General features: G+C 33.9%; 5 protein-coding genes across 5 annotated transcripts in view; all 5 read right to left on the bottom strand.

Moving 5' to 3' along the window:
- Nucleotides 1-21,436: 21,436 nt before the first annotated feature.
- Nucleotides 21,437-25,007, bottom strand: Smp_154500 (hypothetical protein; the record flags this gene model as incomplete). The annotated part of the gene is made up of 2 exons (XM_018789761.1): nucleotides 24,576-25,007; nucleotides 21,437-21,533 (listed from the first exon to the last, which is right to left on the bottom strand). The coding sequence occupies exons 1-2, from the start codon at nucleotides 24,938-24,940 to the stop codon at nucleotides 21,437-21,439; spliced, it is 462 nt and encodes a 153-aa protein (XP_018655172.1). The 5' UTR covers nucleotides 24,941-25,007.
- A 19,814-nt stretch (nucleotides 25,008-44,821) lies between these two features.
- Smp_060290 (family C86 unassigned peptidase (C86 family)) lies at nucleotides 44,822-49,054 on the bottom strand. Its single transcript, XM_018789760.1, has 2 exons — nucleotides 49,017-49,054; nucleotides 44,822-46,154 (listed from the first exon to the last, which is right to left on the bottom strand). The coding sequence occupies exon 2, from the start codon at nucleotides 46,075-46,077 to the stop codon at nucleotides 45,496-45,498; it is 582 nt and encodes a 193-aa protein (XP_018655171.1). The 5' UTR covers nucleotides 46,078-46,154; nucleotides 49,017-49,054; the 3' UTR covers nucleotides 44,822-45,495.
- A 3,863-nt stretch (nucleotides 49,055-52,917) lies between these two features.
- On the bottom strand, nucleotides 52,918-111,776 carry Smp_154490 (putative multiple pdz domain protein; the record flags this gene model as incomplete). Its single annotated transcript, XM_018789759.1, has 10 exons — nucleotides 52,918-53,890; nucleotides 55,536-55,675; nucleotides 56,675-57,499; nucleotides 59,588-59,940; nucleotides 62,556-62,726; nucleotides 64,006-64,156; nucleotides 72,691-72,854; nucleotides 77,795-78,434; nucleotides 94,764-95,099; nucleotides 109,875-111,776. The coding sequence occupies 10 exons, from the start codon at nucleotides 111,774-111,776 to the stop codon at nucleotides 53,788-53,790; spliced, it is 4,785 nt and encodes a 1,594-aa protein (XP_018655170.1). The 3' UTR covers nucleotides 52,918-53,787.
- A 15,347-nt stretch (nucleotides 111,777-127,123) lies between these two features.
- On the bottom strand, nucleotides 127,124-128,328 carry Smp_060270 (hypothetical protein). Its single transcript, XM_018789758.1, has 4 exons — nucleotides 128,301-128,328; nucleotides 127,954-128,144; nucleotides 127,788-127,917; nucleotides 127,124-127,750 (listed from the first exon to the last, which is right to left on the bottom strand). The coding sequence occupies exons 2-4, from the start codon at nucleotides 128,040-128,042 to the stop codon at nucleotides 127,397-127,399; spliced, it is 573 nt and encodes a 190-aa protein (XP_018655169.1). The 5' UTR covers nucleotides 128,043-128,144; nucleotides 128,301-128,328; the 3' UTR covers nucleotides 127,124-127,396.
- Nucleotides 128,329-143,450: 15,122 nt separating this feature from the next.
- The window catches only part of Smp_154480 (hypothetical protein), a gene marked incomplete at both ends in the record, with an annotated part of 8,162 nt that continues 7,433 nt past the window's right edge, over nucleotides 143,451-144,179 (bottom strand). The window contains one exon of the mRNA XM_018789757.1: nucleotides 143,451-143,549. Coding sequence (XP_018655168.1) covers nucleotides 143,451-143,549 — 99 coding nt within the window. The remainder of the gene's footprint in view (nucleotides 143,550-144,179) is intronic.

Genomic DNA, 144,179 nt, shown 5'->3' with positions numbered 1-144,179 from the left:
TTTTATTCCAGTACTGGACTCCCTAGCAGTGAGCATTCATGATCCCACACGCGGGAATCAAGCCCAGGACCTTCTGTCTCGTGTACAAGCACCTACCCTCTAGACCACTGAGCCGACGTCGAACTGTCTTAGTGTTCAGCTTCAACCAGTCTGCTATGTTGCGGAATCATCTCCAATGTCTTCTGTGGGTAACTGTCTCATACGCGACACAGTTGGACTCCAATGGTCAGTAGAAATACATTTCCCAAAGACGATTTAGATTTATAAGATTTTAATTGCTCGTGTTTTCACATGGGGTCTGTTTTCTTTAATGCTTACCTTATCTAGATATATTTCATTGTAGTATAGTGTTTGAACACGATCTCAATACTATACATCTACAGTGGCAGATTTTTTTCCATCTCATAATCTGTTTCATAGGGCAGAGGTTTCAGTGAAAACTGTACTTTGACATTTTATTACTAAACAATCCTAGCAAATACCATTCGATAAGGATTAAGTCTCTTTAGAATACACGTTCATGTCAACAATATCAGTCTAAAAATCTATTAACAAGTAAATATTCTCAACTAATGAAAATAGAAGAATATAAAGTTAACTAAAAAAATAATACAGTTTCTTATGAAATAGAATATCGCTCCCAAGAAATAAACAAGTACCCCGGTAGTTAATTAACTACCTTTTATTTTGGATAAATAATATTCTATCTATTATCTAAGTATCTTTCTATACATATTTATAATAATCTATAACACTACATAAGACCTTATTCTGATTATTATTCGTTCATTTTATATTCGTTAAATTCTATCCAATGTGAATAGAAAATATCGTATTGATTTTTCTGGAGAAAAAATTTGTGATAGAATGAAATTTTTTACACTTGGTATTTATAATAGATTTAAATGAATTAAGTCAAGCATATGTTTGGTATATTCATAAGATGTTAGATTTTTGTTTTGATCTGTTAACATGTAGAAGACAAATATTTGAAAGGATTACAACTAATTAGTCTGTATTAACATGATTATTCTTGTTATATCTTGTGGCCGAGTGGATGCCCAGTTAATGTATGAAGTGATAAGACCGCCAATCAGAGAGCAGCGAATTATCGATTGGAACAGTGACACACGGAAACCGTATGAGCAGTCTAGAGTGCTTATCGGTCCTGCTTTCTGCCTAGCCCAGCCAGTTAAGTCCAGAACACCAATAACAGCCTCTACGGTATGAATCCTTGTGTTTTAAACATACTGAGTTTATATACCAAACAGACTGACCACATCGTATCATAAAATAGAAAATAACATTTGTACAAGATTCAGCCAAATGTGGCTGTGAATAGGGGGAACAGTAATCAATAGACTGGGGATAACTTAAGAATGGTAAATCGTATAATAACAGTCTGTAGGTCAAAATAAAGCTTATAATAAGGGTAACATGGATATGAATAGTTTAGTTATTTAGCAATTATACGATAAAAATATATGCATAATACTGGTCCATAAATGAATGCCAAAATTACCATTCACTATTGTTATCGGGATATAACAATTCTAAATAAACTAGACTGATAGTGTTGTTTTTTAGTCATGTAGCTTTAGTATATCCGGATCGTGGCTAGAAGCGAGTTACAGGACGATCTTATCATCTAAAACACGGTATTGATAAATTTACAAATGATTTCCTCCCCTACTACTACTGCGGTGTATGCTACTTGTGTTTACAGAAATAAGTAGTATGTAACACCAGTCAGAAGTGGAATAACTGATAGCAGAAAGTTTAGATGTTTCAAATGACGAAAAGAGAGAAGGAAACTGATAGAAATCAAGATAACAACAAGAATGAAGGAACAATGAAGTTAGTAAGAGACAATTCAAAGAGGATGTGAAAATGATGTATTTGATGTATGATTTTCACATTTTACTAAACCACAGTGTAAATTGGTCTACCCCACTTGAGTGCTTGTTCACTACACTACACTATTACTATTAATTCTACCACTCTTTTTATTGTGTAAACTTCCTTATTTAATTGATGTAGAATTGTTTTAATTAATACACGAAACAGCTTAGATAATTTTGTCAATACACAAGTTGATGATGATGGAAGCAATTCTAAATGACTGACTAAGAGTGTAAAAGACAGTTCTAGCAGGTTTTATTGGTCAAAATGAGTTAAATTTATTTTATCACACATATTAGAATGGTTTATCAGATTCATTATACCTAAGCTGGAGTTGATCGATGCTTTATAAAAAAAATGCTAAGGTGTATTCGACAAGACTCAATAATCAATAATGAAACAAAGTGAAAAAAACTACGATGTCCGAATTTTACTTTTGCCTTTAGCCCATGCAAGAAATAAAACATTTTTTACGATACAATTTATTTTCGTACTGGTTGTTTGAATTTTTTCATTTGATGTTTAGGACTACAATTGATCACTCTCTGATTGGTATATGTTCATCCTGTACGGATTGCCTCGATATTGCCTTAAGTCACAAGCATTTATAAACAGAGATGGATGGTGGCTAGTGGTGGAAATTTTACGATACGTATATATAAAATGTATAACTAACAATTTGTTATCTACTTAAAAAGAATATCTTATTGGTGTAAATAAAGCCATATTTACAGGTTTTCTATATTTGGATGTTCTCTGGTTGAAGAGAAAATGAGATCATTGTTAAGTTAGACGATATATATTCTTTTTTACGAATAAAGAATGACAACCGTATCTGTTGTTCACTTTTACACGAATCTAAAATCCTAGAATACTTTTCTCACCAGAGTTTGTTATAAGCTGAAGAACACTTGAAATCAGATGAAACTGAACAGTTGTTTCATACTGAATTAGGATTTTCAAGCAGTATAGACCCACGAGCTTTTCATACAACGAAGTCAAAGCCTTCCATAATCATAATGAGAGCGTTACCTTTATCTTACTGATTTGAAAATCGATGGTTTATATTTCTAACTTCAGTCGATTTCGCTATAGCTCAACTATTATTCCGTTTCCGTTAACAATATTTTATATTAAACAAATAAATGTCGAAAACAGAAATCAATTTCATTTCAAATCTTATGAACTTAAAACCAAAACTGAATAAATAGAAATACTATAGGCAGTTGTTGTGATTAAAGTAAAGTGAATTCAGGTTAGACAATAACACCGCTGGTTGCCGGCTCAGTGGTCTATTGGTTAAGTGCTCTGGCGCGAGACTGGTAGGTCCTGGGTTCGAACCTCGCGAGGCGGGATGCGCACTGCTGAGGAGTCCCATGATAGAACGAAACGGCCTTCCAGTGCGTCCAGGTTTCCCATGGTGGTCTGGCTTCAATTGACTCATGATCTTAACTATATAAAATGACTAAAATCTCCACAAAACCCCCTTCTGATAATACTTTATTTGTACGGTTCACAATATGAACTAATTTCTTGTCACACATAAATAGAAGCACTTTACCTACCTACCATACTCATGCTACCACTATACCTACATCTACCCCCTCTCTCATGTCTATCTATATCTATGTACGTATTCTACAATCTATACATGTATACACAATGTCTATATCTGACATAATTTTCAGGGACTCCAAACATTCATTTTATAATATAGCATCACTTTGTGGAATTAATCATTTAGCTTAGGCTGATCATACTCTATAAGTAGACCAAAAGCTTTTGTTTGTATCAACACTCGCACTACATTCTAATACTTATACTTCTAAGTAAATGATGGCGAAATATTAAACCGAATATCCTGTTTCTCAGTGTCCGAAGAGAAGTATTAGGAAGCAAATAATCGCATGATATTAATATAGTTCTGTATACAGGACTACTTATATTAAACTTCCACTACAACAGAAATGAATTAAAGTCGTATTAAAAGTTACGAAAAATGAAGCTTAACTTGATGAAAAATTAATTGATGATGAAGTTTGTTTGTATGCTAATAACATTTTAACTGTCCATATTTACGTTTATTTAAATATTCAACTCCTAAATAATAGGGCGGTCAAGGTTAATACGATATTATAATAAGTACATGTACAACAACGTGACTAGTTCACAAGTGTTAGGAAATATAGAAAAATTCTCCTATTGAATTTTGATCTAACATATAGAACAATAGACGTATGCATGTAGGGTTTAAAATCGATAAAGCTAGGAGTGAATGTGATCCTCATAATAAGAGTTATAGAGGGAAAATAAATACTCATTGAGGTTGAATGAATCCAGGAAATATTTATCACCACTAAGGTTCTTACTTAATGACAAGTATTGGTCAATGTTAACAATAACAAATCTGCTTGAAGAATAAAAATGGAGAATTATCGCTATGCATAACATTGTAAGGTTACTTTACATACTAAAAACAATGATGCAATCATCAAGGTTATGAAAAGATGGAGATTTTAAGTGAACGTGTATACTGTCATAGTTTGCGACTATCTAACGAAGTAAAATTCTGGCATAATATCTTTAAAAGTACTTGTTGTCTTATGAAAAGAGATTCTACTCGGTAATGTAAACCAAAGGACTTGAATGACTTCTGAACTTAACTGTATGAGCTCCACTTAATATTTATCTTTTGAGAAGATGTGGCTCACTGGTTTTAACTATTACTGTCCGGCTACAAATTTAAATTAAATTGCGAGCATACATATTCATCAGTGAGTACTGGAACTTAAACAAAAGAAGTGGAGTCAACTGGCATTGATTATATAGTTTACTGTTTGCCTATTAATCATCATGGTAGGCTATCAAAATATAAGTCTGTACGGCAAGAAACTAAAACTGATATTCAGATCCTAATCGATTGGAGAACACTTGGAGTACGATATTAGTTTTGTTCATTTTTTATGACATTTATCGTTGTTGATTTCATTTTGATAATTTGTGTATGGACATGTTACTTTATCAGATAAAAAATATTTTGTCTTGTGAGCAGTCATTACTCAGCCACGCTGTTATGTTGAACACAATCTGTTGAATGGCATTCTCTTCATCCGATTAAATAATCATAAACTATATTCACTTATGAAACCCTGCTCCAAAATAATATCAAGAGCAATGTGATCCCAAGATGATAACTTTGTGTTTGTTTTAAGCTACATCCATTTTAGTGAAAACGCAACACTGATCCATGACTAGTCTTATAGTTTATCTGCTTTTAAAATTTGTTTTTATTATTATAGTCGCCAGATTAGTGCTCGTATTGTAGGGGTTGAAAGGCTGATTTACTAGGGTAGTGTTTCCAGCTAAGCAACCGTGTACTAAATAGCTATCTGCAGCTAATTTTGCATATGGAATCTAATATTTATGAATATGCTCTCGGTACATCTCTATTCTCAAACGTTAGTGATTACAATGCAAGACTGAAACTTATGGGAATTATTCGTTCATATCTCATTTGAGAAATAAAATGAGTAAATTTTCTTCGTTGGTGGAATGGCTTGTTGTTTAGTGTTCGCATCATGGAAATACATATCGAATACTCACATCTACAACCTGCTATAACTGGAGCAAATAGTTAATAACTAATATTTTATTTTAAATCACTTGCTCAAATGCTTTATAAAGTCTCATGAATCTATCCTCAACTACTATGTAAGGACTTAATAATAACTCACATTTTGCATGATCATTACTTCATGAAAATGTAAACTGTTCACATTACTATTAATACTAAATACTTGTATTGTTGTTGATATTGACTTCAAGACTCCATTTGACCAGTGAACATCAACATTTAGGTTGAAAACATCCAACTGACGAGTCTCAACTAAGTGAAACTCATATTCTGGATCCAAAAGTCAGCCACTTTCCAAAATAAGCCTGAAATATTTTGTAGTTACACGTTACTACATATTACTTCTTTTCAACAAAAGAGTGTCTCTATAACACAATTAACAATAATTATTCAGTAATCTACCATTTGAAAAGTTTTTGTTCCAAGTAAATTCGATCCGAACATTGATTAGCTCACTGCATGGTGACAGTAAAAATACTCTGGAAAATGACACACAGAGGAAACATCATTAGGAATAGAATTCGAATTCTAAAAGAAAAATTCCTTTTTATTTGCTAGGTTTTACTGAAGTACCAAAATGTCATCTACATTTGACTATATTGATCTGCCTATATATATTGTACATGTACTTTTTTTAGGAACCTTTGTGACCTTGACAGTGTTTCCTTATAATTCTCTCCTAAACTAGTATAAGACTAAGTCAAAATGTTTTTTTTATGTGGAATAAATAAGAGATTAGGCAACATCACAGATTACAAATGCTTTCATTTGACATATTTTCATGGGAAAGGCCATTTAAGTAGTATAAACATGGAATCAGTAAAATAATCAAGACATTCAGATATATTTTTTGAAAATAAGAAATTCGTTTATTAGGATTCAATATGCATCCTTCCTTGTTAAATGAAATTAATCAAACAGATGGCTAAGTAAGTCACACAGTGCCAAAGAAAACTTGTTTATATTGAATCTGTGGATATGTACGTATTTTATATACTTAGTAAAATTATATTTTGATTCTTGGCTAGTAGTGGTAGTGCGTTCTGTCATGCATGGGGTTCGTCACGTAAGTGAATTTTCATCTTAATCTCGATATTCATACTGTGACTCGATCCGATTACTTGTCATTTTGAAGGTCGATAAATTATCTAATGATCTACAGGACTACAACAAGCACTAAGTTTTTCAGCAGTCATGATATTTATTTGTAAGTATCTGAGATTGCACAATGTTTATAGTAAGGACTAATTGTTGAGAATTTTATGTTACCAAAGATAACACTAAGATACTCACCCAAGGTTCATAAAAGGCAACAAATACTGATCGACATTGAGTCTTGAATATCGACAAATAGTAAAAATAAACACGAAAATAGGCAAACTTATTTTTTAGTTAGTCACTGAATATTTCGTTGATGTAATAATGATCAGGCAGACTACAACATGGTCGGTTATTTGATAGTATTTGAGATCACTTTATGCTCATTCAAAATCATACTTGTAATGTCGATAACGTACATTTTATGTTGCATTTCAGTTCTTGGTTCTCACTGTCATGCTCTGTGTGAAGTCGTAAATCCATAATTTTTAAAAGTACTCAGATGAAGCTAAACAACTATTCAGTCCCCCAAATTCTTTTTTTAATTATATAGCAGTTATTATTCCTCAATAAAAAATAACAGTTCCTTATTTCTTTGTTGTTAACATCTATAGGCAGTTAAACTTCTCACAATAAAGTTGGAAAATTGTAAACTTCCTAATCTCATGGACATGCTTCTGTTTCATATAATCCTTTCTATACAATATTTTCCATTTTATTACAAACTTTTCTGGGTATAAATCTTTTTTTTCATATGATCATGTGTTCATTTTTCTCCCAAAATTGATCTTAAACTGGGCATATTGATTCTCTCTTCGTCTTTCCTTGGATTTTGGATTTAAGAGTGATTTCGTATCTTTTTCTTCTAAAAATTCATTCTTTCTTCTAGAATCATACTGTCCATACCTAATGTTATCTTTTATCATTGATACTGTAACTATTCTCACCACACTGGCACTTATCGCAATAATTTTATTCCACTATTCGGATATGATTTAACAACTTAAAACGACGCACGTATATCCTAAGCTTTATTTCGCTTATGACTATCTGAGTGAAATGGTTTTTCTCATGATCTCTTAATTCATTATAAATAAAGTGACTTACGTTCCAAGTCATATAAAAGAAACTCTTATTTACAATACTTTTGGACATTTTTTTGTGTTTTTATTTAATAAAGGGTCAAGAGGGCTTTTTTTCGGTCTCTTAAACAAATAACTCTTCTTCAGTACTCATTATACCATAAAATCAGGTAAATATTAGGAGATGCAAATATTTTTAAGTGCTTTGCCTGGGTAAGAAGACGCTGTATTGTAAGATACTAAATACCCTTATTATATGATTTAGAACAGAATGTATTATCGAACAACATTGTTTTCATTCACATTCTCATCAAACCTTACTATACTACAAAAATTATAAATAAAAGCATATTTGTAAAACAAATCCCATACATTGATATGATGTTTCTAACACGTTTGTTTATAAATAATATTATGTACTAGAGTGAAACATTGGAACTTGACTGTAAAAAAAGTACACCATTCAACTTGAAACTCTTCAACTGGATGTACCCGCATCCCAGAGTTGATTTTCACTTCAGGATTGTATTACTTACCTACTTAGACCTACTAACACTGCTCGAAGAGTATAGGACACTCACCACTATTATCCATCCAACTACATACTTGACAATCATTTCCAGTTCTCTCCAGTTCCTATTCAGCCCTTTCATGTCTCCTTACAATTATCGATACAGTGTGTTATTTCATCTTCCACTCTTCCATTACCCTTCACAATACCAAGTTAGTGCTTGCCTCGTGATGAAGTTTGATGATTTCCTCAATATATGTCCTATCCACTTCCATCACCGTTTACTAATTTCCTCCTCAGTTGGAAGTTGGTTTGTTCTCTCCCACAGTAGGTTGTTGTTGATGGTATCCGACTAACCGACATTGTGTATATTACGTAGGCAATCGTTTATAAATACTTGTAACACCTTGATGATGGTTGTAGTAGTTCTCGAAGTTTTAGCTCCATACAGTAGAACTATCTTGACATCCGTATTGAAGATTGTGACTTTGATATTGATTGACAGTTGTTTTGAGTTCTACACGTTCTTCAACTGTAGGAATGCTGTCATTGCTTTGCCAATCCTCACCTTTACTTCTGCATCATATCCTCCCCTTTCATTGATGATGCTACCCAAGAAGTTCAAATTACAGTAAGTTAAAGTAAACAGTTTTTAAAAAATCTAATTTACTTGTTAAGTGGGAGTTTATACATCTGGCTTCCAGTCTTGATGTGCTTGTGAGAGAGCTAGCGATACTACCCATTTTCTCAAACTAATGTATATAAACCGAGGTTCCAACCCACAACTTGGCAATCAAAAGAGGAAAACTTCAACCACGAAGTTATGATTATCACATGCAAAAATCTTTCAAATCAGGTATATTTTATTGTTGCACTTGGATTGTCTTGTGACAAGTATGGAACTAGCTTTCGCTATTAAAAATATCCTTGTAATAGACCAACTAATATAGACATAATTATTCAGCAGCTTGATTTCTATTAACATTATTTTCAGGCCAATCAAACTGGATATTTTAAGATAATTGTAATGAATTGACAAAATACTGGTATACTTATTCGTTATGAATGCTGACACAACTGTTAATTAGTACTGTAGAATGGAGAAAAGACTGATGTCACGATGTAAGGAAGAAAGAATGATTGTAAATGAAGATTTATTCACGCACCAATAGATTCTCATCAGCTTCGGCCACAGACTCCACCAGTGAAGAGAAAAATCACACTGAATTATATATGATTTACTTATCTAGACAATAGAGAAATCTTATTATATTAAATCAGGCAGTATTTGATATAAATCGTTCAATAACTAAAGGCATGTATGCAGTTTCTAATGTCGGTAGACTTTACTGTATTAAATTACAATATAAAATATTACTGATTTGTATATTTTCTCCTTCCTGACACTTGAAAATAATAATCTATTGAAATTATAAACTGGGTTCGAGTCCCAGAGTGAACATTAACTCTGAGATGCAGGTACATCCAACTGACGAGTCCCAAAATAGGACGGAACGCGCGTCCTGGATTCCACTGCCAGCCACTATCCATCTTTGCTAACAATGCTTGTGACTTTAGGCTATATCGAGGCAATACGCACAGTATGCACGTATGCCAATTCCAAACTGACCAGTTGCAGTCCTAACACATCAATGGAAAGATTCAAACAAACAATACCAAGTGAACTTTCATACATTGTTTTTACTTTAGCTAGTTCAGTCACATGTCAAAAATATATTATTAGCCTTACAAAGTAAATGTTTCGTTAATAAAATGACTTATTTGACTAAAAGGCTGGGACACTTTACACTTTATATTTCTGGTGTTTTCTTTTCATAGTTGTGTATTCAAATGTTAGCAGATATGTTGTTGTTTCATAATTTTTACTGAAGTTTGTACTGAAAAATGTAAAAAACAAAAAAACCCTGATGTGACATTCTAGAACTTTCTAAATTTCGATAAAAAAACATTTCCTATATTGTGTTTAACTTGAATAGCTTAATTCACTGCTATGCAGACTTGAAAAATTGAATAAAAGGGTATGCCTGCGTTATTCGAATGACCTTTTGGGTGATACAAGTGACATTTTTGTGAATTACAAGTTAAATTATGATAGAATTTCTACAGGACCACAAAAAATCTCACTGTGATAATTCCAATACATGTTTAAAATGTAAACAAATAAACTGCTTCTAATCCATAATTATTTGTAAATATTACCTGACAATAGATAAGAACTTTCGTCTAAATTAGAGCGAATAGTTTCACAGTATTTGGGCGCCGAGTTGATGTAAGACATTAAATAGGAATTGTTGGATTTACTTCAAATTCATTCGCTGAGATTTTACAAATATATTATTCCTATTTAATTACCTATCAATGTTTAACATCATTGGTTTCTTCTATCACATTTAACTAAATTGAATAATTGAGTTTTCTTTGTTTAGTTAATTTGTGAGTTTAGTCCTTTTGCTCTTTTACTATAGACTATTGTATATTCATTGGAGTTGATGACCAATGACATAAATATTTAGTTTCTGTGTATGTTACACAGCCCCGTAATAAGCTGAAAAAATTATTCAAAACTTTGTGGGTCTCAAATTATTATGGATCTGAACAAATTTATTTAATCAGCCGAAAAAAATTTTTCTATCTGTGAATTTTAGTCAGTATAATACTGATTTAAGTTACATCTCACCTGTATAGATTGAATAGGTTTTGTTACTTAAATAATTTGCTATTACGAACTGAATACTCCTACATAGACTGTACTTTCAATCAGTCATTAATGCCTGGTCTAGAGGTTAAGCGCTCGCGTGCGAAACTGATAGGTCCAGGGTTCATGGACGCGCACTGCTGAAGAGTCTCACAATAGGACGAAACGGTCGTCCAGTGCTTCCAGGCTTTCATAGTGGTCTAGCTTCAACTGACTCATGATTTCAACTATAAAATTCCTAATCTTTTAACAGTGTTTGTTACATAGTAAAATTAATTTTAAATACATTTATTAATTAATAACAAACTTCACCAACGTAACTTTTTCAGTTAAAAGGTAAATACATATGTTAGTATAAACTCATTAAAAATCCCAAGGAATTGTAGAACTTAATCTCTTAAGTTTAATACAAACAAACTTACATAGTAGACAGTATTTGAAGTCGGAGTAGATGGTGATACTAAAATTTTCTTATCACTGTATGAAAAAAAGAGAACTGAAATTAAATTGACAAATTCACTGCAGCTCAGCATCAGGTGGTGTTCACTACTTTGTAAATTTCTTTCATTAATTGTTTAGGGTTCGCTATGTGTTGGTGAGACTACTTTCAATTTCTATTTATTTATGGGAATACTGATACTCCAATGAATGAATAAATATTAAAGATAACTATTTTGACTCAATAGAATAATAGATATATATCAGTCATTTATGAAAAGGGAAACAAATTCCAACTTTAGTAAAAAGCTCTATGACTAGATTTTAGTTAAGTAATTAGTAAATAATGCTACCGATGCTACCTTGAATTGGAATAGAACGATTTGGAGCTCTTTATAAATACTTATTTAGAGTTGATGTAAGCATAAAAGCAATTATATGATTGATGTATCATTCATTAGTAACCTGATAATTTATTCCTGTCGTACTTCATTTCAGCTAACTTACTGAACCTTCGTATTATTAGAGAGTAACATCATTAAAGAATTCTATAATATCCTAATTTCAAGAATACAGTTTCTTTCTTCACAACTAACTTATATTATAGTTTTTTTAGATAGAAAACATCAATCTATTACAACAAACATGTCATTTAAAAAAATATCTCTTATTCTGACAGATTTAAATAATTAATCAGTAATATTATTTAACAACATTGACTATTATAATAAATAGTGTAAGTGAAAACCTACTTTTCTTTATTATCCTTTCAAAGATGGTCAATAAAACAATACATTAAAACAAAAGTAAACCAAACAAAAATTGGATAACTATAGGATACATTGAAAGAATTAACTTAAAATTGAGAAATTCCTAAAAATAAGTGAAATATTAATGATAACAAAAGATTTTCCAGAAAGAATACTTAACGTAACACTGAAGACATTGGTGAAATGGTTGCTTAATTTCGTGGATTGGTTGGAGTTAGACACTAACACTGTTGGATAACGGTCGGCTCAGTGGTCTGTCAGTTAAGTGCTCGCGTGCAAGACTGGTAGGTCCTGGGTTCGAATCTCGTGAGGCGGGATCATGAATACGCACTACTGAGGATTCCCACAATAGGACGAAACGGCCGTCCAGTGCTTCCAGGATTTTTATGGTGGTCTAGCTTCAATTGACCAATGATTTCAACTATATATAACAGATGAATACTTTAAAAGGAGAAAAGAAAAAGAAAAAAGAAAACTGGAGATCACGTTAGTTTAATTAACAAAAAAATTATCATTTTAATTGTCCTACTTCCTATTTAACTGATTACATTGAAATTCAAGAAAAGTAGGATAAATTAAATTATTCAAAAAATGTATTTCTAATTTAATCTATGGATTAAATTAAATTATTTCTTTAATTGATAAGATCAATTAAATACTTTTTAAATTCAATTCTTAAGTAATTTTAATGACCTTATGTTAACAAACATTATAAGCAAAGATGGATTGTGGTTAGTAATGGAATTCAGGATGCGGGTTTCGTCCTATTTGGGACTCGTCAACTGGAAGTGAATGGTACTGGGTTCGAGTCCCATAGGGAACATCAACAACCACTACCCATCTTTGCCTATGCCCCCGAATACCCTGGTACGGCCGAGGGTGGGGAGGGCCCGCCCTCCCTCTCGAAATGCTCTCACACGGCCACGCGTATATAGCCTCTGCCAGGGAAGTTCTACTCACTGCCTTCTCGTGGCATTACTGTTGTTTACGAAATTAAGAAGACGAAAAGCGAATGGACACGGAGGGTCTAGCTAGGGGAGTTGGAAAACCCTGATTTTAAACCTATGGTGCACGTGGGCACCAGTATCCTGAGGGAACAAACGGCGTATGAATCGATCATTGGTCATCAGCTACCATGGGACTGCATCTCCTCATAATGCTCCACTGCCTTGTGGGTCAGATCTTTGGGTTGAAGGCTCCGGGTGTGGCTCCCTAAGAAAACCAACTGTTTCGGTTTGGGCACCCGGACAGTATCACAGCCCTCACACAAATCAAATAAGATTTGTGTGGCTCATATACATCTGGTGCCGCTTTGTACCAATATTTATGTGTTTAAATAAATAAATCTTTGTCTATAATGCTTGTGACTTAAAGTGATACGCACAATATGTACATATGCTAATAAGAGACTGATCAATTGTAGTCCTAAACAGCAATGGGAAGATTCAAGTAAACAATTTTTAGTGAATTTTTCAGTTACTTTAACATAGTAAAACATTAAAAAAATGGGAAGTTTGGTGACTGTTGATAGTAAGATCCAAACGTTTATGTAAAATCTGTGACTTGGTTCCGAAAGCCAACCAATGAGAAACCTTGTTCTGGGTCTTTCTGCATATTGTCCCCAATCACCTAACATAATGAACAAACGCATCGACATAATGAATCACTCATACCGGTAGTCCCAATATGGCTTGTTAGCTAGAATACAATTCACATTAAGAATCGAACAGGGTGGTACTTGTAACTACCCAACGATTAAACAGGGAATAAAAGATACATATCACACTGAACTTTAAGTAGTAATTAATTAACGAGCGACACTAAAATAACACTTAATTTCAAAAGGAAATATCCTACAAGCGAACAGTTGACTTTTTAAAACACCGATACAATTAAATTGGCTGAACTGACAACTTCATTGAGAAAACTGACCCCCAGATTTTAACTGGATGATATTCAGAGGACAGAATCGCCAAGCAAACTGAGTGTATATTATTATTATCAAACTAGAACTATCGTTTTTACGCATAATGTTCAACTAAGTGTGTCTACAAATTACTGATTAAATAGTAAATGAATAATTTCTTTGAAATCATGAATAGATCCTGGAAGCACTGCACGGCCGTTTCTTCGTAGCATTGAACTCCTCAACAGTGCACATCTACGATTCTGAACATGGGACTCGAAAACAGAAACTTCAATATTGCGCGCGAACATTTATTCTATAGACCACTGAGCTTGCATCCAACGATGTTAATGTCTCGCTTCAATTAATCCACCGTATTATGCAGCCAACTTTCATTGTCTTCTGTGGGTAATTGCCTTACAGTTGATACTGCTTAATTATATATATATGAGAAGTCATAACCAGTAGAACTAATCCGTGTAGCGTGTGACCACGTGATATACTGGATTGATTGAAGTGAGACATTAACATTGTCGGATGCAAACTCAATGTCGAGAGATTAAGAGTTTGTGCGCAAGACTAGAAGTTCTGTTTTTGAGTTTCGTGTTCAGGATCATGGATGTGTACTGTTGAGTAGTCCGATACTACGACGAAACAGCCGTCTACTGCTTCTAGGTTCTCAACGATGGCTTAGCTTAGATCAATTCGTTATATGAATTGTGAAAATTCAATTTTTACGATGATTATTTTTTCTAGGACAACGTAAAAAACCTAAAACAGTTTGTTAAAAATAGGATGAACAGTTTGAAGTATATTTCATAGTAGAAATAAATTTATAATTTACTGATCTTATTTGATAATACCTCTAGGTAGATTTGTTGGAAAAATTACCATAAATTATCGTAAATTGACAAACAATCAATATAAACGTCTTTAGACCTATTTTATGATAATACATCATGATTTACTTAACCACTTGCTTGACTTCTACACTCTCCTAATTGTGAAAAAACAGTGTTACTACAATATTAAGACAAGGGTTAATTGCCTAAGAAATCAATTATCAGTAATATTTACCCCTAACTAGCATTTTTTAATAACTTTATTAGAGAAAGTTAACATTAAGATTCCTTATTTAATCTTATCCACTTCCTAATTGTTTTATATACATTATATTTTTTTCGACATTTATCATTCTAGCTTCACTTAACAAATGATTATAATTTTATTCAATGAAGATATTTTTATCGGTTGGCATTTTAACCTACAATCAACGCACTTAAATTTATATTTAAATACATCACATGGTAATGGGTACAATTGTATTTTATAAATTAGTTAATTCTATCAGTAACATTGATTAAAAGTTTGTGAATGATCCAATAATTTACAGGAGACTAATGTAGGCTGACTAATTCTTCAGAGAAAAAGAATTCACTTAACAAATCAACTGAATTTAATAGTGTCTGGTTTATTAATGCATATTTCTAAGATAAATCAAATAAGACCGATTAAAAAAACTTGGGCAAATTAAATAATAAAAATAATATATTTAACTCCGCCTGTAGCTCTTCTAGAGTTACTGTCGGTCCCAAAACCACACAAAGGAGGAGGGTTGAACATGGAGTAAGCAACCCCATACCACAGAAAAAAGCCCCGCTAAATAAACGGTAACCAGAATAAACAAATTAAACCATTTAAACTCTGCCCTCCACGTTCAAGAAAGAATTATGACGTCTCATGATGAAAGTTGGGATTCTGCGAAAGTCACGAAGCCGATGCCCTTTCTAACAAACAGAGCAACAACTAATATAGGTACATGAAACGTCCGAAAATGTGGGAGACCGGAAAGACCAGTCAAATAGAAATGAAAATGAGGAGATACAACCTAGCGGTTCTCGGAATTAGTGAAACCCATTGAACCCAAGCTGGATAGCAAAGGCTGGATACGGTAGAGATACTTCTGTACTCTGGTCACGAACAAGAAAACGCTTCATACACTCAGGAAGTTGCTCTGATGCTGCCAAAGAAACACGAAATGCATTTATAGGACGGGAGTTCTACGGATCCAGGATCACCATAGCATCCTTTAAAATGAAGAAGGAGGGAATTAAAATCAATGTTATCCAATGTTATACACTCATCAATGGAAGCAATGACGACAACAAAGATCAGTTTTACGGGAGGTTGCAAGCGACCGTAGAGAAGTGCCCTGGAAAAATCTGACTACCCTGATGGGAGATCTAAACGCCAAAATCGGAATGAAGCTATCATGAGACGACATGGACTAGTAGAAAAGAACGAAAATTGAGAGATATTTGCAAATCTATGTGTATTCAATAAATTGGTTATAGGCGGCACAATATTCTCACACAAACGCATACACAAAACAACATGGATCTCACCGGACCACACCACAAAGAACCAGATCGATCATATTTATATCAATGAAAAATTCGGAAGGATAGTGGGAGAAGTGAGAACCAGGAGAAGAGCTGTCATAGCTTCATGTTACCACCACCTGGTTGTGGCTAAGATGAAACTGAAACTAAAGAAACACTGGACAACTGGACAAACAGCATTACGAAGGTTAGATATAGCCTTGCTTCAAGATACTGACAAACTTAACGAATTCAAGATAACTTCCTACAACGGGTTCCATATCTTACAGAATCCACTGGAAGAACAAGAAACTACGATGGAGGATAACTGGAAAAAGATCAAAGAAGCATTAAGTTTAGCATGTCGGGAGGTTCTGGGCCGTAACAAGCGTCATCAAAAGAAATGGATCTCCATCAAAACCCTGTACAAGATTTAAGGAAGGAAAGAGAAGGAAATATGAAACAACTGTATTATACAACAACGAAACTAATAGGGAAATGTAATGAACCAGAGAGACCAGTCAAGGACAAAGGACTCAAGTCAATTACTGAAATCCCAGGACAGAGGATCATGTGCGAAGAACACTTTGAAGAACGTTTGGATAGGCCAGCTCCATCGAATCCACCGGAAATTGAAGTAGCACAAGCAGAAATTATACCAGCTGAAGCTCTGAAGTCAGACATTGAAGTAACTGCAAACATGCTTCACACTCTAATCAGGAAGACTTGGGGGGGGGGTAACAAGTACCGATGGACTGGAAAGAAGGATACCTCATCAAGATACCAAAGAAATGAGATCTGAGCAAATGTGAGAACTACAAAGGCATCACACTACTATCGGTATCAGCAAACGTTTATCCGTAAGGATCGGTCGTGCACAGACCAAATTGTGACATAACGGATCATCCTTGAATAATTAATTTAATGGAACTCAACCTCTTTGATTATGAGAAAGTATTTGACAGTGTGGATAGGAGAACATTACAGAAATTTCCTCGACTCTTTAGAGTGAGTAGTTGGGGAAATCGTCAACATCATCCAGAATTCATGAGACGGACTACACTGCAGAGTCGTGCATGGCGAAAAGCTGACAAACACATTCCAAGTGAAGACCGGAGTCAGATAAGGCTACCTAGTCTCCTCCTTTTTCTTTTTTCCAGTGATTGAGTCGATTATGAAGACCTCGACATCTTACGGGAAGCAAGGAATACAATGGACAGATTGTGTACAACTAGACGATTCGGACTTCTCAGAGGACTTAGTCCTATCCCACACACTAAAAAATGCAGATGAAGATAACCAGTGTGACAGATGCCTCAACATATACAAGGAAAATATCAAGATTCACAAGCACAGCACGTAGAGCACCACCCAGTCAAACTTGATGGGAAAATTGTAGAAGAGGTGGAAACTTTCACGCATCCATCTGGGTACCATCATCGATGAAAGTGAAGGATATGATGCAGAAGTAAAGGTGAGGATTGGCAAAACAAGGACAGCATTCCTACAGTTGAAGAACTTATAGAACTCAAAACAACTGTCAATCAATATCAAAGTCATAATCTTCAATACGAATATCGAGACGGTTCTACTGTATGGAGCTGAAACTTCGAGAAAGACTACAACCATCATCACAGAAGTATGAGTATTTATAAACAATTGTTTACGCAAGATGCACAATGTCGGTTAGTCGGATACCACCAACAACAACCAACTGTGGGAGAGAACAAACCAACTTCCAACTGAGGAGGAGATTAGTAAACGGCGATGGAAGTGGATAGGACATACATTGAGGAAATCATCAAACTTCATCACGAGGCAAGCACTAACTTGGAATCGTGAAAGGAAACGGAAGAGTGGAAGGCCCAAGAATACACTATGTCGATAATTGGAAGGAGATATGAAAAGGCTGAATAAGAGCTGGAAATGATTGTTAAGTATGTAGTTGGATGGAGAATGGTGGTGAGTGTCCTATACTCTTTGAGGAAGGTTAACAGGCGTAAGTAAGTGAGTAATAAGTAGAATAATTAAGTTTCTAAGTTTTCTGATGTTTCGTAGCTCAATGTAAGCCTTTATTTTGAGAATTAACCGTCAATGAATGCAGATACTTCACTCTTAGAAATTCATCCTAACAGTGAATTCTCTGACCATTACTTATAAAATTTTTTATTAATATCAATCTAAAAATAGAGAATTGTTAGCATAAAAAAGACTACAGTATTATAACTTGAAAATAATTTTACACTTATAATTTGACTTACTACTTCATTCTTCTCATTTTCTGACATTTAAAAGGGGAAATACATTTTTAATGTTTTTTGAAAAACACTTTTGACTAGTGATTATGGACTATTTATGTGTTAAAGGGCTGTTTTTCTTTTCCTATAAAGTTGGATGGCTGATATACAACACAGATTAATACATTTATAAAGTAAAAAAGTTGAAATCATGAAGAAGCTAGTTATTATCGCTAGTAAACATTGGAGTGTATTGAATTGATGTCAAATTCTGTTCTGAGCCTTGTCATGATATATATCAATATAATGTGTTAATTATTTTCGATTATTTTCATTTTTAAAAGATACAAACAAGTAATTTGACAGAACTGACATATATCGTAATGTTATTTGTTAAAATCAGCTTGTGGTATAACAGATAAAGGTCAAACAATTTTCAATCATAAATTCCTTGTCTTTTTTTATTATCCGTGTGGGGTTGAAGAGATTAGGTTTTTGATTGAAATCACCACCATTGAAAACCTGGGAGCACTGGATGGCCATTTCGTCGTAACATCAGATTACTCAACGGTACACATCCACGATCTTGAACATAGAACTCAAAAACAGAACCTCCAGTACTGTGCACAAACCCTCAATCTCTCAATCATTGAGTTTGCGTCCAACAATGTTAATGTCTCATTTCAATCACGTGACCACTTTCCACTGTGTTTTGTGGGTAACTACCTCACACACTACACGGATTAACTCTACTGGTCACGGCTCTTCACCAGAACTCAGAGAATTAGTGAGCACATTAACATCGTTGGGCGCAGGCTCGGTGGTCTAGAGGCTGGGCGTTCGCGCACGAGAACAAATGTCCTGGGTTCGAGTCCCGCAGGCGGGGTGGCGGATGCGCGCTGTTGAGGAGTCCCATACTAGGATGAAACGGTCGTTCAATACTTCTAGGTCTTTTCATTATCCAACTATGACTTGTGTATTACTACGATCTAAAGTATCAAACAAATGGTGATTACTTTTGAAGTTCACTATTATCATTACTAAACAATAAATAACTTGAGTAAACCTATCACAAAAATGTATTCCATTTTGAAAGATATAGAATAACTAAATAATACACTGTTAAAAAAATAAATGATTCAGCTTTATTCAGAGATGACCCGTGAGGAAATAGTTGTCATTAAGTACACATAAAATTTAAATGTTTCTGGTTTACTTTTTCTAACACTAGTGAGTTTAACAGATATTTTAATTAATCGGTAAAATGTGTTTTGGAGATCAATGATCTGTTAATTTCTTACACATTTATGTGATATCAATTTTCAACTCCTAATACCTAATGCATACATCCCTGTTTTAAGATTTTTGAACAGGGATAATTTCGATATTCAAGGTATTGTTTTTAATTTATGTAAGTAAGCACAACTTAAAATCATACTAAGTGATGCGGTTGTATTCATTTGACATATTTCTCTGGATATTGAAGACATTGTCATTCCAGAGATTTTTTTTCTTGCATTTCATTTGCTACTTTTGGGACCGTATTCTTTTATATTTAGCCTTTTACTTCAATAGATATATGACCTTCTGCTCCATCTATTGTTAATTTCCTCCATCACATTACTGATATGAAGCTTAAGTACTTGGACTCGTAAACTTATACTTATTGTTGTAACTTGTCCACAAATGAATAACCTATGAATTTAGATTTTATGCTTCAAAAAAAAAAAAGTAAATTTTGACTAGCACACCGTGAGGTTGTTTGGAGAATGGGATTATTTATATATCAATTTATCAATGGATCACAATGTGCACCTAACTAAAACTAGATAACTTCGTTTATGTCACGGACTTAGGTGCGTGAATATTTCTGTTAAGCGATAGAAACAATTGCGTAGCTTTGCATAAATAATAGTCTGAAATGTTCCTAATTTGTCTTAATATCCTATACGAACTTTCAAAATGTGAACCTTGGATAATGTCTATTCTATGATGGTAATTTATTAAACTAATGTAGTAAAGCCAGTTGAACCCAGAAAAATTAATCTTGCATCTCTGCAAACTATATCAAGACTTTTATAGTTTTTGAATTATAAAAAAATATGCAAGCAGTTAAGAGTATGACTGTGTATCCAACTTTATCCATGTAAAAATATGCTACTAAATATTCGGATTGCCATTAGCAAAATTTATAATGCCATAGAGATTGAAAAAAAACCCAAATTTGTCTGATACATCTCTATAAAGAAGAACAGAACTAAGAAAACAAGGGTTAACAAAATGACCGGATTAAAATCGGGAATAACTGATCGGAGACTTATAAGGTTATTGAATACTGCACAAAGGGACCAAAGGAAAGACGTAAGCTTATAAAGCCCCTTTAATTCATATATTAGTACAGAATGAAGAACCACTGTACTAGGTTAATTTCCATCAACTATTTATATCAATTTGTACGAGATTCTAGCGATCATTCATTCCAGTAGTTCCAACTGTTAGTCAGGTAGATGACAGTTATAATGATGCTGTATCATTGTGTTGTATTTTTTGTACAAAATAGAATGTACTTTGGAGATATATCGCTGCAGAAAAAATTTTGCCGATAGAATACTCTAAATAACAGAAGGTATGGTGTCATTCAGTTCTTAAATAATTGAAATAGAAAAGTAAGTACAAGAAAACCTACGACTTTAATATCAGTTTTAGATCACTGCTTATTAAAAAACATTAGTCACTAGTCAACAAGTGAATAACGAAATGCTTATATGACTATTTGCATAACAAATCGCATAAAACGTTCCTCTAAAAGCCAAACAGACAGACTTTTAGGATGATGGATACCATGAAACAAAATATCTCTAAATAAAATGAAGTGTAAGTGATATAACAATAGGCTGGGTAGGTTACATAATACTTAATGCTTGTCAAAAAAATCAGTTTTGCCAGGAGCCTAATGAATTCCAGTCATTTAGTCGCTTTAGACATTGTAAAAAGCTGCTTTCATTTCCAATGGTAATAAAAAGAGCTATCGTGCCAAACTACCAATTCGTTGGGAAAAATTATGATTTTGTCGGAGCAGCCTTTAGTGATTACGGTCGAAATCTGTTTTATTCCGGCTGAATGTGCAAAACCGTATTAAAATACGTAATGACAGAAATAAAATCTAAGGTAGTTGTAAGAACATTTGACCTTATCACAAAGCGAACAAAGGCCTGCATGAAGATTTTCACAACTACTGTGGAATTGAGGTGAAAACATACTATCGGATAAAACTTAGTTTATCAACAGTAGATTACGCAAAATACCTATTCATACTAAACAGATTACCAGTTAGTTAGCTGGTAGAACTTATTATTTATTTTAAAAGCAATGTTATTAGCTATCATAAACTACTGAATAGAGCTGAAATTACTGTTTTCAATTTGTTCACCACGATTTAAAATTGTTTTCAAGTGTTTGCAAGTTTATATATAGGTAAGAAAGTTCATAAGAGTATTTTATTTAGAGATTTATTGAAGCGACGTTTCAGTGCCTAAAACTGCAGGAGTCTTTCAAGGGCACTGTTTGATTACTGAATAATGACATGTTTAGACTTTTACCTTAAAGTAATGAGTTATTTTTCAGGTTATATCATCCAAGCTAAACTTTTTGTCGCTAAACGTTGGATGCTGGGGTATGTTAGTCTACAAGTTACTAAAAACCCATTGAAAAGTAAGGTGCTTTTAGAAAGAGAGGATGCTATATTAAGCACATAACAGGGTAAAGTTTTCTTATAAGTCAAACTACCGCCAGACTGCCTTCATGTTAACTATCTTGAGATCTAAGTACACATGATAATAAGCAAGTTCTAACCGTTAGTCCTAGATTGTTATGCAGATTTGACAATATGAAATCTTTTAAATGAATTATATGTTGACGAGAACTAGCACCAGGGTTAATGAATATAATTAATTTTCTACAATTAGATCTGATGACTGAACACATCGATGTAGTGCTTATAACTTACTAGATATTGCTTCATTTCAAAAAGAGCAGAAGATTTGTTATTTCGGATGTAAGATTCATGCGAATATTTGTCCAGTTCTCCAAAGGTAACCTCACAAAACACTTTACAAGGGATATATGAAAATCCAGATGTCATGAATGCAGAGATCAAAAAGTAACTTGGTCAGAATTAGTAATAAAATTAATTGTCAAATAAAAGAAAGTGTGAAATTTTGTTTTGAAAATTTTGGTGCATGAACATTTGAGCTTGTTCTCCCTAAATATACTCCATTTCACAATCTCCTAAGTTCTAAGCACGTTTAATAAACGAAGGTTTTTCTAGATATATAAGTTTCCCATTAAGCTGGGCTTTGTATCATTATTTTCCCTTAGTCCTCCAGTTACTTTTGACTATTCAACACATTGATTCATTTTCCTAGTAAATGTGGCGGTGAATTAAACCCCCTATCGCCTTGATCCACTTAGTTTCGTTAGTTCAAAGCGTCACATTGATACGAACAATTCTTAAAAGTTATTGATTGTTTGGACTGTTTATCAGAAATCATTGAAAAGCGATATAAAACAATTTTCAGTAGTTTTTCTACAAAATAGCTTCATCCAGGAACCAACACCGCTTACGTTTACACTATGACAAAATATGCTGGGCGTTGCATTTGTAATGAATCTGATGACTGATAAAATGCTACTTACCTATTTAATGAAAGTCATAGGACAACTGAACTTCAGTTATTCGGATTATACAAGTCATTTCGACGATTTTTAGGTACTTTCAATGCAGTCAACCATTTTCAACCTATACTGTTTTTAAGAGATGGTTCAACACTCATGTACGACTAAAATGAATAAACCAAAAGTGACTAAATATTCTAGGGATAGATGAAAAAGTCTCAGCAAGAAAATTTGATAAAATATGCTTATTTGTTGGAAATCAATTTTTAGTCACCTAACTATATCAAAAAGAATACAAGCTCTCTTCATGTCACCATTATTAACAGCTACATAAGGGTTTTTCGTCAATACAACGATAAATAAAACTCTTCATATAGTGTTTGGGACGGTAACAAGGCAAAAATATAGTTAAAAAAATACAAATCCTCCAAAGATAATAATACCTGAATAATTTATGGTGTAAAAGGGAACTGAAAGATTAAAATAAAGAATAAAATGCGATTGTGTCAGAAGAATCCGATTATTTTGATCTGAAACAAACGTTACTAGGAAATCGAACAAATTACTGACAGCTTTATCGTTATTGTGGACGAAAAATGCAGGATATTTTATGACAACCAGATAATCCCTTAAGTTTTATGCAAAATTATATTTAATAATCTCCCATAATCGTGAAAAGGCATGACCTCCACATTTTGTAAACGCCATATGTACAGAGCTGTAATGATCTTAATATTTACAAAAGGTGGTGCAACGTCGGTGATTAAATGGTCCAGTAAAATAAAGAGTAAGAACGGTCAGTTATGGAATGCGACTGGTTTCATCAGAAGAACGAATTTCAACATATGATTTAGGTTAAAAATATGAAAATACACAATACATATAGGAAAAGACTCATTACGAATAAGTCACAAGTTTCGAGGCAAAATTGTCCAGAATAGCCTCAACTCTATCAGCATGAGTGCACATTGATACTTTTTACGTTCACTTCTTCAAATAATGCATATATGACAGTAAATATTTCACTCTAATTCTAATCACGGTTTCATATTTCACAATATATGGCATAAGAATGCATACAAACATGTTTATTCAGCAAATGGAGTAACAAAAGAATACAACCCCGTCGGTTTTTAATCAAACTCCAGTTTAATTATTAAATTAAACAGTACCTTATAATAGTCTACAAATGTCACTTTTATGAACCATGTACCTTTTTACGACACCGATAGCTGTCAGAATCAGAACTTGTGTAGTCAAGATCATCAGAAGAGTCTGTATCCGTTGAAGTGCTTAGATAGCTATTATCATCATCAACGCCCTCAGATTCTGTATCTGAATCATCAGTAACTGAGTGAAAAACACCAGCAGTTTTCATGTAATCCGCTTCGTTTAATAACGGAAGAAAATCCTGGATCTGTGAGTTGTTTGGCTCAGATTCAAGAATCTGTTTAGCAAGATTTATGGCTTGTCGAAAGTCTTTGGACATAACACAATTAATAAACTCAAGAAATAATTCAAGATTCGAAACTTCGGGAGTCTCATCGGCATTAACTATATTAAGATGTTTCATTGTTGGTGTTTCAGACATTACAAGTCAAGGCTGTTTATTCAAAATGATGGTTAACGCTGTCATCACGAGTTTTAACACGTAACTTGGCAACAGAACCAATTTGTTGTTTCGATGTAAGACCTTGGTTAAGAAACCTGTGATTGATAAAAACAAGTTCGACTTGATCAATGATCCTTATATGGTAAGCTTGCGTGACACAATATATTTATTCAAACACTTTTTTATCATTTTGAAAGATTACCAAGCCAACAACTGTTAGTTTAGGAGCTCAGTTTTTGCAAGTTAGTGAATTCTTATTCTAAAGTATTAGGAATCAGATTTTGCTAGCTTCCAGTTTCGATCGTCGTTAACCGATTCTGTTATTGAATGTAAGTGGATCGTATTTACTTCCTGATTCTCCGGAATCAGTTTATGAAAGTTAACAACAATCCAGTAAAAGCAATGAACCTAAAGTGCTTTGTACGACAAGGAAATTCCCAATCACGTCTCGAACGTACTTCAGCAGATACGAATGAATGAGGATTGGAATTTGAAGAAAGACAATGGGTACATATGATGATGTTCCATTGAAATTGTGAATAAAGTAACCAGTTATCTCAGAACGCCATATAATTTTACCGAAGTATCATTTCCATCAAATCAAACATTTAAGCCTCAGTTTATTCGAAGTTTTCAAGGAAAGTCTTACGTTTAACCGAATTCTGTACTGAAGCTCCCGAAGTATTTCGATTCGACTTGTTAATTACGGAATTAAGAATATGAATTAAAACGGATCCTTCTATGACTTCGAAACATGTCTAGTAAGCATACTGGTTACTTTTAGTTAGATAGATGTTTAAATGACAACTATTAGGTCAAGTGGTTTTTGAATCTCCTGAAAAGTGAGAATTGTTATCAGTTACTAATATACTAGGTACACATCCACTGTGGGATAATTTTCTCTGTACGTCAAATGTTCAGTTGATTAGTATCTCGGCCTGCCTGGAGAAATTAAATGTTGCAAGAAATTCCGAAGGACGGTAGTCTATGAAGTTTCACTTTTGAACCTCCAACAGAACTGGCCCGAGTGATTATCTGTATGGATAGCTTTTTCAAACACTTTCCAATTGTTTTCTTTGAGACATATCTACGTTTGTCTGTGGACGCCAATTTCAGTTTTTTTGACATTCTTTCATCTTTAGTGCCTGGGTTTACATAATGAAGGAAGAATAGCAACACAATCATCCAAAAAAATTCTTTCAGAAGTAGTGAATAACTCACCAAGAAAGACAGAACAAGCAGGATACCAACCTTTTCGTATAGCAACCAATAAACACTCCAAGTATTTTCAAATTTCGCAAGTGTGAAGGGTTTACTGATAATGGTCACACACTACCAATCTAAAGTATTTTATTGGGGTTGGTTCCTCGCCACAGGGTCGTTAAACACTGCAAGATGGTCGGAAAGCTGACATTCGAACACCTAATTGAGACAGCATGGCTGGACAATCTACATATTGTTACTCTGTTTTACCTTTTGATAATTTTTAAAAATATATTTCTCTGTTACCACTTTGAATGTGTTATACAATTGTTCCTAAAAGAAACGTAACTGTCACAATTGTACGGGTTAGAATAAACGACGATGTAACTTTAATGTAACAAGTCACAGATTAGGTAGTCATATTGTAGCAAGTCAAAAATATAGGACTAGGTCTGTTGTTCTAGTAGCGCAAACAAACAGATTTATGTATTAGATAGACCAGAACATGAAACGTGCTTACGTGAGACCGAAGTGAAAGTTAAAATACAAGACAGGAGAAGAGAACAAAGAAACGGAAATACTTCGAGGGATTTTCAGCATATTCTTTCCGTCACAACTACATTTACCTGTCACTAAATTTTAAGGACATACCAATATAAGTAGTTTAAAATAAAAAGAAGCTCACTCAGTTATTCATTTTCCTTGTGATGTATTCGATGACTGTTTCCTAGAATACAATCCAGAATGTAATTTCAGTGTACCTATGCTGCCGGTTATTTTAGCGACTATCCCTGAGTTCAAATTAGGATAATAGTCAACAATATTTTTATGATGACGCAAAAGAACTTAAAAAATTATGTATAGGTACAAAATAAGCGAAGTTTGTCTGCACAACGCTTTCTTCATCAGATAAGGAGGCTAATTATGATGAAACAATGAATAACCCAAATGTAAATTATTTCACCACTAAAAACCATGGGCCAATTTCTTAACCGTAAGGGGTGACCGTTCATGTCAGTCGTGGTGCACTTCTTTTCAAAGAAGAAAGATAGGTTAATTTATCTTGCTTCAAAGTGAGCGATCTACCATAAAGTTTTAGTGCCGTGCTTCGCTAATCGTTAACCTCGATAACCATTATAATAAAAATCTTGACGGTGCATAAAATCAAATGGCATAGAGAAGCGGAAGCTACAGTTTTATTGACAAATGATGCAGGCGAGAAAATTATAGGCATATGAATATATATCAGCAAGCGAAACAAAAAATGACACTCATTGGAGATGGCCAGTGAGCCAACTCACTTTAATCAAGCGTTAATCAATGTATATAGTCAGGCAAGAATAAATGACAGACATGTGATGAATAGGATAAGAAGTGTACACGCACCTACGCTCATATAAAAATGCTTGGAGTTAACAAGTGAATAATTAACAAGGTGAAAAAATGACTCATGATGGATAGCTGAATTGACTTGTCCAGAAGTTAGAATAAGGCATATGGGCTTAACATTGCAACCGATACTACAAAGTAAGTATGTTACGAAAATTCCAAGAATAATTAAATTATTTATTGATGATTATTGACAGACGTTCTTAAGAAACTATGAGCAAGTTTCCTGTTTAATGAGACACAAGATACTCCGAAACCTAAGCAACGGCAAGTCACGTTACAAGTTCTGCGAACTAAATTCAAAAATTGAGATGAACTCCTTAAATCGCTGAATGTTTATGTATTAAAATGTGATGGTTAAAAATAGTTTAATTCATATGCTAATAAACATGCCACAGGTATTGTAGTTTGACAACACTTTACCAGTAACACCTTCCATAATTGGATCGCGCCCACCCAGTAAAATCAAAAGTCATAAGCGGGGAGGTTCGAAGGTGTATTCGATAGATTATCAATTTATCGAGAAGTGACTGATTTAATCTGGCTAGTGATCGCAGGAGATGGTACGCACGTTGTTCCCATTCGTAATCTGGTGCGGATACATGATCGAGCGCTTTCAGTTAAGTGAGTCCATTAAAACTGATGTGGTCAGCATTCAATGTCGAACATTTACAAAGCTATCGATTTTGCAGATTTATTTACCGCTACAGATCATTCCTTTTTTAGTGGGATAGTGACAACCCTACAACGTCGTCAGTGAGAAGTTTAAACCCAGAGAGTTTGCTGATGGTAAACACTCTTCTGATAGCTTGCCATGTTTAGCAGCGTCTGGTCGTCTTTCCTTACTATAATGGGGCCATGAATTACAACACAGTATTAAGAAAACAAAGTAAAATCGAAATTTCGGTTCTTCATAATCTTCATCGTTCATTTCATCGTCTATTCCAACCGTCCTGGGAGAGAGAAAAAAGAAAATGTACATGCATGTTGAAATACACTCGTATGCGCTTAAAGACACTAAGGGGACGAAAAAGGTAAATAAACTCATTCACGCGCGAGAGGGCAAAAACGATTAAACAATTTTTTCCGGTTTTTCTTTAAGAAAAATTAAATGTAAACATATTAGCAAAAAGGAGCTTTTATATGTTTTTATTTCATTTTCTGAATAAATGTAAAAGTATAAGCATATTAATTTTTTTTATTAAATAGAATGCAAAGGAAAATCGAGATAAAGCAAAATGTTAACTGGTGTCTTACGTGCAATAGTCGGTTAAATGTTCCGGAAATCTTACTCTTCTTCCATAACGCGTTGTTTTAACATTATTTCCAGATACTGCCGAGCTATCAACATGCATATTGGCTGTCAGGTGAGGTATTATAAGTGTAGGAGCCATGTTGCTCAATTATACCGAAGGAAAATCGACGTGCATAGGACTTCTTCCTAAATACGCTGCTTTGATTCGATCGATACTAATGCTATCGCTAGTGCCGTTCTTATATATATATATATATATATATATATATATATATATATATATAGTACTTAGGTTCATGGTAAAGAACTTTGAAGGGCCCTTGGTATGCTGATTCGAAGAGTCATCGATGTGAGTCTCGACGAACGAAGACTTGTGTACTATATCATAAGTCAGGTCGATCGAAAATATCAGTTAACCGAGGTCGAGTGGAAGCAGGTTTAACTGAACGCATGGCGTTTGTAAGCCTGCTCGTGTAGGAGTTTAGATTCATGTTCAATGAAGAAGCCGATGGATCTACGAATTCTCCTGGAAGTCGTAGTGTCGTTCCATAAACGAGTTGAGGTGCAGTATATCCAATGTCAGCTTTCACTGCATTGCGAATACCTAGTGAGACAAGTGGAAGTGCGTCGGTCCGCTGTGGAACGTTTGCAGTTGATAATGAAGCTTTCAGTTGTTGGCGTAAGCGTCCTACCAACCCGTTTGCTTGTGGGTGGTAGGCGGTTGTTCGGAAACGAGTGATTTCTAGTAGTGTGGTCAGACAACGGAAAAGTCCAGATTCATACTGGCGTCCGCGGTCTGTAGTGATAGTTGAATGGCAGCCGAAATTTGCTACTCATAGTTCGACGAAAGCGCGGGCCACTGTTTCAGCAGTAATGTCTTTAATAGGTACTACTCGTGGCCATCGAGTTAAACGGTCTACTCAGGTTAAAAGATAAGAGTATCCATTTGAATCTGGTAAGGGTCCCACCAAATCCAGATGAACATGGTCGAAATGAGCATCAGGAGTTTTGAACGAGCCTAAGGGACATTTGTTGTGTCCAATCACCTTACGTTCCAGGCAGCTTATACAGAAGCGTGCCCACTCCCTCACTTCTTTATATATATCAGGCCAGGGAAAGAGTTCTGCTATGAACTTGATGGATGCGCGAACACCTGGATGAGCAAGTTTGTGCAACGTATTAAAGACATTGCGTCGATAATGTTTTGGTATGATTGGACGATGCCTGTAAAGTGAGATCGATAAGCGAACACACCAATGATAAGTGAAACGCTCACCACCACACTAACTTCTTTGACCTCGTATTACTATGTCTTTGTTTTATCCACCAATCACAATTTATGTTCATTCTAAAACAATATTCGTTTTGTTGACTCATTTTTCCTATTCTCCAGTTACTGTTCGGTATGTCATTTATGTCTCTCTTTTTCCATATGTAATAGACTGTATTTTTTATTTGCGTACGAACGTTGTTAATTTACGTTTTAGAAACAGATAAAGTTTATTAAGCCAAATAGCTTACTTGTTCTGACTTTGGCGAAACCAAGCCTATGTATTCGACAGTTTAGAGAATAGCTTAAAGTTACCCCTGTAGGAAATTGCTTCCTACAATGCCTACATGTAGATATGTCACATAGTAAGGTTTTTTCACTTGTTCTCATCTGTTTTATGTTCAGTTTAAGGGTTGTTGAGGATAAATCGTGCTGAAGATCAATGTCTTCTTTTTGAAGCTGGGAGAGTTTAAGAAGGTCGACTCCTTGGAAATTGTTCAAGGCAGTTATACGAGACAAGGCGTTTATGACTGCATCGTTTGGTCCGGAAATGTGTAATATATATATATGAAGTAAACTGTGAAATTTAGTCCGATTGTCGAATCTCACGAGGTGAGTACTTGTCTGAAGATGAGTCTAAAGAGAAAGTAAGAGGTTTATGGTCAGTAAAAAGGGTGAATTCCCGGCCTTCGATAGAGTGTTGAAAATGCCGTACAGCACAATATATAGCTAGGAGTCCCCTATCGAAAGTGAAGCACCTCGATTCGGTTTCTGGCAACCGTCTCCAAGAAAATCCCAAAGGTCGTCAGGAATGGTTAACCCATTGTTGTAAGACTCCTCCGATTGCTTAGTCGGATGCGTCTACGGCGATACCGATGGGCTCTTGAGTGTCCTGATGTGCTAGCATGGTTGCCTTTGCGATATGTTCCTTAACTGTGGAGAATGCTTCTCGCGCGGTGTCGTCCAGGTAAATAGATTTCGCATCTCCACGAAGTTGGTCGGTTAACGGTTTCATAAGGGACGTGCAGTTTGGTATGAACAGTCTATAGAAATTTACAAGACCGCAATTGCTTAATGGTGGTCGATTCTGGGCAATCCATAATGACCGCCACTTTGCTTCTAAGAGACAGATTCCTTGAGCATCAATAGTGTGTCCTAGGAAGTCTAAGGAGTTGGTTCCGATTTGGCATTTCTGAATGTTGATAGTAATGCCATGCTTTTGCAGTCGTTCGAAAACAAGATCCAGATGCTGTAGATGAGATTCTCAGTCCGAACTTGCTATCAAGCAGTCATCAACATACGCATGTACGAAGTTGAGACCTCGAAAAACGTCATCTATGAAACTCTGGACAGCATTTCTAAGACCGAAAGGCATTCGCAAAAATTCATAGAGTCCGAAGGAAGTGATGATAGTGGTTTATAGAATATCGTCAGTAGCCATAGGGATTCGGTTAAAGGCTTTAACCAAGTCGATTTTCGAAAAGACACTTGTAAGTTTCAAGGTTGCTTTCAAATCCTGAATGTGAGGCAACGGGTAACGATCGGGAATGGTTTTTGCATTCAGACGCCGATAATCACCAGTTGGACGCCAATCACTGCTGTCCGTTTTAGGGGCCATGTGCAATGGAGATGCCCATGGGCTGTTTGATTGTCGAATGACTCCTAACTCTATCATGTGGTCAAATTCGTTCTTAGCCAACCTCAGCTTTTCAGGAGACAGTCGGCATGCTTTCGAGAATACCGGTGGTTCTTTAGTTGTGATGTGATGTGTAATATTGCTGGTTACACACGGCAATTTCAGTTGTGGTTAGTATATCCTAGAGTACTTATCGAGTAATGGTTGATAGAATGGGTCTATTGTGTGCCTAATTGTGACTGGGGATAATATGCAACCGTAAAAAGAAGTTATGCAAATAGATAAATTAATGCTTCCGTCTACTAGCCTCCGTTTGTGTGTATCAATGAGTAGGTTGTGATGTTGTAGGAGGTCTATACCAATGATTGGCATAGAAACATCTGCAACCACGAAAATCCAGTGAACGGGTTTCGCGTAAACCCACGTTAAGGTAAACGTGCCTTTTACCATATGCGGCGATTGGCTTTCTGTCTGCCGCCTGTAAATTTAAAACAGATTCGTGAAGCCGGTCGTTAGAATTTGTGGGAAGAATGCTAACTTCTGCGCCAGTGTCGTCGAGGTAGCGAACTTCCGTGATCACATCCGTGACGAATAACAGATGGCTATGTTCGTTGGCTACAGCGGCCATTAACGCGTGCCGGCTCGGAAGTTTCTCGACTTCTTTTTCGTGTTGGCCAACCTTGGGTTCAGATAGTTGCGGGGTTTTCTGCAATCTCTGGAAGAGTTTCCATACTGGTTATGATGCCAGCACCAGTAGGGGTTGTCTGTGTCTCGTGGTTTAGAGACAGATCGCCTACGTGAAACTCTCCTTCGCGGGGTTTGTGACCACTTACGGTCATTACGAAACCGAAGATAGCATGTCGGTGTATGACATAATTCCGTAGTGTCATTCTGGGTCGTTCGAGGTTTTCTTTTGACTAAAAAGACCTCAGCATTAAAAGATCTCGTGATTTCTAGGATGCGGTCAGCAGATGCAGCCAGCCCGTCTACGGCGTTATTTTGAAACGAGACAAGTACTGCTTGCACCTGTTGAGGTAGTTTGGACAAGAAAAGTTGTTTGATTAGGCCATCATCAAAAGTCCTTTAGCCAATTACCTCTCTCGTTCTTAGCAACATGTCTGTCGGAGAACCATGTTTCAGGCCGATGTTATTAAGGAAACCTGGTTTCCTGATGAACACCTCCAACCACCATCTTATATATATAAGGTGTATTCTACTTATGTCTTTCGACATAAGTAGTATGTAACATTAGTCAGAAGTGGAATGCGTGTCAGAAGAAAGCTAAGAAGATTAAGTTGAAAAAAACAGAAAGGAAAATACAAAGCGATTGTGAATTGGAAGAACCGTACATAATGTTAAGGAAAATTGATGGACGATTTGCAAATGAAGTATTTAATGTATGGTTCTCATATTTTACCGATATATATATGCCACGGTGATCACTGAATCTGATTATTCTTCTGGGATCCAGATATAGTTCATACTTTTTTAATAAATCCGTCTGACAACTAACGTTCAAATGAATTCTTACTAATGCACAGTTGGTTATATTCTGGAAATAGGAAACAAATTACCACCATAAAATTTTCTAATAATCAATTTTAATTTGCGTCAAACAAATATCAAGACAGATTGTTCTGTATCATTGAGTAACTTCCAAAATATTTCGTTTATTTGGACGATGTAAGGTAACTCTATAGACAAGTGAATAAAGTTAGCAAAGATACTAATATGTGCTTTGAGTACCCAAACATTATCTGTCAGTCTATGGATACGACTAAGATGGTAGTTTGTACCGCTGTGTTGCACGAGAACACAAGTGGGGACAATCGAATGTATCTGAAAACAAAATTACAGAATATCTTACTAAAATCTGATAACCCTGCAGTAAATACCTCATTTGCATAATGCCAACCAATTGTCTCAGACTTGATTGTTCCCTCATTCTCTGTTCTCGTTCTCTTTTCTCCGATCTATATATTTACATTTATATATCTGAAACATATTTCAGACTAATATGTTCATGAAATCAGTTAAGTGTTTATCGAAGTTACAGTAAACTACCTGATAATCCGACAAAAAGTTATTTATTTAAATTTGAGTTAAAATACTTATAACTTCATAGACCCACACTAATCATTAAATAAACTCATTTTATCTATTTGTTCTGCTTATTACCTCTCTTTATTTGACAATTAAACACAATTAAGTTCCATGTAGTCTAATGAGTGAAAAAAACTGAATAAGTTGTGCTTTGTGTAAGTTCTACGGAGATGTTTAGATTACTGATTATACTTAAAATCATAAACACTTTCGAAAATCTTGTTCTTGCCAAGTAAAATTATGGCTATCCAATAATTCGAATACACTTTTAAGCAGCTGGAAATTTACCGTAAGCTATATTTATTAGCCGCACGAGTTCCTTTTTAAAATACTAACAATAGCGTTTCGATCGAATATACCTGTTTTTTGACCAATATGGATGATGAGAGCACAATACCGTGAAGTGGTTGGCATTAAAAAGGGGAATCATTGAATTTCAACGAAGTCGTAACGAATTTCGTCGATCTAGGATTCGATCCTAGGCTATTCATGTTTATGTACCACTGCTTCTTGATTTTTAATAACTGTCTAGTTCTAGTTAATATCCATAGGTCTCCTATGCTAATATAAATTAAAATTATATCAGATATCTTTGAAACGATCTATTGTAAACCAGATAATTTTTCTTCTATGTGGCTTATTGGCATTACGGTAAAGTTTTCTAAGCCTAAAATGAAGTTGGACATAGTTTTAAATCTAACTATCTGAATAAGAATACTTGTTTTTATCTTTTCATCACCGACTATCATTTTTAACTTCCGTAAAATTTTGGATATTTTCTAAAATACTAAGATGAGAATGAAAATTGTTTTCAATCAGGATGTTATATTTGTTTTCGATTTTTTGTCTCGGCTTTCAGTTTTAAACAGATGAAAAGCGATTGAACTTATTCTCTTTTCATTATATTTACCAAATTTATATGAAGTGATTATTTTGATTGTGATGAAGGCGCACATTGTATGAATAACTGTGTAAAACAATTAGCTTGTATAGAAAGTAACATTGTGATAAACTTTATTGAAAAATTAAAGGGTTTGATATTAATAAAAATTTAAACCGACAGTACTTGCATGTAACACGTCAATGCTGTAACTCAAAGCTCATGTTCAACCGGTTGTTTGGAGAACAACAAACAATGAACCGGTTCCTAGTCGTTAAGAGTATTTTCGATGCTTTTAGAGTGTTGTTTGTACTACTCTGTAACAAGTAAAGTCTTATAAACATAAAAAACATGAATATGCTCATTCGCCACGGTAAATTTGTTATGTCTTGAAGCCCGGTTTAATATAACGTGGTCTATCTGCCTATCGAAATGCGATTTATACAATCTTAGTACTGTGTCAAACTAATGACGTTTGACCGGTATTAACAACCTAGCAACCTTATTGATCCTTCGTTCTCCTAGCCCTCCCAGTTGAGTCCAGAACACCGATAACAGCTTCCACTATACGAATCATTTATTTCAAACATACCTGGTTTATATACTAGCCAAACGGACCACATCACACCACAAAATAGGAAATAACATTCATAAAAGATCAAGCCGAGAAGTAGCTGTGATTGTGGAAAACGGTAATTAATAAAGTGAGTATAATTTAAGAGTAGTAAATCGTATCGTAATAGTCTATATGTCAAAATAAAGCTGATAATAAGAGAAAGATATACATAATCTAGTTACTGAGTAGTTATACTATATATATATATATATATATATATATATATATATATATATATATATATAGTGAAATATTCTCTGAAGTGAATGTTATTTTTCGTAAACAAATCTAGGAACTCTCTTCTTGAGTTAGATGACTGGTATTGATAATCCATTACTTATATATGGGGACTAATATATTAGAATATTTTAAGACTTAGTGAATTTATACTTATGAACACGTTTTATAAATAATTTCAAGTGTCTAACAAACTAACGTCCTAAGAATTTACTGGTGCATAAATTGTAATATTGTACATTATTTTGTCTTAATTGATCTATCGGATATCATAGAAAACACTAATTTAATCCAAATCAATTACTGAAGCCTTAATGTCATAATGTAAGGACAATGGCTTTGGAAACATATAGTTGTAGGTTATAGGGGCTTCGTTCTTCAGCATTGATTACCATAAAATCTGAAATAATTATATGTGACAGCAATAAATGAAAGGGGTTTGTATTTAATCGATATATTTTTGAGCTATAGATAATGTGATTTATTACTGTAAGAGTGGAACTACCATGCTCACTAATTTTTAATTATCATACATTCATTCTTGACAATTATTGATAACCTTTTAGTTTGTTGGATCTTTTCAATTAAATCCATGGTATATCTATGCTACATTAAGAAGGAAGGTCACATAGTACTTTTCACATGTTCAGTAGCACTGTTTGAAGTTTAATTATATCAACTAGCTATAAATCATTATTCATGAGTGATTTTTAAACTAACACTATTGAACTGAAAGACAACTGTTAAATCCATCTGTATTAAGAAAACAACCAAAAGAAACATTACATAACATGATTCACATTAGGTAAAAACCTATGCTTTCCAATACATGTACATCACTAACTAAAATGTAGTTCATTATTGACCAATAATAGCTAAATTTAATTTCTCATCAATCTCCATGTTGATATTAACCAAAGATTCAATAGATTACGCATATTAACAGAAAGGTTAATGTCTCTCTCTAATGTTTACATATAAGAATGAAAATTTTAAGCGTGGCTCTTGTTTTTCTGTTACTGACCTCAGATAAAAGTAGTCACACTAAACCGAAGAAGAAATACAATGATTATATATATATATATATATATATCCAATTACTTTACTAAGTTGCAACTAAGTAATATATATATATATTTATTTATTTATAGATGTGAAAATTCAAATGAGTTACTAGATGTTGATTGATAGAAAGATGAGAAGAAAAGTTTTGATAAATCGGAAAATATGGTAAGTGAACCACTCCCAAACATGAATAAATAAAGATGAGAAGAATAACCAAAAGAATTTCGAAAAACCGTTGAATTCATTAGACAACTAAAAGGAAAATGAATAACAAAAAGATATTAAAAAAATAAAATTCATGATTAAATTTTGATCGAATGACATTCCCTTAGATGTATAGGTTAGTTTTGAAGTTTTCATTGTCATTCTAGATAACATCCATAGTACCCATTTTAAATGGAAGCCTAGGATGACAACACAGCTTTAAAACTGAACTATTTAACTCAAAAAATGCGACATTATCTATAGGATCTCCTTGAAGTGTAAAGTTTTGCCGATAACACACCTAGTGTGAAAAGTCTAAGGGAACCACAACTTACAGTAAATCAATTTTTATTCACTCCAGATTCAAAGATAGATGGTACGTAAGGGAAAACCAGCAGAAAGCTGAACATGGTACCGACCAAAATATACCATATATTAGGACTGGTTGTTTCGTATAAAAAAACTTATTTTATCAGGCAGTCGATGGTCGACAGGCACCCTTCGCATGTTACTGCTGCAAGTAATTGCGTATAGTTTCCCGGGTAGTTACATTGTCAGAGACGACCCAACTTCAAATTCCACGAACACGTTTCAAGACCTTTTCACTAAAGACAAATGAAGAATTTCAGGAATACGATTTCCAGGCACCTAAGTAACGCTGTATAGGTAGATACTTTAAAATCATTCAAAAAAAGTAATTAGAAAATAAGCTCTAGGTCCCTCGATTTGCTGAAACTGTTGTTGTCAAACGCTTGGATCCTGATTCATGTGTATAAATGAAAGCAGTTGCCAGTTATTCCATCACCTAGTAATTTAACTATTATTTTGTTACGAAATGTTTTCAACCTGTTCCCTAGTTTGATTACATTATATCATCTTTTACCAGTTCGTTATCTTATTTTCGACTGACTGAGTTTAATTAATCGCATTCATAGTTATTGTCAACTTGCGCTCTGTTATTATATTAGTCAACAACTCAATTTCCATTCTACGGTTTTTTCGCTATTACATTAATTAACATTCCAGACCCTTCATGTAGGTTTCTATGTATATTTACAAAACTCTACTCAACCTTCTTTAGTATTGTAGCTGTAAATAATTCCCCAAAATCAATAGCTCATTAAGTGTTCGACATTGGATGCTGACCATGTTGTTTAAGTGGACTTGTTTAACTGAAGGCTTTCGGTCATGCATCCGTACCAGATCACGTTGCAACACGGCGTGGGATACAGCTCCTACGTTTCATTAGCCAGCTTATAGTAAAGGTTCCTCGATATATTGGTAACGAATCAAATATATCTTTCCTGCCTCTTCTCGTCTGACTTCTGATTTCTATCTGACTGGGAACGATCGAATATAGAAGGTGCTACTGGTAGCTAGTTGTAAAACTAGAATATCCGTGGTATCCTCAGTGGTGAACCCGACGTGATCTGGTACACCAAGTCAATATGCTGTGAGTCTGTTCCATTTTGGAATATTATTATTCATTGTTATTCTTTATTTGAATTTTATATATTGTGATATACTTTTTTTTCGCGAATTTTTTCTCTCGGATATATTTTAATTAGACATTTTTCGTTATTTATATTACTATGACGGAACACTCTCCTAAGGTTCTTAAGTTTAAGTCTATTCCCCCTATTTCGATTCAGTTAACGCCATTTTGGCCCGACAATATCGAGTCCTGGTTCTGCTATGCAGAAGCCGATTTTTGCATGCACGGAATCACGGACTCGCGCACACGTTTCCTCGCGGTAGTTAAGGCGTTACCGCGCGAGTTTAACAGGTACGTAACACCTAGTATGTTTACTAGTGATGTTCCCGAACCTTACGAAACGCTTAAACTATCGATTTTAAAACGCGGAGACCTAACTGATCGACAACGGTTAGACCAACTCCTTAACAATATCGACTTGCAACATGGTTCTGCGACGGACATGTTGCTTAGAATGAGAGAAGTCATTGGCCAACGAACTTTCGATGATGGCCTATTTAGACAACTTTTCTTGTCTAAACTCCCTCAACAGGTGCAGGCAGTGCTTGTTTCATTTCTAAACAATGCCATAGATGAACTAGCTGCATCTGCCGATCGAATCTTGGAAATCACCAAATTTTCTAAGGCCGAGGTTTTTTCCATCAAAGAAAAACCCCAATCGACCTCGACTGACATGGCCGAACTATGTCACACGCTTACAAGATATCTTAGAGTTCGTAATGACCGTAGTCGGTCAAAATCCTCACGTAGGAGCGTTTCACGTAAGAGATCTGTCTCTCGACCACGAGAGACAGACAACCCCGACTAGTGCTGGTATCACAACCAGTACAGTAAATCCTCTAGAAATTGCAGGAAGCCCTGCAATTATCCGACCCCAAAATCAAGTGACACGAAAAACAGTTCGTGAAACTTCCCAGCCGGCACGCGTTAACGGCAACCGTAGCCGGCGAACACAGCCGCCTCTTATATGTCACGGATGTGACTACGAAAGTTCGCCACCTCGTCGACACTGGCGCAGAAGTTAGCGTTCTTCCAGCAAATCCCGACGACAGACTTCAAGAGTCTGTTTTAAGTTTACAGGCGGCAAACGGAAAGCTGATCGCTACTTACGGTAAAAGGTACGTCTACCTTAACGTGGGTTTACGCAAACCCATACACTGGATTTTCGTTGTTGCAGATGTCTCTATGCCAATCATTGGTATAGATCTGTTACAACACCACAATCTACTCATCGACACACGCTCAAGAAGGTTAATAGATGGAAACACTAAACTATCTGTTGGCGTAACTCCTTGTTCTGGTTGCAGGTTATCCCCAGTCACGATTAAGCACACCATAGACCCCTCATACCAATCAGTACTCGACAAATACCCCGGGATACACCAATCCCAATCGAAATTGCCTTGTGTAACCAGCAATGTTACACATCACATCTCGGCTACAGGACCACCTGTATTTTCGAAAGCCCGAAGACTCGCTCCCGAGAAGCTTAGGTTAGCTAAAAACGAATTCGACCACATGATGGACCTAGGGATAATTCGACCATCGAATAGTCCATGGGCATCCCCATTGCACATGGTCCCTAAAAAGGACAGCAATGATTGGCAGCCAACTGGTGATTATCGGCGTCTGAATGCAAAAACCATTCCCGATCGTTACCCATTGCCTCATATTCACGATTTGACAGCTACCTTGAAAGGTACAACTGTCTTTTCGAAAATCGACTTGGTTAAAGCCTTTAACCAAATTCCGATGGCACCTGACGACATTCCTAAAACCGCCATCATCACTCCCTTCGGTCTTTACGAATTTCTACGAATGCCTTTTGGTTTAAGAAATGCGGTTCAAACTTTCCAAAGGTTTATAGACGACGTCTTCCGAGGTCTCAACTTCGTACATGCGTATGTTGATGATTGTCTAATAGCAAGTCCGGACAGAGAATCACATCTCAAACATCTGGACATTGTTTTCGATCGACTCCAAAGGCATGGCATTATTGTCAACATTCAGAAATGCCAAATCGGAACTAACTGCTTAGACTTCTTAGGACACACTATTGATGCCCAAGGCATCCGACCCCTTAGGAGCAAAGTGGCGGCCATTCTGGATTACCCAGAACCGACCACGATCAAGCACTTACGAACTTTTAACGGACTCGTAAGTTTCTACAGACGGTTCATACCCAAATGCGCATCCCTTATGAAACCGTTAACCGATCAGCTTCGTGGAAATGCGAAATCAATTAGTTTAGACGACATAGCCCGTAAAGCATTCTCCACAGTTAAGGAACACATCGCTAAAGCAACCCTGCTTGCTCATCAGGACACTCAAGAGCCCATTAGTATCGCCGTAGACGCATCCGACTCAGCAATCGGAGGAGTCTTACAACAATGGGTTAACAACTCATGGCAACCTTTAGGATTCTTCTCCAGACGGTTGCTAGACGCGGAATCTAGGTACAGCACCTTCGGTAGGGAACTCCTAGTTATGTATTGTGCTGTACGGCATTTCCAACATTCCATCGAAGGAAGAGAATTCACGCTTTTTACCGATCATAAACCTCTTACCTTCTCTTTAAGTTCATCTTCAGACAAGTACTCACCGCGAGAGTCTCGACAACTCGACTACATTTCGCAGTTTACTTCAGACATACAACACACTTCTGGAGCTAACAATGTAGTCGCAGACGCCTTGTCTCGAATAAGTTCCTTGAACAGTTTCCAAGGAATCGACCTTCTTAAACTCGCTCAGCTTCAAAAAGAAGACATTGATCTTCAGCACGAGTTATCCTCGACAACTCTTAAACTAAGAATTAAGCAGATGGGAACAGGTAAGGAAACCTTACTCTGTGACACATCTACAGGTAGGGATCGTCCAATAGTACCAAAACATTATCGACGCAACGTCTTCAATACGTTGCACAATCTTTCTCATCCAGGTGCTCGTGCAACAGTCAAACTTATAGCCGAACGCTTATGTTGGCCTGGCATGAATAAAGACGTGAGGGAGTGGGCACGCTCCTGTGTAAGCTGTCAGAAATCTAAGGTCATAAGACACAACAAATGTCCCTTAGGCTCTTTCAAAACCCCTGACGCTCGTTTCGACCACATCCATCTAGATTTGGTAGGACCCTTACCCGACTCGAACGGATACTCATATCTCCTAACATGCGTAGACCGTTTTACTCGATGGCCAGAAGCAGTACCGATTAAGGACATTACTGCTGAAACCGTGGCCCGCGCTTTCGTCGAACGATGGGTAGCAAATTTCGGCTGCCCTTCAACCATCACTACAGACCGCGGACGCCAGTTCGAATCTGGAATTTTCCGTTGTCTGACCTCACTTTTAGGAATCACGCGCTTCCGAACGACCGCCTACCACCCACAAGCAAACGGGTTGGTAGAACATTTTCATCGACAACTAAAAGCTTTATTATCAGCTTCAAACGTTTCACAGTGGACAGACGCTCTTCCACTCGTCTTGCTAGGTATCCGCAATGCAGTGAAAGCTGACATTGGATACACGGCATCTCAACTCGTTTACGGAACGACACTCCGACTTCCAGGAGAATTCGTGGATCCTTCAGCTTCTTCATTGAACATGGATCTAAACTCTTACACGAGTAGGCTTTCAAACGCTATACGTTCAGTTAAACCTGCTCACACTCGACCTCAATCAACTGATGTTTTCGTTCAACCCGAATTACGACATAGTACACACGTCTTCATTCGTCGAGACTCACATCGACGACCCTTCAAAGTTCTTCAACGCGAACCTAAGTACTATGTAGTAGATAAGAACGGTACGAACGATAGCATCAGTATCGACCGACTCAAAGCAGCGTACTTAGAAGGAAACCCTAGCTACGTCGATTTCCCTTCGGTACAAGCAAACGACACAGCTACTACACTCGTAGTACCCTACACGACAACCGACACACAACTTGATACTTCGTCAACGTCGATAGATAAACCTAAAACAACGCGTTCTGGAAGACGAGTAAGATTTCCAGAACATCTTAACGAATATTGCACGTAGGACACAGGTTTTATCTTGAATTACCCTTTCATTGTTTATTATAAATTTTTTTTAATATGCCCATTTTTTATTTATATAAAAAAAAACCAAAAAAAACTAAACATTTTATTTTTTTTTTGAGCGTATATATATATATATATATATATATAAACCAGTTTTTTTCCGATCGCTTTTACGCTGTTTGTAAGTGTATTAGTTTATTCATTTTTTCCCCCGCTCATCTTGTGTCCTTACGCAAGTACGAGTGTATTTTCGACATGCACTCACACGTTTTATTTTTCCTCTTTTCCAGGACGGCTGGAAAGGAATGACGAAGTTTCGCAAGGAACCGAAATTTTCATTGTACTATATTTCTTTATTGCTATGTTGTACATTTTGGTCCCATAGTTTAAGGAAAGACGACCAGACGCTGCTAAACGAAGCAAGCTATCTGAAGAGTGTTTACCTATAAACAAGTTTATTTAGAATTTTGAGTTAGAAAAATTACACATTCTAAGCAGCAAATGAAGCAAACTTAACAAAATTTGATAAATTCATTTTATTCTGCTTAAGGATAATATGAATGAAATATATGGCAGATGCTTAAATTATTATTTTATAGTTGAAATCATGAGTCGATTGAAGCTAGACCATCATGGAAAACCTGGAAGCACTGGACGGCCGTTTCGTCTTATTGTGGGACTCCTCAGCGGTGCGCATCCACGATCCCGCCTCGCGAGACTCGAACCCAGGACCTATCAGCCTCGCGCGATCACTTAACCACTAGACCACTGAGCAGGCATCCAACAGTGTTAATGTCTAACTTCAACCGATCCACGAAATTAAGCGACACATCCACCATTGTCTGGAACAGATGTATTAGACTGTCATCCTTAGTTATTTTTGTTTTAACTCCTGATTTTATCAAATAAGGTGATTACAATGACTACTAAAAGAACTATTTCTTAACTAAATGATCAAAAACAATCTTTCTCTCTTGAAAAAGGATTAACTTATAGTTACAATAACAGACAGTTAAGTACTGATTTGTATACTTCCAAAAATAAAGAAGTGCTGATCTGTATAATGACTGAATAGTTGTCGAAATTGTGTAGAGAAACTGAACAATTATGTTTATGATCATTATCAGTTGATAATTAGTTTATACACTCTTAACAATGAGCTTCAAAATTTGAAATATATGTATTTTGATGGATTCTAACTGAGTGATATAAAGATAATGTGCTCATCAAAGCATTTAAAAATATGAAGTGCATATCGTTAAGGAACGAAATATTTGTCTACTACCACATGCATTTCTAATAGTCTTTCACTTGAAATTAATTCATTATGTAACCTATACTCAAATTTAGAATCAATTAACTGAATATTTTTAAAATACACCATAATTTAATTCAATATTTTTAATGACAGAACTCTACAATATTTACCTTTGATCAATCTATTCCTACAAGGCTTATATACTTATCTTTAGTTCAAAAACATTTTGTTCTGTTATACCTAGTTATTTGTTTTATTAAGGGTAGTTTTGTCTTGTTTATATCCTAAAAAGTAAACCATATTAAAGTCTTTATCGAAACAATCTTTTCTCATTTGCATGTTTAACTGACTCTGTACATTATCCAAAAATAATAAAAAAAGGTTATTATTAAAATAAACTCTTCATATGACTGATTCACCAATCAATTTCTGAATAAAAATGGAGTATTATCCTATTTTTTTTTCTCATAATTTCATTTATTATTATTTAGAGTATAATCATACATGTTACCTTACTATATATCAGTAGGTAACTTGTTTAAACTGGTAGAAATCTTTCTTTCTTTTTTCGTTTTGTTTTCAATGATCTAGAAAATATTTGAGTTAATACCTATTTATTTACTGAAAAATGATAATGTTAGCAATATAGAGAATAAATAAGTAAATATGATTATGAAAATCAATGATTTTAGGGTGCGTGTATACTAGTTAGTAAAATTGACATTTTCATTTGGCGAATTTAGACGATGAGATTAACATGATAAGAAAGAAAACAAAAAACTAATCGGAAAACAAAAAGATACACATGAAAATGAATAAAACTAGATGAGAAAAAAAAAATATTTTTTTATTGAGTAAAAGTATCAAAAAATTATTTTTATTCTCCTCCAAGTAACCGTAGTGGAATTATATATATAGTCAGCTAGAAGTGAACCGAGTGGTAACGCCATCGCTACGCCGTTAGTTTATAGGAATTATTGTTAAATTGAAATTGGACGTTGGGAGTGCATCGGAGTAGTTTCTTGAAATAGTGTATTGGAACACCAATATCGAATTTATTGTATTCAATATCATGACATAGTAGGCAGGTTGTTTCCGTTTGAGGTACATTTGTAAAAATAGCTGCAATATCTAGTGATGTCATCTACTTTAAGGTTACGTTGACACTTGACATTGAATCAACATAATCAAGCGAATCAGAAGTGATGTATCTATTGAGTTGATTTCTGACTGGTCATATAATTTTAGCTAACTATTTGATGATGGCATTCATTTATATTTGTAAAGTGAACACTTAGTTCTCCTACCTTCGTCTGCTTATTATTGCTTGCCTTTAACTTCTAGATCGTCGCACAACCAGCTTGTGATGCGTGAAGGTTTTGGACACTAAACTCATCATTTTGTTTTTTTAATAGACATTTATATCTGCTGAATCGCTGTAGATACGACTACACAGCTTGAGTTAGTGATTTCGTGTAGAAATTCTCTTTCTTTTTCAATGATTCAAAGGGTATCCATCTTAAATTATTTCAATCACCAGTAGGTTTGATCCACAAAGAGTCTTGGAAAATGTAAGTTAATAAACAGAATTTTGTTGTAGAAATTAAAAAAAAAGGTATAAATTAATTCGACAAATCAAGGCCTCACTCTAAAAACAGCCTGATTTTTTGAATGGATGATCATAAGTTCAGGATAAGCGTCAAATGTTGATTGGCGTTAATGTTTCAAATCTAACATTAATCAAACAGATGGTTTACGTCCATAGCTGTTAATTGTTATAAATACGACAAATAAGAAACAAATGACGTTTTAAGCAAGTGTATTTTATTGATCAAAAAATATCACTGTGAACGTACAAAAAATTAGATCGTCCTTAACTGTGATTATTGTTTATTATGCGTCCAAGATCGTTGTCGAAGCACTTCATTGGATACGACAAATAAAAGTTGAGTCTCTGGATACTCTCTAAGACGTCCTTCTAAATAATTAACAAATTCATCATCCGTTGATGCAACTACAACCGGTTTGCATAATTTAGAATCTAAATTAAAATATGAATATTTATCATCATGCTCTAATTTTCGTAAACCAATCCAATGACTTCCTGAATATGGCAATGTTAAATTAAAAATACGACGATTAGAAAATGTGTTCAGTATATATCCAAAAATATTATCAAAATTTAGATTATGCGCAGCTATTGTTTTGCGTTTATCGCACCAAACAATATCATATCCACATTGTTGAAGAGCAATAACTAGCACATTTGCATCATAATTCCCCAGTCCAAATACATTTCTATGTGGATTAATAAATGAACTGCTATTAAGATTATCAGCTATTTTATCTAAGCAATGTTTTGAAAATATTTTATCTTGAAATACATTATTCAGTGCATGCAATGCACAAAACATTTTAGATTGACGTTCATGGTAAATTTTATTTGAATCGTTCACTGAATTCATTCAAGATGTCATTTACCAGAATAATAAGTATAATTCAAGTAAACTAGTGTATAATACGGAAAAATTCCAAAAATTATCTGAAAAATAAAACAGAAAAGGAGTATAACTTATGTAGAATCTGAATAAGTTACAAGACTGGATTAATCTGGAAATTTCAAATAAATATGATACAAATAATCTGAATCAATCAGAAAATAGTAATACAAAAACTAAATAGTTATCAACAATGATAACACTGAGCGATATAATCTGCCATTCGACGAACAACCTGATACTCTTGCTTTCGTCCTTAAAGTACTTTATATTTTTGCTGTATTACAAAATTAAAGGTGTGTAAACCGGCTACAAATAAATGACACTTAATGGTTTCTCATATACAAAAATGTCAGTTAATAAGGTACCGGAAATGCCAAATAATTTATTTCTCTACAATTTAACTTAACATATAAAGTCCGTATAAAATCGTTGACAAGCCTAATAAGTCGGCCATTTTTTTGGACTTACAAAACACTAGTTAGATTGGGAAACATTTCTGTACATTTGCATGTTTTCAGAGTCAAGAACTACACCCTATTTGCATCCCTATACACATAAAAAGTGTGCATTTTGTCCGAATAAACACTAAACACAACTATTCGATTTAAACTTTACCGAACTTTTGATTCCCCAAGAATTGATAGTAACAATAATTATGAAACAGATGTAGATTCATCGTAAAATTTACAAAGTAAACAGCATTATCAACGTTGTTGAGTATGACCTGGAACCAACTCATAAGCTAATTTTTCATAAACACTAATTTAACTCAGTATTGTTATTATCTTGTAATTAAGCTTAATTATCTGATTTTTATAATGTAAATAAAGATGGACATTTCCTTTGCTTCTTAATAACGGATTTAACAGGTACAGATTCGTGTGCTTGGCTTTGATTCACACTACAAGCGTGAGGGCTGGTGACACTATCCGCCTAGTCAAACCAAAGGTGTAGTAGAGTTTAAACCTTTAAATCAGCATCCTAAAGTCTAACATCCTGGCTACTGAGCCACAGCTTTACATGAAGACTGGAATAATAATGAATCACCTGCACTAAGTATTCACCGGAATGAACTAAGCACTGAATGAATGGGAAACTGATGACTTTGGAGAATATTTCGGGCTAATTACTCTGTAGCTGTATCGTGAAGGGATTTTCACTGACACTTATGTGGTGGAAAGATTAGAAATCACTGAAGAACTAGATAAAAAAATTACTAAGGTAATCTAATGCTATAGCTTTAACAGCAATCCTCAACCATACTTTTCTGGAAGTAACGAACCCCGAAAGTAGCTGATACCTTGGCGTAGTGATCTGATTTGAATATCGTGATGAACCACTTGAGCTACATTAGCTGGAACACCGACTTTTTCAAAATCCATCATTTCAAGCATGCTGGTCAGCGATCGGTTGATCTAAGAGTGGTAAACTAAAGGTCCGAGAGTAAAGCTTTGCTAGCTGTATAGGGGTTAAATCGAGGTAAGGCATTTCTTCCCAGCGATCCTGTCCTCTGTCGATAGAATGAGGGCTTTGCAAAAGATCAACCCTAGAAATAAAATATCTTGCTCGTAGACTTTCGCTGCTGGTGATAGAGTTTAAAATTGTGAAGCCAAAAGATCTACAACTGGTAACAAATAAGCAGTGCGTAACCGATCTACAGCAGCTGTTTTCTGAGCTCTGAGGTCAAAGTCCTACACCGAGATCACTGCTAATTCAGTTTTCTTTTCACGCTCTTCAATAAGGAGTGTTCCTCAAAAGTACAGGCGACCGAGAGAGTAACATCTTCGCTCAAGGTTGTAAAAATAATCGAGGCAATGTAATAAATTAGACTTTGCAACGAATTTTTTCAAGCTTTTTAAACTTCGGTTTGGAAAACAAGCTTGGTGAAATTTTTATTTAAGCTGTTTCCATAATCCAAAAAACAGAGATTGTCTTGCCTCATAAATTTCTTGATCAGATTAGTTGAACAGAAACATTCAGGCCGAGTTCTCCACACATATTAGTCAAAAAGTGCATTTTTTGGGAATCCCAACAAGTGCATGACATATAAGGCGAAACATTATAGGTAACACAAAAACAAGTTTGACCAAGTCAAAAACACTCGACTGTTGTGCATAACTTAACACTAAATACATCCATGAGTAAAATTGAGTTCTGTCACATAAAGTCAATTGACCGAAAAGTTTCACGGCTTAAAGCAGGATTGAAATGCTGTTATGAGTAGTTTTGAGAGACTTTTTATTTTATTACACTGGTGCATATCAGTGACGTGGTGTATACACGAAGAAAAGTTTAATATTTAAAAATGCTTAATTGATAAAACAGTACAGTGAAGCATGTGAAAAATGGCGCTGTTAGAAATTTTGATGTTCCAACCAGTTCACTTACATAGATTTAGGTAGCACGGTAAATCAAAAGTACCCTAGACTTATTGTGTACCCTTGAAACTATCATCAGACGACCAGTAACGAGATACCAAAACCGAAGTGATTTGCCATGGCTCATAGCAAAATGAAAGGAACACTTAGTAAGAACTATTAGTGTGATTTGGTAGGCGTCAAGATCTATAGACCTTTCAAGACTTATAAGCCTCATTAACCATCATGAATATAATTGGTTACACAAGACCCCTAAAAATACAGAGTAAAAAGTGCGCTCAACCAACAACAAGACAATTTCACTGCCGTTATATGTATATATGTATATATATATATATATATATACATATATATATATATATACAGGAGTATACTCACGCATATCAGTGAAGAAAACCTGTATTACTAACCGGGAAAAATTTTGAGATGTACAGGCCTTAATATTTAAGTTAACTAGACAAACGTCTAGGGAAAAGTCATGAAAACTTAGTTATTATAGTAGAAAAACCAAATATGTAAAATTACAATGAATTCTTTGCGTTTCAAATCGTCGCAGTTGCTGTGACCTTGAAAACTTGAGTATTGCAAACAAGGAATTTTGGTCCAAAAACTTTGCTCCGGTGGATTTATTAATTGATTGTTTAATATCACATTGAAACGATTACTACAGTGTTTGTCATTTCCTCAGATAACAACTTTTGTTTTTAATCTTGCTGGATCCTCAGGTATCAAACATCAGTAAAATGAGTTGCTCAATAATGACATGCAAGGTACTCAGCTCTAGGTCTGCTGCAAATGAGCTTGGGTGGACTCTACGAAACATAACCGCCCTATGTCTTTCTAAATTTAGTTAGTTCAAAGAATGCAATTTTAACCTTCAGAAGCAATTTGAGTAGGATTAATATCTTAGAACTAATTGGTTTTATTTCTCGTCTTATTTCATTTCAAGGTGTAGAGTAATTGAAACGTCCATGGGCGCTAGCCAAATCATCTGGCAGTGAGGTCACTGAATGTCAACCAGTCCATCGATGCTCATTAAGGTGAAGGTAAACAACTGTTCATCAGATAATTGCAAGTCATGGACTGGACCACTTATTTATCTGTTCATTTGAAAACATAATTACTGGTAATAAGAGATGCCGAATACATACGAGCCACACAAGCCACTTGATTTATGTGTGGGCTGGTTTATTTTCCGAATGCACAGACCGAAGTAGGTGGTTTTCATAAGGAGCCACACTCAGAGCCTTTGACCAAAGGGTCTGATCCACAATGCAGTAGCCAACTTTAAGCGATACATCCTCATGGCAGCCGATGACCGACAATAGATTCATACGCATTTTGTTCCCTCAGAATCCTGGATCCCATGTGCATCATTGGTTTGGAGTCACGGTTTTCTAACTCCCCTACATGGATCCTCCAAAGCACTGGACATCGCTCTTTGTCCTCTCAATTTCCTTACCATCAGCACCGCCTCCAGAAGGCAGTGAGTAGGATGTTCCTGAGTGTCTGTATACATGTGGTCACGTGAGATCTTTGCTAGGGAGAGAAAGCTTAATCTTCCTACCCTCGGCAGTACCAGGGCATTCGGGGGCCCTGGATCATACAGTGTTGGTCACACTTTTTCCCTTGTACCTATTTTTCACTAGCATGTTTCCGCGATAACTTTATTTGCGTTTTATAATCATCATAGCAGCCATCGTTTCTAGATACGATGAAAGAGTAATTCGCTTTTAGTACTAACTGCGACGTGTGACTTCAACGTTAGCTGGTTGATCACACAATTCCCATTTAACTCTAGTAGGCCCCCAATCATGCGACACAGATCATCTAGTATAGTGATCTACAAAGAGAATAGCATGTTTCCTGAGGCGAGAGGAAATGGAGAAAGGTATTTTACTGACGGGATCTTAATTAAGTGGTGTAAACAATTTCGAAGATGGCTGAAGTTTCAACGTTCATTGTAAAGCAGCGCAAATAGTTGGTGCATATTTCAATAGATGATAATCAAGGTTACTTAGTGGACCATCAATAAGTAACGAAAAACAAAAGAACTCATGGATGAGGCTTCATGGTACTTAGCTCAAAATTTAAGACTAATGAATTAATGTATACAGCAGTGTCACGTGTTTAAACTCTGATAGTATTTAGGCCTGTAGGGATCTAATCAGGCACTCACTCATTCGTTGTGAGTGCTATTTGTTCAGTTCTGTAAACGTGATGCAGTCAGCAAAAGCGTTGATCACCCAGTTAAAGATTGTGACACTAAAATTCATAAACTTTTACTAACAGGTAGAGAATAAGTTTCAGAATGCATCTTTTGAAAATAGGAAAGGGTATGATTTAGAAAAAATTGTTCAACAAGTGGACTTAAACACTTCTTAATTTAATGTTCGTACCTGCCGCAATATAAATGTTTATATGATAAGCTTTTGTACAAAATAGAAGAGGTGAAATAAGAAACCCATTCCTGCTTGCAATAGTAAACGTCTGTCATCACGTTTTAACCTCAGTCCGCGTCATATATGAGCATTACGAAGGAGTTCGATCTAGAGATATATGAATGTTTAGGGATCACTGATCTTAATAGTACATCAACTGATGTCAGTTTTTGAGAATACAGTCTACAAATCAAACCGGTTACGCAAAGCTTCCTCTGTATATTTAAATAGTGAATGCAAAGCCTTATCAAATGTGATAATGGATATAATGCTGATTTGTGGTTATTGAAGTATTCGACATGGCTACACTTGACCTCAATGAATTTGTCCAACAGTGAAAGTGTCTCTAAGATTATCTAGGTTGTTTTTGTACAGCTCGGCATAAAATTAGAGCATCTTCTGTATGCTTTGTAACATTAACCTGGTGGAAGATATTGCTATTATTGTTAACGCCACCAAACGAATCTAAACACGAAATATTTGTTATGTTCTAAAATTAATTTTCTACCCAACACCACAATTTCGCTGTCATGCAAACAGTTATCGTAAAAAGAGTTTCGAATAATTTGAAGGATGTGTAAAAATCCAACAGACTCATGCAAGAAGAGATTCGCAAAGCAGTATTCCGTGATATGAAATATTTTATAGGTAAAATGGAGCAATAGAAGCATATAGAACAAGCTACTAATAAACTGTCAGTGATATCACACGGAATCATTTTAAATTAGTTACTTAAGATATTCCGGAAACAACGGAATGTACGAATACGAGTTTGCCCATATCCTACTTATAGTGGAGTGAAGATTAATAAGATTGTAAGCAGTATTATTTAGGATATTCAATTTGTTTAAACTGGGAAGGAAATGTTGAAACAGAAAGACAAGGACCCTACATGATTTTTGTTGAGGTCTGGAAGGATTTACACTTCTCAAGAGCACCTCTAATTGAATTCATGGAAATTACATTCATCAAACACATCCATAAACTCAGTAAACTGCATATATCTAGATTATTTATTTATTCATTTAAACACATAAATATTGGTACAAGGAAGCACCAGATACATATGCGCCATACAAATCTCATCCGATTTGCTTGAGGGCTGTGATACTGCCCAGGTGCCCGAACTGAAGCAGGTGGTTTTCTTAGGGGGCCACACCCGGAGCCTTTGAACGAAAGGTCTGATCCACAAGGCAGTGGAGCATCGTGAGGAGATGCAGTCCCATGGTAGCCGTTGACCAGCAGCAGGTTCATTCGCCATTCGTTCCATCAGGATACTGGAGCCCATGTGCACCATTGGTTTGGAATCAGGGTTTTCCAACTCCCCTAGGTGGACCCTCCATGTCCACCAACCTGGTTAAAGCGCCGGACATTCGCTCTTCGTCCTCTCACTTTCGTAAACAACACTCCCGCCACGAGAAGGCAGTGAGTAAGACTTCCCTGGCAGAGGCTATATATTCGCGTGGCCATGTGAGAGCATTTCGAGAGGGAGAGTGGGCTCTCCCCACTCTCGGCCATACCAGGGCATTTGGGGGCAGGCCGCACTGATCATCATCGCGGTTGGTTGGCCAGGGTCAAGTTTGTTTGGCGTCCTGGTGATACGTACTATAGGACTGACCCCTAGAAGTACGATCTCTAGATACTATATATATATATATATATATTACGTAGGGTGTAAATTGATGACAACTAATAAAGTATGAGAGTTTCATAGTAATAATTTTAATGTGTTATCTCCTAATCTATGACTGATAAAGTATCACAAGTAACCGTGTTACATGGGACTATTAACCACGATATTTAAAAGATCTGGGGGGTGGACACATGTCAGCAAAGAGTTCTTTCCCTATATATATAAAGCAATCTTTTAACGAACTTTATTCGGTCATATTGGTTTCCGTCCATAACTTAACAGAATACCATATATGTAGTCAGTTATCATTAATGAAATAAGTATGGGGACTTACAACTTTGTCTTTAATGTTTGTTGATAGAACTCTTTATTTTTAATTTATTTGAAATATGTAATAATAAAAATATTTAAGTAATATATAAAGATGTAAAAATATAAAACAAATTTGTAAACTGATCAAAATATACCTACAAAATTATTCCTTTAAAAAAAAAGAAGTCGATTATCTGAAATGAGGTTAAGTTAAACAAAAAAAACAATCAAACATACATTAATGATATGTATAGATAAACTTGTTGATTATATGTATGAATGTATATAGATTCGCTTATTTTCTTCAACATGATCATTTATTCGTCAGTTAACTTTAGCCATTTGAGTTTCGTAAAATAGTTAGAATATGAAGATTAGGAAGCGTAAAGATCTGAAGACCTTCCATGTGTAAAGTTAAATATTCTTTAAATTAAAAAAAGAAAAGCTTTCATATGTTAAAATGATTTATACGGGGAAAAGACTATATGAAGGAAAAGATTAGTCAATAAGAAGACGCTGTCAAGCTGGATTACTTTCGTCAACCTCAATTTCAAACAATAATAAAGTAAAATTATTTCTTTATGATATACTTTGTTCAGATAGACATTGAAGGAAGTTGTGGCGTGTTTAGTTGTCTTTGAAAAAAAAAGAATGGTTCAACACATTTTATAAAAAAAAAAAAAGAAATGTATAGATGATGCTCTCATTTTGATTTTCCTATGTCTCATATTTTGTGAATTTATCCGGTAGTTAAAATTGAAATAAACATGTAAAATAATACTGAGTACTAGAATCTGTAATGAAATCCAAATGAATTCTAAGAAGTTGTATATATATATATATATATATATATATATATCGTTTAAAGGAAAATCTGAATCCGTCGCTTTCGTTGAGATACGTGTCCTGTTCATATCTCTTTACGTTTCAACAAAGCTTGTGGGTCAGGCAGATTACAACGAAGAACAGTGAAAGTTGTTTGATTGACACATTGTCGTAGCAGAGCTAGAGCACTAGAGATAAATAAATGTTAGTGAAAAAAAGCTTTAATAAATCAGTAACGCTAAAAACTAAACAAAAATGCATGCTCATGTCTAGATATTTCTATTTGATTAATGTTTTCTGGCTAACCCATTTAATCATAAATAAGATGCTATAAATTTCACAAACGTTAAAAGAAACAAGCAGCCAATTGATTATTCAATGTATTCCATACCTAAACCTTGTCGAAAATTTCTTTCTGAATATAAACAATACAGATTTCTATCTGAATACATCTGAATCAGAATTCTCTTATGAGAGATTACTGACTGAATATGATGCAATCAGATGGTTAATAATTTCATCAAGAATAGTCTAGAGGATAATTTTCATTTTTTTTCTTCACAATCGATGTTTGTTATAATCTCACTTTTTGTTTGAATACAATGACAACATAAAACTAACAATTCAAAAATAAAAATTCAGTTCATTCTAATGATAAGTTGATTTTACGAAGAAAATCAAACAATCATATCAATAATAGAATGCATCTGAATGTAATGACTTTTTCTAAGGTTTTTCCAGTATTAATCATCTGCAATAAAATATTCTCACCAATAAATATAACAGAGACATGGTTATAGTTATATCCTAGTGAAGACATAAATACGGGTAACTTCCAGTAACTATTAAATGGCTATTTTTCTGTATATGTACTCCTATTGTATAACTTTTCAGTGATTGAATTATGTGTGTCTATATTCATCTTACTATAAGCTTCATTTTGACCTATAGATTATTATTGTAGGATTTACTGTCCCTAAATTATACTGTTTATTGATTATTGTATCCCACGTTCACAGCCACATTTGGCTTGATCTTATACGAATATTATGATTCAGTATGTGATGCAGTCTGTCTGTCTGGTATATAAACCGAGTATGCTTGAAATAAATGATTTGCAAAACAGAGGCTGTAATTGGTGTTCTGGACTCGATTGGAAGGGCTAGGCCGACAAGAGACAAATAAGGGCGCTAGACTGCTCACACCCGTTGAACGTCATTGATTTAGCACAGTGTTTAGATTAGACAAGTCGTATTCCGATTGACGGATAACTGACGTGATAAAAGCCGGACATAAAATCATAGCAAATTGGATATGGCCTTCTTCTCTCATTTCATAGTTATAACAGTATGGTGTCATTTACTTTCAATAAAGTCTTTGATGATAATTATTCTAGTATTATCACAACATCAAGTTTATAGTTTAGTGAAGTTTTCTAACTGTCGTTTAAGTATAATAATTTGATTACGATAAGAAACAAAATATATTTAGTCTATAAGATATTAGTCTAAAGATATACACTTATTTAGTATTAATACGAAGTATACAGATGAGCTGAAGCTCATAGGTGAACTCTGTATAGTATTGCTTTGTGACACAAAGTTATTAAGTGGTGGAACGATAAGTTATGTTTATTTACAGAAAGATGTGCCAATTTCATGATTAAAATGATCTAGAATCTTATTTTTTAAGCCTACATTTTAAAATCGAAAGTGAAAGACATTATCTTTCAGTTATACTATATAAGATTTTTTGATTGAATGAATAACTTGCGCCTAGAATGGGGAAGAGAGATAATGTTATTCAAAACAAAAATATCAGTTAAAAGCTCACTCTTTATACGTCATGCTTGTTAGGTCACGTCCATTTATTGCTAAAATACGATCTCCTAGTCTAAATGTTCCATTCATTTCAGCCACACTGTTAGGAGCAACAGACTTGACGAATATACCTGGTTGATCAAGGCTAGTACGCTATTTAACAGATTGAAATAAATCAGTTATTATAAACAAGAAAATTTTTTAAATTACTCGAAGGTTGATTATCATCACAATAAAATGTTTGAAATTTATGACAGTTTCGTTTTGACATTGAATAGCTGAAGACAGTAAGCTTAAAAACTTTATTTTGTTCAATTATCCCATATAAATCGGATTTCGTAAGATGTTTAACAGATTGTTTATTACATATTCCAAGTATAAATTTTAACCTAAATATACTTCATTGACTGACTCCAATAACTCAAAATTAATTTCGTATGACTACGGTGGTGAGTCACTTTACTTAGTAGCCATATTTCAAAGATGTTTAGCACCCAAATTTATTACTATTGGGCAATCCTCTAGTATATGAAGCTTGATGAAGATTCGACTAATTAACAAAAAATATTAACGATAACTAGTGAGGCCCGTTTTTAAGCTTACTGCAAAACATAATGTTTCGATGTGTAATGTTTGTGTTTTCGAAACTGTTAAGTAATGATAGGAGCATAATAAATGTTATAATGTATATTCCATTTGTAGTGTCTATTTAGTGGCTTAATATAAATTATATAGCTATAGCACAAGGTAAAAGGTACAAATTACTCAGTAGTATGACCTTTGGTGTTTGAAGTGATTTTGCAAAGCCCCTTATCTAATGATGAAACAATTTATTCTGGAAACATGAGATAAAAGAACAGATAAATAGTAAACTCTAGTAACAAAGTTTCAATTATGGAGTGTAAACAAGCATTGTTTACGAGTAATGTGCAAATTCACGTCATCCGCTTACTGAAGGATATTGATCTTCGTAGAACTTAAAAACTGTTATCATAGGCTTATAATGGAGCGTTATTTATGCGTATATATATATATTCAGTGTGTATTATTTCATTTTGAGTTCATTTTAAATGTAATTTATAGTTCTCAACAATACTTAAGATAAAAACAATTTATCGTGAAGTCTATTGTTTACATCAAAAAATGACTCACCTCACCGTCAACTAATACTAAACCGAAACCAGAGTTTGGTTCTTTATAAAGTGTTACATTAGAAACTGAATTTCCCAAACCACTACGTGTTAATACATCACTTAGTGCTCGTTCTGGATTTATATCCAATAAATTAACGGAACTCATAGCATCAGAATCTGTATCTCTGCCTCGATCTAATTCGCTAACTACTTCTGAAATATTATCTGCTGCTTCTTGAATAATCATATCTGGAACTTTAAACTGATTTATTGTCAAATTTGACATGCTACTGCTCACATTACGATTGGATATCAATCTTGGAGTAACTGATCTAGATCCTGCTTTTGAAGTCCTAATTTTGTCTAATCCTTGACCCAGTAATGACATTCGATATTGTTTCCAATCATTAGCTGTTTCATTTAATTGATCTATGTTTAGACGACTCAGTGAAGGCGCATTTGAGGGGGGTCTGAAACCATTATTAAAATCGCCTAGACTTTGTGATAATCCATTTGGAACTTGAAGTCGAGGGTCATGATACCAAGGAGATACTGGAATTTCTGTCCTGTTAGTCTCTAACATTTGATTTGGCCAATGGGGGCTGATAACTTTTCGATTAAAAACTTGACTGTGGTAAACATTTTCTTGTGGATAGTAATTAACTTTACTTCCCATTTGAGGATTATTCGAATATTTCGACTCAGATGGTAAAAAATCATGATCTCCATTAGCATTATCAATCAAATCTATCCCACCAATTGAAGCAGCCAATCCTTTGAGATAGTATAATGCTTTTTGCTTACTATCCATACTGGTATCTTGTGGATTGTTCATTCCTGAAGACTAAAAATTTCGGGAAGCCTAGTTCATTAGTTTATAAAACTATATTATCATAATGATTGCAATATTGTAATAGTTTTATAATAAGATATAAAAAAATTTATCACAAACTTTAAAGGAATATATACGTGTGAAGTTAATTTTTATCAGAAAATGATATCCACTGGAGGATCATTTAAAATCGTGAGACATTAGGCGAGTGTTTTTTCCAAGTCTAGAACTTCTGGTCAGTGTTCACACATGACCCTAATCCAGCGGTTCAACAGAAAATACTGAGTTCGATCATTGGTTTAGCGATGAATTCAGGTTAATGATGCTCTCACATTGCCATGCATATACAGACACTGTCAGGAAAGTCCTACTCACTGCCTTTTCGAGGCGGTGGTGATGTTTAGGAAATTGAGAGGACGAAAAGCAATGTCCAGTGCTTTGACCGAGTTAGTAGATATGGAGGATCTACCTAGCGGAGTTGCAAAACCCTGATTCCAAATCAATGATGCACATGGGATCCAGGACTCTGAGGGGACAAAAGGCGTATGAACCGTCTACCATGGGACTGCATCTCCTTACGTTGCTCCATTGCCTTGTGGATCAGACTTTTAGGTCAAAGGCTCTGAGTGTGGTCCTCTATAGAAACTTCAATCTGGGCACCCGGAAATTATCACAGCCCTCACATAAATCAATAATAACTGCTACTGGCCTCATCGTTATTCTGTGGCGCATATGTATTTGGTGCCCCCATGTATCAATGTTTATGTGTTCAAATAAATATATTATTAAATAAAAATAAATAAACTGATGTTAGTCTGTGATGAAAATCAACTTTAAATCATAACGCCTATTTCCCTTCTATTAGAAAATAATAGAATTTAAAATGTTTTAACAGGAAAATCGGACTTGAAGCTTTTAAAATAAGCTGAATATTGAATAAATTCACTTAGTATCGTTTGTTTGTATCTTCCCATTGATGTTTAGGATTGCAACTGGTTAGTCTCTTACTAAACATATGTGCAAACTGTGCGTATTGCCTCGATATAGCCTTAATTCACAAGCATTATAAGCAAAGATGGAGACTGATCAGTTGCAGTCCTAAACATCAATGGGAAGATTCAAACAAACAATAACAAGTGAATTTAAACTTCACCTCATTGCACAAGCAAGTGGCTATCAGGACTCAGTAGCTGAGTGGAAAACGCGATGGCGTTTGAAGCGAAAGGTACTGGGTTCGAGTCCAAGAGTGAACATCAACTCTGAGATGCAGGTACATCCAGCTGACGAGTCCCAACTAGGACGAAATGCACGTCCTGGATTCCACTGCTAGGCATTATCCATCTTTGCTTATAATGAATATTGAATAGTTTTTCTTTAATGGAAATGGTATATTTCTCCAATTTTAATGAAAAAAGAGAATCCTCGAGATTTCGTGACCTAGTGAAAATAGCTTTCTTTTTTGTCACAGAATGATTAATCTTTATAAGTTAGTGAATACTTATGATTTAACTGACCGTATAATCAACATTCAGTGGTTTATCCCAATAAATGTTTCAGTATGAATAATTCTAAGAGATAGAGATTATGCGAAATGTATTATGGAGAATAAAATAAATGACAATTATAAAGTGAGATTATATAACATTTCCACAAATGGTAATGGTTTTAAAAATAGTTTTTGACCCTTCCTCTTCTGAACCAACCATTTCTGAGATTATTGACTTATTCAACTATAATTTCCTGGGGTGTTCAATAAAAGGAGAGACTTAACTTAGTTAGATTTAATTACTTAGAACACCTTTAAAAAAATTCATTTTAGAATGAGGTAATGCTTAATAACTTACTAACTAACTAAAAGTGGCGAGACTTGATATTTTGTCAAATTCTTTTTTGTATGTTAAACAAATGATAATATTAAGCCTAGTGAAATTACTTGACTGTTATTAGTCATTGTGTAAGAAAAATAGTATTACTTAATGTATTTAGTTAAACGTTCAAATTTAAGTTAAATTACTACCTAGATATACCACCATTTAATATAAACAAATCTAATACAAAATACTTTAAAAATATTAAATTTACATGATTGCCACACCATACTGGTTCACCACTCGATGGTTTCGGTTTCATATCATTGAAAAATTTAGAAGTTTGATCAATTGATTTTACTGAATTATCAAATTGACTTGTTTGTGTTTTATTTGGTAAAGGTGAGAATTCGGAATTTTCTATAAGAGTACTATTTTGATTCATCACTGAAGGTGATGTACTCATTCTACCATTGGTAGATCGTATTGGTAATCGTTTACGATTTGCAACTGCCAATTTATTTCGTATAGTTGAACGATTAAAGGTATGATTATGATTTATATGAATCTGTGGCATAACTCTCGGTGGAGGAAATTCACGCATTAACTCTTGCCATCGGAAATAAATCAGAGGTGATTGAATAGCTAAGTCATTAAAAAAATGAATAATTATTTTTTATTATTACACACATTGATGGATAAAGTAAATTTACTAATTTTTCAGTGAAATAAAATATAAAAAAAGGAAGTGAATCTGAGAAAAGAAAAGCAATAAGTAATCATATTCAATTGAAATTTTTAGTATAATAAAACAGGACACCAAACTAATATGGTATCAAAATCTGTAATTTAGAATTTTAACTAGGAGATCTTAATTGAAAATGTAGGTTATGAGATGTTGGATATTTTGATTTGAAGTGATCATGTTCAATGTAATCCACGAAGGCAAACTAATGTGCGATTGTGGGTGCAACATAAATCTAGAATGTTTTAAACTAGGTCAAAATATAATCTGTTCTGTTGAAGATCTTCATAGAAAATAGACAACTTTCACATATTTGTAGGTCTACCATAGATAGTATCCAAATAATTACTCTCTATTTATAACACCATAGTAACTAACCAGTTGTATATTAAATTAATTATGGTACATGAGTATTTTGAAAAAGTGATTTTATATAATGTCTATGCCAAAGTTTTAAAGAAGTGGCTTTTTATGAAAACACAAATATTTGATTATGGATTCAGACTTCATTTGATGTCAGCTTGAATAGTGCGGAAAGGTTTTTAGACTAGAAAGTCAAAACTGTATTGTCAAGTAATATCAGCAGAACAAAACCATTTCATTACTTGTGCTTCGATATTCTCTCCTAAATCATTACACTATTTCCACCCAATCATAACAAATGATGTTATTACTGTTTGAAAAGGCAAAGAATATCAGACTTGTTTTCAATGAGTTAGTTCATCTTTAAATTGCGCTGTAGCATCAAGCATCCGTATTTCAACCATTTAGTCACAGGTTAAATTCTCATCCCATTGACTCCGTTTGAACCTCTACTGGGAAAATATGCTTCAAATTTGAATAAATAAATCTGCAATGTATTAGTCAGTTGTATTATATTACTATGCTTAGAGATTCCATGTGTCATGATCTGAAAACGAACACAGTAACGTAAATGCATTCAATTTTTCTTTTACACTAAATTTTAAAAATAGTATGTTTTTTCATACTTTACATTCCTTATTCCAACCATTTCTTCTGAACTATATTTAAAAAGTTTGGTTTACTACAACCAGTGATATAATTTGATTGAATAATTCGTTTTTCTCTCATAGTAATGATGTAAAGAGTTGTAATCTGAATTGATATAAATTATTGTTAGGTTCTACGTTATTTATTACTGAACTTATCGCAATAATCTATTTTGCTGTTTTTAGTGTCCCTAATAATTGGTGTAACCCTGTTCGTTTAATTAAAGTTGTCATGCATTTTGCGTGAGCGCACTGTTTTGGCTTACCACATCTAAAATGAAATGGATTTTCTCATGTATTCCAGTTAGTTAGTATAATTCATAGTAATGAAGTTCCTTATTATATGTAAAGCTCATTATTGTGATTAGTTACCTTTTTATCACCCTCCCCCATATTTTTTTTATATTTCATATCATTATTACGTAATTCTGTACAGGTTAACTTGTTGCTGAGCAGTAAGAGATAATATGTAGTTTAAAATTACTCTTCCAATACATTCTTATTTATAATTAATGACTTCTAGATCAATTAACGTCTACAATATCATTTTATTAACATACTTTTAAATCGAAGGTTTATCTTAACATATGAGTCCTTAGTTGATAATCTGCCAACAGATGACCATAAGCTAATATTCAGTTTCACGGATATCCGATATCATGATTATATTTAATTACCAATACACCTATTGTTTAGAAAGCTGTAAAAAGAGATTATCAGACCCATAGAGAAGTTTATACGACATTTATAACTTTTTATAGTCCATCAAAAACCAATCGGAACCGGCCAACGTGCGACCTAGAACGTATCTCCATTGTTTCAAGTTGCCTTAGAACATATCGGAATAGTGTGATGAAATCCACAGAAGAAATTGTAGGGTATTCGAAATATTGGTAGTATCAACAATAATGTGGAAGAACACGACTAAAAATTAGGGAGTGGAACAAACGAACTAAATATACGGAATAATACTGAGACTCAAGATCTCTAAGTGAAAAATGAATGAATGCATCTGAATTACTCAGGTTAGTTTGAAACTATGTCACTTCAGATCTTCAGCCATTCGTCACAAGCAACAGTGATTTACAGGATAATTTATTGGTGAAATTTAGGTGACGTTGAGAAAATTTTCTAACCTACTAGGTTCTAGAGAGGGTTATCAATTGTTATGAGAAATCTGAATTAAGATTTAGAGTTAGAAGTTTGAGTTATAAATTAAACTTAGGATTTTCATCACCAAGTGACATAAGCTGTAATGCCGAAATGGTATTTGATCTTACGGATGAATGAATTCCACGCTAAAATTCAAGGCTCCCTATCCTAAATCTAATCGGTTCGTTCATAAATTATAGTCTTGCTGCTAACACTTTGAAAAATGCTCATAATTACAACAGTAGTAACATTTACAACCGTTCTTATGACAAAATATATTTTCAATAATAACGAAAAACTCTGATCGTAAGTGAAAAAAAGTATTTAATGATCCCTTAAACCTGTGGACATACCAGATAATTTTCCATCTAATTGAATAATACAGTTCTGCATAGCGCTTTGGATACACAAACCATACGGATCCATAGGTTTATAAATAGGTGATTGGTTAGTATGTGTTTTCCCTGGAAGTAACCGCTCTTTAGATCTCCATCCTTTTAGTGCTATTTCGATTAAGTCAGTAGCTGAATAGAAAATATGGTATATTAAACGTCAAAACAAGCCGATCAATAATTGATAAGAAACATTAGAACAATCAATTAATTTTCATTCCGGATTATACAATTTGAGTTCAAATATTGTAAACTTTTATCGAATTCAATAGCTTCTTCGATTTCAAAACAATTTTACCTTCAATGACCAGTTATCTTCAAAACGACTTACATTCTTGTTTTAGTAATAACTAGAGGTAACTTATATACCGTATGAACTCGATATAATCAAAATCTGTCACCACTTTTTTAGCCATGAAATCAATTGAAAATGATTGCAAATTTTGTCATTTTAAAATATATTGCTTATCATGAAATTAATGGTGACACTATTAGGAACCATTAATGTAATGAATTGCCATTTTTTCTGAAAATGATAATACTAGCCTAATTCTAAGTAAGAATATATTTACTAATAGCAGGACAAACATACATTTACAAAACATTAACAGAAAAATATGATGAAACTAAGCCGTTGATGAAGAGAGAGACCTATCAAACTGTTTCTGTACAAATCACTCTAACTCTTTATCGTGGACGTTTGAAGATTTTGCAATGTAAAGTAAGAAGCTTAAAATTTTTTTGGATTTATATCTTATGTGACTATAAGTATTGACATTAAATGTTTCATATGTGCTTACTAGTTACATACAGGATGTTCGTTTAATCCCACCTGAGCTTCGTCGTCTGGATACACCTGGATCCTAATTTCGATGTTTATACCGGGACTCGAAATTAATTTCTTTTGCCTTAAATGCCAACGTGTAATCTGCTAAGTTACTGATCTGAGATAGATACCAGCTTATTCAACGAGTATAAAAGTATTGACAAGATAATTTTTAAAGTAGCACTATGTCAATCTCATGATGTACAGATGAAAATTTAAAAAATCACCAAATGTATTCCGGAGTATCAACGATAGGAAATTACGCCCTCATACTAAAACCTTATTGTAATTTCACTGAATCTTGTCACTACACATACCATATTAACAATGAGTTGTGATTAATTGCGGACCAACCATCAAGAGTGGTAAAACTGACAAACGTAATGTTCATTGCTATTGTTATTTTGCGATATATTAGGAGGAACTATCAAACGTTCAATAGAATATTGAGGGATAAAGTAATTGCTTGTTAGTTTTTAGTGGTCTGACGCTAACAAAGCTCTTACATAACACCACTGTGAAGATAAGTCATATGCAAAGTAATGAAATTTTTATATCAAAGATATTAAAACAAAAACTGCTTACGATCTTCGTCTACCACTGCTGCATCTTTTTCATCAATACTCCAACTGTTTGCATTCTGTGCACCAAATCCTTCCTCATATTCTTCCAATAAAAATCGTAACAGAGCAGGTGGGATATAAGAATGAGCTTCTCGCATTTCATTCCAAGTCATCTGAAGTAAGAGAAATAAATTAGACTAATTTTTTCCGGATATTCAAATGAAGGGTTTATTTTCAGCAGACGAAAATTCAAACTTGCATGGCCAAATAAGAGCTGATGATGGTATCTCTAATTAATATGATTATCTCAAATAAAAGATTAAAATTTCAGTCAAAACTTTCTTTGTATGCAGAGATGGTAATCCAAACTTACGACATAGTCATATAACCATCTTTCGTTCTTCAAGGATTAATCAGAAGTACTTTTATATGAAATCAAATGAATGAATAGTCTTGGGTTTTAATTCAGTGGTCTTGTTTGAAGTTTTTCAGCATTTTATTTTAAAACCTTAGCATTATTTAGTGGTGCTTAAAATAGATAGAGCGATCAAATATATCAACTCTTAACAGAGAACCAATATGTTTTATGAAGACACTGAACAGGATATGAAATCGATTTCTACTGTCAAAGATGATCTGTTTTCGATATTGAATATAGTTAAATGTTAAAATGTTCAGCAACTATTAATCAGTAGATATAGAAAAAAATTGCAACCGATTTCTCTGAAAGCAAGCTTAATATATAGAAGCTGTCTCTCAGTCAGTAATGCTCAGTTAGAGGGCAATCGATCAAAAACACCTAATAACTACTCGTGAATACATAACCAAAACACCAGAACTATTAAGTTTAGCAAAATTTCTGTTTTTAATGTGAATTGCTCTCAACAGTTATTTACAGTTTGATTACAATAGGTTGTAATCGCTTTTTTGAAAAAATTCCCATTCATTAATTCATCGTGATCTAATATTGATTAAGAAATCATTTAAATGAGGAAGCTACAAAGAGCTGTATCCAATTAGATTTTTTGTAGTAAATCCTAGTTTAATTTTATCTATAATGTTTAGGGTTTATTTAATAGAACTTTATTTTAGAGTGTGTGAATATTGACATGTACATTGATATTCTTCAGCTGTTATCAATTTGCGATCTAGCCCAAAAACAGTCCCAATCGGCTGAAATTTCAAAATCAATAATACATTTACGAAATTAAAATACGATAGTAGTGCACAATAAACCACTGTCACATGCTAATCAGCTAAAAACTTGCAATTTCTTAATTTCTTGTCTAAATATCGTTTGGACTAGGGTTCGCAGAATATCGACTGATTCCAGGTCACTATTTTATAATAAGCAATCTTTTAACAAGTTGACTGCACTGCAAACAACCAATCATAATGCTCCAAGTTTATTTGGTTTTCTAATTAGTAGGAGGGTATACATCTGACTAAAGAAACACATACATCGCAGATTTTAGATGGCAACACGCAGAAAACTGTCACAAGACAATAAATATTTGACACAGATTAATACAAAGTCTTGATTCCAAAAAAAATTCATTCGCAGTCACAATCACAATAACAAATTTAATTAATCGTTTCTTAAAGAAGTTTATCTTACACTTAATTCATATGAGTCAGTATCTAACCTGTTTTCTGTTGATATTGCAAATTTCAAAAAAATGTACACGATAAATTATATATGTGAATAGACTATTTTTGGTAAATATTTCTCATGCCAAATTAACATATCAGTTCAATATTAGCGTGGTCGATCAATAGTGCATTCATTTCAATAAAACATCTATTGATCAATGAGAAAAAGACTTTTCTTGAAGTTTCTCACCTATTTTCATATATATACGAAATACACACATACATGCAGTCATTTACCATAAATATCAACTTAACACTAAGGTCATGGGTCAAATGAATAAACACACAGGCAAGCTAGAGAGAATTATTCTACTTTACATACAACATGCTTTTGTGCACAGTTTAGTTTTTAAAAAATTCTTGTCAGTGTTGAGTTATTCATTGAGAAAATGAAACAACTACAGTGAAATTATTCACAAACAATTGTATGTACTATTGTTAAAGATGTATTACTTAACAGAACTAGATACCTACAAATAACAGGAAATAGTATGATCCACAATCTCATAGTTACTTTGCTCCACGCACTGATTTTAGTAGCTAAAACGGCGTTTTCTCACTAGCACAGAGTAAACGATATGAAAATAATTTTCTATGGTATATACAAAAAAAATTATCTATGTTTAAGCATACTGTGTCAACCTTTCATACTCAGAGATTAAGTTATGTCGATCTATTTATCAAGAGAGTATTTTATCAATCTGGAATTGAGCTCCACAACAAGGTATTCAGAATTAAGGAGAAAAATTAACTTCATACAACAAGTTAGATCACTGGTGTGATTTTACTGACTCAAGTGTTGAAAAACGTGAGGTCGGCTCTGGACAAGCTGCTCAGAATATCTAGATCTTAATGCGCAAACAAGAACAACAAAATAAGTTGATCTCAAGAACTTCAATTAGTCAGTAATATGTAGGTTAGAACTTGCTGTTGATAGTCTTGACTTTATTAAATGTATCGTGAAAATCAAATAGTGTGATTTAAACATTTGGTTTTCCAAAAGAATATACAACAGAATTTTCAAGTTGGCTTGGAATATGATTGCCACTTTATACTCTTGAACTTTTCAAATCGAGGTAGTTAAAGTTGTACTGACCATTTAACTCTGACACACTATCAACAGAAAGATAAATTCAACCTATATAACACAGTTGTTTGAATCGTTAATCATATAATGAATACTGTGCTAAAGAATGCTTAAACAATTGAAATGCTATCCATGACATGTGAGACGACATGTTCCCTAAAATATACAAAAACTAACAGGTCAGTCAGTCAGTCAGCTATAACGTAGGACCAGGCACATTTATGCATCGGTCCAGGTTGCCATACCTCGTTAGCACAACAAGATGGACACCGGATTCATAGAAGTAATTAATTTAGTGGTGGTAGTATATAAAGAAAGGTTGTATATAAGGATATAGTATAGGAAGGAAAAAAGTTATGAAGCAATTTAAATCTCAAGGTTTAAGGCAAGATAAAGAGTGTATACACCTACGCCATTGTGATCCATTCTGAGCCATGTCACCTAGAATCTCCAAATATTGGTTACGATAGTCACGCTGACCCCAACCAGGTAGTCTGCATCTGCCAACATGGCTCACACTAGAAGTTAGTGACTTCAAGCACTGATGCCATGTTTTGGTTTGGCCGCCCCTAACTCTCTTCCAACCATCTCCAACGCTAGTCAGCATTGCGCGTCGTGGTAATCGGTGTTCAGGCAAACGTAACACGTGGCCCAACCATCTCAATCGATGAAGATTCATCACCTCATCAACTGATTTACCATCATTCCCTAATACCCTGAGTCTAACCTCACTATGACTTACCCGGTTATCCCAGCAGATGCGAGCAATATTTCTAAGGCATCTGTGGTCAAATACTAGTAACCTACGAGTATCTTCTACTCTTAATGGTCATGTTTCACAGCCGTAAAGTAGAACAGAGAGAACTGCTGCGCAGTATACTCGTCCCTTGATTGATAGACGGATATCTCGTCTTCGTCATAGGTGACGTAAGTTGGCAAAAGCCAAACGAGCTTTTTGAATCCGTGCTGAGATCTCGTCAGACACCAACCCATTAGGGCTGATCAGACTTCCAAGATAAGTGAAGTTGTCGACGCGTTCGACTACTTCGCTCCTTATCCTTAGTTCAGGTGTTGACGCAGGCCAGTCCTGGAGTAACAATTTACATTTAGATGGGGAGAAACGCATCCCAAACATCCTGGCATTATTACTTAGTTCTAACAGAAGACTCTGCATTTTGTCAGCGTCTTCACCAAACAGGACTATGTCATCTGCGTATTCTAAGTCGATAAGTGGACCTCCTGGTAGGAGATCAATTCCTGAAAAACTAACAGGTCATCTACTTTCTGTACCTCCAACTGTATTTATGGACGTCAATGTACGTGCGAAAGCGTACAAATTGGGATAATAAAGAGGAATATCCGTTGGTGCATTCCGAATCAAGTATCAACGAACTAGAAAACCAAAGGTGCCACAATCTTAATTAGTGAAGTAGCTCAACAATTAGTCAATAAAAAAGCATGGCTATGGCTTTTTGATCACTCAAAATAATGAACAGAGAAAAGCATGATAATGCAATGAGCTGTTCGGAAACTGTATCGACCAAAAAAATCCGAATTACATTTTTTATACAAAAATAGATACCTGGAAATTCAACATCGGGATGATAAGTCGATATTTTTTATGACACCCACTTCAATTACTATTGCTGTTATCCGTAGCAGTATTGTCTGTATTTTTATTCAATCTTCGCCTAGATAAACTGTAATTTGATCCACTTTACAATTAAATTTTCATTTATTAGGTATGTAAGATTCTCAATAGTTTCATGATTCTTAAGTAATCTGTTTTGTCAATTTTTAGATTTGCATAGTTGAAATCATAAGTCAATTGAAGCTAGACCACTATGGAAAATCTAGAAGCACTGGACGGCCGTTTCGCCCTATTGTAGGACTCCTCAGCAGTGCGCATCCACGATCCCACCTCGCGAGATTCGAACCCAAGACTTATCAGTTTCGCGCATCAGCGCTTAACCATCAGACCACTGAGCCAACATCCAACGGTGTTAATGTCTAACTTCAACCAATACACAAAGTTGAGCAACCATTCACCAATTGTCTTCAGTGAGTTGATATCTCACAACAGACCTTGTTGAACTCCACTGGTCACTGCTTCTCACTAGAACTCCAGGAAATACCTCATGGAGCCAGTCACTACTGAACATACGATCATTATCAGAAGTAGGTTTTGTGGAGATTTTAGTAGTTTTACATAGTTGAAATCATGGGTCCCCCCTCCGCCCATACCATTGTGGAGATTATGTAAAAGATACTGATAAGTAATGATTGATACTCGTGCGGGGTAATATCATGAAAGAGGACTGATTGTGAATTTCATTAAACATAAAAATGCGGGGCATAGACATTTACACACAGATAATTAAATATTGTGAATTTTTTAATAAGTATTTCATGGAAACCATTCCTTACACCAGTTACACCTCGTCTAGGAGCGTACATCGCTTAAAAATTGACAAATTTTTTCTGGTTAAAGTTTTTGAGATAAATAGTTTTTCGAGCGGATGGAGTCTTAAGTTCAGATATTATTTATGGTTGGTGTTTGTTTTTTGTTTCAGAATATAACAATATTAGATAGTGTTTAAATTAATCAATAAATTGTACATTGTTTCATGTTCTTTAGTTCATGTTATTAATCTGTACTTAAATCGTAGGAACACAATCAAATATGAAACACTTAAAAAACACAGTTTAATTTTAAAATATACATTTTTATTGACAGAAAGATAAGTGTCTAGAGAATACTTAGAAAACTTTTTTTTAAAGTTATAAAAGTTTCTAATTGAAGAAAAAGTTTGCTTTATTGAGTAGGGTTTTCTCACGATATCAGGGTAATCCATCATCATTGAAATTAGTTTCACTGTGTAATAGATAGTTAATACATTGAAGAAAGAAAAAAAATCAGAATTCTTATTTAATTAATCTGGTAGTCCGAATAAAATTGAATGTATTACAAATGGTTCTGTCAGATTTAACATGATGACTTGTGTTAAATTGACAAAATTTAAACTGGTTGACGACACTTCAGTTTGTTAATTAAAAGAAAACAAACAAACAATGGAACTGTAGCTAATCAAACGTAATTAAAAATAAACTATAAATCATCCAGTTAGATAACTAATGAAGATTATATTAGAATTGAAATAATAATCCAACTATTGGAGTTCAGCTTACTATATAATTGAATATTGTTTAGAATCAATATGTGTATAAATGATTACAACTTTCTACATTTTAATAAAACACTCTGAAGTAACTATTACTACGGTTAACTGTTGAAAATATATGTTTCTTTTTCATTTGAAATTTAGTAAAATTCCCTATTATGAGAATCTCTATAACAAAAAAGTTTAATTTCAACCAAATAGTCTTATGTGAGTTAGACTTTGTTTATAAGTTATTCATAACTTCTCCACGGGGAAAAGCACTTTTTATCATTGGTTTTTTAGTAATGAATAAAATGTTTTATTCCCCTTTCAGAGATTTTGTTCACTTAAGATATTTCAGTGTAAGACTTCCACCTAACATCATAAACATAGGAAGCCTTATCTTCAAAACGCTTACTCCTTGAAGAGGAAATTGTCAAAACTTGTATCTAACACTGAATTTACAAAAAGAAATGCTTCAGCATCCCTAAGTTTAATGTATAAACAAGACAACATTTAAAATGAACGTTTTGATTGGTTCTTGGATTAGATGAAACTGTTTAAACGTCAACTTTGTACTGGCTGTACACTAGTGCAAAATGTACAGAATGCTTTAGACATAACTTCAAGATGACTCTAGACAAATGATTCGGAAAAATGCACAAAGTTATGTTATTCGTTTTTATTCATCGGAAAAATATCTTGGCATAAAATGTAACAATATTATGTAAACAAAAATCTCTCAATTGAAGTAACCTAAAATATAACACCCATGTATATTAAAGATCTGTCTAAATTGAAATAAGTTTTGATCGTCAATGAACATTACTTCGGTCCAATCAATTTACAAAGTTATCATTTAATGTTTAGGACGGAGACGGTAGACAACTGGTCAACTACCTAACTTTTTAAATTAAGATTCCAATCTTCTCATTAAAAATTTTATCAATCTTTTCAAAACAAATAATTTAAAAGCACTGAAATGTTGTTTACTTAAATGTACATATTTATTCATACCCAATACTGGTGTATATAATGTTATTCATATTTGTTATGACTATGAAATTAGAAATAACGGGAAGATAATGTCAAATATAAGATAATGTAAGTGATAACACAAACAATGTAGCGACTACACTATACTGATTTTATCGTTTCTCACTATACAAATTTTAATTAACACTTGAGCTAAAATTACAAGGACATAATAAAAGTGTGACAGATATTTTAAGCTTAAATTTATTTCAGTAAATTGTTTTATCAACATGTTTCAGTTATGCAATAAATCAGCACGTTTAATTGTTTACACCACTTTGTATTATCCTTCAATGGTATTGTTGGGTAATTAGCAATTAGAAATTAGTGTCACTTTAAAGTCTCGAGTAACAAAACCCAATTCATATTCATTAAAAAAAGGAGGAATCTAAACAATCAAGCCGGCACCTGGACGACAAAAATTAAGCATCTACTGGTAATTAATTGTATGGTAATAGTTTTCTGTTGTGTTACTGATAATAAATTAGTTACAATAGAAAAATCCAGCAACCTAATCCAAGAATACTGAACATACACTTCAAAAGTGATTTTTCTCTTGTGTATTTTCATGTCACTACTTCATAAGAAGTGACAATTCGATTTCATCACAGTTATATACTCAACTATCAAGGTTGAAAATTTAAGTAAACAAACATTAGTTGAATATCCATCAAGAGAAAAAATCACCAGAAGTTCTCTTTGTTCTACTTTGAAATTTCCTAATAGAACACACCACGATTCAATACGAGAACAACTTCAGAACTTTCAGATTTAACTATGAGCATGATGTCATTGGACTGGTACATTGAAATCCGAGAGTATACATTTCTAATTTCATTTCCTTTGAAAATAATCCATTATTCATTCCATGTAACGAGTGATAACTGTTGAATTATTGTCAGTAATTAAAATCACTGAAATCTTCGATAGAACGTCTAGAAATCGTTTCAACGCTGATAATCAGTGATTACAGCTACTTATGATTTAATAGCTCTCAAAGATTCTCGGGTAAATTTCAATACATAATGACAAGTATTTTCAAATAGACCATATTTTCACTGATAATCTTACTACACAATTCACGACTTTTAAAATACTTTGAGAAGTACTGACCATTTTGTGATACGTTAACAGTTCATCATGCTATTAAAGTGAACACTCGTTCTTCGAATTTAAAACTATGGACTAGCCAAAACTCTAGTTCAGATATTTCTATTATTCAGAGGGTGTGAATGAATCAATGTTACTAGCAATCAGTAAATACTGTAAGTTTTTAGAATATTCTCTAAACAAAAAATTTTTTATTCATTTTAATTAGCCAAAAGGACAATAAATGGATTGATATAGTTTAGGTAGAACAAAATGAAGAAAAACTTAGGTTAAAAAGCTGAAAAATAATAGTATTTCTCTTTCTACAGTGAATGAACACGGATACATATCCAGTTTCCACTATTTTCCATTACTTCTTTGACACGTATTTATTTGTCCAGAAACGACTGTGAATTTTTAAAAATAACTGAATAGCTTGTCTAAATCTCTAAATAAGATCTATTAAGTCCTTGAAGAACATTTTTATGGTAATATTTTCGACTTTGTTGATAAGTGACAAGTGTTATAATGTTGGCTCATCATTTTGCTAAAGAACTATGACATGTCTTGCTAAAAATGCCATCTGTTAAATGTTTTTGTTTCAGTTCTCAAACAATCGAAAATCATCAGGATCATCAACAAAAATAGTAAAAATACTCTTTAAATAAATGTATAAACTAACCTTTAAAAGTTGTTTTCTAGGTGTAGCTAATAAATTTGCAACTTGAATTAATATATTCAACGGACGTTTGTGTTTATCCAGTCTACGAATTCTTAACCAACTATCTAACCAATTAATTCCATTGAGTAAGTGTGTACCAGTTTCATGGTCAATTTTAACAGTTCCTTAAAATAGATCAGAAAAAATTTAATAATCCAACAGCAAGTGTTATGATAAATACATGACTTAATAAGTTTATTTAATTTGATCTGTATAAGCACGTCTTAGCCTCTCACTCTCAGTCTAATTGTTAACCTTTCGGACACGCAATATCACCCATTTATCAAACTTAGTAATGTGGAATATTTTGTTCTAGCTCAGCTGTGCGGTGATTAGGCGTTGTTCGCGACACTTGAAGGCCACGGATTCAAAACTCTGCAGTGATGCGACTGCATACTGTCAATTAATCATAAACTAGAACGAAACAACTGTTTCATCTTCCTTATTATTCAATAATGCCTCCTTACGAAGTCAAATAGATCTAAAGTTTACCAAATTTCTCTATCGAAAACTATTAATAACGTAACTTATAAAAGAGTAAACAGTCCTGTATTTATTCGTCAAGGTTCGATTCAGTGACATCTATCAAAATATGACATCATCCAAAAATATATAATTACTGATTTAAAATCAGTCATGAAAATTATCTTATTCAGAATTAATCATCAGTTTCGACAAACAGACCTCTTCATGTTTACCAACCGGATAAGAGTAGAAAGAAATAATAAAATTGAGCAATATAACTATAACTATTTCATTTAAAGCCCAGGAGCATTTTTTTTCAATATTTGTAAGTCAGGAGCTAATATACAAGAAATTTATTCAAAATTAAGCAACTACAAAGCTGTGAAAACTGGTTTCTAGAGTTGTAGAAATTACTTAATTTACACAAAAGTACTTGATAAATACAGATTAACAGAAAACTCAAAATGACATTTTCTCACATAATTAAGATTAATAATAGTAACTTTCTAAACCGATTAAATACGAAACAAATAGGATAATTTAAATAGATTGACAATAACTTGTGGTGACCTTCAAAACCGACGACTGAACTTATGATAAGTAAAAAAAACATTAAAAGTATACTGAGTATGTAATTTATTCGAATGAAAAGAATATTTATTGAATCATTACGCGTATAACAATAGACTAAGCTTAACTTTAACTGTACATTAGTCAATTATAATAAGAAACTATCATAATTTAATAACTTATAGGTCAACTAGTTATTAGATGTGAAGTAACAATTTTTTACTTGTATTATTATCCAGTTTATATTATATGCTAGAATATATTTTGAAAATTCCCCTACATTTGTATCATATTCAATAAATGAGTCTATTCTATATTCAAATAATGAACACTGTTATATCAATTTTATCACAAATATTGGATAGAATAAGCTATGTTGATAGATGTTAATCGATAAATGAAGTACATGATTATTCATAATATTATTCAATTAATATAATCCAATAACCAGGTTCTTCTAAGAGAGAGGCAGAAAGAGAGAGAGAGGGTAACATTATATTACTATTTCAAACATTAAAAACAGAGATCTCTCTTATTATAAGCTGATCACTGAATTATAAAGAAATCGTTAATGTGAATAAAATTTTCTCATATTTTATAATCACAATATAAAAAACATTAATAAAACATCAATGGGAAGATTCAAACAAACAATACTAAGTGAATTGAAGCTTCACCCCATTGCACAAGCGAGTGGCTATCAGGACTCAGTGGCCGAGTGGATAACGCGATGGCGTTTGAAGCGAAAGGTACTGGGTTTGAGTTCCAGAGTAAACATCAACTCTGAGATGCAGGTACATCCAGCTGACGAGTCCCAACTAGGACGAAACGTGCGTCCTGGATTCTACTGCTAGCCACTATCCATCTTTGTTTACCATGCTTGTGAATTTAGGCTATAACGAGGCAATACGCACAGTATGCATATATACCAATTAGAGACTGACCAGTTGCAGTCCTAAAACATCAATGGGAAGATTCAAACAAGCAATACTAAGTGAATTTAAATTCAATAATATTTCATTGTTTCTTTCAAAGAATCAATAAATATTTTGATATAGACTTCAGTGTTAATTTAATGAATTCTATATTGTTTTCTTTTGTTGCTTAATTAATTAAACAAATCATATGATCAATACTAAGTTGCTTACTGTTCACTTTAGTTTTCTTCATAATTTCATTCATTCACCATATATATTTGCAAGAGTAAATTAATTCATTAGGATTAGAGTTAATCTTTATAAATATAGATTTAAATCATTTAATTTAAAGTATTTTGGTTAATAGTTTATCTATATTTGGTGTTTTCTATTAAATTTGCATGGAAATGAGTTTTTTCGCAACATGTAATATAGTTTCTACTGATTGCGATTTATATAAATATATATACATATATTGTTTCGGTAAAATTCAATCCTAAAATGTATTCAAATGTTAACTGACAAAAAAACAAAGTTGACAGAAAACTGTTTTCAGTATGGAGATTCGTGGAGATTGTTGTATTCTCACAGTTCAATTCACGAATCGATCAAAGCTAATGATTCAGGAGCTAGGCGTTCGTGCGCGAGACCGAAGGTAATAGGTCTGAGTTCCGCGTGTGAGATTGTAGATGCGCACTATTGAGAAGTCCGTACTAGGACGAAACGGTCGACTAGTGCTCCCAGGCTTTCAGTGGTGATCTAGCTTGGATAGAATCGTCAGTTCAACTGTCAAAATTATTTACCTAAGTGATGTGATGCTAAGATATTCCCAAGAATATTAACTGTTAAGATTCCGGTTCAAATAAATTCTACTGTTTTGCAGTGACTTACGGTTATACATATTGTCTAAAACAAACGAAAACAGCTAAGAACACTGATGAATGTATGCGATAGGATAAAATAAGTGACATTGGGGACGATATAATGCAAAATGCAGTCACAATAGCACAGCAGCATCCATTATCTAAATTGTTTTTTTCTTTGGTCAAGTACCATTCCGAATGCCCCATACTTCTATCACTCTCGTTTTTGTCGTAATGTACTACACTTGATTAGATTTTGTTGCATTTAAAATTATTTCCTTTCTTCAGCTTCTCAAACTGTTAATTCCCTTTGACCAAACGAATGCAACATGTAATGAATTAGACTGATACACAGTGGTGTCGGTCTCAACAGGAATAAGACTAAGTGGTTATGTTTTTGAAAGGTTCAACTAAGATCAGCAAACAAATCCATTCCTATTTTTTGACTACACAAATGGCATAAATATTTACAAATTGAAATGCAATTTTCGCGATTACAAAATCACAAATGGGCTACGTTTTTCAGTTTTGATAAATATACCACAAATAGTCTTTCCACCTTCATAATTTTCTGAATACTTATTTCTTTACTGATCTTAAAATATAATGATTGAAAATCTAACATTAATATTTTATGTTCATAAGTGAATAAATGTAGTGCAGACTGATTTCATTTAAAAATCAATTCTGATCTCGTCTTATCGATAGTACTCGATGAAAATAACGTGTAGGATGAATTAAGTAGTGGTTTTCTTCATTTGCACAAATAAAAATCGATAATCAAGTGTCATGACTTTATATATATATATATATCACAACGTGAGAGTAATTATGAATATCAGTTCTAACTCGATATTGTGGAGAAAACTATGAAAATCTCATATGTTTTTTCATATAAGTTTAGTACTGAGATCAATACTTAGACGACACTCTCATCAAATTAAGCACGTGAAAAGTAAAGTATAAAATTGTTGATGTGTACATATAAAGTTCCAAGCGTTGGTAACATATCTCTTGAAATGTTTCACAAATTATTTAGAGAGCTATGAAATAACTAAAGTAGGTTTGTGTGGTTTATTGTAAAATGCCGCAAATCAAAGCATACATATGCTGCATAATTTAAAAATTTGTTCAAACACTAACGTTAAAAATGCACTTTTAATAATATAGAATGCTAAAATTTCTAACTAGAAGCTTCACTTCTCAAACAGATGAAGAATTAAGACTAGGTTTATACGCTACATTTTAGAAAATTTATAGTCTTTCGAGTGGTGTGTACTTGATTTTAAATGTTTAAACTATATATAGTTGATATATGTGTACCAATTATTTTCATTGCTGATTACAAAACATGGATTCGTTTGTCTAACATTCCGTCCAAATTGAATATCATTCTCAAACTGTTTTCTAAAGAATGTCCATCTAAATGTTGACACAATCTAGGCTTATGGATTAATATTTCAGCAGTTCAAGCTTACAGATTAGAGGTTCAATCTCTTCTCCCCATAATTTGATTCATAAATCTAAACAATATACTTGGTTTTAACACTTCAAGTATGTCACAAGTAACGACACTTCCCGTACAAAATCGCCTAGAGACCAAGCAACCTTGACTTATTAATAACTGTATATTACATACTAATTTTGTGGTCTAAAGTTGTCTCCTCATTGCTAGTCTTAAAGACTGTGAGTTTGATTCTGTACAGAGCGCAGAGTTAAAGAGTAGCGAACTCGAAGAAAATATTTATCTAATGTTTGCTAACGTTATAATCGATTCGCTTTTGTTAAAAGTTAATGAAGAGGATTAACTCCAACATTTCACTATTTTAGTTTTCATAACCAGATGGCAAATGACCATTAAACATATATATATTTAAGAGGATGAACATTTTTACGTGATGTCTGAAAAATTTAGAGCGACTACCTAAAAGTAGACGTGCTATCATATTTTTATAAAACAATCAGGTGAAAGTCAAAATGATAGAAAGCGTTACATTTTTTCTAAGTTGAAGGCCATTCTAGCTAATAATCTTAATGTGAGAATAAGCAATATAAGAAGTAGTATTTTCATAAAATTTTTAGTAGTGAATAATAAACTAATTTTTATTTCTAGTTATCTATCAGTTGCCAAACTACTTTCAAGGTCCTATTAAAAACTTGTACGGTTCATTGGAATGTAAACAATCTCATTGCATTTTAATAATTTAGAAATATTTTCAGAAATATAAAAATGAATATTGAACAAGTTACCTGTGAAAAGTATAGTATTCAGTATTTCATAAGAAATATTAGCTAATAATCGACGCCAAAATATAGCCTCTAAACGATTCATTGTTGAATTCATTGGATGATGTGATAGGCTATTGTCTATAGATTGCATTGTATTATGTTTTGAACAATCTGTTGAGAATACTTCATCGTCTGGAACATTGAGGTTTTTCAGTTGTACTGGTTTATTATACCCTGAATAATATTCATTATCCATATCTGATTCACCACCTGACATACTCAAATCACTAGTTTCTGAATTTTTTTGTAAATTAGGTAATAAATGATTTGATTGTTGATACGTTCGACGATAATGTTGTTGATTGTTTACTCTATTATTGAACGATATACCACTCTGGCTTTTATTACTTAAAAATGAATGTACTGAGTCAGAATTGATAGACAAATTTTCATTATCATTTAATACAGACATTGATGTACCACCAGATGGATAGAAGGCTGCATCAAAGCATGAAGCCAGTCGATCTAACCATTTGGATAATTCAGATCGACTACTTGTCCATTCAGTTGATGATGCTAAATAAATTCTGTCAGGTTGTGAATGAAGTGGGGAATCATGTGGACAGGATTGATACAACGCAGAAATGTATGGTGAAATAGACTGAAAAAGCAGTAAAATGAAAAAATCCAAGTATGTGTTAGAAGATGAATGAAAGCTAGAAAAACAATATCGAAAGAATTAGGATTACCAATGTATCTAGACGCATTAATTCAGAACATATACAAATTTGTTCTGTATTCGAAGACAATAAAATTACTTTGGTTGCTCGTAAATAAACAAAATTGTCTGATATGGTTCTATTAATCTAGAGAATCTCAATTACGTTTTTGAGAACTGTTGGTTAAAACTAAAAATAATAAAGAATGGTAGTGACTACTGATGATGGTGTTTCGAAGAAACTACAATGTAACAATGAAATATGCCTATCGTAAATTTTACCGGTACAAAACATTTATTCAACTGTTGTACACTTTTCAATAGGTTTTCTTAGTAGCATAAACTTAAAATGGAAGATTGTCTACAGATACTTTTAGAGATAAGAGAAATATATAAAATTAGATGTCAGTACTATTGATAATGTTGTAGAAAATTTTCATTGTATAGCTAACTGTTTCTATAATTCCGTCTGTAGCTCTTATAGAGTTACTGCCGGTCCCAAGCCTGGGTAAAGGAGGAGGGTTGGGCATGGGGTTAGCGACCCCATCCGCTAGAAAAACTAATTATCTAAAAAACGCTAACCGGAAAAAATTATTCAATTTTTGAGCGACCTATGCTCCTCGACGAGGGGTAACAGGCGTAAGTAACTGTTTCCATAAAATACTTATTGAAAACTACACAATATTTAATAAACAGTGAGAAAATATCTATGCCCAGGATTTTTAAGTTTTATGAAATTTACAATCGCTCATATTTGATAATATTACCCCGGACGCGAATCAATTTTTCATAATAAAAATATTCAACTTAAACGAAGCAATATAATGAAAAGCATTCCATATTCACACTTTCTCTTTGTCTATGATAACAATCCACTTGGATCCTAGTCATCGTTAATCTTCATTAAATTTTAATTTATAAATTTACGAGTATGGATCGGATCAAGATAAATAGATTTGAATTTTATCTGAAACATTTTTTTGTTTAATATGCTATGATATTTAGATTTCAATAAAATAATATTGAGAATGAATCTCATTCCGAGTTGATCAAAATTTTTCAAGTAATACAGGATAATGAAAGTAATTTCATGTGCATACGAAATTATTTGCCCAATATTCATCAATGGCAGAAAATCATATTAGTATGGTGTAAACATAGTATGTTGTATATAGTAGTTTTGTGTTCCTTTCGTGGTCAAGAAAATCATTCCAAATAATTATTTTTAGTCATATTTTTAATTTATTCCTTAAAGTTAATGATATTTATATTTTTCTACTTGACACGTTAGCCTGTAATACACTACATGTTTCAAGTTGGCTTTTGTTGTATCGAATAAGTCGTAGGCTGATGAAGATGAGTAATTTGCATTCTGGAAGTAGTTTAAGTTTTGTAGATAGATTTTTATCAGTTAATCCCATGTAATACATAATATCAGATCAAATAATCCATTAATGAAAATATTTCAAAAAGTTACTAACCTAAGCGTACTTAGCTTAACCATAGCCAAGATTCATGGGCAAAATAGTAAAACGAGGAAACGTTATTGAGAATAAAGTTACACTAGATGACTGAATGTGTTATAGTTCTCCTAAGAATGATCTATCAGTTCTAAATCCTTTTTACTCCTGGTGCACGCTACGTATGCTGACAGATATAAGTAATATGTAGAAACAATGGAAAGTGGAATTCTTTCCAGCAGGAGATTGAATCAAAGAGAACAGAAAGGGAAACAGAGGACAGTTACAATAAAAACAAAACCGAAAGAATCATGAAGCATGTAAAGAACAACTGAAGGAAGATTTGCAAATAATGCATTTAGTGCATAGCTCTCATTATTTTATCAAGGCACTCTGTAACTTTTCAGTAAACAATACGTTGATTTCCAGCATTTGAATTCTCGTTCACTTCAAGGGACTTATGTGTATACTTTTAAATAATAACAGGCATATTATCTACTAAGGTATTAATATAGAAAACCCTGTAACAGATCATATTACTGGCGTTCATTAGTGTATCATTAGAATTGGTACTTTAGCATTGATTATACTTCTCTATTTTCTTAATATCTTGATTAAAAATTTCCACGTCAATTCTTTGCAGACCAATTTCAGTGTTGGAAAGCATCCTAACAGGTATTATCTTGCGATGAGTTTAAAATAAATTGTAAATCCATTCGCTCAATTTTCTCTATAGAAAGATCGTCTTGACTATGAGAATAACATTTTGTGTAACTCAGTTTATTGACATAGAACCTTCCTGAATGTTCTTTTATATATGTTAACAAAATATATTAAATATTAAATTTTTTTTAATGAAATCCATCCGAATATCATCTGATTCAGAAACTTAAAAAGTAATTCATCATATAGCATAGGAACAAAAGGAGTGAAATAAGAAGAATACATAAAAGGAAATCAACTCATATTTCAAATAGCATATAATATAATTATAATTTCGAATTGTTACCACCAACTGAGTAAAAACACTTCAAACTGACTCATATAAGTCTGATTACATAAGTCAACATTACGATACTAATATAAGCTAATTCATGTGTAAGTGAAAAGCGCACACAATATTTGGCTGATCATATCAATTGAATAATTCAGTTATACTACAAAGTTTCGCGATACAGACAGACACTATAATGAGAAATTAAAAAAACAGAATGTGTTAAAGATCAAAGTTAACATTTCTCTTATCATAGATTATTCTGTTCACAGGTTTACTTATCAAACCGCGTATCTATCCACGCAGTTTAGGATTGTCAGTTTAACCAACTGTTAGGCTTATTTGTTTTTTTAATGCTGATATAATACCGTGAAACATGTAAAATAGGCCACTTATTCAATATTTCATAACCATTAATTTGTGTCTGTTATCAGACAAAACACAATATAGTATACTTATTAAGATGAGATAGTAAAGTATAGAATGACAGTTCATCTGGTGAGGTGTTTTTATAAGTATTTCTTTTAGCTTTATTCTATTCACCGTTTATTCCATGTACTTGATTGTGAACATTTTTGTTAGTAAAATCTAAATTTACGTCTATCTGTTTTTAGTAGCAACATCATTCAAAGACCTACTGTTACCCGAATCGTTCTCATTGTTACTTGTAAGTTATTAGTATATTGACATCGTACTGACATTTACATTTATGGTAGTTCTAATTTCGATTCAACACATAATTACTTTATAGCACTGCCCATCGTCTCTCAGTTGAACATCTTAGCCGATCAAATATCAGAACAATCTTACCCACTATGTCTAGGAATTTATTTTTATTGTTCTGGCACTTAAGAAAATGACAGAAAACAATGAGCATTTCAATCAGATAAGAATTCAAAGATATAGATTACTAAGTTTAATAGATACAAAATTTTTGAGCATTTCAATAATAGATTGAATTAAAATTTCATGTCATCCAAAGAAGCATTAAAATTTAATTGGAAATCTGTTAGCAGAGTAGTTTGTTACAGAGAGATTTCTGAATTAATAAGTACCGAAAAAATCTATTGCACTCCTGGAAATATAAAGTTGTGAAACCGCTCACAAAGGATTGTTATTTTAGGTAGTAACTGAAAGGAACGCCTATAAAAACACACTGGTGGAATTACTTCTATTCATCTCTAACCTTTCTTGGATACATATGTTCCCCAGGGATTCTTTGAAAAGCGTAGAACGAAGAAGTGAGATAACTTTATCTTGAAATTTTGAAAAGATGCAGGATTTTTTAAATATCCTGACTGACAATGTGAGAAAATGTTATAGGCCTAGCGCCTGCTTTAGTATTTGTCTAAACCACGTGCTACACTTCAATCACTTAGTTGATTTAAGAATTCCCAGAACGCTTTTCAGTCAGGTTACCAATCAGACTTTGACACAGATCCAAAAGTTTTGCTGTACGTTTGGTAATCGGTCTCACAAAGTATATTGCATGGTAGTGTGCTATGTATTACTGTATAGTATGTAAATATTGACCTTAATGATAAAGAATATGCGCAAATAACAGTTATACTGTCATAGATATATTTGAACCATAGATTAGGATGAAACCACTAAGTAAAGATGAAACAAGCTTTAATACTCTTGGCGAATAAATTGAGCATTTACATAAAATTGGGGTATCACAAGAATTGAAGGAAGAGTTATGAGATACACATGTTAACTTTCTATCCCTGCATACGAAACTGGTTGAACAAGGTATTGAGTTTTACAAAGTTACAGGCAGCAGGACAACAACATGGCGTCATTTTAAAAAGTCACTAGCTGTCAGTTTACTTTAGATAAGGTATTAACTTTCTTGCAATTATACAGAAATAAATGTCTAAGGAACTACAATGTAAAAGCTCGAAACCGATCAAAGTGTCTTAGACACATTCAATTTTCACTTTTTGAATTTCAAATATTTTTACCCTGTCTCATTTATTTATTCACCTCTTGAAGTAGATCCTACTTCTTCTTCATTTCTGTACTTTTCCAACGTTGTTGTGAAGTTTAATAATATGAAGATATATGCTTTTCCGTGCAGTTCTATGTTAATGTGTCTATGCGTTTCTGTCAGTCATTTGGATAAACATTCTATTAGGCCATGATTGTATTTCTTATCTTTATTTCTGAATTATTATTATTATTATCAGTATTGTTATTAATTTTGACTATTTACATGCAATTTTAATAAATACAGTGCAAAATTAAATTGAAATGTCAATCAGCTTATACAATGTCCGGTTAAAATTGTTATTTGGGATATTGATTATTTTCTAAGAATTATCAACGTGCTGTAAGTAATAATGGGCGTTTATTTGTAGACCAAGTAACAGATAAATAAAATAGAGTATGATAATGTCCATTTAATATAATTCCATTACATTAACTCACGTCTTCACATTGAAGTTAACTACTTTAACCAGTTCCTATGATTACATTGAAGTACTACATAGTTAATGACTAATTTTAGTCGACATTCAAGGATTCATAAGCATTCTCATTGTAGTATATTTTCCATGATTATTTTGTATCCGAAGTTGGATTATGAGAATAATGTATGATTTAAAGTACTGATTATCTTACATATTATCTAATATTTATTCCAAGTGTCGCCTAAAGATATTTAGATAATCACTCTAGAATAAATATACTAGTTGTGAAGTCTGTACAACATATTCAATATAATAGTAGCGAATGTTTATAGAATAAATAAAACGCTGAAAGATAATAATAATGCCCACATTTCTTAGTCGATATAAACCTATATATATGTTCTATGTTGTTCAGTGTTTGAATTTCAAGAACAAATGTACTTATCATCCTCAGTCTAGTTTATCGAATACAAATTTTTCATTCGAATAAATGACTCATAATCTTTGCTAAATGTATAAAATTTTCTCTTCTCAATGTTTTGTATTCTACCAACATCTTTAAAAAAACAACTCATGCATTGTATTATTCGATTAGGTAATCAAACTTGAAAACACGTAGATTTATAGCTGACTAGTCATGTCGATCGAAATATCTAACATTTAAGCACTCAAATCGATGAAAAGCAACAATTTGAAGTGAGTTATAACGGAATATCATCATCATTATCATCGTTATCATCACGGTTTCCAATTTATTTAATCGATCTAACATGCTGAATTTAATAATTTGGTAATGCATTTTTTAATGTCCTATATCAGTAACTGAACTGAATTTAACTTATAAATAGTTGTACTATCAGGATTCCAATCAAACCACAAGCTGAGTGATAAAGTCAGTTGATTCACCTTGAATAAAAAGTACAAAACGGTAATGTACTAAGCAAAACTAAAAGTAATTAATACCGCAGAATAGTTCATTAACGTTTTTTTTTGAATTAAGGCTTTAAGCAAATTCTAAATACTAAGCTTTTAAACAGTTTAAAAGTTGTATATGATAGGAAGGTGAATAAATACTAATGATGAATATTGATATATAAATTTATCCTGAATCAAGTTGGTTAAGTTATAGTTAACAGAAAAAAAACTAAATACAAGAAGAAATCTTAAGATTTTGATGGTGCAGAGTTTTAACCTTTATTAGTTTCAGTAAGAGATCAGTTTTGATTATTGATTATCTCTCAACTGATTCTTAGTACACAATAAGAAAAACAAAAATCTTAGTCAAATAAGTTTGTCAATATGAATCAAATTTATTAAAAGCTTTTGTTGTCTATAGTGAGTCCACTATTATTCAGGGCACCAATAGACAAACAAACACACAAAGTAGTACAAATATGAACACCTCATAAAGTCCCTATGATTATAAACTGGATAAAATAACCGACAAAAGAAGGACAATGTGAGCAAGAACAACACAAGTAAACATAGGAAAGAAAGTGCTGTTAAAATATAAAATGAATATTCATATTGTATCTACGTACAATAATATGATGAACTTTGATTTCTCACCTAGGATCTTAAATCTCCTAATAATAACAACTCGAAACCATAGCTATTAGGCTTGCATAGAATTAAGGACTGACAGCATATTTCTACAATCTGTGTCTACAACAGGCAACATTAAAAGTTTTGGAAGGTTGTTGTGACAAAAATCCCTAACACAAGTGTTCAGCCAGTGTTAGGTCTCAACCTCGTCAATCGACTTGTTCTTTTTGCCAAAAACTGCATATATAGCTGAAACATTTCTTATTTAATTAAGTACTGCTGAGATAAACATTTTTAATATACGTGTAAGTCAATTATCTTAAAAAAATTACTTGACAATGTTAGTTAAGTCAACAGAAATTTTTCTGGATATCTTTAAGAAGAAATTTCATATTGATGCAGAATATGGTGACATTGTTAAAACAACAGTTGTAACATTGATATGATTGATTACTTTGACACTTAATAGACAGCAATTGATAACCCTTTTGTTCTTTATTCAAAACATGTAATATATACACGTTTAGTCTAGTTTGATTAGTAGGAATTGTGTAAAATATATTTTTTAAATAATCAATAAACATGAAGAAGTAACAAAACAACAAATTATCTGAAATATATAAAATTTCAGTTATCATTTGAATCACTTCATTGTAAGAGTTGTCGATCCAGATATATATATGAAAGAAAAAACTAATGTTTAGTTTCGTTATCACAACTTTTATACTTGGCTGTATATCATGTGCATACACAATTGATCATACGATACTAAATGTGAAATGAATGATTTGAAATCCCAGTTATCTTTCCAGAAGAAATGTTATATATATATATATATATATATATATATATATATATATATATATATATGCAAGAATGTGTTTTATATTGAATAAATGAAAAACACAAAACATTCCAAAAAGAATCAGAAAAAAATTTTTTGTTTGAATACACACTTGGATTGACTCAATGATGGTATTCCTGTCAATTCCACTAGAGTTAAGTCAATAATATATCTGAAGTGCATTTTGCATATTCGATAAAAAAAAATCAAAAAAAAGTCTCAAAAAAGCATAGAAATCATTTCGGGTTGATATTTATATCAAGGTAAATTTAATTGACTTTATAGAATAATACTACTACTACATTATTACTGTAGTGAATTAAAACTCAGGTGGGAAAGACTAATACCTGTTGTCATCCTCTACTAAGTTAATTTTGTGTTGTTTGTTTGTAACTGATTGATTGTGCTGTACAAAACTTTAAAAGATTCACTAGTCTACACTTAAACGTCAGAACCTTATGGCTGACTAATAATTATTTTGTAGAATAATATTACTTCGTACTATAATTCAAATGTCTTTCGTTAAATAAAAGCTATTACATCTATTTACTGTTCTTATTTCCGCAACTTTCTGTAAATCTCGTTACTCCATGAAATATGAAATTATCAAATGTTATTTCATGTATTGTGACCAGTATTACTTTGCATAACATGTCAACTTCATATTTATCTGTATTGAATGGATGGTTCACATTCACCAGTTATTCACTGTTCATTGTTGAAGTACAACAATTTTCAATGTTTATTACTATGTCTTGTGTCGTACTCATTATTTCAGTAAACTATTTTAATATGATAAAGAATCGCTTTAATTATTGTTACAAAACAGTTTTTAAGATACTATTTATTGGGTGAAAGTGAACTACCTTAGTCCTAACTGCTTTCTCTTTGCATATTCCCGAATAAACAATCATTCTGTATTGAATAAAACTTTGGTTAGAATCATCATATTATAAAATAAATCATAATGATATTTCCATATAATTTTTTAGTTTATCTCATTGTATTGAGAATTACCACTGAGCTGTTTACTGCTCTTTACCTAACTAATGCACTTTCAGAGTGTCAAATAGTAGTCATTCATTGGAATTAAGAACTGTATTGGATATAATACAGAAGAATTCGGCCAGTCGTCAGGTAATGGTTGACATTTCGAATAGAAACCTGATATTGTTAAATCTTGAAAAAATTGAAGTTCCAGGACTTATGACAATGATCTTTTTCACTGGGATACCAATTCATATCTAAAAAATAACAGATTGGTGACTTTCGAAAGCTATTATTCATACCGCTATTAGATTCCTCAGAAAAAATTGAAATTAGGGGAACAGAATCATATAAATTAGGTTGAAGCTACGAAATTTCAACCACTAGATCTTAACTCAGCTTATTGCAACAATCATCCGTTTCATATTTTGAAAACAATTAAAGTAATGGATAGGTGATATCAACTCCTCAGAAGTGCTCAGTTCATTTATATCTGTCCACAGTTTTCAGTGCTTCTTCACTTATTTTCGCTTTCATACTAATCATTATTCCATGAAGCTACAATGGTGAAAAAATAAATGGTTTATTAATTGTCTACAATTTAACAATCAAATTCATAATAAGTCCTTGTCAAGTGTAGTTAGCGCTAAGCAATAAGTAGACATTTTTGTACTGTTTCTTTGAAAAAAATGTACATATCAGAAGGTGAGTAAATAGCTAAATAATACGTAGACAATATGTGTGTATCAACAGCAAAATGGTATATCTAAATATTTAAACTATGCTGTAGTATATATGGCTTACAACATATATGCATCGTTATAGATATTACAGAAATAAAATTACTAGGAAAGCGACGATTTCGACAATCTACAGTTCTTGTTAGACCCATATATATTGAAGATGAAATAAATGTTGAATCAACTGGCATGTTGGTAATTTTAGATATTCTGACTAATTTCAAACACTTTTTCAACATTAGGTGATGAAAACTAAATAATTACTAAAAACTGAATAACAGATATTAACTGCTTCATTGTTTAGCAGTCAACTCGTCCAATTCTCTGTAGACGGAAACCTCGGATACGTTACACGTAACACAAGTTGGCGAAAAAATCGAGCTTTCTGAATCTATACCAGTTATAAATGCAGACACCATGAATTTAATTTGCTTAGTTTAATGAGAAGACGAAGTTTATCAGAATTATGTGATATATTAGCGCAATACATTTCGAACAATCTGATCACACATATACTTGTTAAGACATTTTTATATGAAAATTAAGAGGTCAACTAGACAGGTTAAGGTAAGAAAATAAATAAAGTACACAAAAACAATGTGATGACTACTCTGGATAATAAATAAGCATTACCAGGGTAGGTTAAGGGTAAGAACAAATTGTTTTTGAACACATAAAGGGGGTTTCAATTTCCGTATAGCTAAGGCTTCAATAAACCTTAGTATACGTCCTTGAAGGCTTTTGTACAACACTACAAATGCTGATTTGATATCAACCTTATGACCAGTTTCAACTAAATGTTTCGCAATAGAGGAAGATGTTTGTCTATCCTGTGATCTTATTTGACCATTCGAATTCATTTGGTTCTGTAGCCATTTAGGTATGTGTTCCGCCACCCTTATTTGCAAATCACGATTGCTCCTCCCTATGTACGTGTTTCCGCACATACATGTAAATTGGTATACACAATGGGATGTGACACAATCGCTTATGTGCTGTCTAGGTTTTTGGTGAAACATCGACCTTGTCTTTTCAATGATGACAAGTTGAGCTGCATAGAATGTCCTGTTTATGGCTAATTTTAGTCTCCGTCTCAACATGAGACTATTAGAGTCACTCCTAAATGGTAATGTAATATAAACTCGCTCTTTGGGTGCCAGAAGCGTCATAGGTCTAATCGTATTGCAACCCTTCCAGCGGTTTATGAACTTAAATGAATAACCATTATTCATTAACGTATTAGTCAAAAGTCTCGTTTCTACTTCATTAGTATCACTAGTACAAATACGATTGATTCTATTGAATAAGCCCTTAATTAAACCACGTTTGTAATGAATTGGGCAGTGACTATGGAAATTAAGGTATTGCCCCGTTCATGTCGGCTTTCTATATATAGAACGTTGGATGGAACCATCTCCTCTTCTACTGATCAGTATATCTAGAAAAGGAAGTTGGTTGTTCTTCTCTTCTTCGCACGTAAGAGAAATATGCTTCTGACTTGTATTGAGTTCTTTTAACAAGCGGTTTACGTCTTCACACTTATCCCCTATGATTATGATATCATCAACGTATCGTCTATACAGACACATCTTTTGGATTGAGTTTTCAGTTAAATTTTCAACATACCCCATGAACACATCCGCCAGCAACGGTCCTAAAGGACTACCCATAGCTTATTTATTATCCAGAGTAGTCATCACATTGTTTTTGTGTACTTTATTTATTTTCTTACCTTAACCTGTCTAGTTGACCTCTTAATTTTCATATAAAAATGTCTTAACAAGTATATGTGTGATCAGATTGTTCGAAATGTATTGCGCTAATATATCACATAATTCTGATAAACTTCGTCTTCTCATTGCATTATCGAAATTTATCAAAAGGACTAATTGTTTTAAATTGCTTAGTTTAGTAAATATGCAAAATTTAAGTTGCTTTATTAAATCGTGGTTTTCGGTGAAAATAACTTTTGAGATCTATTTCCCAGTTACATTGTGAACTAGGAAGTACAAAACGTCTGAACAGTTTCGCGAAATTTCTGTAAATCAAAACATAACATATATAGTAAGTGTTCAGATATCTATAAACATATAACATACCACTCATTATCACTATATAAACTATATTCTATCTATTTAACTTGTAGCTTGTCGACTTTGTCAAATGAACTTTGCTTTATTTACCTTGCAGATGAATTACTCCAAAGGCATTTTCATTTTCAATCTACTATTTTGTTCGAGGGATATAATTTTCTAATCACTTGACTTTCATTATCTACTTAACACTATTAAAATTGGAGTGTTTAGGTATGACGGGTTGATAAATCTAGAGTTAAATCAGTACAAAATATTTATCACAGAAAATGAAATCATCTTAATGAATACTTTGTACAGAAATATGACAAAAGTTGGAGATCAATTATATAAAAGATATTATATGTAACAGTTATGTATGACATTTTCGGAGACTGAAATTCCAACACTTCCATGTTCCTCAATAATCCAATTAAAATTTCTCGAATGACTAAAATTCAAATTATCAGGAAGACATCGAAACAAAATTGATCAAAAAAAGCAGTTCAGAGAAGAAAGGCTTTTGGGACGCTATTATCTACTAAATCTTTGCAATTGTATTTATAGTTATTTCAGAAATAATAGCCTTTGGTAGGAGAGTTGCCATAATTTTACAAAATAAGAAAGAGGTGTTAGAACCATGGTAAAATGAGGGACTTAGTTCACTGTTTCTGAAGACAAAGATCGTTATACCCAAGTTTCTTATCCAGCCTTCTTTAGCACCAGTTTTTCAAACTTTATGAATAACTTTTAATAAAGATTCTTTCGGAGAAAGTTAACCACATTTGACCAGATAGTCAAAAATCTAAGTAGTGATTGAATGATTTTTTACCATTAAATAAACATGCTACTTAGTGCTCAGATATGATTTTGGAAAAAGCACAATTTGTGTGGCAACATGAGTTCAAGTTAATTCTGAACACACTTCACATAAAATGAAACAAAAACAAAAATAAAATTTCAATATGAATGAACAAGACTTTGTTAAAGAATTAATTTCAACCACATTCAAAACGTGATGGCGTTTGAAGTGAACTGTACTGGGTTCAAGTCCCGGAGTAAACATCAACTCTGGAATGCAGGTACATCCAGCTGACAAGTTCCGAATAGGAATAAATGAACGTCCTGGGTTCCACTGCTAGCCACCAACCATTTTTGCTTATAATACCTGTGACTTAAGGTAATGTCAAGACAATCCGCACAAGATACACATATGCCAATAAGAGACTGGTCAACTACAGTCCTAAACATCAATGGGAAGGTTCAAACAAATAATACAAAACACGTTTATCTTTGTTAATTTTGATCTCCATTATTTAACTAATGAATCTCCGATCAAATTACGCGGTGTAACGTTAAAATTATTCAGATTTCAATCACTGAAATTAATTCAAATAAAGGTTTTCTTTTAATGAGAACTAGAACTAAATTAGTTAAAAATAGTTAAAAAAACAGATAAGTTTATTTTAAAGATTATCATGAGTCATTTGTATATATTGAGCGATTACACTTTGAACTAATCAGTTTGTTTGATATTCTTGTAGTTGAACATTATCTCAAGCAAAGTTTGCAGTCATTATGTATTATTATCAGAAAGGGGTTTTGTGGAGATTATAGTAATTACGTATGGATTGAGAATGCTGGTGGGCGGCTTATGATCCACCACGAGGGGTAACAGGAGTAAGTAATGTATTAGTTTTATTTAATCTCATATCTGTATTTATTGATTGAAAATTCTTTTTTTTTAAGTTCCACAAGATAATAACACATCTGAATAATTCACTTAATTTTTGATTTATATTCCAATTTAATTGTACAAAGTTCCTTAACACTATCTAAGTACCACATGTGGTATTCAAATAAACGTGACCTTTTTTAAATCAGTGTAAACAAAGCATGCGATTATATATATATCTTATTTACAATGTGATATTTCTGAAATATGAGTCAGTTAAATTTGTGCAGTTAGTATGGAATGATATAAATACTACATTCTCTGGGTGATTTGTAGTTTTGCCAAATATGATGAACGTATTTTATAGATGATGCGTTTTCTAAATTTAGTCATTTTATAGTAAAAATGTTTATCTTGTAACTAATGTTTTAATTCCTTCTGTATAAGTTAACAACAAAATTCACAAGTCATAGGACTGATGGAAAGTAAACGGAGTTAAGTTTATGGAAAATATGGAAGCTTAAAGAATATCTGATAGGGATCAAGTTTAGTAGCCATCACAAAAAAAAGGAATTTACTGAAACCATGACATACAGTTTTCAGAAATTACGTAGTCAGGAACATTCATGGGAAGTCAGTTATTTTTAAATAGAGGTGTAAGACTTGTTAACTATGGAGACAATCAAAATCAAACTGAAATGTAGTACGGTCAGTACTAATGAACAAGAATTTTACTTTACTTCCAATGATCAACTACGATTATTGTCCAAATAAGCTATCAGTGTATGATACTAGAATCATGTGCAGTGAATACCTATCAGTATTATGTTCTGTTATATTTAAAGTGATGAAATACTAAAAATTTCACAACTGTAAACACATTCATTATTATGGTTTATTCTCAGAGAGTTTCTTTGGCGGAGTGATCAAAACAGATTAATGAAATAAATATTCCTAACATATTGTATCTACTAAATTCTAGTTACAAGTGATTTTGTTGTGTCAGGCTAATTTACTAATCAATCTGACTAGAAAAATGTAATTATTTAAATCAATATATTTGTTGATAATTATCAATACTATTTCATACTGCATGTAATGTTTTTACTGTACTTCATTATTTCCACCCATACTAAAGTCTAGAATTAAAGTAACATAGCTAAATAAAGAAGACTACTTGATTGAACAATAATTTGTGTTTTAATTAAGTTCATCTTAAACCGAAATAAAGATAATAAGTAAAAAAAATAGAATGATTCCACGTTAAAGAAAGAGCCGGTAAAGAGAACAGAATGATAAATTCAAGTATATGAGTATGAGAAATCAGATTGTGACTAACCGAATTAAAGTGTATACTTTGTGCATTACTTTTCGTCATTACCAATTTATATAAAAAGCTGCATACTGAAAAATCAATTAAGAGCTAGGCGTGGTCACAGTAAGCTGTCTACATGCATTGATTTTTCAAAACACTAATCCCTTTGAGGATGATTTGGGTCAAACTTACAGATTTCCTTATTGACTCGATTGAATATATATATATATATATATATATTGATTTTGGGAAGTATGATAAAAACTTGTTTTTTTCATAAATCCTGAAATTACCTACTGGTGTTGTTTCAACTCCAAAAGATTAAAAAATCTGAGTAGAATTATTCTTTCACTTTCGATCAACATACAGGTTGAATAAATTTTACAGTTACTTTAAATAAAACATTAACTGGACTCAGTATATTACCCAACCTATTAAGTAACGCTGAATGAAGCACTAGAAGAATCACTGAATCAACTTGGATGTTTTACGTAATCTCAAATGTAACTACTACATTAAATAGTTGGAAGTAATAATCAACTCTTATATAATGAGATGTATTAAACTTGGTATTAAGGTATGTATGTGCGTTATCAGGGTGACTACTAATGTGAAACTATTAAAGCGCCTAGAATAAAAAAAATCAATTCTAATCTTAACAATTACATTTTACTAGTTTCAACACTGACCTTATAAAAATATAATTAATTAACTTTATTTAAACGGTCAAGAAAGTGTACACAATCTGTTGCAATCGAGTGACCTTCAGATGAGAAACCAATCGAATGAAAAGTATTTCAGATACAATAAGGTGATATTATCTGAAAGATAGTGAAATACAATTTTCTATAGTTTTAAAGCAGCTTTCATGTATTTCATATCATCTACATACGTGGAGACTACGTAAGAAAGGTGCGGAGATAATCAATGAAATGAATAAATCCAAGAAAATAAAATCTCACAGTAACAAAAGATACTTATTGTATCATTAAAGAATTATTAGAGATAATTCAACGAAAATATTCTTCTCGACAATCTCATTTTCTTAATCTGTACAATCGTGTTTATAATGGCTGAAAAACTAAAGTAGTCTATCTTTTATACGTTTGGTTTCACCTTGTAATTTGTTCTTCAAACTTGCGATCGTTACGTGGCCCTATTTTACACTTTAAATTGTATATTTCTATTTCTGTGTTTCAATAGACTACTACTCTATTTGTTCAATGAAGGTAGATACAACTTTATAAAGTGGGATGGCTGAAATAATTAATAACGATGCTGAATTATTTTTACTTCTTTTTCAAATTAAAATCTGTTTATTCTTCTTAACTCTATGGATAATATCTAGGAGATAGTTAACTGTTTGGAATTTTTATCAGAAATGTTTAAAAACAGATTTTGATCTCAGTCTTGATGTAGATTTCTGTTATAAACCAGGTAATATATTTTCGAACTGAACAAAAGCGGGATAGATTGTGTTTCGTCTCAAATGTACCGTCTAATATTTCTTATTTTTTTATACGTAGTTTCCTACATCTATATCTTCATAGCATGTACATTTTGTTCTTACTCAATGTATTTATTGGCACACTTGTGTAACAACACTTTATATATTTTGTTATAATTAAACAATTTGTCACGTACAATTTAGAATGACTCCAAAATAGTTGTGTTTTTTAATAAATTGATTTATACATTCTCGTTTGCAGAATATCTCCTCATTACCATTCAAACTATTATAATTTGTGCATCATATTGATTAAGTGACTAAAATAACAGTAAATCATTCTAAATTATCATATCTTACTGAAGACTTTATGAAGCAAAGATCTGATTGCAGTATAAATAAATTAGTTTTCAAGAATAAAGATGAATCAACCATCTCTTGTTACCCAATCCTACAGAAATGATCTCTACTGTATCATTATTGATGAGGGATATTCAAACTGAATCTTCCCATGCACCTGCATTGAAATATACATCTACAATACAGTTGAAAGTTTCCATAACAAGTATGTTGTCTTTTAAAAAAAAATACTGCCGAAACATCCATTTTTCAATACCTCAGTTGTCCGTTAAGTTAATTAATAATCAATAAGTGTCATTCACTGTTATCCTCTAATGAAAAGTTTACAGTCTACCTTTGTAAAAAAAAAATCAGTTAATATTAATTACGGAAAAATTCACTGAAAACGAAATAAAACTAAACAGTTAACTTCAACTTACATGACATGTCGTTTTGATTAATTGATCAATTATTTGGTCAGCTAGTGTATACGATAATTTTCTAATTTCTTCAATTTCTGCCAACGTTTCAGGAGCTAACAGTTCACCGAACAAATGATTTAATGATAAATCTGATTTGGAAGTATTCTGATGACGATTTTCCGAACCAGGTGTGGTCGGCTGTGATATTGAAGAGGATGTATTATCTTTACCATCTACTGTGCCGACTGAAGGACTTTTAATGTCATGTGTAAGCCAATTGGGTGTGAGGTAGGTAGCTAAGTCGTAGAAGAATAAACTAAGCCAAAATTGGAAGACTATTCGACCAGATTCAGTCTACATCGAAAAAAGCGGTAAACAAATGACAGATAAGAAAACTGAAATCGTGAAATTGACTCAAAATGAAAATAAGATTTCTTCTATTTACACATACATAAAAGACATACTAATATCTAGATTTTGCTAGAAATTTCAAATACTTTAATACCAGGTTCATATCTACTAATTTCAAAGCTTGTATAATTTTTCGAAATCACATTATCATCTGAAACAGTTCACTTTGTGGCATTATGCTAAATGCAGTAGGTTAGGATTGGTCCATTTGTTAAGTGATAATGTTCTGTAAAGGGATATTGCTGCTTCAAATTGATAATCTACTAGTTGGGTTTAAAAAAAGTTCGGGGATTTGTGGAGATTGTAGTATTTGACCAGTTGAATTCAAGAGTCAGTTTGAGTTAAACCACCATTGGAAACCTGAAAGTACGGGACGACTCACTAGTGACTAGCTTCAAGATGAATTTCTTGAAGTTTTAGTGAGAAGCCGTGGCCAGTGGAGTCCAATCCATGTCGGATGGAGACAGTTATTCACCTCAGACAGTCGGTAAATGGTTGCGCAAGACCATGTAACGATTGAAGTTAGACATTAGCATTGTTGAATGACTGCCAGGTCAGTACACTAGAGGTTAACCGTTATCACGAGAGACCGGAGATCTTGGGTCATGAGTCCTATACTAGGAAAATTATGTATGCCACTTCATAGTGCTTCATTTCATTTCTTTTGAGTGACAACATTCCAGTTTATGAAATTACATAAAGATAAGTAAATGGATTAATGTGTTCTCAAAGTCAAAAACATTTTTAAAGCTATACAAAGTACACGGTGTTCATCAATCAATTTACATGATGAGATTCTAAATGAAAAAACAACAAACCAAGCACTTGATTAAGAAACTAATCAATAAAATTACTATTCTCATAAACGCAAAATAATTTATACATGTAAATATCAATTTAGCTGAAACTAAACAGAATACATTATGAAAAACACATTTAAAGATTTGCAGCTAGCTAGTGATAGAATATTTTTCTACATTTACAAATAGAATACATGAATAATGATCAAAATACATAGGTATCTAGGTCTGTAGAAAAATTAAACAAAGGGATAATAACAGTAATATGAAATAAAAGTGCATTTTTTACACCTACTTTTGATTGTTAGTCAAACACATACGAAAAAAAAATGAATGATTACAGTTTCCTAGCATGTGATAGAAAAAAATCAACAAGATAGCCTGTTAAAAGGCAAATTGATAATTTAACCTTTTCCCAATAAAGATAGCAATGATAATGCAGTATTGTTATGAATTTATTGAAACATTATTTTAAAAGTACACGTGATAGCCTGAAGGTGTGCTGCACGATTATTGATGTGATACTGGTAACCATTTCATAAAATAACCCTTTTTAGTTTCCAGTAGCTTCCTATGATTTTTGAATTCTAACTTATAAGCGTCACATGACAGTATTATTAAATTGATTCGCGCAATTTTATCCTGAGCATGAAACACTAAATTATTTTCTTTTACCTAACTGGTAATATCAAAGAATGTTGCCATGAAGTTATTCCATTTAGTTTTTAGATGCTAACTAGTTTCCATAGAATGTCTAAAGTTGTAACCGAAGCCTTCTGAATAGTAAACTCATCAACAAAACTATTGAATAGGTATTAATAGCACTGAAAAGTTTCTATCTTGAACGTTTGAATCCAGTCAAGAAAATGTCATGAACACGGGATTCATGAATAATGACGCTCATTATGAACACAGTTCCACAGATTCGGTAAACAATTATATCCTGAAACGTTTAGGGACCCTTCATTTAAATAAATTTTCCACATAAGAAATTGATTTTAGTTAGATATTCAGTGAAAACTGAAAAGCATTGGGCACCTGATTCATCCTAGTGTGAGACTCTTTAAAAATGTACACTCACGACTCTCCTGAGGAGCAACACAGGACTTCGAAGTCACGTTGAGAACGTGTTATCTTTCATTTGGCTACCATTCAGCTAATCAATGGACAAATGAATTTGAGTAAAGCTGAATCAGTTAGTGAACCTACCAATCCATGATCAGACAAGATTATTTCAGGACTCAGAATATTCACAAACGTAGATGCTTCATTACTGTTCAAAAAATACTGAAGTGAAAGATGTATTTTACAGAAAGCTTTCTGACCCTCTTCAAAAAACTAAACACTCGGATCTAGTACTCATAGCAGGTGACTTTAATGTTCAATTAGGTAACCTTAACCAAACAGAAAGACATTTAGGTGGGTATTTTGGTCAAGATCATGAATCTATTGAAGTCAGACATTAACTTTGTTGGATGACGGCCAGCTCAATGGTCTAGAAGTTAAGCGTTCGCACATTAAACTGAGGGTCTTGGGTTCGAGTCCCGTGTATAGGGCCGTGGATGTACACTGTTGAGGAGTTCCATATTAGGACGAAACGGCCGTTCACTACTTTCAGGTTTTCAATGGTGGTCCAGCCTAGATCGATTCATGAATTCATCTATTAATGTTATTATTTGTTTTTCTCTTCTCTTTTGCGTTGATAAGTATCCCAAGTTTGTATGGATTGTTCAGTAGAAAAAACAGTACACGGGAAAGTCGAAAATTCTTAGGTTTGGTATTTAATAACATTTTCTGTGAAAAGAGAGTGTAGTTTCATCCTTCTGTCTACAACCAATAAACAGTCATAACAGTTTCTTAATGCACCATATGATAAATACTGTCATATTCACCTACAAGATATTACACTATCAAGACGTCGATAGAATGCCGCCCATCAGTAACTAGTTAACGTTGATTATTCTTGTTAGCATCTAGTTCTATTGTCACGATGACAACAATCATTGATTACTACAATAAACTTCTCTTTTTCTCAAGAAAAGACACAGGCATTCATTGAAATTCCCATAAGCAATTTTAAAAGATATATTGATGAGGAGTTTAAAAGTAGTAACCAAGTAGTTTATTTAGATATATTTTCAATATACTTTCATTTTACACAGTCATTATCAACTTGTTGTGAAAATAAAACATCCTAACTCCTTGAATTCACTTAGTATTGTTTGTTTGGATCTTCCCATCGGCTATCAGGACTCAGTGGCCGAGTGGATAACGCGATGGCGTTTGAAGCGAGGGTACTGGGTTCGAGTCCCAGAGTGAACATCAACTCTGAGATGCAGGTACATCCAGCTGACGAGTCCCAAATAGGACGAAACGCGCGTCCTGGATTCCACTGCTAGCCACTATCCATCTCTGCTTATCCTAACTCCTTTATTTAAAAAAAAATAACATTTTACAAAATTATTTAACAGTTAAAATTGTTATGAATAGTTAGACTGAAATACGTAAGAATTCACACGTTGAATTTAATCTAACAAATATTTTATGCTAGTAACAAAAAAAAACAAATACACATTGACAGTAAACTAATTGTGTACCTATGAATGTATGTATGTATTTATTAAAGACAAATAGATTGAAATAGAATGGACAGGAAAATGAGTTGTTTTTATTTCATTTGAGTATCAGTCATAAACATAATAAAATAGATGGAGAATTTCTAGGGCGACTACATATATATATATATAAATACAGTCTTTTGTGTGCAACTTATCATAAAATAAATCTAAATGTGCTCATAGTAAAAGTAAAGAAAAATGTGTGAATATTTAAATAATGAAGGTTTTCAATCAGTGAATGAATAACCATTATTGTATTCATTTTAATGTCACTATTTACTATTATGAATACTGCCAAGTGAACTAGAAGTGAAAATAGTATATTCTGTATTTCATCTTGATAAATTTTCTTTAGTGTTTTCATCAAATATTTCAAAAAGCTGGTATTTTTCAAAAAAAAAATGGTGAGAAGTTTTATTTAAATTAAGTTGTAAATATAAATAATTCAAATGTTAAAGAGTTAGTTAAATATCGAGATGATGGCTGATTTTGATGGAGTTTTGTTCTCTAAGTTGGATAGTTTGGTCGTGGAGCTTTCATCATTCTTCTGAACGACATCATCAGCACAAGCTTCAAGTAGATTTCTACTTCTACAACCAAACCATCCAGCTCAGAGAAAAGAACTCCACCAAAATTAGTTGAATATCAAACCGAAAAGAAGTAGAACACAGACTGTTGTTACTGACAATAACAATAATAACATTATTATCATTCCGTATTAATGACCACTAATAATGTTGTTGCCGTACATAATAATATATATATTGATGTGTAACTGTATTGCAAACATGAATACTTGTCCTATCAGCACGTATCTATCTTGCAATTATGAAAATGAATATATAGTTGAAACACTTTAAAATTTTTAGGTTACATTGTTAATCCTCTTTGAAAATAACCAGGATAGACATCTATCTATAACATCAGTTGTATAAAATTTATGTTAGTTTCTAATTGTTTCCCTGAATATATGAAATTATAATGTGCAGAAATAGTTGAAGATGACTCATAATATGTAAATTAAGAATAAACTATCAGCCACGTAGAACTAATCTATTTGTAATAGTTTATTATAGTCTTCCAAAGCAAAAGACGGTTATCATATTGATAAATACTACCCTCAAAACATCTACCTCTCATAGATAAATGTTCTTTCACTCTAATACAACATAAAATACTGTTTTTGTGTCCCAAACTGTTTAGCTGTTGAACAGCTGGACTCCAGGCCAGTTACAAAAGTTTCTCATTTTAGTAAAATAATCAACAACTTGTTCAACCTTGCAGTAAATAAATTCACATTAGAAACTTAAAGCATACTGTTGTTACTCAGTTGGGAGCTCAAAGAGGCCTCACTATAAAATACTGTTTATTTTGAAAGAATCCGTAAAAATCCAAAGATGTGAGACATATAAAAATAGTTTGATAATGCTCTGTGTTTTGAAACCTTAAAGAAAGTCTTTAGTTATTCTTCATTTCTGTCATGTTTGATAAAATATTCTATGTGCATACATCTTCAAAGCTTACGAAATTAAAAATAATGTAAAACACCCACTGCTTATCGTCTAGGAATTATTTCTTGAAACACAGTTGAAAACGTATGTAATTATAGACAAATATGATCAGCAGAGATATTTTTGTCTCGTTCTGCGGTTCAGAAAAGACAGATAATCCAATGTATCGTAAACGAGTTTAGAAACAAAACTGATGATTCTGTTTGTTGTAAGCCATAAATTAAATCCATGACAAACCATTCATATATATATATACCAGTAACTGTTGTTGATTAGTGATAATCCAAGATGTTTCGTTTCTCCTTATCTTGGTTTTCTCACATATAAATCCAATGAAAACCTAAACAGCATTTATATTGCTATCATTATCAAATGTCTTATGAGCTTATCGGGATTGAGATTAACTTTGTTTTAATAAACCATTTTGGCTAAACAGGATGTAATACTGCTTTTCTTCATTTAGTTTTCAATTTTTCATTTTAAGGAAGTCATTTCTACTTAGAATCCAAAACTTTCACACAGATTTACTAATCGGAATTGATAATCAATAATTATAAACCTAGCGAAGCACATTTTGGCGTGGTACTGTAAAGTTAAATGTAATCATTTGTAATGTTATTAATACTGATGAATTTTTCGCTTTACCTCAAAATATGATTGTATTGAACAAATAGACTTATAAACTAGTGAACTTATTATTTAAGCCAAATGAGAGTATTCATTGAAAAGTACAAAACAGTTGTATACCATATATTATGATAATTTAAAACTAAAAAAAATATTGATAGTTTATGAATCAGCTTGGAACTTAGTAATAATCATAGTGATTGTTAGTTAACACCTTTCATAAAGAAATAAAGTGAGAAAGTTTGTAAAGAAGATGCAAACCAAAATAAAAGAGATATGATTGGAAAAGTAAAAATCCATAGTGAAATCTATGTCATTATACTGCATCAGAATGAGATGACTCACAATGTTAATTAGCATTCATTTTGAGATTGTGTCACACGACATTTTTCTATATTTGTATCCACACTGCTTGCACAACTCATTTATGAAACACCCTTTCATGTGTTCAGCTTCAAGTCGCAATGGTGGTGTGTATTTGAGAAAGGTCTGATGAGCATAACCAGTTGTCCAAGCCAAAGTAGATGAAAGGAGACAATGAACTATTTTATCTTACTAGTTAAAAGGTGAGTGATCTAATTTCCAGGCTACTATTCCATTATACTACACCTAGGACAACAACAGAATGACGATTTTCACTTATCAGGTACAGATTTACATATACGGCTTTAATGCGCACGTTAAATATGAGAGCTAGTGATAAAACGCGCTGCTGTCTAAACCAAGGTAGTTAGAAAGGGCGGTTGAAAATTGAGGCTCAGTGACTGGAAGTTGAACTTTTTAAACGGTGGGTCACATCTACGATAATGATTAGTTCGTTTTAAACCACTTCTTCACCATTTCACTTATTTAATTGACGATCATATTTTACTGTTCTGATCATGTTGGGTCAAATTTTAGAATTACATTTTTGTAGTTAACAAATAATGTTGTAGGTAGATTATAAACATTTTATAACTATATTATATATATTCACTTAGTACTGTTTGTTTGAATCTTCCCATTGATGTTTTAGGACTGCAACTGGTCAGTCTCTCAGTTTGAAGCGAAAGGTATTGGGTTCGAGTCCCAGAGTGAACACCAACTCTGAGATGCAGGTACGTCCAGCTGACGAGTCCCAAATAGGACGAAACGCGCGTCCTGGATTCCACTGCTAGCCACTATCCATCTTTACTTATATATATATATATATATATATATATATATATGCGCACTACTGAGGAGTCCTACAATAGAACGAAACAGCCGTACAGTGCTTCCAGGTATTTCATAGTGGTCTAGCTTCAATCGACTCATGACCTCAACTATTAAAATTACATTATATTACATTTATTATATTACATTTATCAGCACTTTTCTAGCTTTATGTCTTGAGCTAAAACAATAAGTGTTTCAAAATACGGCTGTTCAGTTTAAGGAGTTGTATGTCTATAAATGTATCCATCTTAGTTATAAATAATCAAAACCATTTCAATGTCAATTAAAGTATAATTACCTGTGGACATATTACCTCAAAGTTTTTAAATATTACAACTGTCAGTTTTTAAAAAAGTGACAACAAAGAATTGTTGACTTAATAGTTAACATAATAGATTAGTTTTAAATTAAGCGATCAGCCTTATTTGTACTCCTTAACAGTACAGCCAATAGTGAAATTTAAGTTTGATATAACATATCAGATGACGTAATAATAAACTTGATTTACTTAAAATAGTAGTTATTAAATAAAATGACTAATTATAAGATTTTGCAAAATATTTGTCCTAAAATATGACAAGATACTTTTGTTTCATTCTATGCCATTGTTGCCTTCATTTAAATTTCATTTTCACAAGGGGGTTTTGTGGAGATTTTAGTAATTTTTTATATAGTTAAGATCATGAGTCAATTGAAGCTAGACCACTATGGAAAACCTGGAAGCACTGGACAGCCGTTTCGTTCTATTGTGGGACACCTCAGCAGTGCGCATCCACGATCCCGCCTCGCAGGATTCGAACCCAGGACCTGCCAGTCTCATATGCTCACTAGTGACTGGCTCCATGAGGTAATTCCTGGAGTTCTAGTGAGAGGTCGTGGCCAGTGGAGCTAATCCATGTCAGGTAGAGACAGGTATCTACCCCAGTACAATGGGAGTTGGTCGCGCAATTTCGTGGATTGGTTGAGGTTAGACATTAACACTGTTGGATAACGGCTGGCTCAGTGGTCTATCGGTTAAGTGCTCTGGCGCGAGACTGGCAGGTCCTGGGTTCGAATCCTGCGAGGCGGGATCGTGGATGCGCACTGCTGAGGTGTCCCACAATAGAACGAAACGGCTGTCCAGTGCTTCCAGGTTTTCCATGGTGGTCTAGCTTCAATTGACTCATGATTTTAACTATATAATAAATTCCATTTTTTTCTTTGTAGTGACTCATCAGTGTCCATATAGTTTATGTCATATCTCTTTATCTGACCTTAAAAAAGCTCTATTTATGATCTTACTATTATCATAAATATTTTAATCACGTATGAATAAACCCAAGTACAAAAATTCAGTGCATTTCCTCCCCATAGAAATTCTAATATACATAAATGAAATAAATTTTACATAAACTGAAAGAAGAAAATACTCGTGTTTATTTGCCATGACTATGGATAAAGTAACAATGTGTATTATAAATGTCAACATTATCAGTCAACAATGAATGTTAGCATAAACGCAGCAATTTGTCAATGTATATCAAATATTATATTGAAATCCATTGTAACTACGAGTGATAAGTGTTTTCTCAATGCTAATTTCACTGATTAAATACACATAGTACAATCACTCAGTAACCAAGAAAATGTACGAATTTATGTTAATAACACTAATAATATGTGCAAAACCACCGTCTATTATATTCATGATTCGTTATTCTAATTTGTTTATTAAAAACATTTAGTTGGTAACACGTAATTCAACATTGTCTATTCTTCTGGTTTAATAATGTTCACCAACGATTCCATAACAAAGAGAAGACCTCGAATTTCTTCTTTGTGTGAGCTTTTCTTCGCAACTATCCTCTGTTTTTATGTTTATTGACATGAAGGAAAACTTAGTTGTGTAGTTCTACTTTACACACTTCTTTCCATTTATCTCTACATCCCTTCTTGGATTATCTAAGAGACCTTTTTGTTTCTGTTTAGGAGACCTAAACAAAAAGGTTGGAATGAACATCATAGGGTATGAAGATATCATAAGATAATATGCACTGGGAAAACGGAACGAAAATGGTGAGAGATTTGTAAATTTATGCGCCTTCAACAAAGTGTTTATAGGTGGAACTACATCAACCCACAAACCCATACATATAGCTACACGAGCTTCACCAGACCACACTACAGAGAGAAAAATCGATCATATTTGCATCAATAAAAAATTCAAAAGATCCATGAAGGACAAGAGAACAAATAGAAGAGCTGACATAACATCAGACCCCCACCAATTTGTGGTTTTCAAAATGAAGCTGAAGCCAAAGGAGCATTGGACATCTGGAGAAACAGCATTACAAAGGTTCAATACAGCCTTCCTCCAACATACTGACAAACTCAACAAATTCAAGAGAACTCTCAACAACAGGTTCCAAGTTCTACAGCAGTGCCACTGACAGACTGAAAAGAAGAATATATCATCAGGATACCAAAGAAAGGAGATCTAAGCAAATGTGAAAACTACAGAGGTATCATTCCACTATCAGTAACAGGTAAGGTTATCAACAGACTGTTGTTGAACTGGATGAAGGATTCAGTAGACATCCAGCCTCTGGATCAACAGACCGGCTTTCTCAAAGATCGGTCCTCCACAGACCACATTGTGAAACTACGAATCATTGTTGAACAAACAATTGAATGGACCTCGTCACTATACATCAGCTTCCTTGATTATGTGAAAGCATTTGATAGTGTGGATAGGAGAACATTATGCAAATTTCTACGACTCTGTAGAGTGAGTAGTTGAGAAAATCGTTAATATCATCCGGAATTCATAAGACGGACTATACTGCAGAATCGTGCATGGAGGACAGCTGAAGTATGTGTTCTAAGTGAGGATCGGAGTCAAACAAGGTTACTTGCTTCCCCACTTGTTTTTCTTCTGGTTATCGATTAAATTATAAAGACCTCCACATCCCAGGGAAGCACGGAATAAAATGGAGAGCTTGGATGAAGCCAGACGATTTGAATTTTGCAGATGAACAAACTCTTCCATTCGATACAAGCAATAATTGAGTTGAAGGCAGTTAGTGTAGCAGTAACCTCTGCAGCAGTAGGTCTCAACATACACAAGGAAAAAAGCAACATCCTCAAGTACAACACGGAGAACACCAACCCAGTCACACTTGATGAAGAAACTTTGGAAGAGACGAACGTTTCATGTATCTAAGTAGCATCATCGATGAACAAGAAGGATCCGATACAGATGCGAATGCATGGATTGGCAAAGTAAGGGTATCATTCTGACAGTTGAAGATAATATAGAACTTAAAACAACTGTCAACAAATATGAAAGTCACAATCTTCGATAAGAACGTCAAGACAGTTCTACTGTATGGAGCTGAAACTTCGAGGACTACTACAACCATCATCAAAACAGTACAAGTATTTATAAACAATTGTCCACGCAAGATACTCAAAGTTCGTTGACCGGATACCATCAGCAACAATCTACTTCGGCAGAGAACAAATCAAGCCTTAAATTGGAATCCTGAAGGCAAAAGGCAGAAAGTTGAATCAAAGGAAAAATTGCATTTGGGAATTGGAAAGACATCAAAATAATGAATCACAACTGCGAACAACTGGAAAAGTGAGCCCAGGACAGAATTGGTTGAGGACTCCTATTAGGTGACCTGTGCTCCAACGATGGGTAATAGTCGTTAGTAATTAAGTAATATAACTACATCTACAATACAACCATATAACGTCTGAGATACAAACAAGAACTTAATTCAACTATCATTTCACAATCCTGCATTCTACTACACTAGCATGAACTTGAGCCAGTACTATCTTTGATAATAGTATAAGAAAACCCATTGAATGATTTGATATAGGTTGTTGTTACTAATAGTTTATTGTTTAAATTTATTGAACATTATTATGAAGCCTAAACATTTCATAAGGCTTTAAATCACTCTACAATTGTTATCTAATAGTTTACCATACCTATATACAACTTCAATTAACGAAAACACATACATAGATATATATATTGGACATAAGTATTAAATAAGCACTTTATATGTTTGCACAATTATAACAGTTTTAATTTTATAGTACTTTTAAGAAAAATGAAAAGTTCAGTTTAGCATTATTTAAATTACAATAATTTGAAAGGAAAAAAAAACAAGAATTTTACAAAAATAAATAAACATTTTAACTATTGAAATTACTAGCAAAATTATAAATTTTTTTTCTATTCTTTAAATATATTGAACTATTGAATAAGGCATAAATATACAAAAATATTTAATGTATTATCATCTTAATGAATTCTTAACATTAAAAATAATAAAGAAGGTTTCTATCGATCAATTAATAGTACAATACTAATAATAACTGATCACCATTTACTTAGTATTGTTTGTTTGGATCTTCCCATTGATATTGTTAGGACTGCAACTGATCAATCTCACCATTTAGCTAATAGATCTCTCTTCCTTGAGATTTCATACACTTAACTATACAATCATTGATTGAGTAAATGTTTTAAATGATTGTTTATAAGAAAAACATTATTATTTATGGTAAAATGATACTATTATTAATCATGTTGAGAAATGCTTTGAAAAACTCAAACAAAGCAAATAAATTGATTATGAAAAATAGTGTCATATATAGTTATCAATGTAAAGCTTTAAAGATGATACCTCCAAAATGCTAACTCTTAGTTGAAGTAAGTATTTTATCATCCGACTATTTAAATGAGTCTTTTGTTATCAGCATTTGCTCAAAACAAAATAGATGTATTTTATCGGTTAAGCAATGACAAGCTTAATGGTATTGACGTTTCATGAATTAAACTTGTTCGGGTATCAAAATAGGTTTGATAAGTCGTTTCTAAAAAAACAAAGCATATATATATACATACATCATTTCGGTTGTTACATCAAAACACTTTGTCAGAATCCGAATTTTGTTTGAATCATTATGTATCATAATATAGACTTGTGTACATGCGCTAATGAATATTACACATTGTAACTTTTTTGTGTATTTTAAGTAAATGTAAAGTTCACTAAAGCGAGATATTTCAGTTTAATTGAAGAAAGTAATGAAATTAGTACATATGTTATGTGTATTACTATTAATTAGAAGAAACATTCAGAATTTATTTTGTTTGTTTGTTTGTTAGTACATACGGGATTAAATGAAAATATACGTCAATATTAAGATTGAGAGTATTACTGATTATCTATAGTATACAATGAAGGTAAATAATAATCGATTTATATAACCTGTTCTTATTAAAAATTAAATTCAAATTACTGAGGAATTTCAAACAAAAATAACAAGTATCTAACTTTAGTATAAGTTGAAGTAATATTGTGATTAACAAACTGACATGATCTATTATCCATTCAGGGACCATGGATGATTCAAAATCTAATCAACTCAATAGGATAATAGAAGAATATAAGAAGATTTAACAAGCCGCATAGTCTAATCATAAATGAATAATATTTACTTCTCATCTGTATTAATTGGGAGACACAGTGACCTTGATATAGACATCCATGTGGTGACCTTGGGTAACGGAAAATTCTACCCAATAATAGTAACTCACCCATGGACACATTTCACGGATTCATCTGGTTTACTCTACCAAAATCAGAAATTCCACTAATATCGGGTAACCATCATAAAATACTGTATGACGATGTTAGACAGGAAAAGCTTTGTTGAACAACAACTATCAACCAAAATTTGAAAAAAAGTAGTTTTGGTGAGAAGCTGATCCCTTGATCTTAAACAATTCTGACAATGAATCTTCAGTGATTCGGAAGTTTTCAAACATCACAAGTTTATCCCAATCGATTTATCTTCCATTGGTTCATTCTTTAGATTTATCGAATTCAATCACAATGGTATGAAGATAATGTATACAAAATCTGATTGCTTCTTTTTATATATATGTATATCGTACACAAAATGCTGTTTCCGTTAAATGTTTCCGAAATCTACTAAAGTTAGTTTTAAAAGTAAGCAGTAAGTATTCGTTTATCGAGTACTGCTGGGGATTTTTTGACGATGCTATAGATAAGATTGAATGAAAAGAAACTTCCAATTCATTTTGTCAACCCCATGTAATATCTAATTTTTAATCCTACAGAAACAGTCTTTCAATTAGCTTTACTTCAGAAATTACAATTTAAGATCAGTCAAATAATCAGATTTTCTAAACTAGGACATTAGTTGACTGAACAGTAAGTGTGCTGAAATACGTTTAGTTGAGTAAATATCAACTAAGTGATAGTCATGCACGACACACAGTGACTGAAACAGAAATTAATATAAAAAATCGGTAAACCAGATGAGTTAACTCCTTCCACATGTAAGATTTCTCTCTATTTCATCCCAATATATATAAATTTAATCTGTTTCTGAATTAACAAACCAAGGAAATTATTTGACTTGTTTCTGAAGAACCCTCAAATTTCACAACCATTCCTAATCCTCGAAATAATTTATGACCCACAATTAGTTATATTCCTCAGCATTTAGCGAGACCAGATTTCCGAAACACAAACCTTCCTTCTTCAGGCCATAATTTTATTTATTTTTCTCTTCTTTACTGCTTTTTTTAGAAGGCTAATGAACAAATGTAATGTTGTTTCCATAATAAATAAAGATTGTTTGGAAAATTACTGTTTACTTGAATACACCTACTACTCTCTTTCAAACCGAGCACATAAACATTTTTGATCTGCTTCCTTTCAGATTTTACCTACTAACAAAAAGACTGATATTCAAATGATAAACACTTGCAGAAATTCAAGTTTTTACCAAAGCAGACTATACACAAAGTAGCAAGAAACTGTATGGATAATCTATATTTATGAGGGGTTCAATCTCATCAAATAATTCATGAAGTTGTAACTATGGTCGTTGAAGAGCAAATGAATATATAAATACAAACGCAGTAAGCTTTCCGAATTAGTACCTTACTAAGTAACATTCTAAAGTCTTACCATTACATACTTTCTCTGTAGATTAACCTCTGAAATTTCTTCTTGAAACTACGGATTACAACATGTTAATTAACTAATTTTCCCAATATGAGTTATTTCTGGTAGTTTTTAGTTTTATAGATATATAATCTTTATCGAAATTGACTTATGATTTGTTACGAAATTAAATCATACATTTCTACTAGCAGTAGACGCATTGTAATCAAACTATTCATCTCGAAAAAATCATCACTAACAAAAGCATCCACTATTCAACTATTCAATCTAATTTTCCTTGCATTAGGTATCGTTTTCTAATGGAACTTACATCCAAACTGGATATTTACTTAGACTTTGAAATTACTGATAGTAAAATAGATTCACTAAGTTCTTTGTATACTGTTGATAATTGTATTTCTTTAAAAGAATAGTGGAAAGAATTAACTCTATCAACAACAACAACAAAATTAGAATAACAAACAAACAAAAATTTCAACGAAAAAATTTACACAAAATAGTTTACTTTTAAAATTTAAATTTTTATTATTATCAGAAGGGGTTTTGTGGAGATTTCAGTATTTTTCATAGTTGAAATCATGAGTCGATTGAAGCTAGACAACCATGGGAAACCTAGAAGCACTGGAGAGCCGTTCCATTCAAGTGTGGGAATCCTCAGCAGTGAGCATCCAAAACCCCGCCTCGCGAGATTCTAACCCAAGACTTATCAGTCTCGCGCCAGAGCGCTTAACCACTAGAACACTGAGCCGGTATCCGATGGTGTTATTCTCTAACTTCAACGTTGTATCATTACGAACTCTTTTTTATTGAATAGCTTAAAAAACCATCAATTTATTCTTGTAATACTCATAAAACGTTTAAAAATGAATTATTATACACTAAGTTAACAACTATAATAAACTTTTATAGCCTACAAACAATTTTCTATTATTAATTTTTTTAAATTACTCATAATACTCACCAACTCTGCACGTTTTTGATAATTGGATAATATTGATGTGATTTGTTTAAAAAGATCTTCAATAGAATTACTTCTCAGTATGTTAGATCCTGAGTTTTTAGTATTCATACCATTCTTCACAATATTATTGTTACTTTCATGAGTAATGACTGAATAAGTAGTAATATTAGTATTGTCATTGCGTAATTTAGTCAATCCAATAGCTCTAATCAATAAACTTAATAAACATGCTGATCTCCATGGTTCTAATATTGAATCAGTTTTGATATCCCATGCACCTAATGCATCTAAACTTATTAATTTCTGTGAAATGGATGATGACAGAAAAGAAGTTGATATCGAAGTTGATAAAGATGCTGAATCGGAAAGTTTCAATGGAACTAGTAATGGCTCAATTATCCATTCCAATTCATTTAATGCTGGAATTGCTTTGAACTGTTTCATATCTTCGAGTACAGAGGATGAATGAACACTGAAATTGTCGTGTCCTGATGAACGCGGAGTGATATCATTATCATCGGATACACTTGCCTTGATATTTTTCACATTTCTGTTTATTTCCATATTATTAATACCGCCAGCATCATTTTTTGTAAATGAAAGTTCTAATTTATGGTCAGGTATACACCTTGGATCTTTGAATAAATAAACATAACCACGTTTACGCGAACCAAAAAAGATGAGATCACCAGGACGAAGTTGTTGTCTTTGGAATTTCAGTGAATAAGATGGTTTGACCAACACATCATTAACATAAATTTCAATATTATCTTGTATACGATGAAAACTGTTAGATGTAATCGTACCAGTAGAACTAACAGTAGGATCAATACCCTGATCCCATGGTTCAAGAAATACTAAACTTTCCTTAGATGAATTATTTGATGTATTTATTACATTGTAACCTACAACTTTTGCAATAATACAATCCCCTTGAGATGAATTCAATTCAGATGGTGTAGGATAAAGCCGAATATCAACGTGTTTCCCATAACCAATAGTCATATATGACTGCATTGCATTATCAATGATTAACTTGGTAACATCATGCAAAAGAACATCCCGATCTGGTTGATTACCACGTAATAAAAGGAAATAAGGTCCATTTGGAATTTGTACTCCACGAAATGCACGACCTCGTCGAGAATCTTTGAAGAGTGTAATTCCATTTACAGGTGTACAAGATCTTGATGAATTTAATGTAGTTTGAGAAGCTGAAACAGAACCTCGTAAACTAGCCTGTGAACAATCTACACTTCTACTTTCTTTCATAAACATGGATCCAGTTGTATTATAGCCATTGTTTACGGGTCTAAGTTCTAATCTCCGGCATAATCCGTAACCTGGAATGGTGTTTTGTAATAATGAAATAATATTTTCATTTAAATCTATTTGACGAGTATTACGTTCAGTGAAAGACCAAATTGGTGTAGCTGATAAATTAGGAGATGAAACTGGTTGAATATGTCCAATAATTTCATATAAACAAAAATCATCACGTGTTCCATATTTTAAATAATAAGTGTCAACTAACTCTTTAACAACTGATCCTGCCGTAGTTGAACCATTAATTCTAATAGTTTTAAAGTGATCTCCTTCACGTACTTTTTCACAAAATATTTTAAGAAAATGCTTTTTAAAGCCATCATTCGTTACTATTTGTTCCCAGGATAAGTCCTTTGGATATGAAGAATTTTCATTGTCTCTATTATTATATCTAATGTTACTACTATTATGATTATTCCATATAGCAGATGATGATATGTTTTGACGCGATTTCGATGCTGAACGAGATGTGCGAAATATTGACTTTCTCTTTTTTTCGGAGTTACGCTCGTTAGTTAAAGTATTACCTCGGGGAATTTGGGAGTTCGAACCAAGGTTTGCAACTCTGTTTAACATGATTAAAAGAATAATCGATCAATTAATAGTTTTAGGATCATTGAATATATCGTATGTGCGGAATTTTCGAACATGGTCCCTTGATTTTGATAAAATTCCTCATAAACACGCTATTTTAATTCCCATACTTGTAATAAATTTCAATAAGTCAGGCGTTAACCAAATTGTCCAAATATTTATGTGCTTTCTTTTAGTCAAGATGTGATTAAACAATACAAATGGTTCATCCTACGCATTAAGATATTTATTTTCATTATGTAGTATGGCTTAGGTGTTGTTCTCTCATTGGTTGACAACATAACAAAAAGAATCGATTTCATTCATAGTCTGTCTGTACTTGCTACTCATAGAACTATACTCCCTTAAGAAACACATATGCATATGTCTAGTCACTAATTTTTATTTCATTAAATTAAATAATTATCTATTCTAGAAATTCCTAATTAAATAATTGCTCATTTTCATTTGAAAAGACTATTTTGTTTCCGGATAGTTGTTACAGTCACGAAATCCCTATACATGAAACCATAATCAACTAAGTTGTTTATTTGACAGAAAAAAAACAAAACGAAATGTCCCAGACCTTAACCTTTACTACTTATACATTTATACCTGTTCTAGTCATGGTCAGTATACTGAAAATAGTATGCTATTTAGGACTACCTATACGTCAGAGTTGGTACTTAAGATAGAGAAAATATTAGAAATCTCACTGTTTCAATCATAGAAACTCCTAAAATTTAATCAGCCAAGAAAGCTTTGTGTCATTAAGCCAGAAATTTAACATTTTGATAGCTTACTCGAATACAGATAAAAAACAATGGTAATTAGTTATGAGAATATTAGGAATAAAAATAACCCACATCTTACAAGTCCTCAATACATATAATCATAGTGGCGAAAATACAGAAGGTTTACTTATTTTGAAATAGTTAGGTTCGAACCATCAAGTGTCATTCAAAATGTCAATTTCAATATTTCGATAATATACGTTTAGGTGGTGAATGTTAATATGTGAATCTATCGATCAACACTGCAAAGCAAAAATTAATCGTACTTTATATAAATATCAGAATAAGTTTACCCACTGAAAACACAGGATTAGAATTACTCAAGTTAGTCAGTTTTATTAATTCTAAATACGCATCCAACATATACAAACTGTCTCATACGTGTGTTGATATTACTTTATCGTCTTAATATATATGAATTCCATCACAAAACTTAATTTCTTTTATCTTGATGCTTATTTTGAAGAATGAAAACGTAAGTCAATTATCTTACAAATTCTATTTAACATAATATCTTATGGAAAAAATTCCCACTAAGACGGTCGTTTCGAACAATCCACAATTACATTTTTATTATATTTTTAGAATAACCGCATACGAAAAGCATAATTTTATTAGTGCAGTTGAAAACTATTGTCTAACAAAGTTGTTTCCAAGTCATTTTTGCATACTGACTTCAGCTAGAGAACGATTGAAAGTCATTTTGCTTTAGATATCTATTTTCTCCTACGTTACGAATCATCAACAATCCTTGCTTAACTAGGGTTTGGATAGAGAAAGGAAGGAAAAACTATCTTTAAGATGAACAGTCTCAATCTATATCAGATTGGCTACAAAGTTTGAATGTCGACCAATATGAATTAAATAGATTAAGCCAATATAAGTTATTTAAAAAACTATTTATTTGAAAGCTAATTTTAATAACTAAATTAAATCCTTATGCTGAGATAACTTAAGTAGCGGAATATTCTGCATAAAAGACCTTTTAGTAGACACATTTAAATGACCAACAAGATAAACTAATCTAACCATCGGACAAGGCTTGTTCTAGTCACATATTTTATTGATCCTAATATGTATTGCATATTTATTATTTATTTACTTATTTAAACACATAAATATTGGTACAAGGGGGCACCAGATATATATGCGCCACACAAATCTCATTTGATTTGTGTGAGGGTTGTCACACTGCCCGGGTGTCCAAATCGAAGCAGGTGGTTTTCTTAGGGGACCACACCCGGAGCCTTTAACCCAAAGGTCTGATTCACAAGGCAGTGGAGCATCGTTAGGAGATGCAGTCCTATGGTAGCCGGTGACCAACGCTTGATTCATACGCCATTTATTCCTTCAGGATACTAGAGCCCATGTGCATCATTGGTTTGGAATCAGGGTTTTCCAACTCCCCTAGGTGGACTTTTCATGTCCACCAACCCGGTTAAAGCGCCAGACATTCACTTTTCATCCTCTCAATTTCGTAAACAACACCCGCGCCACGAGAAGGCAGTGGGTAGGACTTCCCTGGCAGTGGCTATATACGCGTGGCCATGTGAGAGCATTTCGAGAGGGAGAGCGGACTCTCCCCACTCTCGGCCGTACCAGGGCATTTGGGGGCATAACTAAATGGCATTTTTGTATTTACCCTAATTATCTGTAACCCAAAATATATCTCACTAAACAAGTTAATAGAAAACAACAACTGAAACATTTAATATTACTGTATTTGAAAAAATTACTTATGTAAAAAAATAATTAATTGAATAAAATAGATTAAAAAATATGATTCAATGCATCTGTTCATATTATAAGACCAATGTACATAAAAATTACGTAAGAGCTTACTCAACTAATAATGAAGAAAAAGTTGACATCTCAAATTACAAGTATATCAATGGATTTTGAGGATAATAAATCATTTGTACTGTAATGCAAGATATTATACTACTTGTGAGTAGAGAAATTATATCACAGTTAAGTTTCAAGATACAATTTCATTTTAACTTGGTCTAATAAATAAACTATTCTCAAAATTAATTTAATAAGTATTACCATTTTAAGATTAGTAATCATGCACAATAATAAAGTAACGACTAATGTGTAGGTTGTATGATAGTTTACCGTTCGAGAGAGAAAACACATTTCTTTGGTTTTGTGAAAGCTTGAATCAACTGTGAGCAAATGGATTCACGTCGTTGTTGTGTACCATAGATAAGTCAGGCTAATTTAGAATATTTTATAGTTGAAATCATGAGTCAATTAAAGCTAGACAACCATGGAAAACCTGGAAGCACTGGACGGCCGTTCCATCCCAGTGTGGGAATCCTCAGCAGTGCGCATCCACGATCCCGCCTTGCGAGATCCTAACCCAGGACCTATCAGTCTCATGCACCAAAGCTTAACCACCAGGCCACTGAGCCAGCCGTTATCCAACAGTGTTAATGTCTAACTTCAACCAATACACAAACTTGAGCAACCATTCACCATTGTCTTCAGTGAGTTGATATCTCACAACAGACCTGGTTGAACTCCACTGATCACTGCTTCTCACTAGGACTCCAAGAAATATCTCTTGAAGTCAGTCACTAGTGAGCATATGATTATTATCAGAAGGGGCTTTTGTGGAGATTTCAGTAATTTTATAGTTGAGAATACCACTAAATCCTGTTTATAAAGGACTTGAGTAGGAAACATGATAATCCCTCTGTATGATAATATCAAGGTAAACTTCTACCATTTTATCAGGTATACAGGCTTCATCGTCAAAATTAGTGTAATTAAGATCGAATTCCAGGGATCAAGTCAACATCATATGGTAGTTTCTGCAACTACACAAGCTCTAAGACTTTCTCATTCACCTTGGGATAACGCTTGCCAGCATACACCGTAGGTGTTGGTAGGGTTCAAAATCACTTAATTTGTAAAGTTACTGCACACGCTTTCCTGCTGAAATAAACCTCTGTGAATGACTTTATCTTCATCTTATCGTGCCAGTAAGTCTTTTTGAGGAAGACAATAATGTCATCCCCTTTAACAGCAAGATCTTTTAGGTGAAAAAATAAAAGGTACAAGTACTCAGTTGGTTGAGACAGAATACCACAAGTTAGAAACGGGGCTTCAAATTGAGAAACAAATTCGTCGATTCAAGATTCAGAGGTAAGTATACATAATTCCATGGACTGTAAATACTCAATATGACTTAAAGAAAAGTTTAATAAAAGTTATTTGCGAATTGTAGGTGAATATTGAGAAAGTAACAGAGTTCTCCACTACCTAATCACTGAACATCAAATAATGCGTCCTTTGTCCAGTCTGTAATGTTAATCAAATTCTGTCGATAGTCAGTCAGCTATAACGTAGGACCAGGTACATATTTGCATCGATCTAAGTTGCCACATCTCATTAGCACACCAAGATGAACACTGCATTCATCGAAACAGTTACTTCAATGGTAGTAGTATATAAAAGATTGTGTATGAGGATATAATACAGGGAGAAAGAATTAGTTCGTAGAAATAAAGCAATCTTAATCTCACGGTTTAAGGGACGACAAAGAGTGTATACACCTACACCACTGTCATCTATTCTGAATCATGTCACACAGAGTCTGCAACCATTGGCTACGACAGCCACACAGACCCCAACCGAGTAGTCTGCATCCACCAACGTAGCTCAGAGCAGAAAGTTGGTAAATTCAAGGACTGAAGCCACGTTTTAGTTTTTCTCTAACCATCTCCGACACTAGTCAGCATTGCGTGTCGTGGTAATTGGTGTTCAGGAATACGTAACACGTGGCCCAATCATCTCAGTCGATGAAGATTCACAACCTCATCAACTGATTTACTATCACTCCCTAATACCTTTAGTCTGACCTCACTATTACTTACCTTGTGATCTCAGTAATATTTCTAAGACATCTGTGATCAATTACTAGTAACTTACGAGAATCTTCTTCTATAAATGACCACATTCCGCAAACGTAAAGTAAAACAGAACGAACTACCACACAGTATAGTCGCCCTTTTACTGATAGACGGACATCTCGCCTTCACCATAACTTTACGTAAATTGGCGAAAACCAAACGAGCTTTCTGAATCCATGTAGAGATTTCGTCAGACACCAACCCATTAGGATTGATCAGATAAGTAAAGTCATCGACGAGTTCGACTACTTCACTCCCTATCCTTAGTTCAGATGTTGACGCAGGCCAGTCCTGAAGCAACAACTGGCATTTAGAGGGGAAGAAACGCATTCCAGACATTTTGGCATTATTGCTCAGTGCTACCAAGAGACTGCATTTTATTAGTCTCCACCAAACAGGACTATGTCATCTGCGTATTCTAAGTCGGTAAGTGGACCCACAGGAAGGAGATCAATTCTTGAAAATTCAGTCGACGAGAACGTTATCTCCAGTAGTATGTCTATGATGAAACTAAATGGAAATGGAGATAGTGGACAGTCTTGCCGGACACCATTTGAGGTTGCTAAATTAGATGACAGTTCGCCATAAGCTCTCACTCAACTGGTAGTGTCCTAGTAAAAAGCCTTCACAAGGTTTATGTACTTACAGAACAACGTTCATTAATCATCAGGCTATCCACTTAAGAAAAATTAAAAGTTCCCTGGTGTTTCATTGGCTTGCCGTGATATATGCCATATATAAACTACTTATCAATTACTAAATCAGCAAACAGAAAACTATCTTATATTTCATATTTGTTCTCTACATTAAATGTTGCTTTTTATATCAATCTGATCATGCCTGTAAACTGGTGTGAATTCTGTACATATTATTTTCAGAATATATATTGTTATTATTATGAGGTACACCTTTCAATGACATAGAACCTCTTGACCTACCAAGTTCAATGCTTCTTTTAACTCAAGAAAAACCTAATTGTCGGATTCCGATATGCATGCCCATGCTCTAAGATCTGACAAATGGTGAATATGTGGTCGATGCAGCCACGACCAAGTCTGAAGCCAGTCTGATTTCCTCGTGTTTGCAGTTCACGAGTCCTTGTTAGGCATCCGGTAATAATTGAGGCTAGTATTTTAGACGTTATATTTCTTGAACTAATTTTTTTATGGTTATCACAGGATGATTTTGACCCCTTCTTATATATTGGGACGATCAGTGGTTGCAACCAGTCAGATGGGATTACATTCTTAAAGTGTTCCACCAACCATTCTAAACATCTGAGCCGAGAGTTGATAAGAGTGTCATCTTTTTCCAAGATTATCTCACTGACACTTGACTTCTTAATTCCAGTCTCTTTTATTAATCTGAAAAGCTGTCTTGTGTTACCTAAAGCCGCTGCCTTTTCCATCTCTTTTGCATTCATTGTCTACCACTGATCATGATCGTTCCGTAGACTTTTGGTTAACCTAGATCTGATTTGCTTTCGCTCTACATTATGTTCAGAGCTTGATGGGATGAGTTTACGAGAGTCTACCAGTGCAATAGAATGAGCGAAATCCACTGATTTTTCGTGACCCTTTGGTTCAAATCATTAACAGATGTCGCTGCTGTTTCCACAGCTGTTCATATATCTTTCCGAACAATATTTAGGTCAGCCTCGTTTCCAAAACCGCCTAAGTACGACCTCTGTTGTTCCTGTAATCTACTTTTGGCTTTCTCATCACTCAGTTCAACTATTATGGGTCTTCTTATTGTGATCTTTTTGCGTCCAGTGAGGCGCAAGCAAATGCGTACTCAAATTAAAGCATGATCAGAGTCTAAACATGTATTCCAGAACGAGCGACAGTCTTCCATCGGACCTCTGCAATGATGAGTGATGGCAATAGAGTCTATTTGAGTTCATCGTTGGGTTAGTGCAGGAGGACACCATGTTAGTCGATGTCCCACTTATGCTTAAAATTAGTGCTAGCTAAAAATAAACGACTGCCTGAGCGCAGTTACAGCAGACGGTCACCATTATCTGTTCGCCGAGCTGGAATACTAAAATACCCACCTAAATATCTTTCCGTTTGGTTTTGGTTCAGTCAGTCAGTCACAACGTAGAAATTCGTACGTACGTACATTAGTTCGGGTTGCCATGCCACATTACCACAGAGATACGGTTGTCGATTCAAATCCCAAAGTGGTAGAGGTAGTAAAAGTGTAAGCAGTAATCAGAAAGATTAGGGTTTGAAGATGTTATTCAAGGAGTATAATCCAGTGAAACAAATTTGTAAAGAGAAAAAAGAAAGGGACATGAAGAATTCAGAAGATTAGAATTTGGGAGAACACAAAGAGTGGATGCACCTTCGGCATTGTAAACGAATTTGAGTCATGTCATTCAATGTCTGTTCTTCACGAGCCTTGGTTAGGCGTCGAAGTATTATTGAAGCTAATATTTTAGACACTATATTAATTAAGCTGATTCTTCTGTGATTATCACAAGAGGACTTTTGTCCTTTCTTATAAACTGGCACAAGCAGTGATTGGAACCAGTCAGATGGAATTATGTCCAGTTCCCAGATTCTACCTAAGACCTCGGCCAATCTCACTGCTAAAACTGGACCGCCATCCTTAAAAATCTCAGGAGTAAACCTGTCATGGCCTGCTGCTCTCCCACGCTTCAGATTTCCTATAGCTTTTTCAACCTCATAAAGAGTTGGAGGACTTACATTACCTTGCCGTCGGAGACGGAAATCCATGAGGTAAGGTCAGGCGTGACATTTTTAGGGTCGACACTTTCCTAACCCCCCCTTCCTTGTGAGGAGGCAGCATCGCTGCAGATGATGGTTGTTCGAGGAAAACAACTTACTGCTGTCAAACCCCTCTACAGCCAGCAGTACGACTTCGTCCTCAGACCTTGAGTTGCTGCTTTTAGTCTTACCGTTCTCCAATTGACCTGCCAGACATAGTAAAACCTACCGGAACATATGTTCCAGCCAATATAGCTCGGTTGGGTCATCACGATAGGCAAGCCCGATCACCACGTCAAGGTAACAGCAACGGTCGATTAGGTTACAATTTACCCAACGGAATAAATTATTTAAGGACTCAGTGAAATTTCTGTTGATTGTAGCCGATGGAGTAAGTAGGCAAGAAGACGTGAAATCGATTAATCGACTTGTTATGACTACGGACTAAAAAATACGACACTAATACATAGTGATCCGTCAATGTGAACGCCTCACTCAAACAGCATACCACAACAGTTTGGAAATATCATCTCAAATCGTGACGAAAGTCTAAGTCCCATACGTAACACCTAATGTCTGATAACTCTCATATCACACAAAGCTTATTTTCAGGGCTCCCAGTCTTCAACCATCTGAAACAGTTTTTTGTATATGTCTGATCGTTTATGAAACCTATGCAGAGACTCCTGTAGTTGAGTAAATTTTATTGAGCATGTTAAACCATAAGCTTTACCACACAAATCGATATTCAGACAATAACTAAGTGATTATTTTTATCGAGATTCCTACTAGATACTCCACTAAACAACGCGTTTAAAGTGTGAATAAACGAATAAATTTGGTAGTCTGACCCATAGACTGGAGGATGTGATACGAACAATCAATTAAACCATAGATCTCTCGAAGTATGTAGAAAAACGTTGATGAAGTACTTCATATAAGCCTGAGATAATTAAAATACATTCTTGTCTTCTACAGAAACATGATTATGAGTATTTACACATACATATACACGTAGAACAGTGAAAACCCTTACATAATGAAATAACAAACAGACAGCAATAATTCTAAGTTTTTTTTCAACACTAAAGTCATTGATAGAAAAGCTCAGTGATCATAATCTCCAATTAACTAGAAATAGTGTGTATTTAATAATGATTAAAACTGTTGTTTTTGGAGAACACCTTCAGAGAAAAGCGAAAATTAAGATGTTTACTATTATGGAGTGATGTTGACAACAAGATGTCTATTAGTAGATACAAAAACTTTAATGACGCAAACAATCATCTTAAATTACAACTTGAAAGTCATTTCGATGTATATTAGTCATGTTTGGTGAAGGGTGGATTTAGAAAGCGATTTCTTACAGATGTAATTCTAAACTATTCCCTCGATTGTCGAGCGCGAAGTCTTAAGCTTAGCCAAAGTCAGAACAAGTAAGCTATTTGACTTGATAAACGTTATCTGTCTCTAAAAGTAAATTAACACTTAGTATACAAAATAAACAATACAGACTATGAAACAGGTAAAAAGAGACATAAATAACACACCGAACAGTAACTACAGGATAGGAAAAATGGGTCAACAAACTTAATATAGTTCATAATAAACATAAAATTGTGATTGATGAATAAGTAAAGCAGTCATACAAGGTCAAAGAAAGTTAATGTGGTGGTGGGCGTTTCCTGTCGTCATTGGTGAGTTCGTTTATCGATCACACTTCACGAATAACATTAGGATCACGTCGATTTTTTTTTAATAAATTTTTTTTGTCCCCCTTAATCAAAAAATTTTCATTTTTCGTAAATCGAAATATGCTTTACAATGTATTGTAGCTTCCAACGGTATGTGTCATTTATCGAAGCAGCAGACGGGAATTTCTACCAATATTTGAGAGATCAGTTATTGTCCAAAAAGCACAAGTGGTCGAACGCTTTTAGACCAGCTGCAATGCTTCTAGATCAAAGCAATACAAATTTCGTTGAGACGGCCCATCGAATTTTAAAGTTGCATAAGCTGAACAGAAAAACACCCGTGTTCAGATCGATATTTAGTGTTCTGCTTCGCACTGGATATTGGATAGAAGCTAGAGTTCAAAAGTACTCCACTGAATGCCGTAGCAGAGCTGTGCTGGGTCGCGAGCCTCAACTACGTCGTCTTCAGGAAACACTTACATCTGCTGCATGTCAACTGCTGAAGCGGCACTTGCGTGTTCCTGTTACTGACTTCGTATTGTCGGGGGAGTTCTTCACGGCCGTTGATACTACAGGAACTTACACAGTCTCCAAAAACCCTATTAGTTGTTCCTGTATCTTTTATGTGGAACACAGAGTCGTATGTCGTCACATCTTGGCATATTGTTCGCACGCTAACGTCGAAGTTCACAGAGAAAGCATTGGTGACAGATGGCTGCATTCCAACAGCTACGTAACCAGAGTAACGATTGACAATGAGTTACCGGTACAAGTCGGGCAGACAAACGTCCAAACATCGATTCACTACTTATGTCGGCGTATGTCCGCTGAACAGCTTACCGCTCTACTTAACTATGCTCATCAGTTGCTTTACGATGGAGTCATTGATCAGGACCTAAAGAGCTGTGTAGAGACCGAGTAAAGGCCCTTTTCAGGGCCACCCACAATTTGATTTAAATTTCGTTTGCATTTCTTGTTTCCATTTTAAGGAGGAGTCATGAAACCATCAATAATTCATTTTACATTCATATGATTTGGTTAATAGGTACAGTAAAGAAATGTAGTAAGATCAGTTCACTAGTACAACAAGATAATTTGTACTGGGAAGGTCAAGTGAACAGACACTGATCATTCATCACAATTCCGTAGTAATGAAGATGTAAAATCACTTTTTCTAGATTAATAATAATAAAGTGATCATCGATCAATTTATTATTTTGTCAACAGTTTTTACGGTTTTTCAAATTTAAGGTTTCAGTAAACGATTCCGTACAGAAAACGACGTCATATAATGAAGACTTACATGTCTAACAAGTCATTAATAATAATAATAATAATAATAATAATAATAATAATAATAATGGAACATACGAAATGTAATAAGAATGTTTCTTATGAGACTTATCACTGCATTGCAAAAATTCGATACTGTGATAAATGTTATTTAGACATCTGATAAATAAATGTACCGTTTAACTTAACGGATTGAAATACGGTATTCTAAATACATAATGGTTACTTGATACAATTGACCTTATTCACATTAAGTCATATAATTAAAATAGAAATTTATTTCGCTAGACATAGGCTTGTTCATTGACACTTCATTCAACCTATATTACATATGCTTGTCAAAAAAGGTTATTTTTTCAACATTCAGCGATTTACTGTTTGACAGTTTAAGAGTAATTATTTTCCCTTTTGACGGAAAATGTACATACAGTTTTTCTTTGTTCGTCTACTATGTTTAACAAAGGGAACTGTTGGATTTGGAAATATAATTCCAGTCTTTCTAATTAATTAACGTTTACAATGTTATTTACAAATTCATTTACAAAAACATTGGCTGTTAACATTAGCTGCCATAAAAAATATTATGCCCACCTCACAAATACAATTACCGTATTACATGACTGAGTACACTAACATGTATTTTCGGTGATCATTAATAAGTGATCAACTACAAATAATGTACAGGTCAACATATTTTATGCTTTTAATGGATTTACAAAAAAACCTTGATAACAGTATTGCGTTCATTTTCGACACCCTTTTCAAAGCTAAAATGATCAAATTTTTGGTATTAAGAATAACGGTTTGCAAAATAACTAAATTATAAAGATTATTTGCTTTTTTCTCAGACATTATTACTAATTTCAGATAGCGTAAAAGTTGCTTCATTTACCCATCTTTTACGGTTAGCGTGACTTCAGCATGCCCCATTCACTTTCTCTTCATCATAATTTATTCATATATTTACACGAACATAACGTTTATTAAAAGAGCGAACTATGTGTTAAATTAACTTATGGGAATACTTAAATGAAAATGTGTTTACTAATTGTGTATTAAACATTTGAGACTACCTTTGAATTTCAATAATCACCATTATCAATTATTAATAACAACTGTCAGTTTTTTCAAAAATTAACTTTCAATGATCTACACATTATTATTACTCTTGTCACGATAACTGATAACTGTAGTTGCATTTCTACTTCATAAAAAAAGAAGTTATCCCGATATACATTCACTGACAGCAGTATAGCAGGGTAATTAAAAGGATTTATTTTTGTTTTTTTCGAAGTTAAATTTTTTTACAAAACTCAGATGGAACAATGCGAAAATAGTTAATTTTTGTAAATAATAATCGGATGGAAAAATGTCAATTCTTACATCCAATAAAAGCACTTTATTCTAGTTCGATTTGAACGAATCAGATTACAAAACTGCACCATTTACAACCAATTAAAAAATTATTACAGGTGACAAAATGTTTGTTCATTTGCACTTGAGCACACACTTTCAAAAACAAATTCGCCAATCACCAATTGCTAAATTTTTTTCACATCCTTCATTTTCGAAAACAAGGGTGGTAGGGGATAATACGAGCCGTGATTCTAATGTCAACCACACTTCACAGTCGAAGTATTTATTAGTATTCACTCACGTTTCTGATTTTTTATATAATTTCATGTTTTTTTCATAAACTCTCATTTATCTTTACTTACTAGTTCGCTTTATCCCTTCCTCTAATGAAATTTTCCCCATCATTTCCAACAACCTTAACTTCTACAAACAGTGAAAACGGAATAGCGTTTCCGCTCGTGTGAAATTCCATGTCAAGAGTTTTATATCCCTACTGTAAATCAAAACATTACAATCTAATAAATGAAATGAACAAGGATACGTACTAATGTTCGCCTGCAGATTTTCAATAGACTCAGAGAACACCGTCACTAAAAACATCCACATACATTGTCGACTTCATTTATTATTTCAAAATAAGGCAATTCTTACCTTTTCATGATGCAATAATACACCACAAATTTGAGTTCACACCTGGTCACAAAACAAAGGTTGACATTTTCCAATATCTCGGTTGCCACAATTAATTCAATAGTTGTATTCAACTAACTACCGTGTAAGATGAATACAAAATAATGTAGTGAACAAAACACGGGTGGGGACAACCGAATGTAGTTAAGCACAAATCACAGACTTTCTGACTAAATTTTGATAACCATACAGCAAACAGTTAATTTGCAAAATAACAAGCAATTGACTCAATCTTCACTGTTCTTTCCGTAAATATCAGTTCATCTTCTCTAATTCCATTGTTCATGCATTTTCCTACCGATTGCGCTTCATTTCAGTTCTTTTCATATCGGTCTTTTGCCAAAATACATTCTATGACTGATCATCACCATATACTACTTATATGGATATAAGTAGACCACACTACAATAAGACTGCACTCACTAATTCTGAGAATTAACACAACTACTAGATCTATACTAACGAATTAAGCGTTGACCATACACTATGAAAATTCAGTCCCACAGAAATTTAATGATAAAGTAGCTGTAAAATGCAGACATGATTTCATCAGTATTTGGTCCCCCTATTGCCCACATCGGTTGAAATGATAATGATACGTACTTAGTATCAGATATAAAACTTATCTGAGAGTTAATCATTAAAGACTATTTGGTACCTTGGAACGCTCACATCAGAAATCACTGGAGAATGGGTCAGCAAGGCAAAACGTGGTACTTGACCAAACGAAATGCTATATACTATTTCGGGGCATGTCATGTGTTAGACACCAAGTAAATAGATTTTCCTTTTCTGAAGACCATAAACAGAACACCGAAGAACTGTTAGATAAGATGCATTTAAGTCTATATTACGTGTACATTCTGTAAATACTGTTTCATACACACTGATCTTAGTCAGTTAATTACTGAAATTGTCTGAATACCAAGTGGATGTACTGAAACAAAATACAGGAACAATTATGATGCTCATAATGAGTTTCCGAAACCTTTCAAGTCCCCTATTAAACAAAATAGATTGGCATTTTAATAAACATCGAGAATAGTTTCAGATAGTGTTCAGTTAAGACTAGAACTTTGGCGGGTTTATGTTTTACGGCTATTTGGAAAATAGAAGGTCTTTGTTTACATGATTGTTTATAGGTAAAGCTATAGCTCCAATTAATAACAGTTTTGATAAATAAAAAGGGAATTTTCACAATAACAGTTTTCTTGAAAAATTAGGGACATCGGTAGGCGGCTCACAATCGTTGATTTTTTAGTTTCGATGTCACTTTTTTGCTTGCGTTTTCTACCCATATTCCAGATGCAATGTAACATTACGAATATAGAAACAAATCTTACTGTGTGCAAGGAGTCTTCTTTTAAGAAATTTAAAGCAATCAGTCCCTTTGATAAATTTCGATAGTGTAATAAGAAGACGAAGATTATTAGAACTATGTTCTGATAGATACACTTGGTGCTGTTTGCTTGTATATACCCAATGTTATTTAGGACTGCAATTGATCAGTCTCTTGTTGGCATATGTGCATCCTGTGCGGATTGCCTGAAGATGGATATTAGAAACTAACTTCTTTCCATTTGATTCGAAAAATGATAATAATGGTAAAGTTACTGTCTAAACAGAACTGGAATCCAACCACTCAATCATTTAGTGTGCTAAAAACTAGCGTAAACCTTAAAATGTTTGAATTTTAAAGACCCAGAGACGTCAGTATCTACGCATGAACTGAAACTTAGTCACGTGTACAGAATAAGTCTTGCGCCTTTTTTGACTAACTATTCTCAGTTTCCAATCCTACTTCTTACGTTTAACTAAATTAAAGCAGCAAATGTGAAGATCTTGGTTGAGTATAAGATATTACTTTGATGTCCTACTGGTCATACTTTCTATCTCACATCAATTTTCTTGATCTGAATGACTACTTATCGTTCCATATTAATATGGAAGATAGTGTGAAACCGAAGTCATAGTGTAGTGAACGAGAACTCAGATAGAGACAACCAAATTATTTCATACAAAATTACAGAATATCTTGGTATTATATGAGAATTATACATTAAATGCTTCACTCGCAAATCGTTTCATCAATTGTCCTTTACATTCCGTATGATTCTCCCACTTTACAACTCCTTCCTATTTCCCTTTCTGTTTTCGGTGAGACTATAATTTATGGACGACCTCCGAGCGACCCCAAAAAGACCTTGAGTGTCTACCTACTTACTACGGTTAAATGAGGGTTATAAAGCAGTTTGAAGAATAAGGATTATGATTCATGGTTTATGGTTTTGCATCACAAACCTACATCACCTAAAATGCCAAGATGTTGTTTGGCCAAATGGATGGGTAAATTTCGCTCCAAAATCCAAGACTTATTATCCAAAATCTGATCGGTTTGTCCATAAATTATAGTCTCGTCCTGTTTTCTTCAGTTGGATTTTCTTAGTCTTTTGCTGCCAGGCATTCAACTCTTGATTGGTGTTACTACTCATGTCTGTAGACAAAAGTAGCACACACCACAGTAGAATTGGATTATTGTCAATAAGCTCACAAATGTTGGTCTTTATAAACAATACATATACTTATGGCTACGACCAGACTACTTCATAAACAACAGTTTCGAAGCTAGACAATTTAAAAACAGAAAATCCATGAAGGTGCTTATTATCATGTATAGTGACCCAATTGGCCAGAATGGCCTTCCATGTATTTATAACAGTTGTAATCTACAAATCCGTTCGCCAAAGATGAATTTTAATGTTCTAAAACTTTCGGCACACAATGCACTTCTGATGAGAGCCAACACACCTTTTACATTCCCAGACGTTCATGAACTAAGTCGTAGCGAAATAAACAAGATTATTGACCAGAGACTGTCGATATGCCATATATATTAAAGCTATGTTCTATATACATAAGGAAGAGTTGATAACGACTGTTTAAATTTAGCGAGAATAATTACAAAAACCGAACAGTACTTTTTAACGAAGAACTGTACACAAACATTTGGAAACTGCTGCATTCATTTAAAAAATGTACTCGGTCTTTCTAAACAGTCAGGTTCCCAACACAAGTAACGCAAAAAGAGGGAATACTCTCTGCATCCATTGATCACTGTGAAGCAAATGAGTTTAGGAACAACAATCACCGCGCCTTGCGCACTTTGACAGACCAGATACAGTATAACTTGTAACCGAAATAGACAGAAAAGCCGTGTACCTGAACACATAAAGAGAAAAATATGTAGGCCAGAACGATAACGGGAAATTCATAGAAATAGTGCTTAGCCACACGACTTTGGTAATAGGTCATCAGCTCGAATGCGTTTGTGAAGCATCCAACAGCTACAGTGCCAAGACCGAAGACGACAGTTCCAGTAAGAGAAACTCGCATTAATCCAGCTCGGCTTCTTTGTAATGAAATATATCCGAATAGGGTAGGGAAGATACTACCGAAAAACCAAACGTACTCCCACAACTCGCCTTGAGGAAACGGCCACTATATTAGGCACTTACAATACAGTATTTGTTATTACCTTTTCCACCATAAGCCTTGTTCGGAATCCAAGTCTTAAGCACAGTTCTGGTAACAAGCGTGCGAACATGAGCACCCACAACATCAGGTGGAGAAAATAAACAAATTTGATGCGACGTTTCAATAATGGGCTTTTGAAGTACATAAATATTTACATATGAACATACCTCAAGCTGTACTGAGTACAAACTCGTTCTCTATGACGAAAATCAGCACCATCTGTACCTTCAGGTCTATGACCAACCCTAGACGCCATTGCTAAGACGAAATTTATGCGTGCGAGCAATTAGCACGACGACTCAGTAGAACTATATATCTTCAGTGTTTTCTGCTCAGTAGTAGAGCGAAGAAAACAAATCTGTAAAAAAAATATTGAAAGACACAGGCTACCGCAAGTGGAACGTAAGAGGCATTATAATTAATATACGAAAGCGGAATAAAATAAGGGGGCAATAAACAAGATCAAAGTCAAAATATACTTTAAACCCGTGAACCAAACTTAGGCTGCAATTACATCGACAACGATCAAATTTACCACCACTTGACCCTCTATGACCTTAAACTAATATTCGACAAGCTTGTAATAAGCTGGTGAAATATATTTGTTTTTATTTCCTTTTGATGACTAAGAATGATCATTAAAACTGAAAATTCTTTATTTTGTGTGATTTAATAAACTACGAAACATTCAATCAGATGAACCGTAATTTGTTATCTGCGTTTTCAGATGGTCAGTTATTTACTCCAAGAAATTAGTATTGCTGAAGCAACATCATTACCCAGGAAGTAGATGTTGCATATCAAGGGTAGGAAGTCACTTTGAAGTGTGTAACTTTGTTACTATCATCCTTCGGAATACTAGTTTCATTCCGTTTGGTAACCCTGTGGCGGCAATGAACGAAGAGCAATATTGAACCCTTAAAGAAGGTAGTATAGCCTGTTCTCTATCTGAAAAGACTGAGAAGTTTGAGACACACAAGTTGTCACCAACAATCAAGAACGAGGTTGTTCACACCAACAATGGTTTTGTGCAGATTACGAATTACAGAAACGTTTACAATTGGATTTACTGTCCTCCGTTTCTTTAATTTCGATAACCTCAGTAGTCGGACGATCCGGACTCAAGGCGAAAGACATGATCAAAGTGTGTTGTTTAGCACATATAAAATTCGATTTCGATACAATCCATTGTTTTCAGATGATTATACGAAGAATTGAAATTCGCCTCAAAATCATGATCATATTAGTCCCAGATAGTAAAGTTTAATACAACATCAACTATTCAAAGTTGTATGCATAGCCACCTGGTGAATAAATACAACTAAAATGTCAATCATTTCAAGGAGATTGTAATGGTTAATAAATCCCCATTATAAGTAGTTCTGCAAGTCTTCGACATTGATGCTGACCTCACTAGTTTTACTGGATACACCCTAGCTGAAGGAGCTTGGTCACTCATCAACACCAGATCACAAGTGAGTATTCCGTGCTACGCATTTCCTACAACTGTTGGCAAGCTTCATCTCAGCTCTCCTCGGTATATCGATGGCTTCAGACTTCTTCACTTCTGACATCCGATTTGAGTGGTTCGGTATATTTATATTATGAAAGTGTTACTCGTAAAGGCTCTGTTAAACTACAAATACTTGTGGCATCTTCAAAATAATTATAAAGAAGAGACACAAATCTGAACACGGAATACATTAATTTGCACTGTAGTTAACTTGATAGAATTAAGTTTAACTTCATACGAAGCTGATGTCATCTATCAATGTAAAGGTTTATGTGGAGCTTTGTTACTCATAAATTTTCACTCTTACTTACTTGCTTACACCTGTTACACCTCGTGGAGAAGCATAGGCAGACTACAAACATACCTACGGGATTAGTCTTAAATCTATATTGAGAAGCACAAACTAATAGGTTCGAGTTGACATCTTCGACAGACTGCACTGGACTTCAATTCCATTCATTCTGGACCACCAATTGCTTGTCGCAGCGCAAACACTACAAAGTGCATCAACTCTCGCATTGTACATTAGAGTCATACTAACACTAGTATTCTAATACATAACAATCTGTCCCTTGTTTATATTACCGAAGTGTCCCATAACATATCAACATAATCGAGTAACTTAATAAAGTAAAGCCGGTAGCATTTGTAACAACTTGATCTTGCCTGTAACTCGTGTGCTTCAGGTAACACATTATCTGAGGACATATATTATCATAATTCGAACGGCAGGAATTTATATCTGAACAGCTCGAAAGGTACATCCAATGAAATTTGCAAAGGCGCATCCTTCAGATCGGTTTTAGGTAAATACCTTGACCCTTGTAATTTCTATAGAATATTTTACGTGGCACAACTCTGTTGTAATAGACGAGTACTTAGTGTTAAGCGATAATCACCGCGAATTCTGGGTGTTTTTCCATCCACTTTTAATGGAGTTACAGCGGGAGTGACCGAAATGAACGACTCAATGGGGATTACTTTCCCTTTTTCAGACAGCTCATTATTCACAGCCCCTATTAAACCACATGGAATTGGTTTACGCCTCAAGAAGATAGATTCTCTTGTGCTTTTTAATGTACTTCGTGAATTTTCATACATATCACAGCCTTCGATTATTGTAAGGCAAGATATTTGATTAGGATACAGTTAGAAGAACTGGTACATAAAGCGGTGCCTACATACAGCAATCTGAAGCTCTTCAACCTAAGCACAGATGGACCATACCCACTAACTAGTAAAAGAATATTGGCACAACTAACCTCTGCTTTCTTGAACGGATTATCAAGTGTGCCAATAATGGGTAACTGGCCGCCAGGGATGCAGTAATTGCACTACTTGTGTGTTTTAAGTGAACAACATTATGAATAAACCACTACTTTCTCTTAGAAATAATTGATTCCATGATACCAGTATAAGCAACAAATGGATAGGACCTGCCCGTGCAGCAATTAACTTTTGCACTAAATGTAAAGTACTAATAAAAGCAATAATGAGTGATAACGTTTCGTAATTGCATCACGAAGATAATAATTAGCATCTTCATACGTAAGACAGAAGTCTTTAGCTATCTGAGAAGTTCAAGAAGAATTTTATATAAGCTGCCTCCCTACTTTAAAACCATTGATAACAGCAACCGGTCGTTCACAAAGTTGGGTATGCAGTTGTCCACCGAAAATGCACTGAGAAGCTTATGTGCGAAGTTGTAACATGACATCTCTGATAGCTTGATTCGGGTGACGAACTAATTTAATAAACTGTGCTGTTTCACATGCTTTAAATGATGTTACGTGTAAAAGATTTGTTGTCAGAATATCCGAGGCTCTATAGCAAACTACAGGCTTCTCCATCAATACTCACTTAATTACATTTTTCATACCTGTTACCCCTCGTGGAGAAGCATGAGCCCCACACGAGAATTCTGCATCGGACTCTGTCCTGGACGATCTTTTCCAATTTTTTCTTGTCATTTTTCATCCTTTGAACGTAGACTTCCAACTCTCAACACAGTGTGTTCTTTGGCTTTCCTCTTTTCTATTCCCCTTCAGAATCCCAAGTTACGGCTTGTTTCGTGATGCAGTTCGATGATTTACACAATGTATGTCCCATCCACTTCCAACGCCTTTTCTTAATTTCCTCTTCATTTGGAAGATGGTTTGTTCCCTCCCACAGTAGGCTATTGGTGATGGTATACGGTAAAAGGACTTTCCGTTTCTTACGTAGACTTATACTTGTACTTTTCTGATGGCTGTAGTAGTTCTCCAAGTTTCAGGTCCGTACAGTAGAACTGTCTGGTCATCCTTAATGAAGATTGTGACTTTGATATTAGTTGACAGTTGTTTTGAGTTCCATATGTTCTTCAACTGTAGGAATGCTATCCTTGTTTTGCCAACCCTCACCTTTACTTATAAATCAGATACGCTACTTTCATTGATTATGCTGCCCAGATGAGTGAGTGAAAGTTTTCACCTCTTTCAGAGTTTCTCCATCATATGTGACTTGGTTGTTGGATATTTCTTTGTCCCTTGTGTATGTTGAGGGCTACTGATGCAGAGGCTTCTGCCACATTGGTTTTCTTCATCTGCATATGTCGTGTATGGGATAGGACTATGTCCTCTGCGATGTCCAAATCATTCAGTTGCACCCAATCTGTTCACTGTAATCCATGCTTCCGTTAGATGTCAAGGTTTTCCCAACCCAGCCAACTCCTGCAAGGAAGAAAAAGGAGGAGATTAGGCAGCCTTATCTGACTCCGATCCTTACTTAGAACGCACACTTCAGGTGTCCTCCATGCACGACTCCACACTGTAGTCCGTCGTATAAATTCCGGATGATATTGACGATTTTCTCAACTATTCACTCCACATGGTTGGAGAAATTTGAACTATTTTCTCCTATCCACACTGTCAAATGCTTTCACATAATCAAGGAAGTTGATGTATAGTGACGAGTCCCATTAAATTGATTGTTCAATGATGATTCGTGGCGTCACAATGTGATCTGTGTACGACCGATCCTTAAGAACGCCAGTCTGTTGATCTGGAAGCTGAATGTCTACTGGATCCTTCATCCAGTTCAGCAACACTCTGTTGAAAACATGTCCTGTTACCGATAGTGGAATGATGCCTTTGCTGTTTCCACATTTGCTCAGACCTACTTTCTTTGGTATCTTGATGATATATCCTTCTTCCCAGTCCGTGGGCACCTGTTCTTCCTTTTAAATCTTCTTGAGTTGAGCGTGATGCATGTTTGCAGTTGTTTCTATGTGTAACGTCAGTGCTCCAGGTGGCATATTTTCAGGTACTGCTGTTTTTCTGATGACCATCCTAATTTCTTCGATTGTTGGTGGAGTAACAGTCATAGGGAGAAGAATATCGGCTTCCACGATGAGTAGTTATGGTTTTGCTGAATGAAGATTATTTAACTCTCAGGATAGAGCTTAAACGTTTTAAATTGTGGGATCGCTTCTAATTAAAGTTACTTTCTGCTGGATAGGGATGCTGACCAATGCTTGACCCTCCTTTACCCTTGCTTGAGACCAGCGCTAACCCTAGAATTGCTATAGGAGAAGGTTTCTCTACCAATAATGAGCTGATATGTTATCTTCCTTGAATTTGTTCGACAAACACCAAACGTCAAAATACCTTTAGTATTCTTATACTTCATGGGTGTCGCATTGACAGGTAAATTCACCAGATTACTGGAATCCGTTCGAATTGCGACGCGAGATGTGAATGTGAAATGCTATAGAGAAATAGAACCTATCCCAACAAGTCCCAATGCTTCCGACACCTGTGTGGGTAGAACGCATGATCCCCAGAGCACGTTAGATGTGTGCTACACAAATACCCATGGTCTTCGAAATAGAATGTCCGAGCTAAGTTTGACGGTAGATGAATTAGGTCCCGATATAATTGTTTTCACAGAAACGTGGTTCACTGTAGATATAGACTGTTCTACCATCATTTCAGGCTACATCTGTATCAGAAGTGGTAGAGTTATAAGTCTCAAGGGAGGAAGAATAATGTTGTATATTAGGGACAACTTTCGCATGCACTCGATCATACCAGAGGCGCATGCTGGTGGCAATTTGAGGTAGTATGTTGTACAATTAGGTCTGTAAGAGGACTGTAAGAGGAATATGTCGTATTCCGTGTTGTCTTGCTGACGAGTTTATCATAAGACAGGTCTGTTCTTGGAGTAAGGCAAAATGTTGTCTCATAGTTGGAGACTTCGACGTCCCACATATCAACTGGAGAGAGATCATAGCTTCATGTGGGGGTTTCGATAGTGACATTATATCAAAAATTATCCAGTGTGCACTTGTGCGATATATCGTAAAATCGACACATATTGACTTGGAATATAATCCTTCATTGATAGACCTTGTCCTCACACACCCCTTGGATGACGTCGTCGACACTAAACACCTTCCTCCACTAGTGAATAGTGGCCACGCTGTACTTTCCTTTAAGTTCCGGATACACGGCATAATATTTGCAACTGCTCCACCCCGTCCTAATATCTGGAGAGCTATTATTCCAGCAATCAGAGGCTGTGCTATCTCGACTGACTGGTCGGTCGATGTAGACGAATGGAATAACTTTAAGGCCGCATTCAAGTCCGTAACGTTACTGCTTATCCCACAGTCAACACGTAGGCTATCACATTACCGTTTATAAATTAATAAGGAAACCTGGAAGTTGTTGAAGCGTAGGAAACACTTCTGGGACTTATTCTTGTCAAAAGAACAGGCATCAATCAAGTATGAATATAAAAAAATCCTGAATATATGTAAAAAGATCATAGCTAAATCCCGTACCACTTTCGAACAACGGTTGGTATATGATAGGCTTACTTGTCTGAAGCGATTGTTTTCGTAAGTTAAACGGCGAACAAAAGGTAGTGACGGTATTCCCGCGTTACTGTTACACGAAAATTCAGATTTACTAGCTGAATCTGATCTAGCAAAAGCCGAGACTTTTTCAAATTATTATAATGAAGTCTACTCTCCGTGTAGGGTTACAACTACTTGTCCCATTTACAACGAGATACCAGCCATAGGATCTATACACGTGACTGAGGAAGTTGTTCTTCCATCGGTAACTAACCTCAAACCTTGTCAGATACGGGGCACCGATGGGTTACATCCACGTTTGCTATCAGTGGCCTGCAGACATTATTTCAAGACAGCTCGCGACGCCCTTTAACATGTCCCTTTCACTCGTCCAACTACCTAGAGACTGGAAAGACGTTATACTTAGTCCTATATTTAAGGATGGCCAGAGACGGATCGTATCTAACTACAGGCCTGTCAGCCTGACCAGCATAGTCGTTAAGTTACTTGAAAAGATAATTCAGGTTAAGTTACGAAGTCACATAAATTCGTGTAATCTGTCAACTGTCAACATGGGTTTCGTAACAAGCGTCCGTGCTTGACTAACTTATTTTGAGAGAAGATTGGACAGCAGCCCTAGATAACGGTCTGTCTGTCGATGTGATATTCACAGATTTTACGAAAGCGTTTGAAAAGGCTCCAGACTGGAGTCTTATTCAGAAGCTCTCTTGGAATAACAGGTGCTGTAAAGGAATGGATAGGAAACTTCATGTGTGACCACAGATAGAGCGTAAGGGTCAATGGAACGCTATCGGAATGGGAGTCAATCAAAAGTGGTTTATCACAAGGCACCATCTTAGGCCCTCTACTTTTTCTTCTGTATGTCAAGGAATTATCTCTAGTGTTTAAGTCGTCCATATTATTGTTTGCAGACGATGTCAAAATCTGGAGAACAATGAGAAGTGAGACTGATCGTTTTCAGCTACAAGCTGGCTTGGAAAAATTAGTTATATGGGCTCATGGTTGGGGCTTCGAAGTTAATTCCAGGAAGAGCGTGCTCATGCACATCGAGCACGGTAATAGTCACCATTATACCATTGATGGTACATATCTTCCTGGTGTTCAAGAACATAAAGACTTAGGAGTAGTAGCAAGTTACGACTTGGAAACTACGCACTGCAACGCAGTAGCTGCCAAAGGTTATCGTGCTTGATGGTCACTTCACCGAGCATTCAAATGCTTTGACGAGATGTTTCGAATTTTATAACCCGCCTATGTAAGGCCACACTTAGAGTACTGTATCCAAGCAGCTAGCTCATGTCTGATAAAGGATACTAAATCACTTGAGCGTGTCCAGCGTGTGGGGACAAAATTAGTGAAGGGTCTTTCTAAACTCCCTAACAACAAGCTTTTGAAACGTCTAAATCTTTCCCCCTTGTCTTATCGTAGGATGCGAAGTGACCTTATACTTGCATTTCGTATCCTTAATTATAATTTGGGTGTTAATATGTCTTGTCTTTTTGCTCCCTCCAGCACTGATAATTTCCGAGGTCATAGCAAGAAGGTTCATAAACCGCGATCTAATAAACTAAAGGTAAGGTTCATTTTTCCTGATCCCCTGGTCAATGACTGAAACGCATTACCCAAACAAGTAATAACAGCCCCATCAGTGAACATTTTCAAGGAGAAGCTGGACCTTCACTGGAAGGCAATCTGTCAGGATTAACACAGGTTCATCAACCAACTATCCTTATTACTGATGACTGGAAACTGGAATCGACCTTCTTAAACTCACCCAGCTTCAAAAAGAAAACACTGATCTTCAACACGAATTATCCTCAGCAACTCTAAAACTGTGCATTGAACTAATGGGAACAGGTAAGGAAACCTTACTTTGCGACACATCTACAGGTAGGGATCGTCCCATCGTAACAAAACATTATCGACGCAACGTCTTCAATATGTCATACAAACTTTCTCATTCAAGTGTGCATGAACCCATCAAGCCTATAGCAGAACAGTTTTGCTGGCCTGGTATGAATAAGGACGTGAGGGAGTGGGCACGCTCCTTTGTAAGCTGCCAGAAATCTGAAATCATAAGACACAACAAACGTCCCTCAGGATCTTTCAAAATCCCTGATGCTCGTTTCGACCACGTTCATCTAGATTTGGTAGGACCCTTACCAGATTCAAATGGATACTCTTACCTTTTAACCTGCGTAGACTGTTTCACTCGATGGCCAGAAGCAGTACCTATTAAGAACATTACTACTGAAACAGTAGACCGTGCCTTCGTCGAACGATGAGTAGCAAATTTCGACTGCCTTCCAACCATCACTACAGACCGCGGACGCCAGTTCGAATCTGGAACTTTCCGTTGTCTGACCTCACTATCAGGAATTACTTGTTTCCGAACGACCGCCTACCACCCACAAGCAAACGGTTTGATAGAACGTTTTCATAGACAACTAAAAGCTTCACTATCAGCTACAAACGTTTCACAGTAGACCGACGCTCTTCCACTCGTCTTGCTAGGTATCCGCGATTCAGGGAAAGCTGACATTGGATACACTGCATCTCAACTCGTTAATGGAACGACACTCCGACTTCCAGGAGAATTCGTAGATCCATCGGCTTCTTCATTGAACATGGATCTAAACTCTTACACGAGCAGGCTTACAAACGCTATATGTTCAGTTAAGCCTGCTCACACTCGACCTCAATCAACTGATGTTTTCGTTCAACCTGACTTACGACATAGTACACATGTCTTCGTTCGTCAAGACTCACATCGACGACCTCTCGAATCAGTTTACGAAGGACCCTTCAAAGTTCTTCAGCATGAACCTAAGTATAATATAGTCGATAAGAACGGCACTAACGATAGTCTCAGTATCGATCCAGTCAAGTAAAGTAATCCTGTCCACATCGTTTTTCCTTCGGTACAATCGAACGACATTGCTCTTACACTTATAGTACCTCATCCGACAGCCGACACGCAAGCTGATACTTCGTCAGCGTCTGAAAATAAACTTAAGACAACGCTTCCTGGAAGAAGTGTAAGATTTCCAGAACACCTAAACCACTATTGCACGTACGACACAAACTTTATCTCGATTTTCCTTTGTATTATATATTATAAAAAAATTGGATATGCTCATACCTAAATATTCATTTTTTTCATAAAAAAAAAACAAAAAGGCAATTTTTTCAATCGCTTTTATGTTGTCCGAAGCGCATTAATTTATTTACCTTTTTTCGCTCACCTTGTGTCTGTACGGAAGTACGAATGTGTCTCAACATGCATCTGCACGTTCTATTTTCTTCTTTTCCAGGACGGCTGGAAAAGAACTATGAAGTTTATGAAGAACCGAGATTTGGATTGTACTTTGTTTTACGATTACTATACTGTATTTCATAGCCCGTTATAGCAAGGAAAAACAACCAGACGCTGCTAAACATAGCAAGCTATCAGAAAAGTGTTTACCGACGGCAAACTCGTTGGGTTTAAACTTCTGGCTGGTCACGTCGTAGGGGCATCACTACCTCACTAAGGGGGAGTGATCTATAGCTGTAAATAAATCCCGAAAATCAATAGCTCTGTAAGTGTTCGACATTGGTTGCTGACAACATTAGTTTTAATGGACTCATTTAGCTGAAGACGCCCGGTAATACAATCGTACTAGATCACGTTTGGGAACGGCGTGCGCAACATCTGCGATCACTAGCCAGATTAGATCAGTCACTCCTCGATATATTGATAGTCTATCGAATATATTTTCGAACCTCCCCGCTTATGACTACTTATTTTGCTGGGTGGGCACGATTCAATTATGGAAGGTGTTACTGGCAAACTGTTGTCAAACTACAATACCTGTGGTATCTTCAGTATAAACTAGGAACGCAATTTAATAAAAAAAAGTGCTAGATGAACACGGATGAATGTATTGTATTTGGAATTCGAGATCAAACAGTCATCAAGTACAAAGGAATCATTGGTTCATATAAATACCACAAGAAGACTTGATTATGTAGAGTTCTCTTTTGTATTTCGTAATGTTATAATTTTTTCCACAAACTATATATATATATATATATATATATATATATAAACTGTTTCCCGGTTGACTGAAAATCGGTTGAAATGTACTTGCTGTCGTTTTGAGTTTGTCCTTCTACTAAAAGTACTGATCCTGACCATTATTGACGTTAATTTCAGATCTTATTATTCAACTGTATCTGTGGAATGAATATTACTGTTTACAAGCGGTTGAACCCTGCAATCACTATTAATAAAATTTGCATTGTGAGTGATTTTTTTTGTCTTGTTAGCTGATTTCAGTAGTCTGTAAGAGTTTGAATATTTTATCATTAATGCCTTCCTAATTTAATTTGAATAGCCATTATTCGCAATGTTCTCGAGTGGCTTCAAATAAAATCATTCTAAAATAGAGTCCTAGCCAACAGATTAACTAACCTATTAGATTTGACTGAACCTATTAAACTAGTTATAATTATTATTTTGCTTGAAATCCATCCAACTGTTTTTTTCTTAATGAATGCAAATGGTATTACTGAAACAACAAATTAATCAACAACAAATATTATGATGAATCCAGTTGGAAACTTCAACTCTTACGAAATAAGTCTATACCTATTTCAAAAGGAGTTTCATTCTACTTCTCTAAAACTACTGACTTCCTAGATAAAAGTTTTTGTCCCAATAGTTATGAAGACACTTGCAAGTTAAGTAGCAAATAATGATATCGAAGATGCCGCGAGTATTTCTAGTTTGACAACACTTTGCCAGTAACACCTTCCATAATTGAATCGTGCCCACTCAGTAAAATAAAAAGTCAGAAGCGAGGAGGTTCGAAAATATATTTGATAGACTATCAATATATCGAGGAGTGACTGATCTAATCTGGCTAGCTCCCTGGTGACTTTTCAATACAACAAAAATAAAAAAGTGCAGCTTAATGTGATTGAGGTTTAATCAGCAGAAAAATGAAATAAATAATGTGACTTAATATAAGAAACGTTTAGTTGAAAATTGAAAAAAATCAATTCATTTTTGCCACAGCTGATAGAAGAAAATGTTTTTTTCTGAGAATTTGTCGTTTTCTCATGCAATTTGGGCTCTTCTGTCCATTACAAGAGCTGAAAAAAAGATTTTTTTAAAAAACATTTGCATGTAATTTGTGTAGTTTCCATTATTCTAAAGCAAACATGTCACATTGTGATGTGCGCTACCAATGTTGGTAGATATAAGTAGTATGTATCAGCAATCGAAAGTGAAATGTCTGGAGGCGGAAATTTAAGATCAGGGATAAGAGAACGAGAAACGAGAATGGTTGGTGTGGAGACAAAAGAAAAATGAAGTCTGAGACGATTTATTGACATTTTGCAAACGAAGAATTTATTGTGTGGTTCTCAGATTTTACTAAAAGATTCTGTGATTTTATGTTGAACTATATTACGTTGTCCCTACTTGTGTTCTGGTTCACTACAATACATTTATCTCTTCACAAGAGTACATAAAGATATGTTAATCAGCCATAGAGCAGCAACCAATATCATGTTGTCTTATTGTGTTTGTTGATAGAATTCTATTGGTCAAGTTAAGTTTTAGTTGGCATCTGAAATCTCATTGGAAATTATGTTCCTCATGGGACTCGAAAGTGCTTCACTCATTGTCTGTCAGAGAATTTATCGTTGAGCTTTACTGATTGCAGTTGGTTCAAATTATCTGGCTTTTAAGGTGGAAGCATTCCGAGTCAAGCTTTTATTATGATTACATGAAAAGATAAAACACACGTTCCCTGTTGGCACTTAAATGTTTTATGTACACGCCTAGAATAAAAGAAAATGAATTAGCAAAAGTCTCCCGTAAATGTAATCCACAGATAATAAGTACGTAACACTAGTCATCTCAAAACTAAGAATAATTAATGATACAAAGATGAGTTAGTTTTTGTTCAAGGAATGCAGTAAGTAAATGAAGATGAATTCAATTTGACTCACCTGGTACTCTGATACCGGTCTTGTTTGTATGAACATCACTTGTCAAGCAGCTGCAGTCTGTCAAACAAACAATTTGCAAAGAAGTATCAATTATGGATTCCAAGATAAATTTATAACTAGATGATAAAATATAATACTAAATGGATAAAATGGTACAGAAATTTTCATGTCTAATGAAATACAATATGAATTGCGTAGTATACAGCAACTATTCATTAACTAACCTTCTTCTAAAACGTCATGTAACAATGCTGTTTACATTACCAAAACTGATTTCATACAACCGAATTTAGACACAAAAATAATAACAAGGTTCGTAGAATAAAATGCATTCATTATATCTCATCGTTCCTCATCAGCTGCATACAACCTAAAATTACAATTATTGATATAATTATTAGCTAATGTTTAGCATGCTTTAGTTTGTGGTGTTTAGACAAACGTTCAAAATGTAACCAAAATCGTAATAACAAGTAGAATGGAGATACAAAGTGTATGAATAAACTTAGTTAAGATCGATTTGTGTTTATATGCTGGAAAATAATAATTTAGAGGTTATGTAAAGGTAATATGATTATTAAATGATTAGGTGATCTAATAGTTGAATTCATGTGTCAATTACAGCTAGACCACCATAGAAAACCCGGAAGTACTGAACAGTCGTTTCGTCATAGTATGGGACTCCTCGGCAGTGAGCATCCACGATCCTGCTCGCGGGATTTGAACCTAGGATCCATCAGCCGCTCGTATGAATGCTTAACCTTTAGACCACTGAGCCGGTATCCAGTGGTGTTATGGTCTAACTTCAACCAATCAACGAAACCGTGGTATTTCCTGGAGTTTTAGTGAGAGGCCATGACCAGTGGAATTCAACCAGGTCTGTTAGGAGATAGTAACTCACTGAAGAAAATGGCGGACGGTGGCTCAACTTCGTGGATTGGTTGAAGTTAGACATTAACACCGCTAGATATCCGCTCAATGGTCTAGAGGTTAAGCATTCGCGCGTGAGATTTAAGGTTCCGGGTTCTAATTCTGCTAGTAGGATCGTGGATACGCAGTGTTGAGGAGTCCCATACTAAGACGAAATAACTGTCCAGTAATTCCAGGTTTTTCACGGTAGTCTAGCTTTAATTGACTCATGAGTTCAACTATTAAATGATTAAAATCTCCACAAAACCCCCTTTTGATTACGTGATCGTTCAGCATGATAAATTAATAAAATAATTGAGCAATAACATGATTACGTAGGAGATGAATACCAATAGATGAAATAAAAACAAAGATAAAAGGTTGAAGACAAAGTTGAAAAAGAGATTAAAAGTTATTAGACGAATTCCCGATCACTAAGGCAGGGAGAGGCAATTCACACCTTCCTTATGCATAAATAGGTCAGGTCGGAAACATTTGATAGCGACTGCCTCTGTTAAACGAAGTAAGGCTGACTTTTTTATCAATTATTAATTTTGAATGCATTACTTGCATTTACCTCATGTCAACTATCCAAAACATGTCTGGCAATCGCATTTGTAAAGACTTTACATCCTTTCAGCTGTGTGTTCCTAAGAATGTGTTTGGAAAACATTGTAGAAACCATTTTCTCTTTCCTTCCTATGTACTTGCTGGCTCAGGCACATGTAAATTAGTAAACGAGGTTGGAGGTGACATCAGAAGGGTAATGAATTACCTCCAAATGGTATAGTATGTGTTGTATAGTGAAACCGATTGAGCATCAACGAAGCTTCTTTTCAGTCCTATCTTGACTCTCTCATAGAATCTTCTTGAAATCTCATCCACCTCGAATAGAAGGCGAGTGAGGACAAGCTTTTTTCCAACAGTTTATTGTTAATCGTCCATAGGATATTGTTTTCCATATTTCATAATAAATCTCTTCGGTTATCCATTTTTAAGATGTTTTTTCAGAGTAGCCAATTACTCATTTATATAATTGATTGCCTGAGATAGTCTACTCATATTTGTTGGTTATAGGACACAACAAATTGATAATGAAGTTAGAACTTAACTAATTCAACCTTTACGTAAAAGAGTCAAGGTCATCTGGCAACTGAGTGGCAAGTCATTGTAGCTATTTACCCATCAACGTACAGATTTGTCGTCGGTGTCACTGTACGTCATTGTTTATTAGTTAGTTTTATGTCACATAGCCCGTTAATATATCATTTGACAAGATCGCTTATCCGAATACCGACTTCTATGCTTAACCGACGATGTGCTTACCAGCACTAGCAGCCTTCAGTCAACTCTGACTCCTTCTTAGTCCTCAGTAAGGTAACTTCTCGCCTACCCCGACCCGTTCAATCCAGAACACAAATGTCAAGCTCCTCGGTATGAATCGCATATTTCATACTTATGTGGTTCACATACAAGCAGAACAGACCGCCTCACACTATAAAATGGAAAATAATAATCACACAGGATTAAGTCAAAAATGACTGAGAATGTGGGATACTGTAACTGATGACTTGAGAATAAGTTAGGAATGGTAGATCGAATTCCTGCTTAATCTAGAACATGACACAACAGTGGTAGGAACTAGAGGAGCAGCCTCCTCAAATTGTCATGTCCATTCCGTAAAATCAAGCACGAGAAATAATGTTATTGTATGCAATCACCCTAAGCTAAACTAAAGAAAGCTACAAAATCGTGTTTTGTCCAAGTTAGTTATTATTGGGTCAACCTTCAGAAATAAAGTAACAGTCTTCCCATATCTCTGTTGAGGGTTGATGCCTTATATAATCTACGCGTATTGGTCGGTTGTAGGACATAAAACATCTCTTACATAATCGTATTGATGTTCACATATTTGTTTATTTTATCATGTTGAACGATTACCCAATCACTTATTAATCATATTACCTTTACATAACCTCTAAATTATTATTTTCCAGCATATAAACACAAATCGATCTTAACTAAGTTTATTCATACACTTTGTATCTCCATTCTACTTGTTATTACGATTTTGGTTACATTTTGAACGTTTGTCTAAACACCACAAACTAAAGCATGCTAAACATTAGCTAATAATTATATCAATAATTGTAATTTTAGGTTGTATGCAGCTGATGAGGAACGATGAGATATAATGAATGCATTTTATTCTGCAAACCATGTTGCTCTTTCTCTGTTCAAAACTGATTTGTTTGTTTCTTCTGATGTACAGCTTGTATATTTAAACGACATCCTAATTTCGTGCTCATTATCTTTATTTTTTCTTCCTTGTGTTGTGATCGTGTTTGTATGTTAACTTAGTCCGTTGGTCTAGTATGTTTTTAACGATGAAAATAGATTTGTCGTCCAGCTGATGTCCTTTCCTTACGATTATATGCATTCGTCTCCATGTCACTTTGAAGCCTCACTACATCCAGGCCCTAGCAAAGTTGTACATAAATCTTTTATAAACCTTGAGTATTTAATCATGTCATTCATTAAAAAATCCCATGTACATTATCAGTTTGCTGATGGAATGACATGTTTAACATACTAGAGACGGGTGATGATTTTGTGGGAACAAATTTAATTTTCATCACAAGTTTCATCATCTCTACATGTTAATCATTCCGACCATTTAAAACTCAAAATAATTTAAACATGTAACATAAGACTTTATGAAAAACTTAAAAAATCTATTTCGGAAGTTTTAATTCAAACAAAGAATTTTAAGAACCTACTATGATTCACTGCCATTGGCGTCTGTATCTCAACACGCTCGGAAAATTGGGTTTTAATGGAGTTTTTGAAATATGCTTTAACTTTGTAAATGTAATTTTGGTCTTCTGATATATCCGTAATTATGTTATTCAAATGTCCATCAACCCGATATTTCATAACTGAGAGTATAATGACCTTTGGTTTTAGACGTCGGTGAATGCGAACCAATAAATAGTGTGATAGACATTCGCTGAACTTCTCACTTATCTTATTCCAACTGAGTAAATGAATTGAACCTTCTGCGATGGCAGTGACTGTCAAGCCATCCACTTCGATAAAATCTAGAAATC

Source organism: Schistosoma mansoni, chromosome W (genome assembly GCF_000237925.1).
Source record: "Schistosoma mansoni strain Puerto Rico chromosome W, complete genome".
In the NCBI taxonomy this organism is placed as follows: Eukaryota; Metazoa; Platyhelminthes; class Trematoda; order Strigeidida; family Schistosomatidae; genus Schistosoma; species Schistosoma mansoni.
The sequence above is the reverse complement of the archived record's forward strand: the minus strand, read 5'-3'. Positions and strand labels throughout refer to the sequence as shown.

Excerpts from the sequence above, each read along its gene's own strand:
- Smp_060290 (XM_018789760.1), bottom strand. The coding sequence starts at position 46,077 with ATGAATTCAGTGAACGATTCAAATAAAATTTACCATGAACGTCAATCT.
- Smp_060270 (XM_018789758.1), bottom strand. The coding sequence starts at position 128,042 with ATGGCGTCTAGGGTTGGTCATAGACCTGAAGGTACAGATGGTGCTGAT. Across the intron at positions 127,918-127,953 it reads TGTACTCAGTACAGCTTGAG|CCCATTATTGAAACGTCGCA; the intron begins GTATGTTCATAT and ends GTACTTCAAAAG. Across the intron at positions 127,751-127,787 it reads CAAGGCTTATGGTGGAAAAG|TGGCCGTTTCCTCAAGGCGA; the intron begins GTAATAACAAAT and ends TGCCTAATATAG.